The following is a 144179-nucleotide window of genomic DNA, read 5'->3' as shown; positions in this document are numbered from 1 at the left end:
CCTGCATTTGCTCGCAACTGATCCAATGGCTTTCAACAGCTCCTCCTGCAACAAAAAAAAAAAACATCTGCATTATCACAAATATCAGTTGATTTTTATGATTAGGTCTTGAATGAACAGTCCTTACCTTGCCTGCCCAGGTGCGCCCGGATAGTCCCTGCATTAAAGCGGTTAGCACCAAGCCAAGGTGTGGCGCCACCAATGAGCCAATCTGTTCCTTGGCGACGGTTGCCATGGCAGCAGCACCCTGAGCCTTCATCTTCCAGGACTGGGACTGCAGAGCTTTCTGTGTGATGGTGATCAGCTCCGTCATGTAGAGTCTGATGCCTCCGAAGCTTCCTGGATTCAAAGTACAATACGTCATAATTACATTCCTGTTATCCTCTTTAATCCTTTTTTTAACTTTGATCTTGTAATATCATCTATCTTGAATAGATTAACTCTTTAATAATGACCAGAAATTTGAATTTCAAGTTGCCTGTATGTATTATACTGAAGATTTCTCACCTGGGACGTTCTCCTGCCACACCTCGCCCCACAGCGTGGCGTCATGGCTCTCTCCTTTCTCCTCATCAGGACCTGGAGCCTGATGCATCCCTAAGAAAGCTAAAGGCAGGGCCACTCCTGCATGTGCCTTCAGCACATCCGGACTGTAGTGGCTGATGGCATGCACGATCAACACACACGATGACTTGTACACTGGCTCTGTGAGTAAAAGAGAGAGTTGATGAACCAGAAAGAAAACAGGAGAGCAAAGTTGTTCGGTTCTCTGCAGAAACTCGTTATCATCGTCCATTTTCTCTCACCTTCTTTCTCCAAGTACCAGGTGTTGAGTTTCAGTAGTAGTTTCTCCACACTGCTGTCTTTAGCTGTCTGATGGGGCAATCGGGTATAAAAACAATGCTTAGTGAGTTACTCTGAGAACAACATATGGTGTATATATTAAGATTGATTATCAAACTTACCCTGACTAAGTGTCCCAAAGCAAAAGCAAAGGCTTTCTGCACTACGGTGCTTCTGTCGTGGACACTATTCAGCAGGGCGCTCATCAGTTTACCTGGAAGCACCAAAGATTTGCCTGTTATTAGTTCCTTGACTCCAAAACTAAATAAACGAAATGAACAGATGAAACCTTGTGCTGTACCTGAATACGGGCTGAGGTCCTGAGGACACTGCACCGACAGTGAAACAATCACACTCGCACAGCCACCCTACGAAGAGGAGGAGAACATTAGCAGGTCGACTTGGCACATTATATCTTTACTAATATTAGAGAGAAAAGTCAAGTCAGATAGCACGTTAAAAAAACAACAGGAGTTGATCCAAAGTGCTTTACAAACATGGCAAAGGAAAAACAAGGATGGATGTAGAAGATTTTGACAGGAAGATGTGAAAAAGTTTCCTTTAAAGCATCAACATATGAATGAAAGATTATAGACGTGTGTTTTACCTTGGTGCCTAAGCCGACTGCACTCTTCAGCAGCTCACAGAGCCTCGGAACCAGTTCCCCCAGCACAGAAACATCCAGGTGCTGCAGACACTGTGCACAAAGACACACAAAGTACAGAATCGTCAGGCTTTAAAGCAGAAACATCAACAATCTAAGACAACTAAAACTGTGTTCAGGAACCCAAAAATTAAGAAATGTATCAATTGAGAGACAACCAGGATCATGACTTTTTCTATTTACCATGTTAATGGTCTCCATCATTGGGGACGACTTGGCAGCACTTAGTCTGGCAGCATCCATGGCGCTCTGGAGTGACAAAAAAAACACAATCCAAAACAAAGTTGAATCTAATCTGTAATAGAGTCCTTGGATGAAGATGCAGTTGTCTGAGGTTACCTTCTCCTGCTCGGTGGCTCGGAGGCTGAGGTAGTTGAGGACCTGAGGCTCCAGGGTGCTGAGGGCCTCCAGTAGGGCTGGGATGAGTCGGGAAGCGTGAGGCTTTAGTCTGGCACCGGCCGTCTTACTAATTTTCACCAGGGTCTGGATACTGAGAGGTTAGAGAGGGTAAGACTGTCAACGATGTGGCACCAAATCACAACCTGGTATTGTAGCAGCATTCAAACGTGATTTGTGATTTCAAGTTGTCTGGTGATTCTGATAAACTCCTCAAAACCACAGGGATAAATTAGCGACTCAACTTGATCAGCAAAAAGATTCTGCTTTTGTAACATAAGGATCACATGGTAAAAGGGGGGAGGGAGTCGTTACCTGAGTGAGCGGACCTCTGACACATTGCTAACGATGCCTTTTTCCAGCAGAGTAGGTAACAGCACTGCCACAGTTCTCTGGGCTGCAGCGCCTGTGGACTCACACATACGAGTACACACCTGGACACAACAGAAAGAGGGTTCAAGGGACAGGTACTTGGATATCCACATTTAAACAAAACCAACTAGAAACATAAACAAAAAGTCCAGACTGCACACATACTGACCTTACTGAGTGTTTTCAGTGTTATGTCTGCAGCCTTCCTAACAGATTCCTGAAATGACATGATATTGACAGAGTAAGAATCTCAAACTGGAACCAAGGATCACTGGTGCTCCCCATATTAAAGCAACATTTATCCAGATTTTTTTCGGCCCACCTTAATGTCATCGAGGACTCTAAACAGCACCTCCCACATTTCTGCAAGATGATCGATGAGGTCCTCAGCTTGGCGCCCACGAACTAGGTCATTCAGGGCCAGACAGCTGGTGGAAGAAAAATCAACTCATCAAATATATATATATATATATATTACAGGGTGCAAAATTACAAGCTCAATGACTACATGACATAATTCTAATGGTATTAACGCATTGAGAGTGTGATCTGCTACTGCACCTGGATTCACGTATTCTCCAGGTGTTACTGGTCAAGTTGGAAATGACATCCTGCAGGATCTCCTTAAGATACTTATCCACCTAAGACACACCCGAACATACATGCACATTTAGTACGTATCGATATCTATTAATGTGTGTAATTTGGATCAGATTGATTGAATTTATGGGGATTGTTTGGCCTTTGCTGAGGTATATGCTCTACTAAGATCTAGCTCTGTACAGTTATCAGCTCTCACCAGGGTCTTATCAGTGACCAAGGCATCCCAGATACTGGTCATGGCCTGACGAATGCTCAGGTTGGGGTCGAACTGGTAGCGGTAGAGACGAGGCACAAGCTGGGGCAGGAATGGAGCCAGCTGCTCCCCGGCCTTGGCAGCGATCATGTTAAAACCAAAAGCTGCTCCCTGAAAAGGGGGGGGGGAGAGAGGAGAGAAGAAGTCAGACGGGGGGAAGGAATACAGAGCACACATGTAATGGGATGAGAAAAGGGATGAACACGATACCTTGCGGGAGTTCCACATGGCGTGGTGATTGGCCAAGTTCATGAACTTGTAAACGAGATCTGGTTGGTTCAGGTCGCTGGCCAATGAGCAGAGCTCCTTGTATGTGGTCAGGTTGTGGCTGCGAGGACAATCAAAGCAGGAGATAACGGTTAATTTCCGCACAATGGTTGTGAACCAAAGAAATACATGTTAAGTTAATCAAAAACAAAAGTTGAGGTGATATATGACATACCCATCAGGTGTTTTCCCTATACCTTCTCCTTGGAAAACCTCTGTGTCTTCTGCGACAGCATGTTTGACTCTGTTTGCAAACATAAACAAGCATTTTAGATAATGTTCACACAATGATCTACACGTATCTCTTCTTCCACACAGACATGTTAAGACAGTGTCCTATGAGTCTCTGTCTCTCTCTTGTTACATTACTTCCACCTTTGCTCAGCCAACCACTCACCTTTTACCAGTCATGAGTGTTTCCACCAGCGTGGATACCAGTTCATGCTGGTCGTCCTCTCCTCCCATCTCATATACCAATCCAAGTCCTTTAGACGCTACATCCTGGCTCAGCTCTAGAGAAAAGAAGAAAAAGAGAGGGATGGATGGATGAGGAATTTATAGGGGCAGAGAGCCAGGGGCGATGTAGCACTGGCTGGTTTAAGTTGAACTGCAGATCAGACAGTGCTGTTGTCTTACCATCTGGATCTGAGAGAACAGAGATGAATGCCACCTGAATCTCCTTCAGATGAGACTGTGGAAGTAGAGGAGGAGATTTATAATGACAACAAAAATTATTTGACATATACACTGTTAAATTCTTCAGTCAGGTCGTGTAGGAATTCTTTTTAAATCATTCATCTCAAAAAGCAAATCATGTTAACACCCAAAAGTGGTCACATCATTGCAAAATGTTATAGTATGAGACTAAATGTTGCCCTGAAGCAGCAACAAACTTCCAAAGAGAAGGAGAAGGAATATGTCTACATTAAGCGCTCTAGAATTTAACATGTTTTGTGCTAGGCTTAGCTTTTTTCTGTGGATATCGTAAGATAACTGTTTATACTCCGTCGTACAGAGCGGAGTCTGCACTGGAAGCGGAGTCTGCACTGGAAGCGGCCTCACAGTGGAGGTCTCTCTTGGAGAATCATTATCTTACAGTTGGTCCATGACACATTTAACCCACTTGATGTAGACCTGCTGTCAGTGGAGAAACATTTGCCAAAGTTTGATAACAAAGTTTAAACTTCAAAAAAGCTCATAGCTGCTATAAATAAAAGGTAATTTAGTTAATTCACCTCTTTTGAGCAGATGTTTTTACACACGCGACCAAGCAGATGAAATCCAAACCATTTAATGGTGGAGGTGTTAAAATATAGGGACATAAACAAATATGGTTGAATATATTTTTGAATCCCTGACATAATTAAATGAAAACAGCAAGATGTGGGGTGAAAAGGCCTTTTGCATCTCACATGACAAAACCAAGAGTTTCCAAATTTGAAAGACTAGATATCTCTCCAGAAAAGATATCAGATTTTACTGCTCACAGAAACAGATACTGTTTGGTTGAAAATTCACCCACCGTGATTTCCTTGTGTTGGCTGAGTTTCTTGACCAGGGAGAGCAGCCAGATGCAGGCTGCCTGTCGGACATGGGGGTTCTGGCTGGGGATGTACTTGGCCAGGATGGAGTTGAGTACCCAAGGAACCATATCATTGGTTTTAATGTCTATGGGAGGAAAGAGAAACATTTAAATCATGTTGGATTTAACGTACTATTTGTGGTTTTTTGAAGGATTATCAGATGCAAAAATAAATCACATATCCAATATCTGATTACTAACAATACAGAGCTAGACAGAAAAAAACTGAATTGACTCAATCAGATCAGTCTAAACCTAGAACTTTCAAACAATGTCTGGAATGGGAAAAGCTGTAATACATCCATTATGTCGACTCAGGAGTCCTTAGTCTAACCTTGTTGTAACACCGGTACAGCGTTCATTACTTATTATGTTTCACATTTGCAGCAGATTTTCAGCAAGTGAAACCAGATACCAACAAACAGTGTCAATCTTCTATGGAATAGGTTTGTTTACATGTCACTGTCAGAAATTCCCAACATCTCCGACTTGGAATTAGAACTCAATTCTTACATACATTTTTTTTTTACATATTTTCAACTCTACAGTTTAAAATGAGGGTATTGCAACAATTAGATGTACTGACTGTGGGGAGGGCTGTACTGGTCATCAGTGCAGGTCCATTGGTCTCTGGCAGCTCCCGAGCTGGTGCCGATTGCAGCACTGGTAATGGCCTCTCCAACTGTGAACTGTAGCTCCACCTGTTTGGCCTATAGTGGAAAAAAGATATGCTTTCAAATACATTTTTCGTTTTTACATTGTGTTTTAAAAGCCCTGTGCTGCTAATGTGTCAGCTACTGTCCGACAGTACGGTTTCTTTACCTCCACAGAGTCCATTAGTCCCTGCAGCAGCTTCTTCTGATGAGGGAAGTCTCCATCTCCCACTGGTAGGTAACCTAAGGTCTGGATCGATCGCTCCTTCATCTGTTCATGCATATGTGAACAAGGCAGACAAAAATGATGTGAGATACCAAACCATTTAGCAAAACATCAGTAGAACAAATATGAATACAATACAGACACATTTCGCACAGTCTGCTGATGGTCAAAATATCACAAGAGCCCCCTCATTTGGTGGTGTCGTTACCTTTGTGCTCTCCTTGCCAGAGGGGATACGAGCCAGAAGGTTTTCCACAGTGGAGAGTTTGGTGAAGCCCTCACCCTCTGCAGGGATCAGCAGGGAGCCATTCCGGCCAATTTCTCCAATGGCTGTACAGGCCGCGACTGTCAGTAAAGAACTACTGCTGTCCAGGTAGGAACCTGAAGGGACACACAAACAATGGAGTACATGAACACTCACAGACAGAAATAATTGATCTTACTTTAATTTTAGTAAAAAGTATTCTTTGTTTGTTAAAGGATGGAGATATTAAGAACAACATTTTACTTTACTCCAACAGCTATAAATAAACTGTAAATTGCAGGAAACTACTGCACAATGATTACACACCAACTGTCTTCGTAGCCATGGAAACAAGCGCATCGTCTTCCTGGGAGGAGAAGTTCATTTTCAGCTCCATGCTGTCTGTAGAGTCACCAGAGGAGATGGCTTTCTTCTTGCTCATGTACCTTCCAACCATGTAGCCGAGAGCCAAGATAGCACCGTGCTGAGTCTCAGGACTCTGTTGTTCAACAAAACCAATAAGCATTGATACATGGTGCAATAGACAGATTTAAAATAGACCAACCATCTGGTGTTTCAAGAAGCCAATGTTGCATACGTGCTTGTCTTTGGTGATTTTGAGCAGGTTCTGCACAGCTGTCTGCAGCTCGTTGCCGATCATGGTGGAAACTACCACAGCGTAAAGCTGAGCTGCGAGCTCCCTCATGTCCTCCTTATTTGTGTTCATCATACCCTGGAGAAGAAAACATATGTTGCTGCAACAATAAGATTCATGGTTCTACAATATCGCTGAGGGATTGGACTAACTTTTATACAGTGGTGATGTACGCCTCACTAAATCCATTCCACATCGAAACAAACATACTCACTTTAATCCAGTCAATTTTATCAACAAATCTGGGAGCCAGCTTCTCTGGGCAGACTGACACCACCTCCAGTAGACAGTACATAACTGGGATTCCTGTTGGGAGATTAATGATGAGGTGGATTTATTATATATCCTTTTATAAACACCTTAACATTCCCATAAATGGACACTCTGATAAATTAACAACACTTGTAAACACAGCCAAGTCCCATCATGAATACATTGTATTTACAGTCTCAGTGGAAAAAAAACCATTTAATACATTCAAGTCACAATGTGTAAGACTTCACTTTCTCTTTTCAGCGGTTACATTTCTACCAGACAGATGTGACCTGGTAGGCCGTCAACATTTCCAAATAAGGATATTTTATAGGTTTTAATCTCACACTTTTGCAATAAAAATATTTCACGGTTTTAAGAAGCTCATAGTGTCTGTTGAGCAATGTCCTCAAGAAGTCCGGGCTTATTTCTCTTACCTCCAACAGCAGAAAGTAGCTGCTGCAGCAATTCAATGTAGACATGGACGGGATTTGCCTCAGACCCCTTCGACACTGACTGCTGAGGCTCAGAGGACAGCAGTGAGTGGATGTAGCGACCGATGGCCGGGGCATCATCCTGCATGTCTGTCACGCGTGTGGACATGGGCCTGGCCCCGGCACTGTGGGCTAAACACATCCTCAGGTAGAGGACAATCTGGGGAGAAAAAACGTCAGGTGCCTGCTGCAGAAAAATCTACTTTTCACTGAAACACCCTGAATTTTATGAATGTCCCATCATATTTACCTCCCCAAATGCAGAGGGGTTGAAAGGAATTGTGGTGGTTCCAACAATGTACTTAGCTGGGGTCTTGATCCTCTGAGCTGCCTGAAAGTGACATATTCAAAAAGATAGAAGACGGATTTTTTACTGTTAGCAAAATTGTCCACTTTGTAATCTAAACGGCAGAGAAAAATATAGATAAATGCTCACCTTCTCCTGGACGTGGGCCACCATGTCAGGAAATGAGGGCATGGGCTTATGTCCCTCCTTCTCTGAGCTCTTGGTAGGAAAAGACCTCAGCACCTTCTGGGCCTCTCCAGCCACCTCCTCCCTCCTAAACACAGAAAATAGCTAATTTTATCCTCTGATTAATCTGGGAAGTAGACCATTCACACCCACTAGGGCTTCAGCTATCGGTGAGTTTGGTAATCCAATTATTCAATCGATTAACTGGAAATACTTTTGCGTGTATAGTGTATAGTGTATTCCTTTTGCAATTTGTTCACCATTATGTAGAAGATTTCAGAATTTTAAAACTTACAGGTCTCCAGCGGCCAGCAGCAGCAGATACCTCGATTGCACATGATCAGGAGCAAACACTGTGCTGGCAAACTTCATGGCCACTTGGCGAACTTGCACCTCCGGCTGCACAGATAGAATAATGAATAATCAATATTTGATTTTTGCCTCATGTCTGGTTGGTAAACTGATCAACATTGATGTTTGGGAGTTTTATTTTTCTCCGCCCACCTTGTTGATGTATGCAGCAACCAGGGCCTCCATCAGATTCAGCAGTGCCCCCTGTAGGTTAGCATAAGCTCCAACCATCATGGACAAAGCTTCCTGAATGGCGAGACGGACATCGGCCTCCTCCTACAGAAGATAACACAGAATATGGAAATATCAGTACCACATCAGAACAGAGGCTGAGGAAAAGATTATATAAATATCTTTGAGCACTGATTTTCCTATGATGAATTTGCTGTATGGAGTTTTCAATGCGTCAGATTCTTCACAGATAGTTCACTGACCTTGCACATGGACTCAAAGAACTGCTGTACAAGTGCAATATCCTTTGTGAACAGCTGTGGCATGCGGCTAGAAGAGAGGAGACCAAAAGTACGATATGTTATGTTTCTAAAATCCCACACAAAACTGGTCATGGAAAAAGAAAATAATAAATAGATTATACCTTGCCAGCTTTCCAACAGCAGAGTAGGCTACACATAGAAGCTTAGGATCCTGCAAGGAACAATGTTGTTCAGTGGGAATAAATCTAACTAAATTGTACAAACATGCAGATTAAATGCAAGTTGTTATTTGTTGTCTTACCTCCTTGTATTCGTTGATGAGCTTAGTAAGACCATTAAGCAGCATTAGCCCCAAAGGTTTATTAGTGTCAGGGCACCTGGAAAATTGAGGAAAAACACGTTTACTTTGTCATTGTACTAAATGTATCTTGAATGTATCGAGACAAAGGAAAGGTCAACTTTTCTTACACTGTGCAAATGTGATGGACAAACTGCAGGGTGAGAGACAGCAGCTTGTTGTTGGTGTTAGCTCCAAACAGACCGTCATACACAACCTATGGAGGAGAAGGAACCAATGAGAATGATCGTACATACACAGACTTTATGTGACGCATCTGCAAATTCAGAAAACACAAACGTAGCCACAACCACGGATAAACATCGTACCTGGATATTAGCTGGAAAGCATTCTGCCGCTAAGCGTGACCGCAGAAGATGTGGCAGGATCTTCAATTTGACTCTTGTGCTCACTGGCTCATGCTTCAACTCCTGCTTAAGATTGCCACCCTAGTGCACAAAGGATTCAGGACACACACCAGTGTTATTTACACGTTTTTATGAAGGTTAAGTTTTAAAAAATTAAACACTCTTGACATTACAAACCTTTGTTTTAAGAGGGACATCCCCTAGATACACCTTGTACATCTTGTTGATAATTAGAGGATTGTTCCAATCGATGATACTGGAAAAAAACAAAACAAGTGCATAAGATGGCTGCCATATAAGTATATAAAGTATCTACAAATTAACTGTTTTGTTATGTGAACTCATCTACCTCTGTTTGCTCTTCAGCTCCAGATCAGCTGCAGTGGCAACACCGTGTCGCGTGTCGCTGGACGCCACCACCAGGAGAACCACTGTCTCCACCTCAGGGACTTGCTTTGCTTCGATAAATTTCACTATCCCCAGCTTACACTGTTAAAGCAAATGCACATTGAGGCAGTCAGTAGCTGACAAGGAAGAAAAACACAACACACTGTGCATCACGCTCAACACAAACTCAAATGTAGCCATTCAAATATAGGGGATCGGACTCAAAACTCTGAGTCAAGGTTCATCCAGCAATCACACACAAATACTCTTCCAAAACTGGCAGAAACTGTTGTTGTACCTGCTCTAGTTGCTCAGCGCTCCACTGGGCCTCCCCAATCACCCTCTTGGCAGCATAGACACTCATCCCAGGGGGAGGCTGGGGGAGACCCTGGCCACTCACAGCCACTGTCCCATCGGCAGCACCTCCCTGCGCGGAGGTGGGTGCTGGGCGAGTTGGGGATTCATTCAGCACAAACCTAGAGAGAACAAATAACCACAATGCATCAGAGGAAACATCTGTGCACTTTCACTGGAATTTAAAACCAGACCATTCTGAGCCCCTTGATCCAACATGACCAAACCACACACACAGGAACTCACCCATAGGGCATCAGTAAAACATCCAACATAAACTCCAGCAGCAGCTGCATCGTCTTTGGCCGCTCAGATAAGTTAAATGGAGCTGCAATCTTGGAGGCGTCTGCAGGATACTTCATGTGGTAAAGAGTCGGGATCAGCAGGTGCATCAGGCTAAGAACGAGAGCATAAAAAGGCATAAATACATGGAATAAACAATACAATAGGATCAAATGAGTGACTGAGGCAGAATCTGGGACTAACTTTATACATCAAGCAAACAAAAACTCAGTTGTATCTGGAAAAACACACTTCCTTGTGCATCCTATTCTATGTAAGTGTGTTTCCCCTCACCTGTCCTGTTGTATCTGTGGCTTGCCTTCCATAGCAGTGAGGAGGGTGGGGGCCAGCTCGCACTGTTTGCCCACCTCCAGGCGTGGGTAGCCCATTTTGATGTATATGATGGTGAAATTCTACAAAACCCATTAATCAAACAATCACCAGCCAAGTTAAACAAAGAGTCAAAACAATCTAGTATCAACGACATGGCCACATTAAACACCAATTCATTTTTTATTGTGTGATATTACATTGTAAGAAACCAAGAAACAGACGTAGCTCAGCGGTTATCATATTTAACTTGTTCTTAGTTCCAAGTAGGATACATCATAAGTGTTATAATGAATCTTGAACTATATTCTCCACAGGCATGTCACATTTCATACAATTTTTTTATCATGGGTAAGAGTTGACTTCAGTATCAATGGATGTTACACACCCTCCTCCTCAAGACCTTCACTGTAAGACAAGACTCGTACCGTAACAAAGGAGGCGGCTGCAGGGTCTTGGTACTGAACCAGCAGAGTTTCTACTGGTAGCTGAATTTTAGGTCGGCTCTTTATCCTCTTGTTCAGGTGAACCAACAACTCCATAACCTGGGGGACAAGGTAAATAAAGGTGTTTAGTGGTTTAGTGACACGAAACAGGTGTGTGAATAAACACTCACTGGCAAAGAGAGAGATTCAAGGGTCAGGGAGTAAGTTGTATGTGTTTATGGGTAAAAGTCAAGTAATCACAATCCCCATTTCAAATGGAGTGGATGGAATGTGAATACAGATCGTATAATTCTGCCACTGACACTTTGGTATGAATGGGCTTCATGGTGCATGCAGCCTGACCACAGTACCTAAAATGTCTGTTTAATAACCATTCAGTGCAATGCAGTTTTGTCAGAGAGACACTTATGTGTTAGGCGACGGGTCTGATGGCAAACAACTGTATTTATACACATTTCCATGAGCTTTAGCGCCCGAGCACAGACTCCAGAGTCCCTGTGATCTCTTTAGGGCACAGAGAGAGGGAACACCCTTCTTACTTTCTTCCGCACGCCCTCCTGGACGCTGGAGAGCTTGAGGAGCACCGGGGGTAGGAACTTGGAGATAATGTCTTGGAGCTGGTCGTCCGTCTCTGCATGGCCCAGGCGGAGGAACACACGTTCCAGTTGATCTGAAAGAGTGGACACATTTAACATTTAGATTAACTCGTACGTTTCATTTTCTGAGGAGCTTCAGTCCCAATCCAACAGAAATACACGGAACATGGCCACAGTTTGAAAGAATAAATCTGGCACAAGTCATTTGACATTAGCTTTCCATTCAAATTTTGCAGAATTACCCACTGTGTGTGTTTGAGTGTGTGTGTGTGTAACCCCATGCAAAACCAGTTTGTACGACCTTCAGCTGCACGCAGAGGAAACTGATCTGAGAACAGAGAACTATAAACAGACAGCAGCTCATGCGTGTCCATGCAGTTTGACTGGTGAGCTCTCCTCCTGTCAGCTGCTGTGTTAGTGGAACCATCACCCAGCCCTGCCCTCCTTCTCCTGGCATGGCTCAGCACCCAGCTAGCTGCTTCATCCCCTGACAGACTATCCCACCCATAGCCTCGCTTCTAGACCCCACAACCGGCTCGTCACTAACAATGACATCCCGAGCAGCTAATCCTGATCAGCCGCATCATCCACACACGTGAATCTACACGTTAAGAGTCTGATCGGAGTGGAAACACACACACAGCCTGCGTGTTAGTTTCATTTTGACCATGACTGGGCAAAGGGCCTCCTGGCGTTAGCCTACTAGCTAGCAACATAGCTGAGCAGCTAGCTGCCGTTCCTGCCCCTGTTTTTAACTGAACCAAGCTATATCGTGAATTCAAAAAATATCCTAAACGTGAGCAGAAAGCCTCCTCTTTCTTCTGTGAATCAGTAACAGCCCCTAGCGCGACATTAAAGCACATATTGTTCGCCAATAACGCAGAGAGAAACTTACTGAGCTCATCCTGGGCAGCCATGTTTGGAGAAAGCCGTCAGCGACACCCACAGTTTAGAGAGTGTAACTGCACTCAGCTGGGCCACTCCTCAGTTTCATCATCCTCACATCATGACACAGAAGTAGATCATCTGACATCAGACATATAGACTGTGTGTTACAGTTTCTGATCATACATGTTCTACTGTACAAACACTACATGCTAATGCACAATATGACCCCTAAACCTAAATCCCTAAATACTACAATACTGTGTTTTCCTGTTGTTATACATTATATTTACAAACATTGTACACATATTATTTATAATGATGCATATGCAAGTGTATATTTATTGTTATTTATTGTTTTATGTTAATCACAATAGAATAACAAATGTAAGAAAGCCACTAAATGTTAAATTCTTCTGTTATTCTAAAACCTGTGGTAGCCTTCAGTTGTCGTAAAAACTCAAAAGGTGTTTAGTTTGGGCAGTTTGGGATCCTATAAAAAACATGTCGGCCTCCGTAGAGCGGACCCACTCCGGATGTAATTATAAATATAAAGGGTCCATTCAGGGTAAAGAAAACTTGTAAGATTTAGATAATCACAAACTAGTGGAAACATCACCAACGTTTCTAATCAACAAAAAACAAAACCTTCACTAACAGCTGCAGATAAATGTTTGTTCTTATATTTTACTGTAGCACGTTTACATCTAAGAACTGCATTGTAATACCAACACTATGCCATTGCACATGCATGTGGCTCTTAAAGGTCCAGTGAAAGGGATTGAGGTGAAAGGGATCTTCTTCTTTGTTTGGTTTATTGGTGCGTGGCAACCAACATCAAGGTGCATGAACGTCATCTACTGTTTCTTCTTCTTCAACTTGCCACCAGCAAACACAGCAGCTGCCATTTACATGCCTATAAGTTACATTTAATGCAATTGTGTGTTCAAAAAGAAAGATTTAGTGGTCATAGCTAGATTAAGGCTTGGACATTGTGGGCTGAGGAGTGAGCTGCATGGCTCTGATGGGAAAACACCCAGATGGCAAATGTGAAGACTCAGAAACAGTAAAACATGTCCTCATCCAATGCAAGAATAATATTTACCCAAAAGGAGAAACCCCTGGAGAAGACCAGGGGGAAAACAGATGGACTATCTGCAATATAAACACCTACTGATCAAAAAGAGCACTGATAAACAGTAGAGGGCAGCAATACGCCACTGCAGCGTCTAGTCAGCCAAACCCGATAAGAAGCAGATGAAGAAGCCGCTCACTGGAGGTGGATGTGGAGCGAATGTCCGTCGACTATCCAACCTCAAACTGACTTCACCGCGGTGATTAACAACAACAACAGCAGCACAGTCTCTGTAAATCAAGGTAAATGCTGTTTCTCTTCACGGCTGCAGCTCGGGATTCACCGGTGAAGGCTGGGCTCGGTTCTGCAGCTTAGCTGGATCCCAGCTGAGCAGAAACCGGTGACTATTTGGTGCAGATATTAGCCGAGCTACAAGCAGCTAACCCTCGGTGTAACCAGTAGATAACTTGGCACTCTAATGCAAGTGGGCATCTGGCTCTGTGTTGCTCGTTATTGCCATTTAGTGTAAACTGGTAACCAGCAACATGTGCGTGCCAGTAAGGCAGCAGACTGGTTCCTGTGGGCCACACAGAGGCACACAGCCACGGGCCCGTCTGCAGCCACCTTGCGAGGGACATTTAAACCCCGTCGACTCCCTCAGTGAGAAGTTGGCTAATGCTGCAAGCTAGGCTAGCTTCCCAGTTAGCCACGCTTTCCCCATTCCCCTCTGGTGTCTCCCAACGCTGTTGAACCACAGTCCCTCGAACACGAATCACACCAGGAGTGCCCAGTGTGGTTCACATGTAAACACAAGCTAGTTAGCCAGCCTAGCTTCCTGTGCAGCCATTGCCTGGCATCATAACAAAACGTAGGCTAGTGGGCTAGTTAGCTGGCAGACAACAAAGCTCAGCCCGGATACAGACACTCATGAACTATTTAAAGGGAAGCGATCACACCACCGAGCTGTATTATCCCCCAGCTGTAGCAGGTGTTTGTATTATTATCATTAAATATAAAAAATAGGCCCATTGAAGGAGATCAACGTGTTGAAATAGGGGTTTTGATACACACTGCCATTAACAAAGAGTGTAAACACAGTGGGTCTCAACACTGAGGCTGATTGTGTGTATTTATTATCTCGTAAAAACTTGTTTGAGCTTGCGATGTGTGTGTTGCGTAATCGGGCCGAGCGTCACCGTGGTGGTGTTTTTAAGGGAAGTGAGAGAGACTTGGTTTGAAAAATCACAACATCGGCTGCACTCCGGGCAACGTGATCCTTTGTTTGGATGCGCGGAGTTGGGAGTGGGATGGGATGGGACCCAAATCTGAGAGGACTGGTTGGCATCAGCGAAGCATCAAATCCACAAGCGAGTCTCTACCTCCATCTAGTGGTGAACTCGGCACAGACACACATTGCATCTGCCATTTACACGCCTCTCGATTACATGTGATGGCACAGAAGCTGTAAGAGGTAGTGTAATTCTTTTGAAGTTGTTAGAGAGAGAGATAGAGAACATAAACAAATTCCAAATAAAAATGAACATTGGTAAAAAATAACATTATTTACATGTTTTTATATAAAATAAATTTGACCTAATATCTGCCATGGATACAGGTGACGGTCAAATTTAACAGACAATAATTGGCCACCACCAAATAGGTGACTCTAGTTTGCAAAACACAATCAACACAAAATAAAAGTAGATAATAATGTAGTATAAATTAACACACACTAGATTAATTTATCACCATCAAATTTAAGGTCGCATGAAGAATTATAATAAAAAAGAAGTACATTTTTAACAACCTGATACAATTATTTTTGTGCCTGATTCACAATATCTAATCAATACTTTATAAAATGATCATATTTAGCTTTAAAGCAAATAAATGGATTCTCTGGTTACTACCTTTGCCAAGGAGGTTATGTTTTTGTCTGTATTTGTTTGTCTATCAGACCACTGAACTGATTAACACATAACGTGGTGCAAGGATGCAGGAAAGATTTAACAATTTTTTTTAAGGATCAAGGATTCCTTCATCACGTTCGTTAGCATTGTGAGTGTTTTAAATTAAGATTTCAATGGATTTCTTAATGGAAAAAAAATCAGCCAAATTTAAGGGACTGATATTCACGAGTGTGTAACATTTGCAGCAGATCCAAAGAAAAATCTGGATCTACTGAATTTAGATGTGTTTTCATAAGGGGACTGTTGGACCTTTTAGTGGAGTTATAAACTCTACTGTGTGCCTTCTATTTAAAAAATGTTGAAGATTTTACAATGTCTGTCATTCATGGCCATCATCTGTCTTTCCACAATAAACTGTATTTCTTCTAATCAAATATTGATTTGTTCAGGTCTATCTGGTGAGGCGGCAGGATGGCGGGGGCAGAGGTCTTCACCCCTGCAAACCCCACCTGCAAAATAATGACCTTCAGGCCCACCATGGAGGAGTTCCGGGACTTCAATCAATACCTGGTTTACATGGAGTCTCAGGGTGCACACCGCGCAGGCCTGGCTAAAGTAGGCAACATCTTCAGTCTCAACTGTAATACAGTTTCAATCGCAGTGAAAATATTGATGTTGATGTTTAAAATTTAAGAACCATGTAATCGACTTTATGTCCACAAAGCTGTTGTGCCAAAACCTCCTCTTGCAGGGCTTCAGTTTGATGACGGGTGTAAAGTGTCATTATGCATCGTTATCTGAATGCAGCTTTATTCAGCCAGAAGAAAGGCAGACATGAAGAGAAGCACTGAGAGACACATTCTGGCATATAATGTGATAACTATATAATAAACTAGATTCCCTACTGGACATTGTGGGTTAACTATTGTGGAGTTGATTCCTAAGGATGACGTGCTGATTTGGATGAGGTATTTGTACAGGATGACTCTGCTCCTGCTTATTTTCAACATGAAACCGTAACTTCTCTCTGTTTCCTCAGGTGATCCCTCCCAAAGGATGGAAGCCCCGTCGTACATATGACGACATCGATGATCTGATGATAGATGCTCCTATCCAGCAGATGGTCGCTGGCCAGTCGGGGCTCTTCACCCAGTACAACATCCAGAAGAAGCCTCTCAGTGTGCAGGAGTTTAGGCGGTTGGCTAACAGTGACATGTGAGTAATATGAAGGACATTTAAACTGCATTTTGTACTGTATTTTAGCGGGAGGGAAACCTCACATGAGAGCATTAAAATATATTAAAAAGTTAAAGTCGTGCTTCCGATGTAGTTCAAGGGGTAACCTACACTATTTGTGGTATATTCCAAAATCTGTCATACAATTTTGAATTCTAGATGAGAGGAGAACCTAAAGTGTATTATTTGCTAAGAAGGTTTTCAGTGTACAAGAATACACATGCCCTACATCTACAGTACCAAATGTAAATCGTTTCTCCTCCACAGGTACTGTACACCTCGCTACCTGAATTATGAAGATCTTGAGAGGAAATATTGGAAGAATCTCACTTTTGTCTCGCCCATATATGGAGCTGATGTCAGCGGGAGCCTCTACGATGAGGTAAACGACTTTCTTTCTTCTGTTGTTGCCCTATTTATACACATGTTGGTTTATCTGTCACTTGTGATCAGCGTCTTTAGTTTCACTTTCACAGATGTCTTTACAGATTAAGTTTTCTGTATTGGTTCTGCCTTTAAGAAAAGTAATACTTTAAATCACTGTAGTGGACTGTAAATATACTTAATAAATACTTATTTTGCTAGTTTGGCTTCAGGTTGGATTCCTGCAAAGAATGTAGAGCAACAAATAGAGTACAGTACATCAACCTCGATTCCTATGTGTACCAAAGAATGCATCAGAATACACTAAATTATGGATAGAATGGGGAAGAAGTGTGCTACCATGTGAGCAAGGTGGCGCCCTGCATACAGAGGATTGAGTCCTCCCGCAGGGGCCACAGGTCTGGTGCTTTGCTGCATCTCTTCCCCATTCTATCACCCCATTTCACACTTGAACTTTATTGTCAATAACACGTGAAAGTTCGAAATATCTCTAAAAAAACAATACATTAAATAATCATAAAGATTTGACTCGTCGGGACTTTCAAGTCGGTTCTGATAGATGATACAGGTTCAGAGTGCACACTGTACTCAGTGTACTGCTATAACAAAATGAATGGTGTCATTTAGATATTCTGATCGGCCTTAAGGACACTACCTCCATTTTCTCTAGGTGTTAAGTCTTTAATTTTATAGTGTATTTGTTGTATTAAAGCTTGAGTCAGTGCCTGTGTTGTGGCTGGAATGTTGGATAACCTTTCATCATCCTCAGCTTAAACGAAATACTATATTCAGCAGCAGGACTTTAGAGGCTTGGTACATGGGGCATTTGTCACTTTAATAGAAGCAAAGTGACCACATTGTGTGGTGTTGCTCTCTGTCAGTGTGGATGCTATTAAGTAGAACTACTGTTTTTTTTCCTGCTTCACATTTCTCCTGCATACAGAGCTGCTTGTCAGGTTTTCAGTATTTTTAAAGGAGAGCAACAGGGCTAATATGACCGCTGACCAACCTGAAGAGCAACGAGTCACATTTTGTATAAAGGATACCGATTGAAATAAAAAGGGCCATACTTACCCATCTCTCTAATGCCTGATTTCCCAGGATGTCGAAGAGTGGAACGTCGGCCACCTGAACTCCGTCTTGGACGTGATCGAGGAGGACTCTGGCGTTTCCATCCAGGGGGTTAACACTCCATACCTGTACTTCGGCATGTGGAAGACGACATTCTCCTGGCACACTGAGGATATGGACCTGTACAGCATCAACTACCTCCACTTTGGCGAGCCCAAGTCCTGGTAAGTATGGGACAGGGATTAAGCCGCATTGAGTTAGCACATGAAGAAGCAACACAATCCAATCCAGCGCAACAGCAGTACTTATTAGCCTGAATTATCTTATCTTGAATCAAAACAAAATCACGGAACTTACAGCAGAATTCAAGAGTGCAATTATAAATGTAGCCTCAGACATACAGATCTGTTGGGCCTCACTCATAGGATAACATGCTCTTACCTCTTTGTGTAGTATTTTTTCCCTTCAACGTGTCCAACCATCTTTATTTCTAACGCGCCTGTACTCTTTGTACTGTCCTTCATATATGCATATCCACATTTGTGCCAGGGCTGCCATTGTAAGTACTGTTAGATGTAGATTTTCATGATTAAAGACGATTTTAATTAAACACAAAGTCATAGGTTTCATTTGATTAACCTTGCATATCACTCGCACATGGCCCTTCTCGTGTGCACACTTGAGAAGGCCACAAGCAGTGGTTTTGCTTTGGAGAGTTTAAATATTGGTGAGAATAAAATAAGGTACAACATAAATAGCACAGGGGACTTGATTGCTTGTCTAGGGACAGAATGTGTTTGGAGCTGTGTTATTCTCCCAAGCGTGTAAAACATATGGTGTGATTTCTTGGGAGCCATCATTCCTGTCTGCACAGTGGAGCAAGGCGAAATTGAATGGGGCTTTTTGTGAGAACAGAAATGTCCGAGTTATGTAGTCTGAGTATTTTTCTGAAACTTTTCCTGCCAGCTTTTGAGTGAGCCCACGTTATAAAACAGCTGGAGAATGTCCGGAGAATTCAGAGTGGCCGTATGAATGAGGTTTCGAACAAGGGATGGAGGTGAAACTGAAAGAATACCAATATCTCAGGATAAAGAAGAGGAGCCATACATGTAGAACAAGCTGACTAAAGATGTCAACTTGGATAGATAACAACATTTTAGAGCTTTCATGATAAGGGCCAATCTGCAATAAGCCAGTGTGATTTCTGCAGTGGAACTTACACGTCATGTCCTGCCTCCTGCTACTCTACTCAGCCACTACCACTCATCTGTATGTTCCACACATTTTCCTGTTGTGAACGAGTCTGACTCAAATAGTCTCCCCCTGTATTCTTTATGTATGAAAGGCAAACTCCTGTTTGGTCTGAAAATGACAAAACCTTTTCAAAGTTTTTCTGAAATTTCATAGAAAATGCCTTATTCACCAGAATATATGCTGCAGGCCAGGCCAGGGCATTGCATAGGTCTGGTTGGTGTTCGTTGAAGAGCTTATGTTGTTTAATAGGAGAGGAGCTGGTTCATTGGGAGGTTCATGATATGATGATAACGTGGAACAAGAGGTGAAGAATGCAGGTTGATCAAAATAGTTTCCTGTCTATTTCTTTGTCAGCTTGGTTTGGGCCATTTCTTCCTCTCTCTTGCCCTGGAGGGAGTTTTGAGCAGTGAGCCCTGCATCCCCACAGGGATCAGTGTCACAGCCAGACAGTGACACACACACATACACACACACTCAGAGCAGCCTAGTGTGCCAAGTACCCCCACACATGCTCACCTTTATCATCTCGCGCGCACACCTACACACCGATGTACACTCTTTCATCTTCCTGGTATTTTGACATTTCGTCCCTGGAGGGGAGCAGCTTAAAAATGCACCTCTCTCCCATCCCCACAATCCCCCTCTCCTCTCAAACTTCCCATGTCACCTCTACCTGCGGTTGCCTCCTCCTCTCACCCTGTCTCTCGCTGCTCTGTTAAGCTGACAGTTGAAATGATGATAGAAATGCCACAGACCTGAGGGCGGATGGTGCTAGTCAAATAGAATGCCTAGTCGAACCTTGGGGGAATCCGGTCACGCTCTCTGGGTTTCTCGCTGGAAACTTTGGGAGTAGTTTAAATTCAGATTGCATCAGTGGAGAAATTGTGAGTCTCATACCTCAAGAGCAGTTGCTGTGCACTGGCTATTTTATCCTCATCAGAGGGTAAAGTAGACTATTACTTACAAAACTTCAGGATATTTAAGGAATGTTAATACATAATATAGAGGCACAGATATGGGAATTAAAAAAAATTCAGCATTTGATTAGAAAATCGAAAAGCAAGCAGATGAAGCAGGATATTTGAATGTTTGCATGAGTTTTAAGAAACAATCTGTCTCTACATTGTAATGTGTTTGTCAGTCTTCTTGCAATTATTCATTCATCCACCACTTGATGGCAGTATTGAAATTGTAAAGCTTCTTCTTGGAATCTTGTCTGCTCCTTGTGCTACGCTGTAGACATAATGGACAATAAATGTCCATTATGAATGGAATTTCACCTACACAATGGAAAACAAATAATCCTGTGTGGTCTCTCTGTTTCCTCTAACAGGTATGCCATCCCCCCGGAGCACGGAAAGAGACTGGAGCGTCTGGCTACAGGTAAAAGGATCATTTATATTCTGTTTCAGTCCTCCACATAAATGGAGATTAGGGGGAGGCATTACATAATTATTAAATAAGCATTGCAGCATACAGTAGCAGGCCTGCATCGAGCAACAAGGTACAGCCCATAAATTAAATCAGCAGTGAGAGGGCACGGGAGGTAACGGCGAAGCTGAGGATGCAGCATACTAATGAGGTGCGACTGCAAACATGCAAAAAACGATGCTAGAGGTGTAAACTCTACAAATACTTATGGAAAATCCATACTGAATAAATTAGATTAAATTAAAAAAAAAGGATTTTAATGCAGATTACTACACTGGAGAAGTATTACAATAGATCTGCCTGGTTGTTACAGACAAACATCCAGTTAACAAAAACCTTTCTCTAGATTATTTATCAGCTAAAATACTATCATTTTACTGGTAACATTAAGTTTAAAATTGGCAGAATTTCTCTCAGTATCATTGTTAATTGAATGGTAAGGGTTTTTTTGTCTTGTCAAGCAAAACCAGCAATCTAAATACATAATTTTTAATGGTGTCTTTTTGCATTTCTCTGTCAGGTTTCTTTCCTAACAGCTTCAAGGGATGTGAGGCATTTCTTCGTCACAAGATGACTCTAATCTCCCCTTCCATACTGAAGAAGTATGGCATTCCCTTTGATAAGGTACTGCTCCTCTTCTTACCGTTTACACTCCTTTTTATTTCATGACATAATGAAAATGGCTCGTCCTGTCGCTAAAATTAGCAGTGCTTGTTTTGATTGATGCAAAAAATGCACTGCTGCTTACTTTGATTATTGTACTTCATTTGTAATTATTTTTTAATGAGGTTCTGTACATTGTCACTCATCCTGTCTTGCGTCTCTTTCCCTCCTCCTTCCCGAACACAAACTGTTAGATAACTCAGGAAGCTGGAGAGTTCATGATCACCTTCCCTTATGGCTACCATGCTGGATTCAATCATGGATTCAACTGTGCAGAGTCCACTAACTTTGCCTCTCTGCGCTGGATAGACTACGGAAAGGTTGCTACACAGGTAGTGTCCAATTTCTATGATTCTAATAAGATTTTTTCTTTTCTTACAATTGTGTGCTGCATGTCATTGATGTCAGATTTCAATACAGATAATTTCAGCTTAAGGTGTACATTTTATAGCAAAATATATTTTATTTATGGCTCAGGAGTGGACACAGATGTGTTTAGGGCCTCTTTGTGTTTTGTCTAAAGCAGATATAATATTTGTCCTCCTCTTTCCCTCCTCTAGTGCACATGTAGCAAGGATATGGTCAAGATATCCATGGAACCCTTTGTGAAGCGCTTTCAGCCCGACAGGTATGCCAACTGGATGGTGGGCAAAGACTCTGCACCGCTTGATCACACGCATCCCACTCCGGGTACAACACCAGAGCTGCAGAGCTGGTTACAGAGGCGCCGTAAGAACAAACCTGCTAATAAAGGGTACTGGTATTTTACTCGCTAATTGTGCAGATTGTGATATTGCAGTTTTAATCATTTTAAAAAGATTATACATTTTATGTAACATTTGAAGGTGATTATGAACTCATAACGAGGGGACCGATGCTGTTGGTGCATTGACCTCATGTTTATGACTAGACATGTTTGGCAGCTTAAAAATATTCCACTCTTACTTTAATTTGGCTGTTAACCAAGATTTACTGTTTCAATTGTCTTTCATTCCTCTCCCTTCTTACAATAGCATCCACTCTCGTATGCGCTCCAAGCGCCTCAGAACCACAGAGCAGCCCGTTGGCCTGGATGACAGCTCGACTCTCAGCTGCTGCAGCAGCAGCAAAAGGAAAGGCCTGGGTGGGCCGCCTGCGTCCAAAGTGCGCAAATCTGTAGCAGGAACAAACTGCACGGAAGAAGAGAAAGGGAAGAAAAAAGAAGCTGAGTCGAAGCACAACCAGAATCAGATCTCTGCTCAGCTTCCTGGTAAGAGACTGACTGATGGAACTAGCGGAGTGCACACAATGATACGGAGTGTGTGTGTGCATGATCAAGTACCTGTCCTGTTTTCTTATTCATTATTTCTGAAAGTTCTCAAATGAGATTTATCAAAAATATTTTCAATGTTTCTCTTGATGGTGGATTTCAAATTTGGTCCACTCCCTTTGTCCTCAACAGATCCCTGCAGACAGATGTGTGTGGTCAAGGTAAATCGTGTAGAGAGTAATATTTTTGGAATTTCCAACAAGGAGCCATCCCATAACTCTCACTGCAGTCCGTTTCCCCCCCCTGCTTCACCAGTAAAGAGTGACTTAAAGGTAGAGACGGTCAATCATATTGACCCTCAACACCTCTCAGGGTCAGGGGTCCCAAGCAGGACTCCTGAAGGACTCAGACAATGGTCTGAGGCTACACAGATCCATCCCAGAATGAATGAGCCACGGTGTTACTCTGCTGAACCACAAGACCTCTCAACTTCTCAGGACAGCTCTGTCAGAGTCCCTCCCCTGGAGGCCCACCCATTCAGCTCATCCTCCCACACTACAGGAACTTCTCCTAAGACTGAAATGAACCCTTGTCCCCCTGACTGTGGAGCTCAGACAGCGAGTTCCTCCTGTAGTGAAGACACTTTAAACCCAACACCAAACACTGACAGCAGCATGGACACGGGTACTGAGAATCACACCAACAACACTGCTAAAGCAGAGAAAATAGACAAAGTTGTTGATCCAAAACATATCAATACACACTCCAGAACAGACGCACTTTATGATCTCAAAGCTGAGCCAGCAGAGGGGGATGGCTACACATCATGTAGCCGCGTCTATCCTGCTGAACACATTTGCAATTTAGAAAAAAAGAACACTGAGGAAATTCTTTTCCCTCCTATGCTACTGAAGAATGCAGCAGTAATGCCAAAACTCAGCCATGAGCAGGCAGATAAGACTGGAATCTGCCCTGCGCCACCTGTGCTGACCCAGGAGATGCCCTCACTCACCCCGGCTGAAGGAGTGCTGACTCGAGCCCCAAAATCGACTCTGTGCAGTTACCAGGCTGCACCTGTGCTACAGCGGGAGACGCCAACTGGCGCTTTGTCCTCGCGTGGAGCCAAACAGGGAAAGAAAGAAACTGAATTAATGACATCAAAAGATTCTGCTACCGTAGAACATGCCAACAACTGGCATTTAGATTCTCAGTATAATTGCGAAGTGGCAGCAGCATCGCGTTCAGAGGGAAACTCGGCTCATTTAACTGCCAATGCTGTGCACAAAATAACATCTGGTGGTGCCCACGAAATGCTAAAAATGCCAGACATTACTGCAGAGAAGGATCACACAAAGCTGGAAAATCTTACTCCAGAGCAGATTGATGCTGCTCCAGACAGGCTAGTACAGAGTGATGTGCCTCAAACAGAGCAGAAATCTAACTTGTCAGAGTTAACAAGTAAAGATTTCTCCAAAGATCCGGCTCAGAGAGACAGCACGTTATGTCTGAGCACTGCTGGCTCTCTTTTGACTGGTACATCAAACAATAATCCCCCAGCACCTTCCCTTCCGTTATGCTCTCAAAGGGACAGCCACTCGGAATTACAACTAAACCACCTCACGACATACTCGTCTTCACATTGTTCTTCACATAACCCATACATGGAGCCCAAACCGTTCTCCAGCAGCATCTGGAAAAACTTCAGTTCCCCGAGTCCTGCAGTACTCATCCAGAGTCTGCATTCAGAGCTCCCCTCTGACTTCACCCACGACCCGCTAACTTACACCATGTGGACTGAACCTCAGTGCAAAGAAGTCACAGACCTGGAGGACCCTGACCAAGAGTCGGAAAGCCAGGAAGAAGAAGGCGGGCCTCTCACCTGGGCCCAGCTCGAGCCCACCTCTCTAGTTTCAGTGAGTGCGGTAGAGCCGCTTGGGCTTTGTGGAGAGTATGACCTCCACATGGGGGAAGTGGATGGGGCCGAAGCTCTCTCCCTGTGCAGGGAGCTGGGGAGACAAAGGGGGGAAGAGGGGAGCCTCCATTCAGATGCTGCTGTTCTACCTCTGGAGATGGGAGGGGGAGAACCGGATGTGGTGTCTGATATGGAAGAAGGGGGATCTGATGGCGAAGAGGCGGAGCAGCAAAATGGTTTCAAAGAAGAGAGCAGTAGTGACTCATCTGATGAGGAGGAGGAGGAGGAGGAAGAAGAAGAAGAAGAAGAGGAGGAGAATGATACAATTAATTATGAGTGTGATGAATCAGGCCTGGAACCTGGGGAGGTTTGTTCTGTGAGTGTTTCCTTATTGTCTTTTTCATTTGCAATTATAGTATTTTTTTTTTCTTTCTCATGCTTACATATACAAATGCAGCCACCGATTATTTCCCCCTTATTGCTTTCCATGCTAGTACCCTGCTCTGTCAGTGAAGAGGACCACTAAGAGCTGGCGCCACCCACTCAGGAAACCGACCGCAAGGGCTGTACCCACTGCTGTCAAACAACAGCAGGGCACCAGTGATGACGGTGGGCACATACACACACACACACACACACATTGACAAATACAGCTGCTACAAGTCAAGAGTAATGCTAATTTCACTGGCCCTGTTCAAACCTTGTATTAACATCTGTCTCATAAGTGCACATGTCTGACTACAGGTGTGAACGCACCCAGGATGCATTGCACACTCATTAAAGATCCGATCACTCAGACCACATTCAGAAAGCCCTTGAATGTTCCCAAATACATTCAAGGGCCGTCTAGTCAGCTGACTCACTACAGTTGTTTTAATTAATTGAATACATTATTACTTTTCTCAATGCTTTGCATACTTTGATTTATTTTCTTCCAGCGATCCACACATTGGCAGCCATGCAGGGTTTATTTCATTCTATTTCAAAAGGAACAATTTAGATTATATTGGAGAGCTGTGTGTGGCGCGTTGATTTGCTGAGCTCCTCCATGCCCCACTCGTTCTATCGGTCTCTCTCTCTCTCTCTCTCAGTCAAACACGCACATACACACTGACCAGACATCTGTTGTAGTTGGGCTGGTTAACAAGTCACAACAAAGCCCTGATCTTTGCAATCTGACATGATGAAGCCTACATGTTTATTTGCATATAGAGCAGTTGAGTGAGATCCGTTCAGACGCATGAGAAGAATCATTCTTACACAAAGTATGAACTGATCGGTAACATTTCCATTTGTAGTTGGTGCTGCAGAGTGGTGCCACAATTTCCAGAAATCCTGTCTTTTGTCTTCTGTTGGTTGCATTGCAGTGAACCATAATACTGTCACACATCGTTTTTGTAGATCAGTTGTTAGTGTAGACCAAAACCCTGTTTTGAATGTTATCATAAACCAAATCTTTGTTGAAAGAGTAGTCTTGCGAGCTTCAAAGTATACAAGATACAAACAAAAGTTTTTAATATGAAGTAATGTCAGGTAACATTTGTGTTCTCCTACCGTATAGCTTTTATAGCCATCGAGTCATTCCACTGTGCGGTCCCCACTTCCCCTTCTCATTTTTCACATTTTATGTCTCCCCCCAAATGATTCTTCTGACGTCAATGTGCACATAAACCAAACAGATATAACTCTCAGGCCTACCACAGTATAATGACCTGGTGATAGATACTCTATTTGTTTTCATGGTTTTAACAGGATGGAGAGGAGGGGGCTCCATTAACAACAAATAAAGCACATACACACACAGTCATATTTCTCATCTCTATGGTTGTGAAAAAGGATGAATAATTCAACAACCATTTTACTTGTTTATCCCTGAGGAAGAAATGACCATGAAATGACCACGGCTATGTGGCTATTTTACGATAAGAGCTCTTAATCATTTTGTGCAGTTTGATAAACAGACAGGCTCCTATTCATTGAAATTTTTTCAGCTCACTAGAGGAAATTGTCACCCCGCTGGATGAATTAGGTCTGACTTAGAGAATGATGCATGCTGTGGTTTTGACATTCAGGTAACACGGTTCTTTCAGATTCATAATAGGCTTAATTAGCAAACTACCAGGCATAGGAGATTTGCACTTGGTGTTGCATGACTCATCGTGTGGGTCGCACAGATAAGTGATTACAAGGTTGTGAGGCTTTAGTTTTTCTCCACGTAGAGCCCCCTGAATCGAGCCTGGCAGAGGATGAGGAGGAGGAGGAGGAGGAGCAGGAAATGGAAGCGTGGGCAAAGCCCCTCATCTACCTGTGGCAGAACAGGAAGAGCTGCTTCACGGCAGAGAGGGAGTACAACGCCCATGCAGCCACCATGCAGCCTCACTGCGCTGTGTGCACACTCTTCATGCCATATTATCAGGTAAAGGGGACTTCAACACAAATACATGGATAGTGTAATTTGCTGGATGTTTGTTTCTAATACCTCTTTTACACAAAACTTAGAAGGTATACTTTTTTGTTTACTAAACACGGATACACCTGATGTCAGCAGAGGAGTTTGCCTATTTTTCCTCTGATGTTTGACATTAGCGCCTTTTGTGTGGGTGTCACGTTTTCATTGCGGGTGATAAAAATCCATGTCTACTGCAGATTTATTGGGCCGTGGCGTGAATTCCGATTGTAACCGTTCCCATTGCAGACCAAATCCAGATGTTAGTGGGTTTTTACCATTGGAAAATCGGCTTAACATGCAGTACAGTTCCTTTTTTAGGGCAGTTGTACTGTAAGATGGCCTTCATACAAATACACAGTCAAGCATAAGCATACCTTTAACTTCAACTGTATTTGTCTCAGAACTGACAATGGAGAAAACAATAGGAGCAGATAATTCATCTTTCATCCCTGCAGTCACCTTTGCACCTGTATTTTTTTCTCTAGGGGAGATAGGATGATTTCAATTTAACCTGCACTGGTCAGTGACTCTAATCCTGTCTGGTGCATATATCGGTGATTTCTTTTTTTCAACCCTCCCCCACCACAAGTAATAGTTCCTGCCTCAAATACATAATGCTTTACAATGAACTGGTACGGCCTTTTAATTCCCTCTTCAGAGAGTTACTTTTGCATTTAGAGGTTTAACTCTTGCGTTTTCGTACATAGAATTGCCTTTACTCCTGCAGGGTTTCATCAGTTCCGCACAGTGTGACAAGTGAAACAGAAACACTAATAGAATATCTACACATTTTAGATATCTGTCTTTCTGTATTTGCCTCACACATCTTGAGAACCGTTCATCTCATCGGCCTGACACTTGGGATGTGTATTGTTAAGGCCCGAGGAAGTGCAGTGTCAAATTTGGTGTGATTTCAGGGTTCTGCATACTTAGTCGAGCTTCACCGAACTTTGAATGAAAAGTTGAGAAACTGTTTATGCAGCAGTGGTGGCTTCAGGGCTCCGTGGACTGAGTCCCACCCACCGCAAGTTTTTATTTGCCATTTCTCAATGACTGCAGGTCACTTTAAAGGTTTTACAAAAGAAAACTGCAACCAGCATCATCACAGGCCAAACGAACAGCTCAGTCCAAACAGGCAGGTTAAGAACAGTCACTGCACTAGTCACTTATGTCATACATTCAATTATGAAGGAAGAAGTAAAGGATCTATAATGTGATGTTACAGATGGTCCTCTGTGTATCACTGAACCAGTTATAAGTGCAGTGGGCTGCATGTACTTGTTCCCTTCTATTTTTATGTGTCCACATGTTTATACTGTGCACTTACTGTTTCCTTGTCTTTCTGTCCCGTCTGCGGCTGTAACGCCGCAGACGGGACAGTTGTGGGACTAATAAATTGATATCTTTTCTTATTATGAAAGCACCTCTAAATAATGCTGAAGTTAGAAATAATAGACCTGTCGTGATGAAGGTTACAGGGTTTCTCTCCAACCAATTTTCCACTGGCTAATGTAATGTCCAGGTGAGCAATGTTGTATGAAGAGTGAGGAAATATTTGATTACCCCGACTCCCTGTGTAATACTAACAAGGTCTTACAAAGTTTATGACATCACTTCTTTTTCTTCCACAGCCTGAAGACAAAGAGGATAAAAGTCCCGCCGCTGCTACGGAAACGTCCACATCTTCCTCTCCAATGGAGGGCCACACGCATCCCTGCAGAGGTCTGAGGAGGACCAAGCCCCTCGTCCCTGAGATCTGCTTCTCCTTCCGGGAGCAGAACTGTCCCCCAACTCCCACCAACCCACTGCTGCAGGAGGACGGCACCTCCCCTCTGCTCTACTGCCAGGGCTGTTGCCTTCAAGTACACGCAAGTATGTGTCCACAGGGGAGGAGAAGTTTGTGTGTACATGTGAATGTTTGAGAACGTGAAATGTGTAGTTGGTCAATCTGTATATACCAGCCACCTCACACGCTCATATTATTTAGTTTCTACATGTTTTTCTCTCTAATGTCATTACAAGAGGGTCAGAGGGTTTAAGTCCACTGACTCACTCCATCTCAATGTTCCACTTCCCTCTCTGTTTCCCTTTCTCTCCCCCCTCCTCTCTGTGGTTGGGAGTATTTGATTTCCCTCGTCAGCCGAATGAGGGTGAATCCTGTTTCTACCACACATACTTCCTGTCCAAAAGCCCCAAGCCAGTGCAACAAGGCCTCACACACACACACACACTTAACAACCCTGGAGGTTTTATGTTCCACAGCGCGCACAGATGCTGAACGTTGTACATTATCACAATCCTTCATTCACACACTTCAACAAAAGGTTTTTTTTTCTCATATTTGCACACAACTTGCCAGTATATTAAGCCTTCAGCCAGTATTCTAAGTTTTTCAAAAAGTTTTAAAGACATTTTCTTGAATCTATGGTTCTCCCTAAGCAAGACTAGTTTTGAAACCCCCTCGTGGTGGTGTCCCCTGAAATGGGGTCTTCTATAGGTGTTAAGTATGGACTGCATGAGAGTTTAACTGTTGTACCCTGTGTGTACTACACATGTGCTGAGTTGCTTTGTGTGACTGTGTGGAGGTACAGTTCGGGGTGGTGGGAGAAGGAGACGAAGTGAATCATTCAACACTGATGGAAAAAGCCACAAGTTTGGTTTTGAGAATTGAGACTCAGCAATAAGTACGAGTTGATAGAACTTTCCCTAAGTTCTGTTATCTGAGCTCGGGGAAAGAAAAGAGAGGTGAGCTGGGATTTTATGTTTGGTTGTTTTGATGGATTGTTGAGGAAAAGAAAAGAGACATACTCTCATATACAAAGTTGTTTCTGACGAAAACGACTGTCTCCAGGGGATTTTAACCAGCTGCCGGCTTAAAAAAATAATCATATTTGTCTGAGTTTCACGTTTAAAATGTTTTTCTTTGAGACTCTACCACAACTTGTTTTCTTTATAAACCACTTATACCACGACAAGGACCCAGACAAAAAAAAGAACCAAAAGTGCAGTATTTACACAAAATGGCTGGATGTTTTTCATTCTACTTTATGCTCAGCAGTGTTCGTCAGCCATATCGTATTGTGCAGCTTGCACAATAAGAGTGTCTGAAACTAAATGATCATGCCATTGCAAGGTTGTCTTTGCTGCTTGTGCTTTGATATGAAGAGGAACTCACAAGCATTTGTAAACAAAGACGCAAAGATGTACACCAGCTCTTCTCTTGTCTGTATTTCTTCCTTAACCACATCAACATAAAGATCAGTGTTTCCACTTAGTCTGCAATACTGTGCATTTTAGCATGGAACAATATCCCTGTTCTTACCAAGAATCTCTGGAAACAATGTGGTTGTTGTTTTATTGTAATTTATAACTGATATAGACTTAACATTATGTTTAAGTCAAGCATTTTTGCATTATAATGAAAATTGCCACTTTAACATTTATTTGTATCCTTTCCCTTAATGTTCACGTATTCATTTCCTCCATTTCTAGGCTGCTATGGTGTCGCCGCAGATGTCATCAGCGAGCATTGGTCGTGTGATCGTTGCACAGAAGGAAGCTTGGCAGCAGTAAGAACCATTTTACCCCTATATGATGACCCTTTTCCTGCCTTCCTAATGCTACAATTGCTTCCTAGAAGTAGTGTAATTATAAGCGTATTACATATTAATGCAAGGCTATTTAAAAAACAATTACTGGTTAAACCTCATTGACTCCAAACTGGTCTGTATCTTATGTCAAGAGATGTTACTGCTGCTAATATTTATCCAACTGAAGACCACATTTTTTGGTCTCACTCATTTTCTCACAAAGCAGATGTATCCGGCGATATCTGCTGTTACTTTGTGGTATCGTCACTTCTCTGTTGCACGCGTATCCTATGCAGTTGTTCGCTGAAGCATGTGTAAGGATGTTACTGATATTGCTCACTTGATTCTGTTTGCTTCCTCAGGAGTGCTGTCTTTGTAACCTCAGAGGTGGAGCTCTGAAGAAAACCCAAATTGACAAGTGAGACCAGCTTTTGTTCCGTGATTAGCTCTGCATACTCATCTGCGATCTCCAGAGCGCAGACAAATGAACTGTCTGTGGGTCTTAATCATTCTAATGTATTAATTTGTTTGTTTTTATGCGCGTGTGTGTGTGCAGATGGGCCCATGTGATGTGTGCTCTAGCGCTGCCAGAGGCGAGGTTCAGCGATGAAGCCAGGAGAAGTCCCATTGACACCAGTAGGATCCCTATGCAGCGATATAAACTGGTGAGGAGACACATAGACACACACATAGAGATGCAGCACTGGAATTCCCCAGGTCCTTGAGGACTGGCTCAGTCTAATTAATGAAGTGTTCACAGTTCTAATTAACAATGTGAGACGAACATGCCCGCAATCAAAGCTAGATAATTAACCACTGGTGGGCAGGAGAGGGGGTTGAAGCTTGTGTGAGCTTGTGTGTGTATGGCTGTTTGTCTGTACGTGTTCATGTATTATGTGTGTGCGTGTGTGCGCCCGTGTGTTTGCTTAATGAGAGAGCTGGAGTGTGTCTCAGCAGACCTGACATGTTTGCCTCTATAGTTAGCTTTGTGCTGCAGGCACAGTGATAGCTCAGCAGAAAGCAAGGTGTTGGAGAGGTACATCCTCACACAAGAACGATGGATAGCAGAGATAAATCCTACACTCCATTCCCAGCTTATTTGATTGTTTCCCCACTGGGTGTTACTTTTCAAGGGGAGCTTGAACCTCTTTAGTGTAGATTTAATTGATTCATGACATGATATACGACTCCTTAAAAATGAAATATTCTATCTTTTTAATATTAAAAACTATAATTAACAACTCCATGAAGACATTTTAAAAACATAAATGCTGTAGTTGATTGTGAAGATAATATTCATATAAAGTCAGTGGTTAAGGTACCATTCTTGAACACCCTTTCAATTATTTTCCACACATGAACTGTGGATAAGGTGCAGGCTTTTATTTTCACATATGAAGAAGGTAGCAGGAGATTTTCTTGGAGATAACAACATGATAATTGGTGGAACATTTTTGTCGAGACCAGCATCGGTTCTTATCACCCAAAGCTGTCGAATCTCATTTCTTTCCATGTTTTCCACATCATCTTCGACATCTTCTTCATATTTGGCTTTTTTTCTTCATGCTGAGATAGTTGTGTTATTCTCCCCCTCAGTTTCAAATGTTAGAAACGTCATCAACATTCCCACTGGCTTTGAATTCTTTTTTGGGAGGGCATGAAAAAGTTTGGATATTGTCCAGAGCTACTAACTCAGAAATATAATAATAATAATCACAGCCCCTCCATAATTTCAGGCCAAGTTCTGAACTTCAGTGCATGTCTCAAAGCAGCTTGAGCATAGCGAGTCTCTCTCTCTACTCTCAAGCTGCTTACGATTTAAACCTTAGAACTAAGGCTGCAACTAACAATTATTTCCATTATGAACTAATCAGTCAGTTAATTTCCTGATTAGTAGATTTGCTTATAATATGTCAGATTATAATACCTGACATTTTCTATATGTTAGAGTCCTAAGGTGACATAGTTTTTGACCCATTGTCCAAAACCCCAAAGTATAAAGTTTACCGTTCTCAGAGAGCAGATACCTGCGCCTAAGCTAACGCTCTAACTTGCCATGTTAAAGAAAGTAAAACAAATCTTGGATCTGCAAATGTATGCTCCCGACTTTAATTGGGTGTTTCCTCGGGCCATATACCATACCCATGATAACCACGAGCTGCTGTTTTTTTTTATTGTTGATCAATACTTCACATACAAATCCTTGCAGCTCTGGGGATACTGCTGTTATAGTTACTGAATCGGACACCTACACTTGAAATGAAGCTAATTTAGATAATGAAAGCACAAACCACAAAGACCGTTTCTGTATCCAGGGGCCAAAAATCCGAACAAAGACGAAAATTGTAATCCATACTGGAAAGGGTGGGGTGCTCATAAAAACTGTCATTTCATTCTAAATTGCTTTTTAATGAAGACTTTTCGGGTACTTCCATCCATAAGCCGTTAAGTTCATTACAGTGCCAGTTTTTCTTGACATAACTTTGAAGCAATGCAGCAACGAAAGTAGATTTATTTCGAAAATTATGCATAAGTATTATCAATTTCATCCCTTCGAAGGTTTTATCTGAACTGAGGATGCATCCATGACAGCAATCTGTTTATTCTCCCCACAAAATGACCCAGAGTCTCAAGTGTCTACTGCCAGTATTTCACTGAGGTGCTGACAGAACTGCTTTTTGAATGGACTTTGCTTCAGTTGATGATAAAACAGATGGGTTTCTTGTTTTTTATAAACAACCCCTTTTGATGCCCAATTTAAGGTTAAACATGAAACGGCACAGAATGTTCAAATAGATAAACCCCTTCAAATATACTGCTTTAGAAAACTCCAATGGCACTGAGTAGAGAGTGTATTCCTTTGCCAAGGCCCAACATTCCTTAATTTCAATTAAACTGCAGCAAATTTCACATGCTCATAGATATCAGACACAGGAAAATGTCAGATTTTTCCCCATGGTGATCCATGAATTATTCCCAGAGAAACAGGAAAAAAGGCCAAAAAACACCTTGAAGAAAGTGACTTTATGGTTTCTTCCCTGACTCATACTCAACAATTTCCGTGGCCATCCGTCCATTAGTTCTTTCTCTTTACAATCAAACCACCAACAAACGACCTCCTTGGCGGAGGTCATGAGTTATGATGAGACCGATTTTTATCTTCATGGTTATTCACATTAAATGAAGACATTTTTAGATGTTGTAAATTCTCTCCTTGTCCACCTCATCATTTGTGTGTCCGCTGTGTGAACCACGTGTTTCCAAGCTCACTTTGGACCCATTGCTCCTGCAGCAGCCCGTTACATTCATAATTTACTATCGCTCAACACACATGCACACAGGCGCGCGCACGTACACATTCATTATTTACTGTGGGAATGTTCTTAACGCATGGCTCAACACAGGCACCCAAATACACCCAAGAGAAGGTAGAGACTTGGAGGCGGTGGTGGTGAGTTGGCCTCACTCGCACACAAACTCGGACCATGTAAAATACTGTTGACGTACCTACACAATTCAACTTTTATTTTCTGGTGCATATTGTTTTTCCAACAATAAATGTAGTTGAATACAAACAAACACACTCATATCTCTTCCCCATACACACACACCCACACACAGATAGTGCAGCATGCCAGTCAGAATCTCGTCATACTGGCCTTGATAGGTGGACGAGACAGTCAAGCCAGTTCAACGGTGCTGTGCTGTCCATAATGGAGTAGGTATGGGAAAAGGCTTTAAGAAATGTAGGCCAGGTTAGTCCCCAAGAAAAGCTCAGAGTGAAAGTCCCTCAGTTCAGAAATAGAGCAGCAGAATCTTCAATAATAAGGAAAAAAAAGGGATATAGTTGAAGGATTTTCATCTCAGATTTGAAATTGTCTGCCAGATTGCCGTGCAAGAAGAAAAGAAGATTTCTCTCTACTCTCAGTACAAAAAGCTCCTGATCATCCGCTGATATCTGAATTAAGAAGACTAAGCTGATAATTGTAAAGTCGAAGCCGGCCCTGCTCTCTGGGTTTAATTGAATTAATGATGGCTATAGGTTAATTAATTAGTTCAGCTATTGATTTTCTCCAAAGAAAGGAATACATTGAATTAAGTTTCAGTGGCTTACCTCACCTGATAAGGACACACAAGTTTTATACTTCACAGCATCACCCACTTATCCACTTATCAAACACTGTGCTACTCTTCCTTGAATGTATGTATTTAGAAATATATATGTAGTGGGAACTGAAACATCATGAAGTCATTTTTAATATTCCTATATTCCCACATAAACACCCAGTTCTTCTTTGCAGATAATATAATAATAATTCAGTATACGTGCTCTCAATCCCTTCCAAAGACTAGATTTCATATTTAAAACTAGATAATTCCGACTTGATTTCACTGACTGCTCTGCCAAATCCTCCAGGGACCTTTTCCTACATATAGATAGACTAATTATCCCTCAACATGTATGGATGTTTTCAGTATGGATTCCCAGGAATTAGATGATTTGGATGGTGAATTAGACGAGAAGCTGCTTCACAAGAGAGAAGAAGACAGGACGGGACAGGGAAGGGAAGTGGAGAAGAGAGCATAGATGGGTGTTTTATTAGGAAATGGAGTGAGGCGGGAGGCATGCTGAGGGGGTGAAAGAGGAACTTTATAACAGAAGGATGTCGTCATTTTTTCCCCCTTTAGTCAGAGTGAAGGATTTGTGGGAGAGGGGAGATGCCGCAGTAGTGGAAATGGACTTGATGGGCTGTTTGGTGCAGAAAACCAAAATGGCCTTAAAGGTTTAGCTGTGTGTGTACGTGCATAGGATGTGTTTGTGTGGAATCTGCAGTTGTGTACTGCCCACAGACCTTACACAGAGTTTAAATAACCACAACATACACATAGCAGCCCTGGTTTGTTGTGGAAACCTCAGATGATGTCATCTGATTGGTCGTATTTGGGGGGTCTTCTCGTATTGTAGCTGCACAATTACGACTTTCTGTTTGACTATTCAACGGGGCTCTGGCTCCATCCTTGTTTTATCCTCTCGTATCTATGCTGTGTTTACATCACCGTATCCAACAACAGTGTGTCGAGCAGATTTCACAGTTTTGATTAGTTGGAGCACATTATGGTTTTAAATAATGTTCGAGGCTCATGCCCAAACCCAGCAGTGATTCACTTTGCGGTCCTTTGTCTTTAATTTGCTGCCATTGCTCTTGAACCCATACCCAAGGTCTCTCAAGTGGAAATACAGATTTTTAAATTCCTTTTTTGTCCGCTGCTCCTAAGGCTACACTATTGAAAAATCTCAAGTATCCTTCAGTGTAATAGATATTCCCCCTGACTGTTTGTTTGATGTCACAGGGGGCCTTGAACTGACTTGATGAGTGTTGATATTTGTTAAACAAAGCTTTACTTTCTCAAACCCTCCATCCTTTATGTAAGCAGCAAGGAAAAACTCAAGTGACATCCAATCTTAAAAGTAGAACGGCACCATGCCTCCCCCAAGGCCAGACAGTCTCCTTAAATTCAATCAAGCTGCACCAAATTTCACACACTCATGAATATCAGTTTCCTAAATGTGCCTGATTTCTTTCTCACCAAGATCCATGAATTATTCATTTGGAAAACAATGAAAATGTCCCAAAAAATACGGCCGCAAAGTATCTTGTAATGTCAAAGAAAGTGGGGGAAATAAATAAACCTGGAGCCACACTGACATCTAATGAGTTCATCCCTGACCCATACAGCAAACTGCCATCAAGCTTTGTGGTTATCTGTTCGGTTGTTTTTAAAATATCTTACTATCGTACAGGGGGGAAAACATACAGTATAACCTCCACGACGGAGGTAATGATTCTTCACATCTGCAGATATGATCTCTACATATTTTACTACCACGGGTATAGAATTCCCAATGAAACTGGATCTTCGTACTGCATGACCGCATTTTAACTATGTTTGCAACGAAATCATCAAAAATGTAAATACTGGCTTGCACTGACTGCTTGTCTTCCCGCTGTCTTGTCCACTAGGTGTTTTATTTTATTTTTTATTTTTAATAACAAACCAGGCTTATCTAGATAAGTTAGCCCCACCTTACCTATTGACACTGAGCATTTCAAGGAACTTTGTGGGCTCCAGGCAAAAGGGGAACTGGTGGGCTCTACACCAAAAAGAAAGATGATCACAAACCACATAATTCCAATCTTCAAACAATTCAATCAATCTTATAAACAAATTGCAAACTGTGCATACACATAATAATAAGTAGTAAACCATCAAACATACACACATTTAGATGTTCTCGTTTTCAACCAAACCTCTACAATTGCTGAGCTTTTGGCAGAAGGCAAGTGGCATGGGGGCTTGTTAGAGGGTTTTCAGGTCATGGTGTCACTCCAATGTTCTGTACATGGTCAATCATAGAATTTGTGGGGTTTCTCACAAAATGTGTTGTTGAGGACGAACATAATCAGCCGTGCTCGGGGGCGCCTCGCAGCTTGGGGCCCCCAGGTAATTGCCTGCCTTACCTAACCTGCTGCAACACCCTTGCTTACTATTGAAACCTTTCCCTCCAGGCTGACCTGGTGTTGCTCAGGCTAGTTTTAAGGTTTAACCTTACCTCAGGTGGAACCAGTGCAAATTAAATAAAGCTGATAAAACACTCATCAATGGTTTTAGGAAATATACATATACATACTGAAATATGATATGTTCAGTATGTGTTTCTCTGGTGATGCACAAATCTCAGGGAAGTCTCAATTTGTTTTCTTTATCTCTAATTAGAATGAGCTGCACTTGCTGTCTCAACTCGTGGACTAGCAGGTCTTGAATCAGACTTGACTTGCCTGTAATCTGATCACTTCAGCTATAAATTGTCTTAATGAAACCGATTAATCCTGCTTTGGTTTGTTTGGCGCATTCCAGACAGATTGTTTCACTCTCCCACTTTCCCTGAGCTCCTCCATGAAACCCCTCTGTGGCTGCAGGTTGCGAAGATATATAATACAGTTTTTAGCGTTTAATTTAGATCACCAGAATACTTAAAATGTCCATCTTTTTTTATGCAATGCCATTTCTTTAACTAGGTTTTCGTACAAATACGCTTACTCAAATGTCTATATTATTATTATAGTATTAAGGATTGTCTCTCAGCCCCTGGTATAACCTCAGTGAATTCAGACCTTAATGATCAGCGCTTGGTATTGAGGGTTTGCTCTCGTCTCTGTTTACAGAAATGCATCTATTGTCGTAAACGCTGTGCGGGGAAGCGACAGGCAGGTGCTTGTATCCAGTGCTCATGTGGCCGATGTCCAACCTCCTTTCACGTAACCTGTGCTCACGCCGCCGGTGTCACCATGGAGCCTGATGATTGGCCGTATGTTGTGTCAATCACCTGCCATAGACACCAGTCTCGGAGCGCATCAGCTGTAAGTACCAGGTTTTTCTACAGCTGTTATTAACAAATCTGTGCTCAGTAAGAATGCATACGGCAATGTGTAGGTTTGTCATCAGTCTTTTACTAGATTTATAAAGAAGTCTTTCATTAGAAGGTCCCTGGTGATAATATTGAAAACTAACCCTCTGCCTCTTCTTGTTTTATTGATACCATGTTGAATAATATACCTGCTCATAACATGTACATGTATGTTGCAACAAGCTGTGCTAAATTTAAACTTAATTATTAAATATAAATGTATTTATATAGTTAGGTGGCTGAACACCAAGTACAGAGTACAAGTGCATTCATGATATAGTCAATTAAAATTCCAATATTGTTGGAGCTTAGCGAGAACAGATTTTCTATTATACCATGGATTTATTCATTATTTTTCTTTTACTTTGAGAACAAGCTGAAATAACAATTTAGAATGCTTTATTTGCCTCAGTTCACTCATTTTTCATTCTTCAGGTTTTTGGTTTTAATGTGTTGTAGTATAAGTAGTATTTAATAGTAAAGCCTGTGGCTTATCCTGGGTAAGTCAACAAGCAGTTCTTTAAGTTAATGTATTAGAAGCAAGGGCCAAATTGTGCCGTATTGATGACAGGGTCAGAGTAACTCCAACTACTCTTGATGTAGTTTTTAGTACCAATCAAAAGTCCTCCAATGAAGGATAACCGGTGAGCAGGCAACAGGATTATCGGGATCCAAAGCTCATTTGGCATCTGGCACATGTGGTTAGATGCCCACAGAAGAGCTACTGTCATTCAAATAACTTAAAACCTGAAAGCTGGCTATGATGTAGAGCTCTCAGAAAACAGTACATCACAGCTTGCTCCATATTGGGATGCACAGCCACAGACTGGCTGCAGTGCCCATGCTGACCCCAGCCCCCCCCGAACTGGTCCATGGAGCAAATAGAACAAGCTGGCCTGGTCGAATGATTCCTGTTTCCTTGGCTTGGTGTGTGTGCATTGTTTACTATAGCAGTAATATGTACTCTTGGAGGAAGGCAACACTGCTCTGGGCATTGTTTGGCAGTGGAAATCTTGGGTCATTTGACACGCAGCCCCCTTCCTCAACGTGGCTGTTTTTCCCTGGCAACGGTCTTCCCTGATGTTGTTGGCCTCTTTCAACAGATATTGCCATCTGTCATGAAGATAAACTTGTTCAGGAATGGTTTCGGGAACATAACAAAAAGTTCATGGTGTTGATTTCGCAGCGGCATTCCCCAGATCCCAATCCTATCAAGTATCTATGGGATGTGCTGTAACAGTTGGTCTTGTGATCTCTACAAACATATTCTGGATGTGAATCTGCATAATCTGGAGACAAGGGACAAGATTTTGCGGCCGGAACAGATTTCTCTTTCTAGTTTGCCCACTCAGTTCTGAGCAGGCTTTGGTTGCCTGCAGGTAAACAGTTAATGTGGCATGATGTCTTATACATGTGGCTGATTGGCTTATATGCTTTAGGTGTCAGGCAATTTATAACGATGATGCAGCATCACAGAGGAATTCAGTTCGACGTGTCACTCTTAATTGTCATACATGAGTCTAATTCCATCTCCCTGCTCTGTCTGTAACAGAAGCAGCGAGCGTGCCAGTCATCCATCTCACTGGGTCAGACGGTGATCTCCAAACACAAGAACCTGCGCTACTACAGCTCCAAGGTCACACAGATCACCTCCCAGATGTTCTACGAGGTCATGTTCGACGACGGCTCCTTCTCCAACGATACCTACCCCGAGGATATAGTGGTGAGAATATGTTTAATTACACACACGGGTTCACCTCCCAGTTGCATGAGGTCATATCAGATAAGAATATTTCTTTTTCAGAGATTTTCTTAGGATTCTCGAAGGGTCATACATGAGGGATTAGTTATTACCATTATTTTAACATTGTTTAAGTTGTGCAGCTGCAAAGCCTCATTTCTGTAAATCTGTCTGCTGGCACAGAGAAACAACATGGATTTCTGAAAAGGCCATTCAAATTAAAACAGTACGGGAGGACTGCTGAGTTGTCATGGAAGCAGGAAATAATTCCTAACATGACTTTGCTTGAGGAGTTGAATTCAGTAATGACCGAGTCTCACTTGGCGGGCTTGACACTGTTAAAGATAAGTAGCCGCGACAAACTCATCAGCACACTCGAGTGTGTGTTACGGAGTATTATTGAGGAAATTCCACCAATTTACATCCAGTCCTGATTCTCCACAGTAATTTACCCCATTTCCTTGAGATGTTCAGCATCTTTTTCTTACTTTAAAACTCATAAATAAAACAATTAAATGAATTCTACTCCAAATTATGAAGTCTGACTAAATCATTTATTTTATCACGGCTTAATGGTTATGACTATTTTATATACTAAATACTGAAAAAGACGTTTTACGTGTGTTAAGAAATGTACTACGACAGATTAGGGCCATGTGGAAGAGAGAAATAAATTCAGGTTTTGTGAATTAATCATAAAGCTACGAGAAAAAAAATTGTAAAATTATGAGAAAGAAATCGCTATATAACAAGAATAAGTCATAATATTACGGGGAAAATTCATAGTATTACAAGAATAAAGTCGTTAAATGAGAAGAAAATATAAAACCTTTCAAGGAAATAATAGGCAAGGTGAACCTGGGCTTTCCGGAGTTTGACTCCTTCTCGATCCAAAATCTTGAAGCAATCTCATTGTGAAACTATGAAACAATAAGTTGATATAACCAAAGATAAACACTCAACTGCTACCAAACATCTCCTCCTCCACAAAAGAGGCAATTTCCTCCAAGTCTGTGTGGTTCTTTCTTCGTAATAGACTTAGTTTCTATAACAGTCTTTTGTTATAATGTGGTGCCGATGAGCCAAGTAATTAGTTATTTGGGAAACTTATACTAAAGTAGAACTGAACAAGATGCTCCACAGTCCTTATTTTTAGACAGGCGACAGACTGCTCTTCTGATATTCCATCTGTAACATGACACATAGCTTCTATTTGTGACGTTTCTTGATCATTGATTTTCTTACAGCAAAGTGTAAGATACATTTTTAAATGCCCACCGTTTGGTTTTTCTTGGAAAATCTGTCTGTTATTTTTTACAGTATTTTAGAAAGACTGAGCATTTGGATTGTTCAGAGTTTTTCTGTGTTTGTGAAGTAATTTGTCGGCTGGTCTTATCAAAGCTCCCTGTCGTGTTTACCAGCGGGATAGACAGGCTGTCTGAATCGAGTTTAACAGTAATCCTAACACTGAAAAGAGCTCTTTTCAACATCAAACCACCCACCGTGAATTATGTTCTCGGTCTCCTCTCTTCCTGCAGACATTCTGACAAACACTCAGCCACTTTACACAACCAATCCTCCTCTTTTCTGCGTTTTCAGAGCAGAGACTGTGTGAACCTGGGGCCTCCTGAAGTGGGAGAAGCTGTTCAAGTGAAGTGGCCTGATGGGCTCTTCTATGGCGCCAAATACCTGGGATCCAACGTCTCCTACATGTACCAGGTACACAGGCACGCACTTAGGCAGCCATGACAGCGGGTTATGTGTGAGAGGCTGAGATGATGGACACGACACAGTTGTGCAGATTAAATCTTTTCCCCCTGTAAGTGCTGAATAAAGTTGCGAGCTCGGATGTAGGTCAAAGCAAAAAACTGGCTGAACTCCCTCGGCATCGGAATCGTCGTGACTCGGCTGACGTTTTGAAGGTCCACAAGCCCGTGTGCAGAGCGGTGAAGGGAGAGAGAAAAGAAGACACTTGAGACAGACTGAGGGAGGTGCTGAAGTCACGGCGGCAAAACAAGAGATGGAAGATGATGGGAGGATGAAAAGACTAATAAAGGAGGCAGAAGTCTATTCAGAGAGTGTGAAGGCAGATGGGCGGGGGGGAGAGAAAGAGATGCAGAGAGCGAGAGGAGGATGAGAAGGTGGCGACAATCTGCATTATTCAAACTCACTAAAATATTCACTAAGCAAAGAGTCGTGCAGCTTCCACTTAAAGCTTCATACAGTTGAGCTGGGCGTCGACCATTAGTTATGCACAAATGCATCTGTGACGCACACAAACCGAGATTAAGATGGGTCCGATTTGAGAAAAAAGGCTGAATGAGAACTTTGAATTATCACGGTGTGTTGAGGTTTGAAGTTTATTTTTACCTTCAGATCTACCTGGCACCCAAAACTTTGCATTTCTCTAACTGGTAATGTTGGTGTGAGATTAGAGGTTCACAAAAATGCTTCTGTTTGATGTTTGTTTCATCAAAGTAGATGTCATTAACTAACTTTATTATGGAACTAGTTATCTTACTTTTCATAATGAAGGTAGTATGAAAACAAAACATTGGAAATGCTGTGTAAACATTTGCAATGTTAATGCACCAACTCTGCTCAAATTCAGGTTGGACTTAAATACAAAAGAAAACTTACCACCGTCGTATCCTTGACCTATTTTCCATTCTAGCATCCTCTTAGGAGATTATTAATTGTACGTGAAAATAGATGAATTCTGCTTTTAAACTGAAAAACAAGCAGAGAAACGTTGCAGCACTTTTCTCAGGCCATGGGAGTGACTGCAGGTCTCGTTCTAGGCTTCATGCAGCCCCAACAAACTCCATCACAAGCTTTTCTGGGAGGGAAAACCCCGGTGCAGAAACACATTGCCCTCACTTGAGCTTATTACTAAAAGAAAAAGAGAATCTACCTGAAACTATAGAATTAGACATAAATTCCTCTAAATTTGAAGTCTGCATGGGGGAAGTCAAAATGAAGAGCATTGATTTAAACTGCTTGTAAAGTGCTGAATATATTTTCCTGCTGTCTCAGGTCGAGTTTGAGGACGGATCTCAGGTGCTGGCAAAGAGAGAAGATGTCTACACTGTAGACGAAGACCTGCCTAAAAAGGTGAAACGTAGACTTGTAAGTATTAGACTTGATGAGCAACACACAAAACTCCAGTTAGGCTTCATCCATACGATTACATTTGTGTCAAAACGTGTAAACTCTGCTACACAACTTCAATTTAATCAGGGAATTTGTAAAACTCTGCTTTAGTTTAAAAACTAAAACATTTGAGTCACGATTGGCTGAAATGGAGATGTTTGTAAACAATGACATAACCACTTGCTGATTGGGTCTTTTCGGACTCGACAAAGCCTTTCGCTGATTTGCTGGGCTCATATCACATGACCCCCTTCAGCAAGAAAACAACCAGCATTTGTCCTCGGCAGCCGGTGTAGAACTAAACATGCATAATCAATTACTGATGTGCTGCTAACCCTGTTGTGTAAATTCTGTGTTTTCTAACACTACCACTGCTTACATGTGTACTTAAAAGGTCCAGTGTGTAAGATTTAGGTGAAAGGGATCTATTGTGTATACAATTATCCTAATGTTTTCACTAGTTTCATCTAAACTGTACAAATTGTTGTTTTCTTTACCCTAAAATGGGCCCTTTATATTCAAATACTTTATATCTACATCAGGAGCAGGTCCACTCTACCGATGCCGCCATGTTTTTTTTACAGTAGCCCAGACTGGACAAACTAAACACCTTTTGAATTTTTATGACAACTGAAGGCTACCAATGAGTTATTCAGCTGCAACATTCAATTTCACCACTAGATGTCACTAAATTCTACACACCGAACCTTTAAGTAGTCACGTGATAGGCGTTTTCAGGCGCGTTAGTATGGACGGGGATTAAAACAGATGCAACATTCTTGTGTGGACAGAGATTGTTTTAGTTTACCAACGTAAAAGTGCAGCCTTCAAAGTCATGAAAGTTAAAAATGGTCTTTGCCACTTGAAATGTTTTCGTCTTTACTCATAGTTGCTCTCTGTTGTCTCCCTCTCAACAGTCCACGGCCTCAAGTATGCGATTCCAAGACGCTTTCTTCACCACACAGGAGGAGAGGAAACGACAGCGGACACCCAACTCACGCTTCCAGAAAGACTTTGTGGCTCTGCCGGGTCTTCGCACGACTTCCAAAAGCCCATGGGAGCAGCGCAGCCACAAAGGAAAATGAAGTCATAGACGAGGATCAAGCGAATGCACTGAATCAGCAGTGGATGTATATGCGAGGATGGTTGTGAGTGTATGCGAGTATGCTTGTGTGTTTTTGGATCTTTTGACTTCTGTGAATAGATGAGGTGGCACAGCGGTTGGCAGCGGCCGATCTGGGTTAGATGGACGTTAAATTGTATAATATACATACGTGGTTGCAAAGGGGGGGGTTTGACAGACTGTAGACGGTTTCTGATTGGACAGCTGGGCTCCTGTGAAATGGGCTAACGGAGCACTTTGTTGCCTCGGTTTCTCAGTGCTTTCACATCATGTCAGGGAAAATAAATGTGACTCAACAATTGTCACATCACCCTTTTTGTTAAATAACAAAACCTTTTTTCTTTGTACATGAAAAATTCAAAAAGTGAGATTTTTCTAAATGGCTTGCCTAAGGTAGCTTTTTAGGGGTCTGTTATTTCCAGCATTGATTTTGAATATTTATGCACTTTGCTTGTAGTATTTTCCTAATGTCTTAATGTTTCACCCCCCCCGCATGTTAAACATTGTCTCTAAACTGCTTCTGCCGGGACGAATCCAATCACATAGCAATGGCTTCCTCTCTGCATGTGTGTTTTTATAATTCACACAGGCAAATACAGAATGTGTAATTTGACATTGAAAATAAGTTATTACAGTATAAATAACAAAAGATAAATTGACGCCATGTCGATCACAGGCTGAGGTAAAAGACAGGAAGCCATGTCTGTGTGTTGGAGTTTGTGCTCTACTAATGTGAAATGCTACTGTTGCTCTGTTGAATGAAACACATTGTGAATAATTTAAATTTGTATTTATTTTTGGGCTTGCTATAGTTAAACTATTGCCAACTGCTGTAAGGAAAAAAATAAAAAATTACATCTGTTTTTTTATGAAATTGTCTCTTAAGTAAATTTCACTAAGTTCTAATGGAACTATGTTGAGCGCATGCATCTGCCAAATTTCAATATTGTGGGTTAGGGTTAGATATATATATATATATATATATATATATATATATATATATATATATATACACACACACAAAAAGATATATAAACAAAGACGTTTGATGATATTGACCAAAGAATGAGATTGAAAAATGTAAATATACACTGATTTGCATGTATATTTCTTCTTTGACCGAACTTATGAACAAAACAAGATATATAATATAAATATATCGTTGCATATATTGTTTCGCTATTAAAACTAATTTTATTAAGCGTACATTTATCTGTTGGACATGCATTTATATTTTTAGGGGTTCTAGTGTATAAAGATGACCGCATTGACTATTTGGCAAGGCAAGGTTTAATTAAATGTCAATAGATTAAAAAACTCCACGTTTAACTTACAGGGTAGAGAACTAGATGCTTTAAAGTAAGAGGTGATGTAGGTTTAATGAGTGTTCCTCTGAACTGAGTGACCAGCACGGCCTGCCTCGTGCTACCCGATGTGGAGCGGCGTGTTCCCAGCTGATTCTTCTCCGAGCAGATCCTGAGGAGCGAAGCAGAACAGAAGCGAGGTGTCGTGTAGGAGGCATCGAAAAGCTTTGTACTCCCTTGGAAACCACGTGTCAGCCCGAAACCTGGATCTTCGTGGCTCTTTGTGAAACCAAAGAGGGAAAAAAACAAGAAGGAAATTCATGTGCAATGAAAAAGCCAGAAAAAACGGAGACATTTATTTTTATTTTTACCAACTCTTTGTGTCGAGGCTGCAGTCACGCTACCTCCGCAGTTCTCTCTGTTCTTTTAGCGGCTAACATCTAAAACTTGACAAAAACATCTTTCAGAGTTCAGGAAACCTCCCAGTTGTACGTAGGAGGTCTGTTCCAGCACTCTGACGGTGTGAATAGAAAATGAATTAAAAAGAAATGAAGACTTTGGATGTTGAATTGTTTCTTAAGTGCATCTGGACTGAGTCGTGCCCCCCCAACCTGTGCAGTCATACCTATTTAGGGCAATTATTCATGCGTCAGACAATTACCATCATTAGTTAAGAGAGGAGAGCTTCACGGTTGTTAACCTCTTCCCAGTAGGTTATGTTTTCATCCCTGATGGTTTTTGTCTGTCGCCAAAACTACTGAACCGATTTTATTGGAACTTGGAGGAAGGTTCGGGCCAAGAAAGATTTGTTTTCAATTTCTCTAGCTTTCTGAGACAGAGTGTGGGTACTACTACTCTGCTCTGTCGACATCTTGTCTCACAACCTCTGTCCTGACATGACTTTCCAGTAAGTGCAGTAAAGGATCAGCCTCACAAACATAGACTTTGTGGTTTAGAACTTGAAGTAAAATCAGGTGTATGAGGATGTGTGGTTCTTGACTCTTGTAAGCACAAGTCCTTTGCTTTGACTTATATATTTACCCCCCCCCCCCAAATGATTTCTCAGATATCATTATCAAACTCTTAAGACAAATTGACAAATAAATTTAATCGAGGCTTGATATTTTAAAGTTATTGGTATTGAGGTTTTAAAAAAGTTTAAAACCTTAATACTGCTTTGTCTGTGAAAGGCTCATATTTGGCTCTTAAGGTTCAGTATGTAAGATTTAGGTGAAAGGGATTTATTGGCAGAAATTGAAGATAAAATAATGTTTTTACTAGTGTGTTTGTAAGACTTTACCCAACAATGGGACCTTTATATATTTTTTTTTGAACATTCTTTTTATTGAACATTTCAGAAATTATAAGTCCAGCACAGTACATACAGATTATATGAAATATGTAGCAAATCCAAAATACATCTACAGCAATGATCTCAAAAGTCCTAATTAGGTCTTACATTTCAGGCAGTTGCAGTCTGAGCTCCCAGGTACCTCACCACTTTATCAAACTTAGCTGTAAAAAGGTCATTCTGACCTTTGATACGAAATCTTAGTCTTTCCAGAGAAATATAATCTAACATCAGAGACTTCCATAGATATATTGAAGGAGGTTCATCTCCTACCCATTTGGTCATAACAGCCTTCCTGCCCAACATAAGCAGAAAATGTACAGTGTTTTTCTGTGGTCTTAGTGATTCAGGAATATAACCCAATAAACATAATATTGGATTAGGCTGTATTTTCTGTTTAATTATCTCACCAACCTCATCGCATACATTTTGCCAAAACCGTTGAATCTTTTCACATTCCCAGAGGCAGTGAAATCTTGTCCCTAAAATAGTTTTACATTTTAGGCAGTTTGGAGAGGCCCCTGCTGTGTATTTACTATACATATAAGGAGATATATAGACATTTTGTAGGATATTATATTGCATTTCTCTGAATCTGTTACATATGGATATTTTCGATGGTAAAAGTAAGATTTCCTCCCATATTTCACTGTCTATTGTTGTTTTCATCTGGGTCTCCCATAGTTTCCGTAGGGATGATAGTCTGTCTGTTTTTAGATATTGCAATTTGGAGTAAAATTTGGAGACAAAATGACCCTGTTTAAGACTATCTAAGAGAGTCTTTTCTAGTGAGTTAAAGTCACCTGGAAGACTGAGAGTATCCATTTTAGTATACACATAGTGTCTGACCTGGAGGTATTTGTAAAATTCTTTTGTTTGTAATTTATATGTAGCCTGTAATGATTCGAATGTTTTAAATTTTCCCCTATCCCAAAGGTCATAAATATGGTAAATTCCTGCTTCATACCAGTTCTGAAAGTTAGGTCCAGTGCCTCCCCTGGTTAATTCAGGGTTATCAATCAGTGTTGTTAAACAACTCAATTTATGTTTAGTCTCGAATAATTTCCGTAAAGAATTCCAAGTACTACACACATTATTAATTAGATAATTGTCTTTCGCCATAATTGGTAATTCACTCCTGCGTTTGTCAAGTAAGTTGACAGGAGAGTACGGTTTGGAGAAAGTTGCTTCAATATCAAACCATGGCGGCTTCGGTTTAGCAGTCGACCATATTGAAATAATTCTGGCTTGCATTGAAGTTGTATAGTATGTAATGTTGGGGAGGCCCCATCCCCCTTGTTCTTTTGGCAATTGTAAAATATCTAATTTAATTTTAGGCTTCCTGCCAGCCCATATAAAGTCAGAGATAGCTTTATTTATATCTTTAATGTTGCTTCTCTTCAAAAATATGAAGAGCATAGATAGAGGGTACATCATTTTGGGCAGAATTGTCATCTTAATAAGATTGATTCTGCCAAGAAAGGATATAGGAAGCTTCTTCCAGATCAGCATCTTGTCTTTAATGTGTTTTACCATGGGGTTAACATTTTTAGCATAAAGTTGACAAATTTTTGGTGTTATTTTAACCCCCAGATATGTGAATCCATCTGGTGCCCAGCGAAAAGGTTTTACAAAGTCAGGTTCATGTTCATATGAAATACCAATAGGCATGATTTCAGATTTTGTAAAATTAATCTTGTATCCAGAAATTCGACCGAACTCTTTCACACATTTGATTAGCGCGGGTATTGAATTTTGTGGGTCTGTCAATGTCAGGAGGATATCATCCGCGTACAGCAGAATTTTGTACTGTGTTGTTCCTATCATCGTTCCTTTGATACTGGAGGTTTGCCGGACAGCAATTGCCAATGGCTCTATAGCTAAAGAAAACAACAGAGGTGATAGTGGTGACCCTTGAGCTGTACCTCTGTTAAGTTGAAACTGGCCAGAAATTAGACCATTTGTTAAAACTGAGGCAGTGGGTATTTTATATAGAAGCCGTACCCATCGAACAAAATCTGATTGAAAGCCAAATCTTTTCAACACCTCAAACATGTATTTTCTTTCAATACGATCAAATGCTTTTTCTGCATCCATCGTTACTATAGCACTTGGAGTTTGATGAAAATTAAGATGGTGAATAATATTAATTAAACGTCTTGTGTTGTTCGATGAAATACGGCCTCTCACAAACCCTGTTTGGTCTGCATTAACTATATCAGTCACCACTCTTTCTAGTCGATTAGCTACTATTTTTGAGAGTATTTTTACATCCACCCCAAGTAGGCTAATGGGGCGATAAGAGGCACATAGTTCTGGATCTTTCCCTTTTTTGGGGATAACTATAATATGAGCTAAGTACATAGATTTTGGGAGTTCATCCTCTTCAAAAGATTTGTTGAACACACGTTGTAGTAGTTTGTTAATTTTGCTTTTCATCTTTTTATAAAACTGAACACAAAATACATCAGCCCCTGGACTTTTATCTGACTGGAGTGAGGAGATTGCATTATCAATTTCTGTTATTGTAACAGGTCCTTCTAGCAGTTTAGCTTGTTCATCTGTTAGCTGAGGTATCTGTAAACCATCTAAGAAATTGCTATCGGCAAGTGTATCATTGTCCAGTTCTGAGGTGTATAGTGTTTTATAAAACCTCTGAAAACATTCATTAATCTTTGTATTATTTGTCTAGCGAATTTGATCCTCATCAGATATTGCAGAAATAAAAGCTTTTTGGGGAGAGTTTCTTGCAAGACGAGCTAAGAACTTATTTGGCTTATTTCCAAATTCAAACATTCTTTGTCTAGCAAACAAAATATCAGACTCAGCCTTCTTTGTTAGTAAATTAGTCAGCAGTATTCTTGTCTCCTTTAACTCTTTAAGCACCCTATCGGATTTGGATCTATGAAAATCTTCCTCTAATTTTTTGATTTTATTCTCAATTCGTGATTGTTCCTGAGTGCGCTCTTTTTTCTTCTTACAAGAGTATGATATAATCATGCCTCTCATATAAGCTTTAAAAGCTTCCCACACCAGTCCCGGATCACAGTCATTGCAGTCGTTTACATCTAAATAGAGGTCTGTCTGTGTTTCCAAGAATTTAATAAAATTATCGTCATGAAACAGTGATGAGTTAATTTTCCAAGAGAACGATCGCTCTGTGGGCCTAAGAGGTTGCATTTCCAAAGTGACAGAAGCATGGTCTGAAAGGGCAATGGATCCAATGTCCGACTTTTCCACCAAATGGGCTAGGTGTCCAGATATAAATATATAGTCAATTCGCGAAAATGACAAATGAGGTGGAGAATAAAAAGTGTAATTCTTGTTATTAGGATTCATGTATCTCCAACCGTCTAGCAAGTTCAATATCTCAAGAAAATTTTGTAATTCTCTGCCAGATTTTGACTGATCTTTATGGGGGGGGTCTTTGTCTAAAGAGGGGGAAAGATAACAGTTAAAGTCGCCTCCAATTATCATATGTGTACAGTCCATTTCAACAATTTTACTGAGTAGGAAGGCAAAAAAGTCCTTGTCATAGACATTAGGAGCATAAACATTTCCTAACAGTACTGATTCTCCATATAGTTCTCCTTTTACTAGAACTATCCTTCCACCTGTATCTTTGTAGCTATCTTTAGCTGTAAATGGTAACAATCTGTGAACTAATATAATTGCTCCCCTTTTATTTGTAGAATAAGATGTAAAATACACCTGTCCGACCCATTCCCTGAGATATTTGTTGTGCTCCTCCTCATTCAAATGGGTTTCTTGGAGGAATGCAACCTGGACATTTTCCTTTTTAAGATAGTTCAGAACAGCTTTCCTTTTGACAACATTATTTGAGCCTTTAATATTCCAGGTACAAAACTTAATATTCAAAATAATATAATATTATATCATGCTGCATAGTCTCATTTACATTATAACATAATTTGGATATGCTTTCAATCTGAAATCCTGCCTGGACCATAAACAAAAAACACCTGAACAATCCCAGCAAGAACAAACCGAGGCTTGGGTAATACCTACCTAACATGGCTAAAATGGAGCCTAGAAAACAAAAAACAAAAACCTTGTTGTACTCTAGCTATACTGGTACAGCTGAGGGGGCGAGTGAATCAAAGTGAGAGAGAGAAAAAAAAAAAGAGAGCATGTCGGGTCTCTCCATCTGGATTATGTCCTAACCATAATGCCAGCATGTCAACGACTATGTAAATAAAAGCAATACACATCAACTCAAGTAAACATATATCCTTGTATAAGTGTGTTTAAATTAAATTAAAATTAACAGAAGTTATCTTAATCTTACCTAATACTTACTATCCATTGTGCGAGTCATTTTCTGTTCATTTGAATAAGAAGTCCTTCTTTGGCAGATGATGTACTTTCCCTGATTACAGGTGGATTGATAGAGTCACTAGGTCGGGAGTGTCTTCACGTAGTCGTTGATTTCCTTCATTGTGGGAAGGGAGATCGGTTTTCCATTTGGAGGGAGAACCTTAATTATAGCTGGATACGCAAATGCGTATTTGATCCCCGCTTCCCGGAGCCTTCTGCGCGCGTCTGCAGATTGTTGCCTCCGCTTAACGATCTCCGCTGAAAAGTCCTGGTAAAAAGACACTACTTGACCATCCGTGGAAACTCTGCCTTTGTTTCTTGCTGCGTGTAAGATCCTCTGTCTGTCCGTGTAGTCGTGAAGCCTCACCAGGACCGCGCGGGGGCCCTGTCTGCCGATGGATCCCACTGGAGGTCCCACCCGATGAGCTCGTTCAATTTTCATCAGTTCCCCTTGCGAGTCCATGTTCAGGACTTCCGGAATCCATTTCTCGAAAAACACGGCTGGATTCTTACCTTCAGTGCCTTCTTTCAGTCCAATAATTCTGACGTTTTGTCGTCGACTCTGGTTCTCATAATTCTCAAGTCTCTCCATCGCTCTTTCCAGCGCTGATTCCACCGATTCAATCCGTGGCGTGCTAGCCGCTGCATTATCCTCCAAGTCCGACACTCGTTGTTCCACCGACCCCAGTCTGTCAACTATTTTGTCTAGCTTTTCTGACATCTCTGTGACTGGTTTCAGGATATTAGCGAGTGTAGTGTCCAGCATCTCCTTAATATTACGCGTCACCTGCTGAACCACTGCGCTGTCGTTAGTGAGGCTGGAGAACTCTTTTCCCGGCTCGGTGCAGGATTCTGGCTCTTCTTCGGTAGCTAGCTCTAGCTCTGATTCGTCATCTGGGTTAGCTAGCGCTTCGTTAGCCGCCGACTTGTTGTTCTTTTTCCGAGCTTCTCTCTTTTTGGGCATAGTGAAAAAGTTGTCCAGCGACATGTCCAACGCCTCTATAGGTTTAGTGATACTTTCAGCGCAAGTTTAGCAACGGGTAGACTGAGAAATTTTGTTTAAATTAAATCCAGTGAGGAGCCCGACAGCGGCACGTCTATCCTCCTCGGTGCATCACGTGACCCCCCCCACCACAATTTAATTTTTCGGGACCTTTATATTTAAATACTTTATATTTACATCTCGAGCGGGTCCTCTCTACGGAGGCCGCCATGTTTTTTACAGTAGCCCAAACTGGACAAACTAAACAGATTTTTAGTTTTTATGACGACTGAAGTCCACCACAGGTTCTCTTTCATGTTTGGAAGGGGAGGGTGAGGTGAGGGGTATCCAGGTGCAACATGAAACTTTACCACTAGATGTCACTAAATTCGACACACTGAACCTTTAAAGGGATCGACTTCACATGCCGGTGCTTCAATAAAACATTTTGCACCAGAAAGTCAAATGGTCTCTGGAAGGCCAAAGTATTCTTTCGGAGCATCGCATCAGAAAGGAAATCTTGAATTCCTAAAAACTGAGCGAACATGGCAACTCAGGGCAAATGAACCGGAGAGTCAGAGGCTGCAGTGAGAAGACGGCTGATCACAAATGTTCCGACTGAAGCTCAGGAGCAGAACCCCCTCTCGACAACATGGTACGGACACTGGGAAATAATTGACTCTGCCTGAGCTGTGAGTTTGCTCCTTCGTTCCTTTCGGTCGCAGCTCTCTTCTCACTGTAGTCGTGTGAACCTGCCCCCCCCATTATGGATTTAACAAGAATTAAAGTTTGCTGCATTGTGAGGCTGGAAATCTGATCAGACAGAAAAAAACGAAGACGCTGCCTGAAAAATGAGATAATGTCGTTATTTCAGCATTTTACCACCATAGAGGGGGGAGAAGAATGTGATGTATGACCCTAGAGTGCCATTAAAAGAAAGGTTGTCTATCTTTAGAGCAGGTTTTTTTTATGATGTATCGGGCTTGGCTCGTCGGGCTCAGCTGTCAGAAGTGACTCAACTTCTCTCAGTGTGAGCTGCTGTGGAATAATGTGGACTGAAGGTCCCTGAGCTGCGGCTCATCTGGGCCCAGAAATGTCTATAAAGGCAGAGATTAGCACATGTGGGCTAAGGCTGAGACTCGTGTTATCTCATAATGGAAGAGTTTTAACTGGTTGTCTGAAAACAGAAGAAAATCTTGAGTTTTCTCCACCAAGGAGAAAAATAGACAAAGACATCTTCTTTGCCTATATTTGTTTGTTATCAGCATGGTTAAGCAACAAGTCCTGGACGGATTTTCATGTAACTTGATGCTGCAGATTGCGATTTTCAACATTTCCTAAATTTCTCAGAGAATAATTGATGGATCTTGATGAAAAAAATGGTGTCATGTTTAGGGGACTGATATTTCTGAGTGTGTATTTAAATATAGATCCAAATAGAAATCTGGATCTAGTAAATTTAAATGTGGTTTCATAAAGGGACTGTTGGGCCTTGATGGAGGTTTGTGCTCTGCAGAGTCAGTTCAGTTACAAAAAAGTTACAAACATTCAAATGAAGCCAGTGACAGAAACTGCACTTTTATAACAAGTAAAAAACAACAAATAAGGATAATTTCATTCAAATTTTCTGTTTTATGAACAATAATATTTTTAATGGTTTCTGGTATTTGATTTTTGTAATATTGTTTCTATACATGAATCCAACAGTGCTGATTCATTGCAAATCTTTATTAATGTTTTTTTTTTTTTTTTTTTACATAAAACAATCAAAGTGACTCTATTTAGTTATAGCGTCAATTCAAAATTCAATAGTTTTGACATTTAAATGTAGTTATTTTCTGGATTTGAATTGCTTTTCTGATTGCTGCTCAGTTTGATATTTGTTAGAATCTTTTGGTTGCAGAAGCAGCTGAAAGGTGAATAATAAGCTGCCTAAGCCGGAAGTCTGAAATCAGACAGGTCAATTGAAACAGCTGAAGGTTTGAATTTCCTAACAGTTCAAATGGAAATAGGTCTCAGTTCTGTGTGTGTGTGTGGTGGTTTCAGTGAGTACCACACAGACCAGAGAAGCTGTTAAAGACTAAATGTCCTACTACTCTACTGTATGTAAAGCCAGCTGTAGGTGAGGTTGCCATGGGGATCATGTATGTGGAGCCTGAAGAAGCTGAGGCATTGTTCGGTAGAACCACAGAGTGAATATAAAGATGGGCTACTTGACCACTCTCTGGAGACTTTGACAAAGGCTTACGTGTTTCACCTGAGTAGATACAATCCTGCTTCATGTAGAAGACGTAGCAGGTTTGAGTTTGAGCCGCAGCCTCGGAAAATACACAGATCCACAGCAGCAGCGATTATTTCACTTGAGTTTATTTGTAACAAATGAAACTTGTGTCGACAAAGAACAGAAATCCATACAGACCTGTTTTCCGGTTTTCACGCGCTCCGAGTCCCAATGTAAGAAAATAAAAAGCACTTGTTGACTCGGAGCAAGAAAATGAAACAAAAAACAAAAAAGGTTTACATTTACAGACCAATTTGGAGGTAACTGATCCAAGTAACACACCATATTTTTCATTTTTATACAATTTATAAACTCCAGTTTTATCCATCTACATGATACATTGGGGGTAAAATAGAACACTTTGTGTGAGACTTGTCAATAAATCCACGACATGATGTATTGCCACACTGCTGTGCCATAAAACTGTGACTTCAGGTGCATCCTTTTATTATATCACTCTCTATTATATCGGATAATATTTAATTCACTCTCATAATCATTTATTTATTTAATATTTATTAATGCATATATTTAACAATCTTAATTACTCTCTGTGTTCTGTGTTATATACATATACACAACCATGTGAGCATTACAGGGTCCGTCTTGACTCGAGTTCAAGAAAAACTCCTTTTGGTGTGGATTGGGGGGGGGGGGGGGTATTAGAGATAATAGGATTAAGAGTATTAGTGCATAGTACAAAGAGAGAAAGTGCAAGTCTTCCCGTAACAGGTGCGACCAAAGGGGGCATCTCAAAAGTGGTACCATGCATACAGAAAAAAAAACGACAACAGGGTTTACTGACAGTGGGTGGAAAACCGTTGACGATCCCTTATACTGTTGAGCATTAATGGAGATACAAAAAAAAAAATGGTGATGTAGATGTTGTTGGAGATGTAGTACCTGAATGTCTCTCAGCCTCTTGTCGTTAAAAATGGAAAATAAATATAGTTAACTGAAGACATCGTAAGAACAGAACGCAGACGAGACGTTTTGACTGATTCCAGGTGAAGCGTGTCAGCTCGGGTCACATTTTTTTGCCGTTTACTTCAATTTGACATTTTAAAAATAAAGCCACGGCTGTTTTGGCTTTATTTCGATTTCTATGTTAGCTGAGTCAGCGCTCGGCACCGAAGTTTCATGGCAGACGGTCTCCATGAAAGATATGTACACAAGAGTCCCAGGTCAACTTATTATCTGTCCAAAATGATCCATCCACCCTATTTTGAAATTTATTTGCCCATAGTTGATTTTGATTCAAGATTGATTTCTTGATACGACAATGCAGTTGCTGGGTTCAGAGTTAATGATCACAACTATCCAGCCGACACGGAGCCTCCCCGTACAAAATGTCACAGCCCCCAAAAAACCCAGCACAAGATACTTTTCACATACCTTTAACGTAACCAAATCATAACACGGACATTCAGTTCACAAGCATACGCACATAAAATACACAAAAAAAAACAACCTTTAAAGAAACTTTATCAAAATAGGCGTGTAATATAAGGCACTAGAAATCTAAAATCAAAAATACGTATTAGATGCTGTTTGAAGTAAGAGTTTGATCATTCATTGGTTGCCTTGACACACAGAAGGATGACGTGGTCTACTGGAGTTGTGGCGTGGGACACGAGATCTATTTCCTGGAGAGGTCGGAGGTCGTTTTCCTCGGGGTGGACGCGTACAAATGGTGGTGGGAGCCTCATGGAGCCTAACATCTGCGTGTCTGGAAAAAATGTTGCACCATCATCGTAATGGCATATATAACTTGCTGTTAGTGACTCCACACAAAAATATATATATATAATACATCTACTTATTGCACACTGAATCCGACAGAGAAAAGTCATACGTGAGCATTCCGGTGAGAAAAGATTTTTTTTTTCGATGACCCCCCCGCCCGACATCCCACCCTCTTCTACATCCTTTCCTCACGCCCTGTTTGAAAAATCTTTGTGAAGCTTATTTGGACACATAAATATTTTTTTTTGATATATATATTTTGCGTTCTGTGCATACTCTCCATACGTGTGTTCTATCGGTCGTTCTCTTGGCATGCACACGGAGCAACGTGGCGGTGGTTGCTCGTCAGGACTTGGTAGCAGCTGGGTTAATACTGTGTCTCTCTGCGGGCCGCCCCTGGGAGTTCAAAACAAACAAACAAGAAAGAAAAATGGTCGGCCATTCTCGGGTGTCTGACGTCGTAGAGCACGTGGAGACGAGGCTGAGAGTCCCGCGTGTGCGTGTGAACATACGTGTCCTTTTAACAAAGAGAGCGTGGGTGGAGAATACAGGAGAGTGACAGTCAGTGGTGGTGTTTAGTCGTGGTACCGTGAACATTTTCCACACGAGATTTGATTGTACACTTGAAAAACAGTTTGTATCACGTTTTTAAAAAGAAAACAAGACGCTTCAGCTCAGTGGATCACACAAAACTTTGCCTTTCTATGGCCAGTGGGGACAAAGTTATACATCCGTAAAAACAAAGAAACAGAACGTGCCATAAGGAATACCCCGTTTTTTTTTTTTTTTTAACAAGATAATCACATATTCATATTTTTTCTAAAAAACTAAATTAATGTTTTACTTTGTGGTATGATGCATTTTAAATTTCTCTCAAATTTCCCCATATCTTAAACCGTGACGCGTAAGGTTGAACTGGTGTTTTTTTCATTACTACATGATAGAAACATCTTGTTCATTGACAGGAAATGAGTCTGTTTCCAAAATAAAACAGAAATAAAAAAACACTTCTTTGTGTCTTTTTTTTGGATGTGTGTTCTTGGTCTTCTTAATACTGTGTGCTCTGTGTTTTTCAGTTTCCTGTTGGCAATTCTCTGGTGCTCAAAAAGTCCCAGTTCTTTCAGTCCACGAGGCGTCCATTAAATGGATCTGCAGTCTCCTTCCTTTACGACAGTCCCCACGATAGAAAAATCAAAAACATTTGCTGTGACAGCTAAATACCGTAGCTGGGTCCTGTTTTCAACTTGGTGATGCTACACTGGTGGTGGACGAGGTGCAGAGTTCCACACCCTGTCAATGTAAAGCGATCTGGGTGCTCACAACAGCACAGAAATGAATTCAAAAAATCTAGATCTGATCAAGTATTCTGATTGGAACAGTGGTTGAAGTTGCGTCTTCAGACTGACCGATCGGCGTGTTTGGGCTGAGGGTGGAAGGAAACCCCCTTGTCAAGCGGGTTGCTATGGCTCAGTTAGAGGTGCTGTTTCTGGGTACGGGAGAAGCCGACGGTCCCCCTTCACTCTGCATGTGGTGGCGAAATCTTCAAAGAAACATCGCAGCCTAATGCATTAATTCAGGCTGCGCGTGACCTAAGAAAAGTGCACTAGGTGGGATGTGGCATGAGAGAGAGAGCCACTGGGTTTATGTTGCATAGTGATCGAAGCTTCCCAGGTACTCCAGACTGGCCCGGTAACAGAACTGGTACTGGTCCTGGAAGGGAGGCAGAACAGGTCGGGTGAGACGCAAACACTGGAGCAGAGGGAGGCTACGACTAAGAGAGAGACAATGAGAAAAGAATCACAACAGTGGGAAAAGCTCACCTCTGTCTGAACGGTGGCTGGTCTCTGGGTGCGCAGCATCTTGACCGTCTGGAAAATGTCCACCACGCCCTCGTACCTCATCCTCTCCAGCACGATGCTGAGGGTGATGAACACACCAGTCCGTCCCACTCCAGCGCTGGTGGTGGACAGATGGGAAGATATTTAGAAGTGGATACATCTAGATTTGCAGCACGAATAGTCGCATGCAAGAAGGTGCACTCTCATCTCGTGTTCACATTGGTAACACTACCAGGAAAAAGGTTTCACGCAGGAAAAAAACTAAAATAATAGGAACACCATGCCGATCTAGTGAAAACAATTTTGTTAGTGCTGGATCTACAAATGTGTGTTTTGTTGAAGCGGAAGAAGAGCTTTTCTAAAATCAATTTTTCAGATTTAGACTAATCTCTCTTTAGTGTTCTCTCTACAGAACAGTAAAGAGAGATAAGTCAAAATCTTAGTTTAGGTAATATTAATTTAAGTTGACGTAGTTTGTCTCAATTGTAATTTCAAAGTAGGTGAAAATAACTATCCTTAAAAAAACGAACTTGTTCATCAGGGTCATTGAATCAGTGCACTGAGCCATGACACTTTTAGCATGTGACAGAAACACACTAAATTATTTATTGCCTCTCACCTGCAGTGCACCGAAATCGGCCCGTCCTGGCCGAACTGCTCTTTCGTTTTATGCACCTGGCCAATGAAATCAATGAATCCCTCCCCTGACTTTGGCACTCCTTGCTCCGGCCAATCAGTGAACTGGAACTGACGAACCGTCCGTGATTGGCCATCCTGAACAGGAGAGAAAATGTGTTATTCTTTCAAATTGAAACAGTCCAAAAAAGATACTCTCTCTCTCTCTCTCTCTCTCTCTCTCTCTTTCAGTCTCTCTCTCTCTCTCAGATACATGAACACAAACTGAGGACTCACCCTGGCATCGGTCACTTTGAACTCTCGGAGGATGTACTGGGGCATGTTGTACTCAGCCATGGGATCCACCACAAAGTACTGGTACCTGGCCGAGCGCTCAGCGGGCCAGTACTGGTGACACTTCTCCTGCAGGCGGAAGGGGGGGGGGGGAGGGGGGCAGAGGCTTCAGTTCATATCTCCACATTGTGATCCAGTGTAAATGGAGAATCCCTTCTAGCTACTTGGTCACGAAAAACATCTCCCTGCCTTGTGAAATTCATTATTCACTGGAAGATAATTTTGCGGCAGATGAGATAAGAGCTTCATGAGATATAACGCTCACTGCTATCTCACTCTCGTTACTGTGTTCCTGCATTTTTTATTGCTTCATGTGCTGTTTCTTTTCTCTGTAGTGTTTCAAAGTGCACTCCAGTTCTCTCCTCAAAACGACTTCTGCTCCTGGAAAGTCTGGATTGGAACAAATGTGAAAGAGCTGCTGCTCCGGCTGCACTTCACACAGTCCTTCAAAGCAGTTATGGGAAAATAATGAGTCCTAATTACAACATATTGTGTGATACAGTAAGTTACAGGACAACGTTTAGGAAAACCTGATACTGTTATCAAGTGCAAACCACTCTCTTGATATTTGGGGTTGGTGTGACTTGAAACCTCGTCTGTTATTGCAAAGCTGCAGAGTTTTACGGGTGTGGGTTTTAAAGATTTTTACTAGACTTTCCAGGATAGTGATTACAGTGGTGTGAGTGTGTGTGTGTGTGTGTGTGTGTGTGTGTGTTTGTGTGCATCCATACCCGTCCCATTTCTCTCAGTTTGGTTAACATAACAACAATGGTGGAGTTGTGTTCCCACAGCATCCTCCAGTAGTCCTCTGTGGTCTCAGCCAGGGGCCCTTGGGTGGCTATATAGGCCCTCTGCTGCCTACAAACACATAAATACATGGATCACTGTATATATGAACATGACATTATTATAAAATAACTGAAGTCCAGTTCAGTTTTCCATCAGCTGGGGCCTACAGTGGATATTCAGACTATTTTTCATCTACTGTACATTGTGTACAGTCCAACCAGTTTCTTTTATCATTCAAACATTTCACCATAAAACAACACAAAGATTAATTTGGGGTTTTGGTGTTGGGACAAATCTCTATTAACATCTATCTGCCTATGAATGCAGATGCACTTTTCATCTCAGGGCAACCAATCCTGCTCAAACGAGATCGGTGAAACTAGAAACGGACACCAGGAGGAATCCAGCCCTAGAATCTTGTCCCTCGCTTACAGATTATACAGATTTACACGCAGAATCATTTTCTCTCACCTGTATCCATCGATGAAGCTGGCGTTGATGTAGTCGGAGCCCTCCACTCCTCTGATTGGCTGCAGACACACACGCGTGGTCTCATAGGGCATGATGTTCACCAGCCGGTTCTTGAACTTGTTGCATGGCAGGTTGGCACTGACGAACCGTGACGTGTGGGCCTTGGCACTGGCCAGACGCTGGAAGGAAAACAGCCTTTTATAATATCATAGTGACTGACAAACAGAATCTTTTACAAATCCTAAGATATGAGTCAGAGAAGTTACTGAGAGCGCATAAACACAAAGCATGGGTGGAAAAAAGGGGAATACATTTAAATGAATTCAGCACAAGGCTTGTTTTTAGCTTTTTTGCACCGGACAACTGAAATTAGAAAATCAGCTCGACTCTGCAGCCATGAGGATATTTAACCAGACATATTCAATTGAATAAACAAAGAGGGCCCGATATAGGGGGATGAGGGCAGTGGTGGGGAATGAGAGAGGGAATATAATAAGATGGACGAGAGAAGGAAGAAGAAAACCAAAAGTCGGGGGACAGGAAACCACAAGGCCCCACTCTGTCTCAACGCACATATGTGAACCACAGTTGATCCTGCACCAGCAAAAATAAAAAAAAAATAAAAGGAAAGCCTGGAACACACACATTCATATAGATATGTGCAGACAGGCAGACGTGAGCACATGCTGTACACTCTCTCTCACACTCGACCATTGGACGACACGTCTGAGGCAGAACAACAGAGGGGAACCGCAGACTCCAGGGGGAAACAACGGGCTCTCGGGAACCGAGCCTCGACCACCGGTGGCTACCGGAGCGCCGTGGGAGAAACGGCAGGGGCTCATTTTCTTGCCGACAGACCGAGCTGGAAAATCCCACAGTGACCGAGAGTTCACCGGTTCATCTGGATCCCCCCGAACACCAGTTCTCAGCGTAAAACAATAGTAACTCTTTGCGTCATTTGGTTTAGATTTGATTATCGATTAAGCCTGGCAAACACCAACCTCCTCACCGCTTTGATACGTGCTGCTATTTTCACCATCTGTGTAACTTGGATGAAATTTTCCCCTGTTGGCAGCGTTTTAAACCCAACCAGTAAACGTGGAGTGAAAGGAAACAGAAACACTGCATCTTCATCAAGTGTCGGATTCACCGAAAGAGGCCAGAGCAACTCTCTTTCTTCTTTCTCTTCCCTCGCTCGTGCTTTCAACTTTCCGTGATTTGATTTGAGAGGATGCGACGCCGCTCCTCCTCTGAGAAATTCCATCCAGTTTGGTGTTCTGTTGACGGAGGTGGAAAGTGCTGCTTCACATGGCGCTCCACGACGCCCTGGCTGCGGCTCCAGTGAGATGAAACCTGATGACTGAGACAACCCTGGCATATGTTTGACATCAATATGAAGCTGAGCAAACAGTTCAGTTCATTGTCATTCTGGGGAGACTGCGGCCATTAGGACCGGAATGCAGGAGCATAGGATGAAGTAGATTGCTTGGAGTTGCTTTGTGTTTACTTTGCCCACTGAGCGTCTGAGCAGACACGAACTACTCCAGGAAAGATTTAAAGCCGCCTGCTTTCAATATATACCTGTATGGTTAAAGCGGATTCTCATCTCACCCAGAGCAGAGCAGGCAGACAAGTCAGCAGAGAACGTGGCTGGCAATTGGTAAATATCCGAGTAAACAAAATAAAAACATCGACAATAAATCCAAAGGACGCCCCTCTTGGGCACTCACTCTTCTTCGCTTGTTTATTCGTGTCCGTTCTCAATTTGAATTCTGATCAGCTGAAGATATGTTTGAAAACGCCAACATGACCCTTCCCAAAGGTTTTATTCTAAACTGCAAACTTCTGGCCGACAGACTTTTCTGCGCTTCAAACTTTCATACCAACGATCCTTTGCGATTCTTATGGCCTTGGATTCAAAATGCGAAAATCCCGTAATCCCTTTCAAATCCAACCATCCGTCAAGACTATATGAAACTCTCAGAGGGTGACTGGAAATGTATGAATCTTTTACAGCTCCAGGAGAGATTTTCATTTACTTTCAAGGTCAACAATTTCAGGTTCATACAGCCGATTTGTCCTTGAGGAGGCGGTTGCTATGAAGATGATGTTCCGACCAACATCTTGATAAAGGTTGTTAATATGATAACGTTGTCACTTGATAATGTTGGTTGGCTGCTGATGATGCAGGGAGTGGTGTCTAAATTCCAAGGGAAAGATGTTAAAGGGGTAGGGTCAGGGGCAGGGGTATCGAGGGGTAGGGTCAAGGAAGAGGAATTGGGACAAGGCCTTAAAAAACACAACTGAGACACATTTGTCATTGCCACTGTTTGTGACACATGAAGTAATAAGTTGAATGCTGTAAACCAATCATTAGCCTTGATCATAGGATCCATAAAACTCTTGTGTATGTTTACAGCCTGCATGTTAGTTTAGATTAGTTTAAATACTGGAAACAAGGTGAGAAAGCTAAAGCTTCATTCGGTTCCAAACTAACAATATTCATCCGTGAGCACTTCAGCAGCTTCTTAATTAACATGTGATATCTCATTTGTTTCAAGCCACTGAAGAGACCTTAAGAGAGATTAGGTTCAGCCACCATCTTTAGAACTGTCTGTGAGGCACTAAATAATCCAGTACCAACTTCAGCAGTGCCTCTATATCGCTGACCCGCTGAAGTCTGACCTCCTGTGTGGCGAGGGGCGAGAAAGAGGTGACTCTCTTTCAGAGAACAGTGAAGTGTCATCTTATTATCATTAATTGGGTTTATGAACCGTAATAAATCGGTTGGACCTGATTTTTATAACCTGCAGGGTCACTGGGGATAATTCTCACCTTGAACTCCAGCTCCATGCCGGTGACATTCTCTCCCGGTTCAATCTGTGTCAGCCTCTGGATGTAGGAGTACAGGTTCCTGGCGGGGACCTCGGTGTTCCCGCAGGTCACCGCCTCCAGCAGTGCATCGTGGATGAAGATGTACTGATCCTCCGTTTGCACCATGTAGTTCCTCTGGGAGCGCATCAGCGTGACGTGACCATAGATGTCGATGGCCTTCTCGTGCTTGATACGCTCGGCCATGGCCTCGATCACGATGAAGCAGCCTGTGCGACCCACTCCAGCGCTGTGTATAGACAATGAAGTAAAAAAAAACGGCATTGTGATTTTCTCACAAAACCTGGGGTATGACATTGTGGACAAATCTCTTCCCTGAGTGTGTGCTGCGATCTCAAAATTGGCACTAACTTGGCACTAAGCTCTAACATGCTGTCCCTTAATCAACTAAATAGCCCAAAGACGCCAGACAGCAATATTTCCAACAAAAGACCTGAAATTGACATCAGCGATGAGTCAGCATGGCCGTCTCACCGGCATGAGGAAGATCTCCTCTCCTATCGACATACAATCCAGAAAGCTGCCCACCCAAACACTTCACATTTCTGCTCTGCTGGTGCCTAAATGGTGAAAAAATCCTGACCATGCAAGTTTCTGCAAATGAATAAAAAATCACTTTATATAGTTAAATTAATACCAGTGTGTATGTGCGAGCACTGCAGTGTGTGTGTGTTGTGCAGGTGGAATGAGATTGGGTCCAGTGTTTGATCCGGAGTCTGGTTGACACGTTAAGACACATTATGATGGAGTTTGGCTGAGATAATTAAATTTGACTGATAATCCTGTTAGATACTCCATCTGACTGCAGCAGAAGATTAGGGAGAGCTCCTCTCCTGCCAACCTTTTCACCCCCCACGCTTCCATCTCCCCGCCACTTTATCTTCTCTCTAAGTACCCTTCCAACGCTCTCACACCGTCCCCGCCACTTTTTCACTCTCACATTTGTCCGTTTTTTTAGACTCCATTTTCACCCCACCTCTCCTTCTCTTTAATTCATCATTTCCATTCAGCGTGTCCTGAGTTTGACCTCACCTTCTCTCTGTTCCGGCACGTTCGGTATCTTCCCGTCTAATTCCCGGTCCCTTGCTAACTCTCAATCATTGTCTCAATCCCCCTTTTTCTTCCCCCTGCCCTCTCATCCTCTACATCTATACCACACTAATTCTTCCTCCCGAGAGCTTCTCCTCCGTATTCCCTCTGGTACCCTCTATCTTCTCCTCTCATTTGCTTCCTACTGAGAGAAAATAGCTGCTTCATTCCAGCTCTTGAGCTCAACACTGTGCCAAGACGGTAATGACAAGTTGCAGAATCCTTCTCTAACCAATGCCTGAGCCTTCTGCCACTCACACAGCGGCTCATTTGAATATAAACTTATGAACCCAGAACTACCAGCAGCTTAAATGGTAAATAGTCAACAGTGGAAGCTTCTTATAGAAAAGAAGGGTCTGTGTGGCTGCTGCTGCTGTTGTTAAATCTTGGAGATGATGGAGGTTGTTAAAGGAGGAATGTTGGTGTATAGGCCAGTGGGGATGTTTGGGGTTTACATAATAGCAGGTCAATCTCATTTGAGTTCTGGATCTGTGAATAATTTCAAATAAGTGCTCTTTTCACATACTCCTGGGCTTCGGAAAATGGTGCTGCCAAATGCAGGACAGAATAACAAGCAGGTTCATGATGTAAGCACATAAACACAAGACACACACATACCTGCAATGGACGACCATGGGTCCTGCATCTGGAGGGTTGCAGGCCTTAACCCTCCGGAGGAAGGCCAGGAAGGGTGTGGGATGCTCGGGCACCCCGTGGTCCGGCCAGGCTGTGAACTGGAAGTGACGAACCTCACGCTTCTCATTGGAGCCGCTCTGGACAAGCAACCAAAAGGGGAACAGGTATATAGCATCATGTGGTTTTCAAACAAACTGATAAAAAAGATAATTCGGCAAGACTATTTTCAAAACGCTTTTGTGTCGAAGACCTTGGAGTTGAAGAGAAATCTAGAATATTGCCACACTTACATTAACATATGAAGAAACTGTATAAATGTACTGTTGGCTTAGTGAACCTGTCCACGATGGATCAAAATGCACTTTTTTATAGACAACAAAAAACAAGGCAACAAGGGCATCTATGATGTGATTAACCCGTCATGTTGGGTCCAATACATATATTTAATTACCAGCTGTGATGTCAAGCGCAAGCGGAGGCACGTATACGAGCCTGCATGAATCTTTGAACAGATCAATGCAAACTTGACCCCATTACACTCCAGCGCACATGGCATGTTACCTTGTAAAGAGCGAAGGTCCTGACAGAGTAGGTAGCCAGCTCCACTGTGTCCAGCAGAGTGACCTGAATCAGGCCGTAGGTCTCTGTGCCCCGGGTCGGCCAGTACTGATCGCACTTCACCTGGAGGACAAGAAGGTGGAAGCTGTGAGATGTGCAGAGAAGTGTAGAGATGTCCGTGTCTTGGCTGCATGTGCACAAGGCAAATAAGGAGGAGGGGAGTGTTGGTGCAAATCAGTGAGAAGGTTTGCAATATTCAGACAGAAATGCTCAAGAAAACAAATGTGCATTTAATCACAATTCAGTGTGTGACAGGAGTATTTTATTGTGTGTGTGTGTGGTGAAGGGGAGAGAGAATTCTTCTTTCTGTGGTGTGTGATTCTGCACGTTGTTTCAAATACTAGAAAACTGTGTTGCATGAAATTGCCAGAGGTTGGTGGGCTCTCACAAGGATCCACCGCAGAGCACAGCAAAGTCGAGCGACACGCTAAAGCTCGGCCCTGACATGTCCATACAAAAGTGCACACAAATCCCAGCATCCCCTAACCACCACAACGCCAAGACTCCCCCTGCATGAGGCTGTCATATTTGTAGTTCTTCAACCCGGCCTCGGAGACCACAGTAGCGTGAGGAAAAAAAACTCCCAAAGTAGAGGAAGGAGGGGAGGAGGGCCCTGGCATAATCAGGCCAAACCAAACGCTATGTGCTGATCCCTCCAGTCCTCACATCAAAGACAGCAGGGAGCTCAGCTCTGCTCGCTCTGCATTCCACTGCTCCAGACTGGGGATTATGCGTTTTGGCCTGGGACGTTCAGGCAGTAATTACAGCTTTTCAACTGTTGTTTTCCCAGCAGACCTTGAGACACTGAGGGGAGAAGAATGGTCGTCCACGTAGGGGGGCTGGACGCACTGCCAAAGACTGAACAGGATGGCAGTAAATACCTGGTGTGAAGACTATATTATCCATTAATATATGGACTAGCAGCATAACTGCGCCATGCTCTTGTGCAGTTTGATTGGTGCTAAGAGGAAGGATGCTGGCACGACTCCCGCAGCGGGACCATCTGTGATCATCTGTGATGCTAATGCGTAAACACATAATGGCATAATCTTGAGAGGTGTTAAATGAGATTAAATCATTCTCTACAGCCCACTATTCCCTCAAACCGGAGATACAGCTGTAGAAAACTCACAAGAAAAACAAAACATCCAAGAATATTCAAATCGAATGTTGTCATCGTTGCAAATTGTTCTAACAACTTGATTAAACCTAAAGAATTTAAAGCAGGCAGTTATGATACAAAGATTTATCATGTTTACGAGAAATCTGCCTACTGCTTACAAGTAGGTGCCCTGCAGTCATCCAGCAAAACAAAAAACACCGATTCACACAACTCCTTTTGAAAGCGTAACCAGGGTATAAAGACACTCTTTTACGTCTGTATTTCATAGCCACAAGACAAGAAAAGAGAAAAACAGCTGTGGGTGTGACCATGCAAAGTGTGGACGATAATGTGCACTCCTTCTGAACTGCTGTGGTTACAATAAACCCGTTCCTACTTGACTATGAATGCCCTGTGGTGAGTGGAAAACAATTCAGCATTCTCACTCAATGCATTGGCTATTGCAGAGAAAAGAAGGTGGAGAAACCAGCAGTGATAAAATGGCACAGAGTAGAGAGGAGAAAACAAAAGGTAAGAGGTATAGGGAGAAAAACCATGTGAGGTGAGGTTGCACTTTAAAAAGGATAAGAAAAGGAGAGAAAGAGAGGTCTTGCCTTAGAGAAGAAATAAGAGGGCATCTGAGGGTCAAAGAGACACAACAGGGACAGTTGAGAAAGGGTTGAAAAGGAAAACAGTTTTAACACAAGGTACAGGTTAATAGGAAAAGAAGCACAGATGAGGAAAGGATCATTTTCTGAACAGGGATCTGGACTTAATTGGAGGGCACTTAACCATGATTCATACCTCAAGCAATTCTTGTTAATTTTACTCCAACATGACATTTTCATTAGACTGGATTTTCACTCAAGTACAGATTCTGTTAACAACAGTAAAACGCCTTGGAGCCAAAATGATTTTCTCATTCATTACCGAGCCCACATTTAGCTGTTTTTGTAATTCCTGCAGGTTTTTCTCACGATTCATGCATCTGCTACCCTCCTCCTCCTCCTCCTCCTCCTCACTGCGATCCCCTCACTTACCTATGGCACTTTTAGCTAGGTCTTCATAATGCTGCTTTTTTATTCTATAAACTACTTTTGTACTACATAACTTAATCTGTCTATTCTATCTGTCTAAGAATCCACTTGGACCCTACTGACCGAAAGAACATCCTGTCCTCCCCTGGTCGGTCCTGTATCTTTCCACTGCTGTCAAACCAACTTTATCCAATTCTACTCTCTCTCAACTCTAATATAAAAGTACTCTACCCCTCTCTATGTGCTCAAAACCTGAAAAACTGATCCTGCCAATACTCACGTCTTTCATATTTTCTCCTATTCCTGAATGTTGTGCTTGCAGACTGAGCTGAACTTACTGTTACATCAAGTCTGCCTGAGCAGGAGCAAGATTGCAAACCATTCTGATTTCCACCATAGCCTCTAGTTCTACAGATTTCTGTATCTTGATATGGTTGAACAGGATTTTAACGCCTGCATGTTTCAATTAACGTTTTGTCAATGTTTTGCACATTGATAGTAAGTAATTCCTTCTGTTTCCTCGGTTGGCCAAAAAGTACAAGATAATATCTGCAATACAATGAAATGTGGGAAACTCAATCAGTGTCTAGTGAGTTCTGCAGGTCAGTGAAGTCTGGTGAAGTCTGCAGAACGTCTGCCTGAGGCCGCTTGTGGACTGGATGAATTGTGGGTTTGGACGACCCTCACCACTCGCAGACTTACTCCCAAGAACGTGGCCGCAAAGTCTGTAAGTCTGCAAGTGTGGCGGAGTCAAGACATTTGGATTCAGACATGAAGCTGAGTTCATGATGAAGTTACACCATTAGTTGGTCGGTCAAGTTTCCCCATTGGTATTGGTATAGCCATTTCAAACTGAAATGACATGAACTAGACGGCTGCTTACAGGCAGTGTGGCCAACTTATTGCATTTGTTGCAAGATTTACTGACTTCTCAGAACCTGTGTGTTGACCTATTTTCATTAAAGCACGATGCAACAAATCGACCTGCAACATTTTGGGCAAACCTCAGCTACTTTTTCTACAATTGCCAGAACTTCCCCCCGAGAGCTGCAAGCTAAAAGTGCCATGGTAAGGCAGCACGGAGGTGGAGCAGCAGACATGACATGGAAGTCACCCTGCCAGCTCCCTAAGACTAAGTCTTAAGTCTGTGTAATAACCCATTTAGTGAGTGTGCGAATAGATAATGGGTTGAAACATTGGACACTACGCAGAACGAGATAATGATATCATGAATATGCTGATTTGATAACTGTTATTTCACAACAGTTTTCTACTATGTCTCCAATTTCGCCCATCATCCAGCCACATAATGAACTAGTGTTTGACCTCGTCTTGTTGTTGAATCTTACCCTTTACTTTCCACACCTTCTTCTCCACTTCTCTTATCCCATTCCCACTATACAAGATTTCACCCTTTCTATTTTACCCAATTGCACTCTATGTGCTGTCAGTGGAATACCCAGATACTAAAGAGGATGTCATTGCTCCTGCATTTTCAAAATCCAACTTTTTTCCTGAATCAGCATTAAAACTTATCACGATTCACCGACTTTAAACACTAACCCAACATTTATAGTCTTCACCACTACCATTGCTTAGAGGTAATATAAAGGGACCCGCCTTGTTATACCTCCTATCCTGCTCCAGCACTGTTCCCCAGTATGTCCTACACTACCTCTCTACCATCTTATCCCACAGTCCCATATGCCAATGTTGACAATCTGCGGCCCTTACCCTTTGTCGACCCCTGTCTGAGTCCGCCCTCTCTTTCTTACCCTTGACTTCTCCTCCAGCTTGGTCATCATGATAATGTTGGCTGTGTGCTGCTCCCAGATCATTCTCCAGAAGTCCCCAAAGGTCTCAGGGAGGGAGCCCTGAGTTGCGACATAGGCATTCTGACGGCGGTAGCCATCGATATAGTTAGCGTTGATGTAGTCACTGCCCGGGACACCTGGAGGACAGGGAGAGAGTGGAGGTTGAGGAGGATGGAGTGGAAAATGACAGAGAGAGACAAGTGAGGAGGAGAATGAGCGAGAGGCAGAACAAACAGAAACTGCTAAAAATAGTCTGCATGGTTTTATGTTCATCCACTGCGTCGTGTGTAGGATGTTATTAAGGTTGAATGTCTCCGACACTGATCACTGGGAAACACTCTGTTTCCGTATAATTTTCTTTGCAGATCAACCCGACTCTTCATGGTGAAATAATCTGCAGTATATGGATTATTCAAAGTCTGCTGCCATGAAAGCAGGTTTATGTCCCCGTAATAAAGAGTGTGGATCGTCTGAGGTCATGGCAAGGAGATTAATGTTTTCACAGGACCAAGCGTCCTTTAGTGTTGGATTGTTCAGCCGTCTTGTTTTATAATACATGCTAAGACGATCATGGTCCTAATCTGAGTATACTCTGGATGTGTCGCTTTGAATGGCAATAGGACTGTAAGGCCATCTCTGTGTAAGACTCGGCTGACACTGCTTGTCCTGGAAGGGATTGGGTGTGTGTCTGTGTGTGAGAGAGAGAGAGAGTGAGAGAGAGACCGTCTGTGTGTGTTTGATTTAGGATCAGTCCTGCTCATCTGGGGCCTAATACCATAATCCCAAAAATCACTGAGTCACAGCTCAAACATGCACACATACACCAAAACGCCAAAGTACACACACAGGCACACACACGGACGTGCACGCGTCCATTCAGCCGTGACCCGATTCTGCTGAAGTGCGACTAAAGAATTCCTTTTGAGGCGTCTGATAGCGCTTTACAATAAAAAGTTAGAAGTCAATGAGCAAAAGAATCACGACAGGAAGGAACTCCCTTAGCACATTCTCCTTTGGTGTCTCATTTTATGTGCACGACTCAGTCCCATAAAGTCGTAAAATCCCGAGCATCACCGTGCACACACCACACAGATTGAAATGGCAGAGGAGTGTGGGGTGTTTATACAATTTATATTAAATGGGATGGGAACATATGGTAAGAAGAGCTTCGAACATATGTTTATCAACCTCAGTCTTTAAAAGACAGCTTGGCTAAATGCTTTGATGTGCTGCAACTTTATTGCAAGGGACTACGGCAGAAGCACTGTGCAGATAAAAGACACACACACACACACGCAAAAACATACACACACATTTCCTGTTCCTTGGTGGCTTCACTAGCTTGGCAGATAGTGTGTGTCCATGAATGCGAGGAAAAGACTGTGAGCAGAAGTGCATATCTGTGCTTGTGCATGTGTTGTAAAGCTAAAGTGGAATAGTGTGTGTATGTGAAGCCTTGCTTTACTTCATCCATGGGGTCCGAACAATGGAAATCTGCTATACTTCAACAGCTTTGTGGGGACCTAAATCACTGGCCCCTTAAGTTTAAGTGGCTTTTGAGGGGCTTTAGGTTCAGTTGTGATGGTCTAGGTTTGCAGAAGGGGCTGGTGAATGCAGCATGTTAATGGCAGGTCCCCACAAACGTTGTAAGACATGGATAAGACTGTGTGTAATTGGACATGCTCAAGAGTACAAGTGTGTATATGTGTTTTCAAAGCTGAAGGAAGGACAGACAGCCAGGGCTGCAGGACAGGTGGGGGTGGAAGGGCTGCTCACACATGCTCTGCCCAGATAAGGCTCATCTGTTTGGGCCCGGCCTCCCACTGCCTCCCTCTCTACACACTGGAGCTGCCAGTTTCTACGCCTCAGGTCTTTCCCAGCCGAGGTGGGTGAGTGCGCTTCAAAGCGCACACTGAGAACAGGACTGAGACTATTTTTTTTCTCTCGTTTAAGACCTTTCAAAAATATTGAATTGAGGAAAATGGGTACACCGTGAAAATGTTTTAGTAACTAGGCTATAAATGAAGTACGAGCATCGTTTTATTTCAATAGATATTAGAACGGCCAGGTGAGAGACATGTTACAGGATATTTTAAGTGTTGGATAGAAAGTTCTCACACACACATATTAACTGATATACGGACACACACACACATGTATGTACTTATAACGACATTCATTGCCTCTGCTATTGCCTCTGCTATGCTAAGGAGGTTGCTTTCATCTGGGTTTGTTTGTTTGTTTCTTAGCATGATTATGCAAAAACTACAGAATAGAATGATGTGCTATGGGTCAGGGAGGAATCAATTAAAGAACATTCAACATCAAGCATGTTTAATGGACTGATATTTATGAGTGTGTGAATTTGGTTTAGTGCAGATCCAATTAAAAATCTGGATCTAGTGAATTTAAATGAGATTTCACATGGGAACTGTTGTGGCTTGGCAGAGTGCCATTCTAGTTAACATAATGCGCTCCCTACTCTTTAACCCCAACCTCATCAATTACATCTCAATGCCCAGTCTGAACTCTTAACCCTGAAACCAAGTAATGAACCTCAAACATCACTTTAAAGAAACAAGGAATTGTGTGTCTTACCATCTATGCCGGAGAGTATAACCCTGGAGTGGTCATAGGCGATCACGTTAGCATAGCGGTTCTTTGGTTTGTTGACCTCCAGGTTGGAGTTCTCCCATGTGAACTGCTGACCAGGGTCGACGGACTGTAACACACACAAGTCAAGGTCAGAGCGAAGCACAGATCTAAGAGACGTATTTATTACACTTCTTTCATTTCAAAGTAATGTTAGACACTGTGTGCTATTGTTTCTCGAAAGGTTTTGGTGTTTTTATAAAAAAAATCCAATTATTGCTTTTTCAACAGTCATTCCAGCGTGTGGTGTGTCAGGAGCATTATGTTCTGACAAATGGCCACGGCAAACATGCTTGGGATATTCATTACTGCAAGGAAATCCCCCTATTTGTTTCATGTTGCTGAAAGCTAATATCATGAATCAAGCACAGTTCAGTTCGGAAAGAACCTATAAACTAATAACTCTAATTTAAAACCCTAATAGTGTTGTAAAACATGGCGTATTGCTGTTGTATGTAACACCTCTAACAAAGGCAAATTCATTGTTTCTGCGTCCACCAGTCCTCTGGGCTCCACTAAGGTCCTTGGACATAAATGTTGCATTCCACCCATGGAACCGTATGGAGCCCTGTGCGGACGTCCACATGCAGATCAAAATGTATGGCAGCCCTAGGTATAACATAATTTGTTCTTCAACAATTTCAAGTCCAGTTGGTGGCACACTCTTGGTTTGGTTGCGAAGAAGAGAAGAAGAAGATGAATAAAATGGAAAACAGTTTTGAAGAGTGTATTTTTTTGGTAAATCCCATCTTTGAAGGAATATAAGGACACACAAATGCGGCAAAATCATGGAGAGAAATCGCAGTCGTGATGAGTCTTTTTGATTTAAATAACGTTTGACAAACAACCTTACTGCTCATTGCTGTCACCAACTGAAAGGAAAATAAATGGGGGATCAGGTACACATGCGTGGACCGCCAGACCGACGCAGACCCTCATTTTAGTATGAAACCGTGGGCATTTTACGCGTCACTAGAATGAGTGGGTAGATCTTAGCGGACACGGAACATGGAAAGTATGGTCAATATGTAATATGGTCTTAATCTCATGCAAATCCTTGGTACATCTTGAAATTGGCCACAAAATAACTAAATTACAATGTAGAAGAGGCAAGAACTGGACCATTTAATCAATCTGAGCACACGGCCATTGTTCACCATTATTGTACCATAACCCCACCGTTGAAACCAAGTACAAATTGAAAATTAATAAGGCTTCGCTGGCATTGGAAAGGAATGTAATGGAACGTGATATCCCATTTCTAGAAACAAGAGTGAGGTAGGGACTTTCCACGGTTTAAAGAAAGAAAAAATCAGCAGCGACCACAGAAAGAAGATAAAAGCACGATATATTCTTAAGGGAGAGAAAGGATGGTTGTGTTAGACCAACACATTAAGTTCCCGGAGGGTAATTACAGTGTAACCATTACTGTTTGCTGGGAGCAGCAGACATGAGGTCATTAAGAGGCTGTCAATGGAGAGGGACGAAGAGCAGAGAGCCAGGGCAGTTTAGCAATTTTGAATATTTTATGACACATAATTATGGTTTGGTTGGGGGCTAAATGGACAAGGGTGGTACTAGAGGAGTGCATGTATGTTTGTGTACGTGTGTGTGTGTGTTTGAGGGCGCTTTCCGCTTGCTGCCCAATATCATGTGTGTCTGATTATTACACCGCAATCGTTTCTGGCCCGTCTTGCTCCCTCCCCTCAGACCCGCTCCATCCATCTCTCCCGTTCCCTCGTTAAGTGTTCAGCACTGCACAAAGCACACAGTCATGCAGAGAGAATGCGAGACTCAACCGAGTGGTTTCAACTCGCACCACAATTACATACGGTTTCTCCCTCACTGTCTCTTCCACCCCATCTTCCAACGCTTTTTTTGCCCTAAAACATCCTCGCTCTGTTTTCCTCCTCTGTGCATAAACTGTCCTCATCTTATTGTGTCTCTCTCTCTCACACACACTTTGTCTCTCTCTTCTTCTGGTAGCCAATTAAAGCCTTGTGTCGCCGTCTTCACCCAGAGGGCGTCGGTTTTAAACCATTTTTTTTTTTTTGTGCAAGGAAAAGAAAACATTTTTTACCCATTTAATAAATCTCTGTGGAGCTCATTGTGATGCTGCGGTTATTTGCAACACAGGCCGGGAAATATTGTGGAATATTTCGATTAATGTTTTTTTTTTTTGTTGCAGCACACCAAGTTCAGACACATTGTTATCTCCATGTGGAGGCTTTTTTTTTGAGTGCCACATTAAATGTGCTGCAAGTTGAAGAAAACTAATCAAGCCTCTCTTTTTTTGCAGGGAACACTCACTTCCTGTATCTCTCTGCAAACGCTGCTCTCTTTCGCTGCTTCGTTATTTCTATCTACTCTCTTTCTTCACCACAGGATGAAAACGAGGGTTTGATAACCATCTGACTGTAAGCAAACTCTCTCTGAGCTTGCAAATTCAATTTCACTCTTACATTTGTATAGATAATAACAAGGCAGCAGTGAGAGAGGAGAATGTGTGCTATCTTGTGTCGTTTCTATGATGACAAATCAAAAATGAAACTTAGCCGCATCTACATCGCATGCCATTGAAATTGAAACTGAACGATAAAAGAAATGATGAGTCAAAGATAAATGTGTGTGACTGCATCAAAACCACACGAATTTCCACAAGTTTAAGATTTCCAGAGACTGATAATCAGCATTCCTACCTCGTACTCTTGAGAGAACTTGAGATTGTCGTTTGCCTTGAGGCGCTCAATGTGATCTGCCATCTCCGAGATGGGGACGGGCGGGTGACTTGCCATGCCTGCCGAGCACAGAAAGAAGAAAAAGAGACCGTTTTGATACACGTACAACTCAACTCTTTGGGAGGAAAATGTTAGGGGTTAGGATTCTCCGAGGAGGTGTTGTTTAGTGCTCGGTCCATGATCAGCGGGGGAAGCAAATGGAGTGTGTTTTGTTTTTTTGTTAAGTGACCATATTTTCTCTAGGCAGACAGAAAAGAACAATGTGCGTGTTCTGAAAGTTACTGAGGCACAATAACATGTCCTCAGAGTATACGCACACACTGCTGGTGAAGATAAAAAAAGACACAGGCGGTTAAAAAATTTAGCATGAACATTTTGTTTGTTGGGGTGGTTTAAAAAGAAGTGTTCCAGAGACGTTTTCATGGAATGTTGTCAAAGCAGCTTCATCCTATTTGGGATGGACGGTTAGTTAGCATGACAATGGGAAAGAAAGAAGGACAGACAGACAGGAAGAAAGAAGAAAGAAAGAGAGAAAGAAAGAGAGAAAGACAGAGAGAAAGAAAGAAAGAAAGAAAGAAAGAAAGAAAGAAAGAAAGAAAGAAAGAAAGAAAGAAAGAAAGAAAGAAAGAAAGAAAGAAAGTGATGATAACACAGAAAAAGGAATTTCCATGGTGGACCAACTAAGACCAACTAACTTGACAAACGGCGATAGCCGCGGTACACTGATACACGGTAGGCTGAAAAGGGAAACAACAGCACGTTAAACCTGTTTATAGAAACACAACTAATACACACACCCAGCCACATAGTGTACTAGTGTGTCACTGTGTATACGAGTGTCCAGTCTACCTGGAGTCTGGAAGTTGATCCTGCGGAGCTCCACAGGATCAGTGGGGTGGTGAGACGACATGGCTTTGCTGCAGGGGAAACTTCCCTTCCTGCCTTCAGCCTCGGCTCGTTTCCTGGAACAACACATCAGCAGAGTTAACGTACATGCACCTCAACCTGATTCATCATCTTTTACTGCATGGAAAAAATGTACCTGTGAGATTTGTAAACTTGATCATTTGCTTATATCCAATAACCCCAGAAATCTCTGTATGTCAAACGCTCACCTCAACACTGTTAATGTTATCGGCTTCACACTTGGCATGTGTATTGCCAAGGGCCCGAGGTGCAGTGTTGAATTCGGTGATATTTGAACGCTTGATACTTTCAATCTTTCAATATGATTAAACTTTGAATAAACACGAGCCCAGGCGCTGTAGTAGCAGCGGCCGGGACGCATCAACTTAAGTGACATTGTTGATCACGACCACAGCAACAACAAATACATTTTCCAGTTCTGGATTCTGCGTACTGAGTCGAGCTTCTCCAAACTTTGTGCAGCAGCAGGGGTGCAGCTTCAGGGTTCTGTTGTCACAGGCCGAACAACAGCCCACTCTGAACAGGCACTGCACTAGTTGTAATTAATTGTCCACATAATATGAATGTTAAACGTAAAACAGTTACTTTAACATTTACAGGGAGAGCTGTGATTCTGAGGAAATTGGTTTAGTGTTGCAGCTCTCTTTATGTTAATGACCGACCCATTGTCGGACGGGGGTGCGTATCTGTTTGTGTTTAAAGTCTCCTCTGGAGTTAAATGTGACATTAAAAGCAATCAAAGTGAAAAACCTCCTGCAGCGCAGTGGGCACTGTTTCTTACACTGAATATTTACAATGTGCTTAAAGGCCTGCATCAATTATCCAGTGCACTGGCTAAATCGTCTACACCTTCCAGTGAGCAATTTATCCAATACACTCTATGCTATTACGCAGTCATTAAAGAAACATCACGGTAATCCTCACTCTATTGGGATCTATTACACAAAGTATTATTTGCAAAGGATTTTCAAGAAAATGCCCCGTTAGGGCAGAGAAAATGCTAATAAGTAGTGTTTGTTTACCTGTCAGGTTGGCTGGATCCAAACAGGGACAGAGGCGGATAAAAGAACAGACAGGGATGAATAACATTAGTGTCCAATCAGAAAAAATCAGGGGCTGAAACAAAGCTGAAGCGATCAGTCCTTCTATACTTCTCAATTAAAAATAATCACTTCTTTATTCCGTATGTTAACTATATAATACAGAACCTCCTGAGCAGTGCATATAAATCACAATGAGAAAATAACTGAATCCCAACACAAACACTGCCGACATATTAGCACACCCTCATTGTGACATCCACTCCATAACAACAAGCTGCAGACTATCACAAAGTGCAATTCAGCTACAAGTGAGACATTAATGGCCGCGCACCACCAGAGGTTACACCGGGGCTTGTGAACTTGAGATTATTAGCACCAAGGTTGACAGTTTTGCTACGCCACATCAGCCACAGCGATTATTCATGTGCATTAACGAAGCTGATTATCATGATGATCGTTATCATGAATAATGCTGATGGGTGATAATGGCATCTTTCCGCTGTCAGCCCTGTTCGCTCCCTGTGTATAGATTTAAAAGCAAGCTACACAGAAAACTTCTAAAAAGGCTAAATTCAGCCATGATGACTCACAGATTGGGAGGTTAATTGCCCTTTTGTGTCAGTGCCGAGGAGCAATAAATATACTTTATTGTTAAGCGTATGTTCCATAAATAATGGAGACGCGTCATTCTGTCTTGCTTATTCCTGTCTGATGTCTGAGTCATTGACAAAAGGTTTGGGATTTAAAGGGTAATTCAGATATTTTCAAGCTGGCCCCCTTTGTTTATAAACGTGTGTAAACCAATGGTGCTTAGAATGAATAGGTTCAGTAGATTACCTCCACCGGCGGCTATATAGGAGACCAAGTGTGACACTGTGAGTTTGACTTTGTTCATACCTCTTGAAGAGGAGAATGGCGATGACAATGCAGACGATGAAGATGACAGCCAGCACAGGCCCCACCACCCACAGCAGCCCCTCCTCTTCATCAACTATCGGCTTTGGGTCCACATCCAGTGAGGTGACGGGGTCAGAATAAGGGCTAGTGGCAAACATGGTCTGCAGGAAGACATGGTTTCCAAATATAAATTTGACAGAAGTGCATTTAGACGGATGACATATGCTTGTGTGTGTGTGTGGGTTTGTTTTGACTCACATTCTCGGAGAGGTCGAGCAGTGCGAGCACAAAGAACACATACTCCTGTCCGTTCTGCAGTGGGCGGTTGCGGAAGTCACCATAGTTTCGTCCATCACCCAGTGTGAACTCCAGGGGGAGGGTCTTAAAGTTGGCAGTGACATAGGCCCTGGGTTCTGATTGGCCCGCCTGTCTGCGGATGCGAAGGGCGTGACTGATACTCGTCCTGTTGATCTCCTTTAGGAGCTGAGTGGAGAGAAATTGAAAAGTTGACGTGGAGAAAGGAAGGATGAAGCAGAAAGGTGATGGGCTATTAGAAGTCATCATTATCCATTTCATTCATGCCAGCTTTAAAAAAGTGCAGCATTAACAGATACTACAATTCAACAATGAATTAATAGGATATATCCAAAGCAATTAAGTCCTTTTTTCTGCAGTTGTAATATTTTCATTTTTATTCCTTAGCTTATGGGCGTTATGGAGCGGTATTATCTGAGCGCAAATTTAATCAGCAACCAAATTGCTACTTAAGAAAAAGGCAGGAAGTAGAATTAGATGGGAAATGAAATTAGTGTTTTGAACAGACAATGCTTAGCCAGTCACCTTGAGCCAAAAGACATTCTTTTGTTTAACCAAGCCGTGTTATAGGACTATGCCTCTACATTTCCTTATCCCATTTAATTCTGATAAACTCTATTTCCCTCAACATCACTTTTACTATTAAATGACCATAATTTAACTGTTTATCGGTGTCAGACTCCTGCATGTCTTACCTCATCCATGTTCATCTGATCAGGCTCCTCCCAGGGATTCAGGAACTTCCCTCTCTGCTTCTTCAGAGGCAACACCACCACATAATAACCCCTGGAACACAGCATGCATGCACTGACTTCAGACTCAAAGAAATAAACCATCATCTAGTCCTTTCTCCAACGTTTAACACCAATACTCTGACATCCAGAGCAGTTTCTCAAAGAAACTTAGTGTGGTGTGGTGCAGTGACTACTTTTAAGAGGCTAAGCAGTCTTTATTACTGTGGCACATTCAAAAAGGACTTATGTTGTTCATTTAAACTTAAATCAAACATGGCAGTCAACAGAAAAAAATATTGAAGCCCTACTCCCGTCTTTATCAACCACCCACAAACAACTGATAAGGTAAAAAAGGTATAAAGGGTCAAAATCACCGCCCTGCACCCATAACCCGGAAAAAGTAACAAAACAAATATTTGTGGCCTGAATAAGTAATTCCCAACACAGGCTGAATATTAAATTTGGCTCCTACAGCTGGTTTGATCTCTTGATACCGTCCATATGTCCACATGTCTCTGAGTAGCTCTTATTCCCTGAAAGTTAGATCTAAAGATTGATACAGATCTCATGTCTGTACAGTTTATGTGAATACACCCGCAGCAGCCTCTTACCTTAGCATTTATAGCCTACTACAAACAGAGGGGAACACTATAAAGGCTTTATCTCTTTTATTTAGTTTGCTTAATTTAGATGTTTAATCACTGACCTTGAAGGCAGATTTGGTTACCTTCAGACAGAACTTGCTGTTTCAAGCGCCAGGCTAAGTTAACAGGCTGCTGGCAGATGCTTCATATTTCCGTACAAACACGAGAGTGGAATCAATCTCCTCATAAGTCAAACGCTGTGGTTGGTTTTGGAACACGGAGCCATGTCTGAAGCTGTGTGTGAAACACAGACACTAATATCACTGGAGTTTTCAGTTGCAGTCAGGGCACAGACACCGAAATCCACCATCCACCTCACAAGATGACTCACTTCACTGCTCCATGTTGACACTAATGCGTTCACTGAGCTGACTGTGTGGTGTACTACAGTAGAGTATTTTCCTTTAGATCCAATGTGAGAAATATGAACTTGTATCAAACAAAATAAACCTATATTGGTTGAATCTGTCAAGTTTAGACTTGAGTTGCTTTCAGAAATTACACAGAAATCTTCCACACAAAAAAGACGCAGGCAAAGATGTCAACTTGGAGAGTGAGAGTTTTTTGACGATAGAAGCCAATGCTGCTGTCGATGTGCTGCAAACGAAAACATGTGATATTCGACGTGGACTTTATACCTCATGTGCCACCTCCTGCATACTCTACCAGGCTGCCCCCCCCCCCCCTCGCCTGTGAATGAGTCTGACTCAGACAATATTTTGCTTCATATGTGAAAGGAAAGGTCTGAAAATAGCTTAAGAGAAGAGAGATATGTTTTTTCCAAACAACTTTAAAAACATATAGTTTGTGTTACTGTATGGGAACAAAGTCACCTAAGCAGTTTAAATACTGAAAATGAAAGAGCACATCTCTGAGGCGACGGAGACAAACTACAGGACAGTGGCTGTGAGTTGAATGCTGAGTGATTCTGAAGGACCGCTTCCTCTTGGTGTCAATATTTGTTCTTGGTTATAAAAAAGCAGATAAGATTATCAGCTCTGTGCTTTCATTTGGCCGAGAGTGGGAGTTCTCAGACTTAATTGCTTTGCTGCCAGCTCAGATGAATCACTCCTGATGGACCGATACAGTAAATGAAGAGCCTCATCCGTAGCAACTAGTGACATTACATCAAAGGGTACAGAGCAATTTGACGACAACACACGCGCGCCTATTCATCAAATGAAACACACATTTTCACTAACATCCATCACACTTGTCTACCGTCTCTACCTGACTTTAGCCGTGGTCTGCACGGTGGGGAGCTGCACAGTCACCATGCCGTCTGCGTTGGTTTTCCCCACCACGGTGGGCTTGGTCTTGAGGATGTCGGGGGCCGTGGTGGCGGTGACGCGGTGCTGCAGCCCCCCGGCGCTGTTGGCCCGGTTGGTGAGCAGAAAGGAGTACAGAGTGTTGGGCTCCAGGCCAGTGATCAGCTTCTGAGTCTGTTTTCCATCCACTTCAACCGACTGGCCCTTTCCGTACAGGATCTGTCAAATCCCAAAGAGAAAGTTAATGCTACGTAAGGCTTAAACACACAATACAGCAGAAACAGCTCCTGTTTGTAACTGATTGGAGCAATTGTTTACCTCCACAGAGAAGACCAGACATTTATATGATTATCAAATATTGTCCTTTGCTTTACTTCTCCCTGTTTTATATATTTATATATTGGATTTTACTTTAGCCTGACGCCTCCCCAACAGTAAAAAGCCTTACAGCAGTTGAAAGAGCATAATCCTTTCATGTCTCTGCAGGCTGTACCATAGATTCGATTTCATGAAATGTGCTAGTAGTTACTACTGTGTTGGGGATTGGTTAAGATGAAGTCTCCATTCAGAGGAAATAACAAAAACAATCTTAACATGACTACTAGTGACTTTGTGATCTTCTCCCTCCCATATGGTAAAATACTGAGATGTTTCAATTATACTTCAAGTGTACGTTGGACCAAAAATCGTCTCCGTGGACCGCTCTACATTGCAATAAACTCCTACAGAAGTACGAACAACCGGGTTTCTTTGAGTAAATCATTTTAAACACCACCAGTGAATTTCTTTTCTTCATCAGCTATAGTAAACACGGTGACTTACAGTGAAGGGCTGTGCAGGGTTCTTGTCTCGGATCTCCCAGGAGAGAAGGACGGAGTTCTTCATGGCTGCTTTTACTCTGAAGTTGGTTGCAAAAACTAAGGTACAACAAAAATAGAAGAAAGAAACAAAGATTATAATTTCTCATTTAATCTCTGTGCTGAAACACAGCGGCCTTACCTGTTTACCATTCTCTAGTGCCAGTCTCAAGTTAGCTATCCGTTCTTACACAGTGAGTGGGCCTGGACAGGGACACTAAAGCCCATGACTCTTACCTTGATTTAGGAAAATGACGTTGGGATTAAGACTACAGTGACAAGACAACGAAAAAGGACACTTAAGATGTTGCCGTCAGGCGTTGTGTGTCTGAGTGTGAGTGAAAATGGGACGGTATGTGCACAGTTGTGCGGTTAGGGAAGCATGTCTTGGATCCTGAGCAATGAAGATGGGTTGTGAGCAGCTTGAGTGTGAGTCCTACCTTGGTCCAGCCGCTGCGTCCTAAACTGGACACCAGGGCTGTACGGCCCAGGGCCGACAGCTGTGAACGCGCACGCCCTGACATCATACACAGTATCGGCACTCAGAGCCTCCAACAACACACTCGACCCTGGAGCGGTCACCATAACTTCAGAGGCGTTCCCTCGACTGTTTATATCTTTATACAGCACCGAGTACTGCGTGATTTTCCCGTTTTGCTCGATAAGAGGGACTGATTTCCATGTCAGTCTGAGAGAGGTGGCAAAGGCCTCATCAAAGTTTATATCTTCTGGGTATCCACTTGGGGCGTCCTCTGGGGTGGTCACCTCTTTTTCCGCCTCCTCCCCGTAGCCCATTTTGTTTCGGACAGAAAGTTTGAACACATAGTTTGCTCCCTTGTGGATGTCTTGGGCTGTGTAGCGGTTCTCCTTGGTGGGAAACTCCACCACCGTGAAGGGGAGGACGTCTATGCGGCCAAAGGTGAGGCGGTACCCGAGGAGCGGGGTGGGCGGGTTTGGGGGAGGGTGCCACTGAAGGAGAGCGGTACCTGAATTAGTGGCACTCACCAACAGTTTGGGCTTCTCAGGCACTAGAGAGGGAAACAGAGGGTCAGGGCAGAGAGAATAATGAAGAAGAGTTAATAAGAGAATCATTTCAAAGCACATTATTCATAACCTCAAGCAAAACTGCCAAAACAAGATTTGATATAGTGAGAAATAAACAAATTCAGTGATTTCATGGCCTTTAATGATTACCTCACCAAGGAGGTTATGTCTATATCTGATTTTGTGCGTATGTCTGTTAGTTAGCAGGATTCCACAAAAATAACTGGACAGATTCAATAGTGATGTTTGCTTGTGTTGCTTTATGTTTTTGGTGCAAGACTTTGTGTGGACACACTTACGTGGCATGGCAGTGCAGACTGTAACAGGTTTGCTGCGAGCACCATCGCCTTTGGCAGTGTAAGCCCCGACTGATACTGAGTAGCCAGTGTCTGCCTGCAGGTCTCCAAGAGCGACGCTCTGCAGGACAACAAAATGCAATCAGCTGCACAGTCACTGACACAGGTCCCTGGCTGGTCTGTGTACCTTTTTTTTTACAGTCAGGTTTTTTTTCTGAGGCCTGGCATTGAATTTTCAAATTATTTGTCTTTCGTTCATTGCTCACCTAGCAGCTGCTTTGGGGAAATTTACCAGAGATTTGGCTTCATCTCAGCATTCGAAACAACCCTTAAATAATCTCAACAAAATATAGGCTATCATTCCCCACACAAACTGTAATTTAACTAAATACACACTGAAAACTAATTTACATTATCAATATCCACGAATTGCTCATATCTTTAGTACTTTCCCAGCGTCCTTCATTAAAAATTTTTTTTGAAAAGGGACCCCCTGCTGGGTCTTCTGATTTTAAGCCCTCGCTCTGGTTCCTGGGAGATTCTAAAGCTACGGTCTCTTAAGTATGACTCATCTACTCTTTATGCTTTGTTATTAGTAAATGATAGCTTAAAGGTTTTACTCACATATTCAGTTGAGTCATCGTATTCCCACTGAACGGTGGTGCAGCACAGAGACAAGACAAAAAAGCAGAGAAACACACAAATCTTAATATTTGGGATAAAATCGAAATCTTAATTTCTCTTTTTTCTGTAGTCGCATGCACTGAGTGCCGCAGAACATAGACCAGTTTGAAATGATCAGCTGTATTGTGCAGGTAGCCTATAAATAGACATTGTTCATTATTATCTATCCTGGACAGACATATAATAATGACAGGTGCCATGTAAAGGCCAGAACAACACTGGATGTGAAGCTACAGCCAACAGCCAAAACTGAAGTATAAAAAAATGATTACGTTAAATAGATATTACCGGTTTATTAAGCTTGCGTTGATGAGCTGCTCTGTTTATTACTCTAATATGCCTTAGTTTTAATTATATTTACTCAATCCAATCAATCAATTAAACAATTTAAATGATAATTTCTAACTCAAAGAGTGAGAGAGTAAAATCTGGCAAAATGCTTATCTTATCTATAGGAAAAACCAGACGGGCCACATGCTGGCTCTCTAAACCCATGTGTTGGCAGCAAACTCACATCTTTGCTTTAGTTAAACTACAGTTAACAATAAACAATAAGCTACAATAAAATATGCCTTGAGTATTACTAGCCCTTTAATTAGAGAGTGTATATGTTAGTGTTACCTGCGAGTCCTCCATGAGGATGTCCTTGATGAAGGGCTGTCCCTGAGGCTCGCCGTAGTTCATCCTCACAAAGTGGACTTGGTAGCCTCTGATCTGACCGTGCTGCCGCTCGGGGGCCGGTGCTCGCCATTTCACCCTAATGGCCGAGGCGTTCACAGTCTCTCCCTCAACCCCTCGTGGAGGACCACTTGGAACTAAAAATGCATTTTGGGGATAGAGGTCAAGGGTCACAGATGATGGGAACTCAATCCTGTAATGTAAAGGCCTTTTTTTTCCTTATCAAAAAATAGATTGGTTTAGGGGCCGATACTCAAAAATACTCAAAAGCTGGAAAAATTTTAAAAATACGACCCTCCAAAAAGTCTAAAACTTGATGTCTCGGAAAAAAGTCAAAATAGTAGACAAAAAAAAAATGAGAGTGCTTGAGGAAAAACATGGAGGAAAAAAGCAGTGGAGGATAAGAAGCAAATGTAGAGAAAGATAAGAATGGCAGATAGAAAGGGATTTGTTGCCAGGGGAAGATTAACAGTGGCAGGCAGTCAGAGAGAAAATACTGTTATCGACACAAAAGACAAAAAAGAAACTCTCTCTTGTGCTGCCAAGAACCACACTTCTCATAAAAATAAAAACAAAATACTGAAAGGACAAAATACTCCAGCCACCTCTTGGTATCTGACCCACCCACGCATGGGCACTCTTAGGGAGCTGGAGCCAGAAAAAATTCTTAGTGGAGAGCTTGCGATAAAGGGATATTAACAATGAATATTTATATATAACAAAACCACTGATAATCTTACAAATAGCTGTCGGCACAATAAAATACACTGATTAAAAGTCAGCAAGGATAGTTGTTGAGGAATTGGAGGGGCGGAGAGTCAAAAAGAAAATCCAAGGTGAGGAAAGGCCAAGGTAAAGCCACAGCCAAAGGGTTTGCTGAGGTTTTTGTGTTAGTGGGGAATATTGTTATGCTAAGACGGGGGAAATCCCAACCACCACTTTTCCCAAAGATTGTAGGAGAGAAGGTCAAGTTTGGGAGAAAAGAGGTAGATGAAAAAGAGGATAAAAATGGCTGCTGGGGAAAAAAGGGTTGCGAGAGAAAGCAGCGGTGGAGGAGTGTAGCAGGAGGAGGTTTTCCAGTTGTTGCTGCTGGATATGAAGGAAGAGGTTTCCCAAAACTGGAGGGTCTGACAATGCATCATCCGCTTAGACTGCAGCTCAAGAATAGACACAATGCTTTAACTGGCAGGTGGAGGCAGGTTGGGGTTAGTTTGAGCTCATTACTGCTATGTTAGTGACCATTGTTAGTGGGGCGGAACCATCGTAACACAGGCATGGGGGTTTGTTATGGAACATACCATCCTCCTCGGTGCGGATAAGCAGCTGTAAACTTTCCGGTCCGTCCCCGGCTTCCGTCTGTGCTCGTATCGTTACGCCGTACTCAGTCCATTTCTCCAGGTTGTCCAGGAGATAGGGGGAACTTTCCGGAGGGATACCGTCAACCCTTTTGGACGTTTTGTTGCCCTCCGTGGTCGAGTGCTGGATGGCGTATCCGGTAATTATGCCGTTCTGAAACTCCAGGGGAGGCGGGGCCCAACTTACCAGGATGCTGGTAGAACTGGGAGTGGTGCACGTGATGTCCTGGGGAGGTGCCGATGGAACTGATCGGCCAGTTTCAAGGAAGCACAGCAGTGGAAGGGGGCATTGTTCGGGTAAATGTTATTTGGTTGTGTGTGTGCGTGTCGTGATTGGTGGGTGGAGAAGTGAGGGAGTGAGGTTTGCCGTGGAGGAATGGGGATGAAATTGAGCGGACGAGAGACAGAGAACAAAAGACAAAGAAACATAAAATGAAAACAAAACACTAGAGGAACTGAAGACACGCACGAAAAAAATGACCCTGCGACTTGAAGGCAAGATGGCCGAACAAAGATACTTAATGATGGGTGCCATCTTCTGCTCCGGTTGATTAATGAAAACGAATGAATGGCTTAAAGAGAGGCAGTACAACAACACTGACTAACCTTTAACACACAGACATACCTGCACATAACTTACTTGTCCTTACAGCCTACCCAAGCCTCAGAGCTTGATCCACAACCGCTCGCTTGCCTTGTTCTGACTGAATCTCTCACAGACCTCAGGTTGATTACCAGCCAATCAAGTCTTGCTTTCTGCCATAATAGGTTTGCTCTCTAATGCATTTGCTGAAACATTAAGTTCTCGGTGTAATCTGGTGTCAGTTATTTGCTGGTATCAAATCTGAGGTCAGTTAAAGTCTGGATTCATTATGGCCCCTTTTGTGACAATGCAAAAATGTTGTATTACATTAGTTTGTGGTTCGTTTGTATTTTTTTGCGTCAATTGTCATTTTCGCGTTGTCACAATTGAAACCTCTCTCTCTCTCGGACTCACACACACACACACACTTGCACTCAGCACCATGTGCAGTTCGACCTACGCGTCTGTGGCGTGTCCATTGACACTTCGTTGGTATACGCCCCGATCCCGTGCTTGCTTTTGGCGGCCAGCTGGAAGGTGTAGGTGGAGAAAGGCTTCAGGTTCTTCAGCAGGTGGGAGGTGGTCGGCTCAAAGCTCATTTTCTTCTGAGGACAACAGGGAGAAGTTGGTGTGGGAGAAAACTCAAAAGAAAAAGTTTGCATCACCTACATGATGTTTAAAAATCAGTGTTGACTTTTCAGTTCACTTTTGATATCAACATCAATTCATCTTTCGGATGCGCGACCATCCTTCCAGTCTCACGTCTGTCCTTTTAATCTGCTATCATCCGTCCGACCACACTGGAATTTATTAGCCCAGCCAAACAGTCCTCCCAGCCACCAATCAAAAGTGATAAACGATGTCCCACACTTTATTCTTACCTCCTCTGAGTCATCGGCTCGTCTGTAGACCAGTTCGTACCCTGTGATCTGGTTGTCAGGGCCACCTTGGGGCGGGGCCACCCAGGACAACAGAATACTGGTCTCAGACTTGGCCTCACCCTTAAATTCTGAAGGTTGGGATGGAACTGTAGAGTTGTACAGGGAGAAAAAGGAGAAAAGACATTGCATGTGTATTTTCTGTCTTTTAGTCTTGCTCGATGCTTGCAGGAGGATGAGTCCAAACACGTTCTCCTACCTCCAGTCTTGGCTATAATCTGCAGATCCTGGGAGAGGGGTCCGTCTCCCACGGAGGTGAAGGCCAGCACTCTGATGTAATACGTCTTGTTGGGGGTCAAACCCTGGATGGTGATGAAGTTGGCGCTGCGCACCATCTGTTTCTCCCACTGCTCAAATACAGACATTGATGTAGGTCAACACTTAGATGCACTCGGTTGCAACAAAAGCAATCAGAAGTAACAACAAAACAAATGAAAGCATGCACACACAGACACACACCTGGTTGACTGACAGCGTGTTGTCCGAGGTGTAGTACACTCGGTAACCGACCACCTGTCCGTTAGGTTCCTCTGGTTCGTCCCAGTGGATGATTGCTGTGGTTGTGCTCAGCATACGACCCCGGACCTGCAGGGCAAACAGGGAGAACTTAAACAACCCTCTGATCATATACTGACATACAGTATTCTTATTGGAGAAAGTTTTGTGGAAATAAATTTTGAGAACCCAAAGCAACTAGAGGCTACAGTTAGAAAATGACAATGCTGAAACCAGGATTTATGTAACACGCTGCACTATCGCTCAAAAATAATAGGCAGCTAATTATATTGTATAACAGCCCGAGCTTGAGGTGAAGTTCTTCCATTTGAAAACAATTATAGCAGATTGATACAAGGGCTGAACAATGCAGGCAACTTGTTTCCAAACTGCATTCTTTGAAAACCACATTTTATTACTGTTCTAGGAAAATCACATTTTTGTGAATTTAAAGCATCATCATCCCAACCTGACGGGGGGGCGAGGAGGGGGCCTGCTCGGCCGTGCGAGCCTCCACTGCATCGCTGGAGGGGCCTTGGCCTATGGTGTTAACGGCTGCCACACGGAAGTCATAGTGGGAGTAAGGGCTGAGGCCGCCCACGCTGTAGCGTGTCGTGGCGATGCCATCAATCTCTTTGTAGGGGTCCTCCGAGCCTTTGGCACGGTGCTGAAGGGGAAGAAGAGAGAGAGGAAGAACATGTGTCTTTAAAGCTGCATTAGAGATCTTTGTAACTCTACATATAGCTCTATCTACGTGAATAAACATAATAGGAATACACCAATAAACTCAAATACACAATGCACTAATTTACAAACCAGGATTCATGCAAAACTGTGCTGTTTAAGCAGTTCATTTTTTACTTTTACATCTCAATTCAATACTCCTTGTGGGCAAATACACCAAAATTGCATTTGAGCAATTTGGTCAATTGGATTTCTATCAGGAAAAACAAGAGGCTCTTTCTTTACAGCTTGACCTAGTGATTTAAGTTGTTAATAAGTATTTAGTGTTCTAGTTTAGTTTTAGCAGTTTAAAGTGTAGTGTTTCAAAAAGCTGGGTTCAGGTGCACTAATGCTGTGTGGCAGCTGGTGCATACAGAGGACCTGTGAGCTGCAATTTAAGAATCCAAATAAACAACACATGCAAAAGGAGAAACAACTTCATGACACATGTTCAACAAATTAAACACACTGTACATACTGACCAATGTTCTAAATACTCACAACACAACCAAATACTTGCAACACAAGGGAATGTTTCAGGGGAAAACTAAAAATCTTATCTGGTATTTCACAGTGTTATTTGAGTGAGTATTTGGTTTTGTTCTTTGTGCTCATTTCGTTGAGTTGAGAGGATTTGGTTGTTTTGAGAGTACTATGTTGTGTTGTTAGTATTAAGTTGCATAGTGAGTATTTCATTGATTGGAGTGGATTTGGTTGAGTGTGAGAATTTGTTTGTGTTGTTTGTATTAAGTTGTCTTGTTACTAGTTCATTATGTTGAAAGTATTTGGTTGTGTTGTTAGTATTCAGTTGTATTGTAAGTTTTTCGTTGTCAGTATTTGGTTGTGCTGTTAGTATTAAGTTGCACTGTACATGTTTCGTTGAGCTGAGAGTATTTGGCTGTTTTGGGATATCTTGGTTGTGTTATGAGTTTAGCTGCGTGTTTTCTATTTACCGTGCATGTGTTGTCAAATTGAACGAGATATTTCCCCATTTGCATGTGTTCTGTCTATTTGCGTGTGTTTGAAGTTGTAGTTGCACCTGTATAATGTAGTAGGAGACGGGCTCAGCGTTGCCAGAATCCCAGGTGAGTGTGATGCTGGTTGCAGTTCTCTCCGTCACCACAGCGATGCCAGGAGCCTTCGGCAGAGCTAAGACGGGAGAAAGATAAAAATGTCACACACGATCCCTTTATATCCCTAACTCGTACTAATTGAAAAAGATGGACAAAAAAACCTAAATGATGAACTCAGAATCAGAATGATGCCATGACCGTAATCTCTGTACAACAGTTAAATCCCTTGAAAAACAATTAGCTACTAAATTAGCTCGACCGCCGGACAAAACTAAATCCTGTCACTTCTTATCTATCACTTCAAAGGGAGTTTGAACTCGCTTTACATTTAATCCAAATTAAAACCGTGTAGACTGACAATCTGAATCCTGGCATAGTGATAACATCAAAATGGGTCACACCATAGAAAACAAGTTAGAGAGAGAAAAGCGTTTATTGCAGGCATTAAATATAATAAGTTGAGATAGAAGGCTGCTTTCCTATTGAATTAAATATTAAAGTTTCCCCTTAAAAATAACAACAAAAAAACAAAACATCTTTCCCTTTCTTACATTCCGAGAAAGTTTGAAGTTTTTCTCCTTCATTCTAAAATATTGTAACAAACAGAATTTGACTTTTCTCATCTTCTGAGTAGGCTTTTTATTATTTACTCACTTTATTATTCACATATTCAGAGTATGTTTAATTAGAGCAGTCATGAAAGGGAATTACTTTACTTACTCGTCATACTTTTCTTTTTTACTTTTGTGGTAACCCTTAAAAATACTTTGAATAAAGTTTCAACCAAAGCCTCACTTGAACCGAGACCAAGCCGTGCCATCCCCACCCATTTGCCAATTGACCCACCTTTCACAGTAATCTGCGCCACCACCTCAATAACGCCAAGCGTCGACATGGCGACACACGTGTAGTTGTTGGACTGGCGTATGTCCGTCAGCTCCAGAACGTTGCGGCCGATGGGCATGTCGTCCTCGGGAGTCAGGTCTTCGGCTCCCAGCATCCACTTCACGTAGGGCATGGGGGAGCCCACTGCCACGCAGGTGATGTTGATGTTCCCCCCCGGCATGATCTCGCTGTCTGCCGGCAGGATTGAGAAGCGAGGGGGGACGCGACGCACTGAGCCGGGAGAAGGCAGAGGGACGATTAGAAATTCATGGTGTCGCTCGGTAAGTGCAGCAGAATGCATAGCAATCAGAGTCTATGTGCTGCTGCAGGATGATTATTATTTGTTTTTTTCATTGTGTCTGAGATGAAGTTTTATGGCATTAAAAGAAGACTGCGAGCATTCAGACAGTCTGATGCATCACCACAACGGAGCATGTGATATCAAAATGTTTTATTCATGTTGTTTTTAGGTGTGCGCCATTAAATATTTTATGAACTGAAACACAAAAGATGCTCCCAACAAAACTCAAAGCAAACTCACATGCACTCACAGGGGGAAAGCGGAGAAAAGAAGAACTCAGGGTACAGTACATCTTCAAGGATGTAAACTGTACAGGCAGGTTTAAAACCTCCAGCACCACAAATAAAACAGCAAAGACACACAAACACAAGTGGTGGTTTAATGGAAGAAACAGAAAGTACTCAGGAGAGAGACTCAAAAGAGCCACACACGTCTTTACAGTACCAACCTTCTCGCAGCTCTGCAGAGGGAGGTAGGACAGAGCACAGCGGGAAGAGGAGGAGGAGGAGGAGGGAAAAAGGGAAAATATCAGAGAAGAGAGAGGGAGAAAAAACAAGTTAGACAAAAGAGCATTGGAAGGTGACAAGAGACAGAGGAGGAAGCAAAGAGTCGAGAGAAGACAGAAAAGAGAAAGAAGGAAAACAAACAGAGGCCGTAAATGGCCGGTGTGTTGGTGAAAGCCTTCCACCGCCTGTCAAACACTTACTGAGCAGCGCCGCACGATTTGACTCGCCCTACACATCAGACTCTGTGCTGTTTGTGGTTCATGTGTGCGTTTGTAAACAAATATATATATATACATAATGTATGACATCGATGTGTGTATATTTATGTATGTGTGTTATTGTTTTGTATCCTCGGGAGTGATGTCGGAGTCAGAAAAGCATGCTACTCTGTTTAAAGCTGTGTGTGTGTGTGTGTGTGTGTGTGTGCGTGTGTGTGTGTGAGTGTGTTTGTGGAGGGGGGAGTTGAAGGGCAGACAACAGAGCAAAAGGCCTGGAGAATTAAAATGTCTCCAAGATTCAAACATTTGGTGGGTATGAGTGTGTGCATGTGTCTGTTTGTGTATTAGTGTGTGAGGGTAAAAGGCGCCCGAGGAAGCGAGATGCCTGTCAGATTTGGGGAGAAACACAAGTCTTAACCAGACAATGATTTGGTTTTTCTCGGAGGTCTAAAGGCTAAGAAGCGAGAGCAGAGAGATTAATAGCCTGAGTGAAACAGTCAGCTGCAGCCTTAACGTGATGTAAAAGAACTCTCATTTAAAAAGCCATCCTGTTTTATAACTCTAAAGCTGCAGAGCTATAAATCACAGAAGGTTTCGTTAGCCTCACAATAATACCATCAACACATATTCCTAAAAGACGATAAAGACGTATGAAAAGATGCCTGCATAAATCTACACGCTCTAATTGGACCGTCTGTTTTTTTTATCCCCCTCTTACCTCTGACATAGAGGTTAGCTGGGGTGGAATAGCGTGTGCCGTCGCTGTTGGTGGCAACACACTCATACTTCCCCTGGTCTGACTCCTCGCTCATCTCTATCTGGAGGGCACCTGGATGGATGGAGGGACAGAGAGGAAGGGTAGAGGAGGTGGGGAAGGGAGAGAGAGGCACAGAGACAGAGAGGAAGAAAGAGCAATCACACAAAACTGGACGACATCAGATTACTACGTCAATAAAACAGCATATCAATGGTAAAAAAAATAAGAAAAAACTGCAGTAAAGGGTAAATGAATCTGAGTTTTCAGCAAAAACAAAGCTGAACTCTGTGTGAAGAACAAAGAGGGGCTGAAAAAGGGATCCCAGTCTATAGGGAGACATTGAGAAGTTCCTACGAATGTCAGCAAGACGCTGCCTAAAACATGGGTCAGCTTCCTGATTTAGAAATGAGAAGACAAAAAAAAATAAAAAATAAAAGGAAAAAAGGCACTGATAAAAAGTCATAAAAAAACTGAATGTAGTCCTCATGCAAAGGCAGAAATAAACAAACCGAGCAGCCAAAACGTGGAGGAATCCAGACACAGATACAGTATTTGGAATATTCTTTGCTGAAAATCGAGATTGCAAGTTATATCAGGGAGCAAATCATATTTCAGTTTTCAAGGATAAAGATATTGCCATGGCAATAACCCTTTTCAGATCCACCAATGGGATCAGGAGTGTAATGTAATTTTAAAACAATGAGGCGGTAAAGACATCAACCGACCTCCATCAAGGCCAACAGGTACAAAAAAAAGGAACGACATACGGAGAGCCTTGGGAAGGGACTGGTGCTTTCTCGCTCCCTGAAAATAGAAAAACTGTCAAAAAAGTCAACCAGAGGTTCTTTCAAGATGGGGTGGGATAAGGCAAAAAAGCGCCCATAAAAACTTTATCGAAAAAGTGGTTGTCTGGGGCTTTTTATCGGTAATGAGAGAGAAAAGAGGAAGCGATGGTAAAAAACCATGAAGAAATGTGTGTGTGAGTGAGCTGCAGGTTTGTGTGCTTGTGTGTGTGTGTAAGCACACTAATGTCTGCAAGTGTGTCTGAGTCTTCGCCATCTGGACTTTTCAGGCTGAGCGAATAACAGCTGGGAGGGAAAACAAAACTGGGACGTTTGACTGGGCAAATTTAGACAAGGTAGAAGGCCGGGCCAAGTTCAGGTCAAGACCCGCAAGAAAAAAAGGAAAAAAAGAAAACCAGGTCATAGAAAATTTTTATAAAATAAAACAAAAACTAACAGAAGTAGGATTGATAGTTATCTCGAACTAAGCAACACAAAAAAATATGAAAATAAAGTCATAAACACACCATGCTTTAGATTGGTAAAAAGCTCAATGATGTTAAACGGATGAATACAAAAGAGAGATCACAATATGCCATGGAGGAAAGCGATGGATTTCTGTGTTACCGAGTGAGCATTGAGGCTGAGATGGAAAAATGAAAGGATGAAGAGAGGATGAAAGGCGAGGAGAAGGGGAAGTGATTAAAAGTCATAGTGTAATGAATTGCTTGCTCAATTCCAATTCCCCCCCCTCTTGTACCTATGGCCTGGATCTAAAGAAGCTGGACGGGTGTGATCAATATGGCTGGAGTCTTTGAGACAAAAATAAAAACCAATATTGATGAACCCATCCAGAGCTGCTTTTTTTAAGATCTGTGAGACAAGCAGGAATCAGGGGTTGAAAAGGAATCGGGCCACCCGTGTCATGTCGATCCTCCCAGCGGTCTTACCTCGTATGGGCGTGCCACCTGATTGGGCAATGAATGCACGAGATTAGAGAAGGAGAAGGAGAAGAAGAAGAAAATGTTAGTACCACAGAAGGGGGGGGGGGGGATTACGGGATCTAGATAGGGGTTGGGGATTGTGGGGGGAGGGTAGAATCAAATTAGAGAGAGAGAGGAGACTCAAAAATATAGATCCTTAGAGACCAAGAGGAAGAAGAGGCAATACAAAAGAAAGAGATAGAATAGGGAAGAGAAAGACAGATACGAGAGAGAGAGAGAGAGAGAGAGAGAGAGAGAGAGAGAGAGAGAGAGAGAGAGAGAGAGAGAGAGAGAGAGCTATAAGGAGATGGGTTATTGATTGGACTTCATTGACTTGCAGCAGGGGCAGATGTGGCTGTAGGAGTAGGGTGGAGGGTCTGCTCTGCTCTCAGCTGGCTCTCTAGCAGCTGGACTGGGACTCTGTGTGAGTCGACTCTGAACTGCCCTCAGTCTTAACCTGCTCTTGTCCGCCATGTAGATCAAAACAAGGTGTAATCCTACGAGTAAAACGCTGCATCGATTTAAGTCCTGAAACGCGAATCATCAAAGATCCAAAGGAAAAATCCACCCTTCAACACTTTTTAAACTGTTTTTGCATTGAATGTTTTTTCTAAATCTTCTAGACCATTTTATGAGAAATAAACGTCTAGATTAAAGTTGTAATATTATAAGAAAAAAACGTAAATTTCCAAGAATTTTTTCTGTTTTCCCTTTCCACTCTTAATCCCATTGGAAGTTATATTTCTTGTTTTTCTTTTACTAGCTTATCGTCGTCTAATCTGTCTCTCTCTTGTCTGTCCAGGTCTTTCTACAGAATCTGGTCGGTACGCATCATCCACAGATTTGATTAGCCGAGTGGTATCAAGTGAGCTGATTTACAACACATGCAATAAGTCTGTGAGTTTATTGGGCCACTGAACCAGTGCGTCATAACTTGACAAGTCTCAGTGATTTATCGGTTATAGATCCAGGTCCAGATAGATTGGTGTCTGGGTCGGGATCTCGACAGCAGCCCACCTATTAGTGACCTCTGTTCTAGATTAACTGGCTAAAGGTAGACAATGTGGCATCAAGTCCAAATCCCTCCAACCGGGCCTCAACCGAGTCTGGCAGCAGAGTGATGTCAACAATCTTAAACATCCACAGTAAATGTCGAGTCGAAAGCTGCAGCCCCTCAGAGTCAAAGGGCGTGTTTGTGGATTCAACATCTTAAACCGACCATCTGCAGACAAACTGGAAGAGGAGCTTTGTCGTAGAGGACGGAGACAAGACACTTTCTGTAAAACACAGAATACGGTACCGCCACAGGAAGTGCTTTGTTTTGTTTTTATATTTTTACAATAGACTTGGCTTCCAGAGATGAAGGCAAAATACCAGGTATTAGAAAACATAAACCACGCCTCGGGGTCTCAGCTTTACCTACAATTTGTTTTCATTAGTGTTTGTTATGCCTGTTCCCCCCCACCCCTGTAAATCATTTAGTCGATAACTTATCAGAGGGTAGTTGAAATTGATCACACTTGAAGCCACTGTGATTCCTACAAATCGCAAATAAAATAGCTTGTTTTTTTCAAACAGCCACTAAGTAAAAACCTTACAAAGGTGGAAAACAAAAAAGTAGCAGTTATTCACATTGAAGGAGCTGGAGCCAGAGACGCTTTTCTGAAATGTTATGCATGGTAGAAGGCCCCAAAAAAAGAAATGACTTTAAACTGAATATCTCAAAGATAATCAATAATATTAACTTTAAGTGTAAGAGAATTGAAGAGTGGATTTTCTGCATTACTGACCTACCATTGGTCTAACTATATTAACCTCCCAACCACTATATCTACACTACAGTAGCCAAACTCAGTACTTAAACATACTCTACCATATGGTGAACGTATACAAGTGCGAAACCTGGTACTTATTGATTTCCTTATAGAGGCTCCTACCTAACAGCCATCTACTGTGGGCGGCTTATAGACTGGTAACTCTATACAGCCGAGCGGACAGAGTAAGTGGGTGAGTGAATGACCAAGTGAGTGAGTGAGTGAGTGAGGGACAGAATAATTGAATAAGTGCGGGAGTGGAAAAAGTAAATAGGCGAGTGTGAGGAGAAAGTTATTGCATTTCATTGGGTGTGGAGAGGCTAAAGGTGCACAGGTGAGGGTGAGGCCAACTACCTCAAGGGTGACAGAGATGTGTTTGTGTGAGTTGTTGTACGTGTGTATGCATGTCCATGTGTGTGTGTGTATGCACATTTGTTGCATCTTTCTTTAACTATAATAACATATGAGTGCCTGCAGAGTTAAGTGTGTATTTCTATATATACCTCTTTATAAATATGTGTGTGCCTTATATGATCTTTGCATGTGACTGTTAGTCAAATGCATGCCATGCGTTTTAATAACACCTCAACGTGTGTAAAGGTGAGCAGCAGCAGTAGCAGCAGCAGTAACAGTATAGCAGTAACATTAGTGAACAGTATACAGAACAGTGGGCAGTGAGGGTGTGGGCCTTGGAACAGCAGCACTTACCAAAGGACTCTGTGGTTAAAAAAGATACAGAGAGAAAAGAAACAGCATAGACATGGCATTACAATCGGACGCTTAGTTACACAGAGGAGTTGAGTCAGAAGAAACAGCTTGAAAAAGCACTGGACTCCAAGACTATACGAGTCATGGAAATCCATTATCTACACAGAAACAGTTGTGAAAAGTCAACTAGTTTGAAATTATCAGACAGAAGAAGCAAGGCTAAAATATTTGACATTTTAAGATTTAACTTTTTTTTCTTTAAATCCTGGTACTTTTTTTTTGGTGTAAAATAAAGGTCGAAAAGGGAGTCTTAGCAAGGTGTTGAGGGTGGAGCCAAAACAGGGACAGAAGCCAAGAGGTTGTTATCTGTAAAGAAGCCAGAGAGTTGGGTCCAATCACAAGAAGAGGAGGGGGAGTTTGGGTCCAGAGGTCGGACCCTGGAAGCAGAGAGAGGACTGAGGAGGGAGGGGGACTTTGCTATGACAAGTTCACGCACCACTGTGGCTATAGAACAAAAACTGATCCAAATGGATGGAGGGGCTTGATTGAGTGTTTTTTTTTACCCCAAGTTATCCGTTTTTTGAATTCCACAAATTCTGTCAATGTCTTTTCACAAGAAACGTCTGTGAGTTAATTTCACACCCACCCAAGACACGCTCTCCAGGAAATCAGGAAAAGAACAAAAGGTTATTTGATTGCTTAGTCACAGCAGTGGGATGTTTAAGGGAGGCCAGTCCCGCAGCACATACCACCATCACCTCGGTTTACCTTCTAAAATCTTTCAGGGGGGAAAGTTGCTGAGTCGTGACTGGAGATACGGAGCGCACTGATGCGTGTCGTCACAAATATTTTATAATGTTTTTAGTTGAGTGAAAAATGTAACCGCTTGTGGTGGTGATATATGCACTGGAAGACCTCAGAGAGTTTGGAGTAAAGATGGGGAGTTCACTTTTTAAAAGCCCCGAAGAGTTCAGAAGGGGTTGGCAACCGTACACAGTCAAATCATAGCACGGCAGCAGCAGCAGCGAAGAGGAGAGGGGGGGTGGGCAGCTGAGAAACACAGCCAGTAACCACGGTGTGGAACAGCAGTAAGTAAAAGGGGTGAACGAGGACAAAATAACAGAAAACTTTGTGGGGACAGAGAAATAAAAAATGTATTGGCTGGGAAAAGGCAGAGGGGGGATAAGAACTAGAGGATATTGTAAGAGGGATAAAAGCAAAGTAGAAGGGAGGGAAAAATACCTTAAGATGGAAATAAAAGCGAGGATTCAAGGGGGAAAAAAAGGGGAAAGAGCAGAGGGATAAAAGCGATGGTTACCTGAGCGCAGCTGTTTGATTCGTCCATTGTTATTGGACGTGTTGACCGGCAGGAAATCCTTGAACCAGGTAATTTCTGGGTCAGGATTACCGCTAGCGGCACAGAGCATGGTGGCCGTCCGAGAACGCTCCACCACTTTCAGCTGGGGACCCATGTCTATGGTGGGGAACCCCGAGGGCAGCTGGTCCTCTGGAAAGATCAAAGACATGAGTTAAACATGGTCGAACAAATCTCACATCTTTAGTCTGGTGACGCAGACTAGTGGTTCCCAACGGCTCGTTGTCTTCATCCACATCAGGTGAGCTATAAGTGCTCTTTATCTCTCTGAGCATCCATGTTTCCAATAGATTTATAAATATTTAGATTGTTCATTATTAGGATTGGTCTTTTTTTATTGGTTATAAATGGATCAAATAGATTAAATTATATTTAGCACTTTTCCATTCTTTCTATTTTCCATTCAAGCTGTGTTTTACAGTACAAGCGCTTCAATATGCAGGATTTATTCTATCACCCACATTCGACCCTCCTGAGCCACAGCCGTTCAGTCAAGATTACACTCATACTAATACTGTGATACTGTGTCACTTCTCAATATAAGCCAACAGAACATTCACCTATATGAGGATTAGTTCAACTATCTTCCACACGGGATGAACCAGGATTAAATCTTGATATTACAATGTCAAGCTTCACCCAAAGAGTTTTGAACCAAGCGCTGTAGGTTAGAAATGTCCTTACAGCTTTCACAATAAAATAAAACCAATTCTTAATTCAACACATCCATTGTTTTTCCTCAATGCTCTGTGATTCTCACTGTCATCAGAGTTACCAGATTTTCTTCTTTTTATTTTAATGAGTAGATAAGAATTAGCGAGGCCATTAGTGTGTGTCATTTTGTAAAAAGTTTGTTGGAGATTGTTCGATTTTTATTTATTTTTGCACTTTGTTTTGTGGATTAAATAAACAAGCCAAAAGTGATAATTTTTTAGCTTTTAGTCAATAGTTAAGCTAGTTAAGAGGTGTGGTATCAATCTTCTCAACTCCACTAACTCAACTCTCAAATTGAGCAAATGCATTTTCCACAAATGACACACTATTTCTTTAAATTGATCTGTTCTTCTGAATTGAGTGCATTCCTATATATTTGCTGTGAATCTGAGCCAACTGGAGCAGATGAGTTCAATATAAGAAATATCATGATGTCCACACTTGAAGAGACACAGTTTAAGCTCTGAGCTGACATCAAACAGATTTTGAACTTGAAATGAGTCACTAGTCAGGGTGTGAAGAGGTTTTTTTGGGAAACTGATCGGTCAAATTCAAGAGTAAAATTTAGATTCAATTTGGAGTCAAAATGTGTTTTGCATGAGCCTTGAGCCTGGAGGCAAGACTTTAAAAAAATCCAATAGCGAAGTCAAATAGAATGAGTAACATTTCATTCCACCTGACAAACTACCTCACTAAAGCTTTGGGCAATCGCTCTTCGAATGAGAATCAATGGAAAAATCAAATACTCTCTATTCTGCTGGGAATCAGCAACACTTCTTTTTGTCCAGCTGAGTCTATTGCCGACAAACCTCTGTGGACTTTCACCTCCTGCATAAAATCAAATAGGCCAGTACAATAAAGCACATCCACTGGGACTTGCACCCTTGTGGGATGGCATATCAAATGTGATGCCATAGACATCTGAGGCAATTACATCAAACATGAGGAGTCATTCCGCTGTGATGGAGGAAATCAAAGGCAGTGGGCCAACTTCATTCAGCTAGAGTGAGAGACTTAAGAGGAGGGAGGGGATAATGCTAGGAGGAGGTAGGGGATCAAAGGCGACAGAGTTCCATCAAACTGAAATTATTACTGTATTCACTCGAATCAGAAAGGATCACGGAAAATCCGTTTTTAAAAGCAAATTCTCAACTTTGTTCAAGGCTGCACTTCTAAACCGAAGGTAAAATGTCTGATTCATGAGTCATCCATTCAGAGGGAATAAAGATAGACTTGGTGGAAAACGACAGATGAGCATGTGTTCCTGCATGTGTCTGCCATGTATTTGATCTAGTCGGCAGTCTATTGCAAAAAATGTTGCCCGACTACATATTGTTTTCTCGCCCCGAATCCCTTGTGACTTTTATCCTCCTCAACCACAGAGGGCATCATTAACGGGAAATCCTAGCGCTGAACCTCGCAGAGGAGATGCTAATTCTGGCACTCGCCCATCGAACCATAGCGTCGGGTCGTGAGACACTGGCTTCACAAGCGCGTGTGTGGCCTTTTAACAGCTCGGGTTTCAATCAATCCCAACGCCCCGAAAAAAGAAAAAATGGAAACGTGGACATGATAAACCCAGAGCACAAGATGGGAAGGTGTTTGTGTGTACAAGTGTGTCTGTGTGGGCGAGCGGTGAGTGAGGGTTAAAAGTGCAAGTGCAAATAGAAAGAGAGAAACAAAGAAAGAGTGACGGAAAGAAAAACAAAGAGAGGGAAAAACTGACAGAGAGAGAGAGCGACGGAGAGCACAAGAGACCCATACAGCATAACAATCCGGATTCTCTCCGCTTTCATTATGCAAACGCTTACTTCAAAGCCAGCCCCCTCGTAGGCAGGGATAATGCATTCTATTTCATCTACCTGGGGTGGGACAATGAGCTGAGCATCCAGGACGCACAGTTAGAGGATAACTCCCCGAGATCATGCATCTCTCTCTGCCCCTCTTCGACAAATCACTTACATGTGCACAAAAAGAGAGCTGCACACATGGATGTGTTGGTAGAAGTGTGTAGGAACTTGGGAAACGAAGAGAGCAGTGCAGACATGCACTGAAGTGTACTGTATACACACACGCACACACACACACACACACACACCTACACACACACACACACACACACACACACACACACACACACACACACACACACACACACACACACACCACACACACACACACACTCGATAAAACATGCACATAACTAGCCTTCCACAATCCATAATAGTGAAAGGTGTCAGGAATACCAAAGTTTTGCAGCTCCCCCATATGTGTGTGTGTGTGTGTGTGTGTGTGTGTGTGTGTGCGCTGCTGAACAGTAACAGTTAAGAACCCCCTGAGGTCAGAGCAGATGTGTAACCCTACTCTCCCTTGTTGACGGAGCGTTCCCCACACCCCACTGTTTCATTTGGATGTGCTCCCACTTCAGTGTTTCCACTGACAGCGATCCAGATAATTTCACAGCTCATAGAAAAGCCTGGTCTCCTAATCATGGGAACTGCTGTGCGAACACTGTCCTCTTTATACGAGACCCAAAACGCAATCCACACACATCGCTCGCTGGGTTTGTCATCGGTGGATCTGGAAAGACTGCAGGTCAAGTCTGGTTACACAATCATGGGAACTACAGCATGAGGCAGCTGCTGTATTAGAAGCTGCAGTGTGATGTGTGCACCTGCAAACAAACCTGTTTCTGTCATTCAGGACTGACCCAGGGGGAAAACTGTAATAAAATCAACAATGATATAATATATCGCCATCCAATTCAATAGTTCTGCACTATAGCACAACTATATACTATATACTCCTTTGTGAGGCCACAGTTCACTTTGTGTCTACTCACATTTAAAATGTGCATCTGGTGTCACAACTGAATTTGTGATTATATGGGCTAAATCAAATGTCAGTTCCACCGATTTTAGGATGCCATTGAATCTACAGATGTTTATACCAAGGTTTCCAGTTGCAGAATAAGAACTAAGTAATCTGTACCGCTTATCCTCTGAGGGTCCCAGCAGAGAGCTGGAGCCAATCCCAGCTGACATTGTGAGAGAAGTGAGGTTTACGCTGGACGGGTAACCAGGGCATCACAGGGCAAACACACAGAGACAAACTAGACCTCAGCTGACCTGAGATTTAGCATCGCGCAGCTGTCTCATCAGATGGGGCAAGTAGCCTGCTTCAGTTCAAACTGGTATATATCCACTTCAGTTCACACGCCCACTCTCTGGTTCAAATTGGCAGATCACACTTCTGGTACCAAAATTTCTGCTGCACTCCGTAGAACTCATTTTCAGATTTATTACCAAGTAAAGTGGTTTGAATTATCTGTCTGCACTGTGGACTTGTTCACAATCTGATCCTCTCATTCCTCTTTCTTTCCCCATTCATTGCCGTTGTCACCATTTGGCCAGAGTACTTTGATGGAAAACTCAAGGTTTGAAAGAAATGTCTCGAAAATGTACGAATGTAAATTAAGTAAAACTTTAAAACCTTTATATTTGGACCCAAGTCCCCCCCCCCGCTCTATGTCGTTCAAACAGACACACCCACAACTTTTACCCAATCATGAATTATACAGTATCTGACTGTACACTGGAGTCTAAAGCACATAATTGCTCTCCAGTTTATTATTGTCTCAGCCATTGCCAATCACGGCCATTTACTGGAAGCCAAGATTTCAATTAGCCCGATTCTAGTTCTCAGTAATTAAGCCGGCTGACCTTAACACCGGATCCCTCCTGTCAGACAGTCAGTCAGTCGGTCACTGGAGCAGAGTCTTTAAAGAGCCGGGGGAGACAAGGAGACATGACTGACAGGACTCTGTGTGTGTGCGCTCCTGTGAATGCGCACATGTGTGTGTGTGTGTGTACTTGGCAACTGACATTTGGACTGACAATCTATCAGGGGCTATTAGCTACTCCCAGGTGGCCTCTTATTCATCCGCAACACAATGACTCCTCAGAGGAGTAGAAAGAGGCTAATCACTACATAAAGACTGACTTAGATTGAGGATCTGTGTGTGAGTCTTCACCTGTGTGTGCTCTTAAGAGTGGTTATGTTTTTGATAAAGGAAAGATCAGAGACAAGTGAATGGGAGCTTTCCATCAAGAGAGGCAGGAAGGATCAAAAATAGATGCAGAGACACTTAAGCAGGAGAGCATACACATCTGTATGCGCAACTGAGAGACCCACACACTGACATACACACACACACACACACACGCACACACACACACACACACACACACATGCACATGTACAAAGAACCATGTGACGCAGGGAAAATTCTGGATGGATGGAGCAGAACAGCAAAGAAGATGCAAAGAGTGGTCTGATGTGAATAATTTAGAGGCTGCTGTGAAGTGGACCTAAGAGCGTGTGGAGGGACAGAGAGGAGAGCGAGACACAGGAAAGGAGGAAAGCGTATAAAATGAGTGAGAGAGAGAGAGAGAGAGAGAGAGAGAGAGAGAGAGAGAGAGAGAGAGAGAGAGAGAGAGAGAGAGAGAGAAACATAAGCGAAATTAAGAGAAAGTAGGAGGGAGTGAACTTGTGGAGACAAAAACACAGACTAGACAGAAAGAGAAAGAGAGAGCAGAGAGGAAGAACTGTAGACTGTGTTATCATTACTCCTCAGAGAGAAAAGAGGAGGGAGAGAGAGAGAGAGAGGGAGAGGATATGGTAGAACAACAGGCCTCATGTCCTTTCCCCATGAGCATATACTGTAAAGACAGGCAATGTGATTATCCACACTCGAACAGCTTCACTCACTGAGACACTCTCAAGCTTCAAACTACCGGTACATAATGTTCTCCTAATGGACTCCACTAACACTAACATCACTATCTGCATTAATGGACTTTTGCTAACACTAATACAACCATCGACTGCGGTGGACCTGAGCTTCCACTTGCATATTTATATACATTTATCTACATGGGGGAAAAAGATCTTCTGAGCCGCCGAGAGGAGCTTTGAGATAAACTTTAAACTTTATCAATGGGAATTTATGAGGCGCTGAGGATAGCTGAACCTTTTATTTAAAAGTATTTCTTACGGATGCAAATAACCCAAAATCCAGCATTTGGAAAAGAACAAACCGTTACTTAAAGCATTATAACACCTTAAAGTGTAGTTGTGAGCACATTTGATGTATTTTAAAATGATAACTCCTCATATGCAGTGTCCATATGTAGAGGATAAAAAGAAGTGAATGAATGATTGATAACACAAATCACAAAAGTGATTACACACACAACTATTATCACACTAATGACACTTTAAGGTTTATTCCTGACCACAGAAATATAAGAAATAACTACTTATTATTTCATATTAATATATGAGCCCTGGGAGACAAATTGTGATTTGTGAATATGGGCTTTACAAATAAAAGTTGATTGATTGATTGATGTATCATGATTAAAGCTGTGTCATCATGTATTTGAACTAGTTAAAGATACTTTAGAGCTGCAGTTACAGTCAATAAAAACACAGCATCATCCAAACACGTTCATCTGTAATAAAAGGAATTTATGAACTGTATGTGAACATTATGAATGCCGAATAAAAGAAGCTACAATAAAGTGTTGAAATGCAAATAGCTTTTAAATTTTGTTTTTACATACAGTTATTAAAAACTGTGCTTGACAGCTAGACGCAAACATATCATTTGTGTGATTGTGTGTTCACACTGACCTCGTAGCACACTCAGTTTGGTGGAAGCAATGAGTTCTCCTGCCGAGTTGGAGGCGTGACATTCGTAAATAGCCTCATCTCTGGGGGTCCTCAGTGGCTGGATCCTCAGGACAGAGCCGGAGCCATCGTCAAACTCTATTACCTGTTAGTGGGGGGAAATAACATATATATCTGAGTGGCTAGAATATATTATTTTATTATGAAGCATTTTCATATCATTGAGGTTGAGTTTTTTAGTCTCACCAAAAGTAAGTGGACACCAAAACTAAACATGAAGGAGAGTTAATATTGGAGGTTCGCCAGGAGGCCAGAAACACAACTTTAAACGAAATGCTGTAGATGCTCATAAGTAACTGTTTCTTAAAGAAGCCATGATCCATTATACCCAACATGAGCTATTGCAAGTTTTATGGAGCTTCCTCTTTATTCAACCCCTTTTAAAATATTGCAATGTGGTACAGATAATATTAGCAGCAGGAGAGTTTAAAGGTTTGGCTGCAGCACTGGGCCCTTACTGATTTTTGCTGTTTGGTATTTGGTATTAATTTTACGTTCAGTGCCTTTTCCTAGCTCTGATGTATGGATGGAGGCAGGTTTACTGAGGGGACGGAGCCGGTTTCATATTTTGTAACTTTCAATCGTTCAAAATGACTGCCTTGTGCATCAGAAATGCTCTTGCATGAGATTAATTCATGCTTGTAGTAGATCTGGATTTTGGATTCAGAGAAGGTTTCTGTTGACTGAAATCCAATAAAAGTAAATCCCACAGTCACTCCTGACCGACAGGAAAAGCAGAGGGAAGTGTACAGCAGCAGGTAGCTGGAGCTTATATATGATAGATTAAAAAATAAAATATCTCCCCGAGTGATTTAATCACAAACAGGAAGACACCGAGATTAACTTAAACCTGGGAGGAAACTCGACTTATTAAAGTGGAAAAGCACCCTGAGCTGAGGGTAACATTGACTGGGTGGAGGGGAGAGGCTGGTTCAACATCTCCATCTGAGTGGTGAGGTGAGAGAATATATCAAAGGTTAGAGCCTTCAGGAAACTAATAAGGCTGACCATATAAGAATCTCCTGTAGCCCAGGGCATCATCTGACATATGAAAGAGACGAGAGTAGATAGCGTTTCACACGGCTATGTTTTCAAATGAAGAAAAAACAGGTGGCTGGTGCTCGTGTAATCCCAGAATAAAAGGCCTGGTCTATTGTACCCAACACAAAACACAGTCCTCATTATTGACTTAAATGTCAACTTTCATCGCAGTAATGAGCGATAGCAACACAGCAGACGCTCTGATTTGTCATCAGAGACAGAGCAGTGGGGTAACTAAGAGCATTAGTGACGACTCTGTTTCATTTAAGATGCTCACAGATGTTGCATTTGAAGTTTTGTGCAGGTCACACTGTGCAACATGGATCTAGAAAAAGCTGGGCACAACATCAGGTTTGACGTGTGTAGACTTTACAATGTTTACACCAACGGATTCCTGGAATACATCGCAAGATATTTTAAAAGAATAAATCATCTTAATTAATTGATCAAAGGATTGGTTGATACGAAAGGTGAAATAATACCTTCCTTACTTTAAAACTTTAAACTGCCTCCCTGTTATCTGTCCCAGCGTTACAATACTAAGTTGGTAACACACACAACAAATGTGCATCTAGTTCTCCCAATTGAGAGTAAATGTGCTTGGCCTAAAATTTAGCATTTTTATAAAGGACTAGTTGAGCAGAAGCACAAATAATTGATCCTGATAATTGACAATTATTTTTCAAATTGATTAACAATCCTTTCAGATCAAGTCAACTTCAGGTCAAACTGTCTACATGTGAAAAAAGGCTTTAAAAGAAAATAATAACAAGAAAACAGACACCAGTGCATTATTTCAACACCCGAACCCATTCCCATTCTCTTTTCCGGGGATGGGCAGAAATCAGTGGCAGTACAAGGTTGTGAGCTCCTTCATAGGTATCCCGGAATCATACCTCAAATCTCTGGTTGCTGACTTTTTTGCCTTTTTTGTTCCAGACAATCTTGGGCTGCGGATCCCCTGTGGCCTGGCACACAAAGGAAGCCACTCCCCCCTGGACTCCTGTTTGGTCTTCCGGGGTTCGCGTGAATCTGGGAGGTGCTGTACGGAAAGATGCAATGGAAAAGTTAGGTCAAGTTCAAACTTCCAGAGTCGCTGTCTTTCAGGGTGTGTGTGTGTGTGTTTGTGTGTGTGTGTGTGTGTGTGTGTGTGTGTGTGTGTGTGTGTGTGTGTGTGTGTGTGTAGCCACAGGAGCTGAAGAAGTTTTGATGGATGAGTTACTCATTGCTCTACATAAGCCTGCACATCACCATCAGTGTGCCTTCTTCTCACATACATGTATACATATTGTATAATACATTTTTGTGTTAGTCTAGTGTTAATGCACTTAACCCTTAACATCTTGCATTCACGTAACTGTAACATGTGTGTGTGTGTGTGTCTGTTTGTCACTGTGTTTATTTCAAAAATAAAAACAAAAATAGGAGAATGTCGTGGAGCACCACAGCTGGTTTGGTGTGTTTGTGTGTCACAAGGTGCACCCATTTTTGGAGTAGACGTGCACCTGCATCTGTCTTTCGGTTCAGTTGTGCATGTGGGTTGCACATGTGTGTGTGGGTCCCTTTTTTTCCCGTACATGTGTTTGCACGTTCCACCATGTTGTTTCCCTGTGTCCCTGTGTCACCAAAGAAGCTTAATATTTCTGTACCATAAAGGATTTATGAAGACTTACTCCTGACATGACCACTAAAACCCCTCTCTGCAGGGACGCCAACAATATCATAGCCACAGCCGCCGTTGGATTGTGACATCACAACATCAGAAAGATGCGGCACGTCAGTCATGGCACGTCACAGCCAGCTCGCCTAATGGCATTCCAGCCAAACCAGAAAATCCCTACTTAAGGGCTTACTGCCATCCGCCCTGACAAAGGGAGAGAAATTGCTTTTTGCTGTTTAAATGGAGGGAGGGAGAGAGGGAGAAAAGCTGAGCTTTTCAGAGAAGGAGAGGAAAAGAGAGGGCGCTGAAAGAGTGGGGACAGCAGAACAGAGGAGCGGGTGAGATAAAGAGAACGAGGGAGAGAGACAGATGGAGAGGGTAAGGAAGAGATAAAGCATGAAAAACAGAAGTGAAAGGAGATAGGAGGAGTAGCAGGAGGTGAGAGCGCGAGAGAGATAGAGAGGGAATGAGCCAGATGTACTGGCAAACATGGTCAGAGAGCCCCAAGCTGCCCGATCACCTCTGCATCTCACTGGCACTTCTACCTCAAAGACTGAATACAAGAGAGTGTGTGCATGTGTGTGAGAGAGAAGGAGTAGGAGTGTGTGTGCATAAAGCCTCTCTCAGACAGGCACTGAACTCAGGATATTCTCCTGGATTTATCTGTATGTGAGAACACAAATGTCCGATTCAGTTGCTCTGGAAAATGTCCACAACTTTTCTTCCCTTGTCAGTGAGCCTCAGTGAGAACACAGCCGGATCTGCTGTAGACAAAATCACGTGATTTCCGTAACAGAACTCCTATATTATGCCGTGCCTCCTGCAGGCTCTACCCAGATGTCAGCCCTCATCTGAACACATATTACGTTTGTTGTGAATGTGTCACCAATCTCCTGCTGCATTCATGATCTGTGATATAGGTAAAAGTCTGGAAAATGTCCGGACCCAATATTTTGAACATTTTCTGTAGCTCATGCCTGGAAAGTGTTTTTCTTATTGAACAAAAAAAGATTATCATGTCAGATTAATAAAGAATACAAAAAAATTTGTGAGTTTTAGCCCTTATATTTTAGTGACTGCATGCACGTATAGCCGGTTCATACATGGCATTCCACTGTACATGTATGTGATGCATGAGTGAGCAAATGTGGGTATGCTCATCAGAGAGAGAGAGAGAGAAAGAGGGAGTAAGGGAGAGAGGGAGAGAGGGAGAGAGGGAGAGAGGGAGAGAGGGAGAGAGGGAGAGAGGGAGAGAGGGAGAGAGGGAGAGAGGGAGAGAGAGAGAATGAGGAGCGGGAGAATCGCTCTCTTAATCCTTTTGCTAATCTCTCTCCCACAAAACAAATGAAAAGTGTAAAGCCAGCAGAGCCATGCTAAAAGGCACGGTAGATCTTTCAATTGCTTTTTTATCTTTCCCTCTTTATTTCTCCATCCCCGATATCTCTCTCTCTCTCTCTCTCTCTCTCTCTCTCTCTCTCTCTCTCTCTCTCTCTCTCTCTCTCTCTCTCTCTCTCTCTCTCTCTCTCTCTCTCTCTCGATTTATCTGATGTTAAAAGGTCTTAGGTTCTCGTTTTCTCAAATTTCACCCCTTTATCTTTCTGCCCCACTACTGATTCTTCGGCACCGAATCGCTTCCTCACCCCCTTCCTCCTCTACAGCTGCTCCTCTTGCTCCCACTTTCATCCTCCTTCTTGTTTCTCTTTCTCCATCTCCTCCCTCCATCTCTGGGGTGTTACATAAGTCTTCCTGTCACATTGACTGACTTAATGAGGAGGAGGGGGTGCAACCGTATGCTCCACACACTTCTCCCGACTCTCTATTGCAATTCCCCTTCTCTTTTTATTCCTCTTCTCTCCCCTCGTTTTGTGCTCTCATCCCCTTTCGCTTTTCCCCTCTTTCCACCTCTTTCACTCACTTTTTCCCTCCCAAATCCTCCGCCTTGTTGTCCTCCTCCTCTTTTTTGCTCCCTGCCTCTCTCTATGTCCAAACTGTTCGGTCTTTTTCCAAGATCATCAGGGTCTTTTGGCCGCGCTGCTTGGTGGGATTAAGCATTGACATTTGGTCCAGGGTGGGGGTGAAGGCGCGGGTTCATGCTCAGAGGGGCACTTGAATATTTGCCGTAGTTAAGGGGGAGGAAAGAGCTGCCTGCAAGTTTATTATTTCATATATGATGTAAAAAATGATGACGGGCTGAGAAACGTCCCAGAAGAGCTTGGTCTATCGGCGGGAACATTGCAGCGGTCACTGCTTTACTCTGCATGTCGCCTCTGCCGGCCTGCCTCCTCTTCCTTATTATGACCCAAGATGGAAGTAAGGGGAAAATACTAACTGGGTCCACGGAGAGAGATTTAGATGGAATTAGACGCTGCCAATCTTTCCCTCTGGTGTGTGTGTGTGTGTGTGTGTGTGTGGTGGATGGAGGGTGGCCTACATAAAGTTGCCATTCAGATCTCCACAACAGATGGCAGGGATTACAAAGTCAGCTCCTCTCTCTGGACCACTTTCGAGTCACGGCTGAAGACGTGTGATAAACTTTGAGAGATGGTCTTCACGTCTATTTTGCATTTTAAAAATCAAGATACAGAAGAAGTACCTGTAGGCACAACTGAAAGATTGCACCCTTAAATGAAAAAATCTGATTGGATAAGCAATTTTAATACAATCATTACATACAAGTGGAAAGACAGCAGACAGCTGTGCTTCTCAACCAACATCTGCATTATATTTGGTTATGCTGATAACGATTTTTGGTTAAACTCACCTAACATGAACCTAGAAACTATAATGAGACAAATGGATTTTCTGCAGAGTGGCACAAAGAGCAAGACTAAATGAGACGTCAGGGACATGTAGTTGGCAGACCTCTGTCCTAATTTAAGCTTTCAGGGAGTGTGTCTAATCTAAGATTCAAAGAATGGGACCTATATATTTAGAAAGACAAACAGCTATAATTAAATAGCGAATGGGGCAGCTATGGGTTTTATGACAACAACATTTTACAAGAATAAACTCGAAAATCATAAAATTGTAATGTTACGACAAAAGTTGTAATATTACGAGAAAATGTAATTAAAATGTAAAATGTAAAATGTAATTATTGAATTTTTTTAATCTAAGAATTACTTTTTCTCTATGTCATATGAAAGCATACTGTACCTTTGAGTGAAATTAGCATTTAATCCTTAGGATTCCACAAGTCAAATTTAGGGAATTAGAGGGAAATGTTTCATGTATGATTAAATTCAATTTAATGTACTAGAGAGAATCATTCTGCTCTCTGACCTCATTGATTTCCATAAAAAAAATATAATGAAAGAATCAAATCCTTGAAAAATGCAGCTATTTGTGTGCCCTCCGGTCTTATCTTGTGTGCCTTTAATCACTTATCTGTTCTGATGCGAAATAAATCATGAGGCAGACAGGCCCATCCAAATAAATCAAGTCAACAAAAAGGATGGAGTCCACAGCACAGAACGGACCCGCTCTACAAAGGATCAAATTGTAAAACAGAAGCTCTGAGATTCTGGATTACTGAGGAAGAATAAAATATGAAGAATATAAGATGACAAAGCCGAGGTTTCATCAGGAAAAGACAATGGTTTTGACTAAAAGGAGCAGATGGGGAAGCCCACACATTAATGGTGGTTAATCCTACACGCTTATGTGTATGTGTGTAGGTTATGTATGTGTGTGTGTATGTGTGTGTGTGTGTGTGTGTGTGTGTGTGTGTGTGTGTGTGTGTGTGTGTGCATGGCTGTTTCTGCTTCTGTTGAATAGGGGAACATCCCTCAGAGGAGGAAGCAGATAAATGGTTATTGAACTTCCCGATCTGATCGATACGAGGCGCATCCCCCTCGCACGCGTTTGTAATGATCCTGGGTTTGTGCGGACGTATGTTTGTGTGCACAAATTGCTTTTGTGTGAGTCTTTGTGTCTGTGCGTTTTCAAAATTTTGATCACATCTGAAAAGGCCGCTTTAGATGTTGGTACAACTTGCCAAGCATCTGTGCTTGCGCCTCACATTTCCCTGTGTGTGTCATGTCGTTAGGCATGTAAGGAGCATTTTACAGTCTTTGCCAGGGAAAGATCCAGCTGCATAGTGTTGCATGTAGCGGTGGGTGGATAGCTGATGACTCCCCAAATGGGAATTGAGTCAGGCTTGTCAGACAAGTTGAGGAATGAGGCCAATATCAGGGCCTGAGCCAGGGCCATGATAGTCACCCTCAAGACTGGGCGGGCAGCTGGCCAGGAACATAACTTAAAACACATTAACATCAAACCGACACATTAAGAGCAAATTATCAGCTGCTCGCTTTCTGCTGCTGGAAATGAAATTGGATTACTGAGGCCAATAAACACAGAGAGACAGCGATCGTCCTTATACTGAACCACAAAACCTTTGGTGTAAATAGAAAATGAAATTACGAGCCATAACCTTTGGTGACACTTCACCTTAAGGATAAACTGGATTAAGTCTCCATTAAAACCAAATCTGGAGTATTACCTAATTCATTTCAAATAACTTATTATATAAAAGAGTGATTCTGGTGATTTGCATGTAGCACGTCATTGGAGCATATAGATCGGCAAACACCCAGCTGATGTCTCCAAGCATCAATTCAACGACCTCATTTTTACACTAGCATAGGATAAAATGCACTTCTACTGCCCATAGTAATGTGCGTCCAATTAGCATGCCACTTACCCGCCATAGCTGCCCCAGGTTCCGACTAATGGTGAGTTAATCAGGGTTAATTTGTTAGAAACACAAGAGGAGGATTTAATCAAATGGGGTCTTCTGTATATACAGGTCATTAGAAACACATGGGACACCCACTGAGGTACACAACTTTACTGGGTCAGTGCTGGCTCCCCGTAAAGATGAACAGAGGGTTTTCACAGCGACGGTCTCAGCGCGTTACTCACGCACCGCTGGTCAGCTATGCTACGGCTAAGCTAACGCTATCCAAGGGCCTCTTTCACTACCTGCTAGGCTATAGTGCTAAGCTAGCACTGGTCGGATCCTGTTAGTCTCGGATGGGCGCACAGCTATGCTAGTTGCTAATAGCCTCACCGCTGAGGGCCAGTGATGCAGGACAAGCGGAGAAGGCTTCATTTTCTTTCTCATCAGCGCGGACTAATCCGTCTCACTCAAGGATTGACGTTAATAGATAACGATGGAGAACTTATTATGGGACTGGCAGGTCACTGTGCTACACACTGAGCGTGAGACTACACACTCAAAGGTGTGCGCTGTGCCCTCATTCCAGAATATGAAGCCTACTAAACTCCTCAGGCCAGCAAACAGTTAAAACAATAACTGAGATTGGCATCTTAATTTTGTGTGCATATGATTTATGAAAATATTTGTGATGTGACCCATTTCTGTCGCCTCGTGTGGAGAGATACTTGCACCGGAGTTGATGGAAAGAGGTCGTCAAGCATTTAAATGAGGCATTTTATTATTTTTTTTTAAGGAGCTGTTGTCATATTCAAGATGAGCAGGAGCTGGCGAGTTCTCACCGGAGCTGAATTTTAATACAATATGATAAATTATTCCAGAAAATACACCATGAATTATTAAGAGAGTGATGAAAATAAGTTAACTTGATAAGTGGCATGTGAATTAGAAATGAGGAAATTAAAGGGCATTTGCAGCACGATTAGAGTTTAGCTCGTTTCCTGTGTTTCCTGACTCAACGTTGCTGAAGACTATTCTGTAATATCACAACAGATTTAGTTTCATAGATAAACACTGAATAAATAAGTAAACACCGTCTAATTGTGTTAACCCTCCCTATGTTGTTAGGGCAAAAATGACCCATGTATCAAGTAAACAGCGAAGAAAACTGTATTCTATTCGATTCAATTCAATTGTATTTGTGTAGCGCCAATTCACAAAATACTTTATCTCAAGGCACTTCACATAGAAGGTCAAGAACTTAAAATTTGTATTTTATTATATTGCATGTCTCTTCAGAGTTATATCTGATAATGTTTCCCTCCCTTACCCTGCTATAAGTAAAAGTGAACCCTCTGCCACCTCCTAAGTTTTAACCACTAGGGTATAACTATCGCCAGGTGTCTTCTAGAGATGCTCCGAAACCATTTTCACCTTCCAGATACCGATTCTGATACCTGGACTTTTCCTTTAAAAAGTTGTTAAAGTGCAGCCACTAACAAGCCAGATGATAAATATAAAAGATCCTTAAAGTTTTAAATTCCTTCAAAAAACTTTCGACACGGAGCCAAAGTTTTGAAAAATAAACTTTGGAATAGAAGTGATTTGCGGGAAAAGAAAATTGCACTTTTATGTGGGTGAATTTAATCTACTTTAAAGACTTGGTATTGGATCAGTGCATAAATCTGTGTACTCGCTGGTGGCTGACATGACAGTTTTGGCAGTTTCGTAATCAGTTCTGGGGCTGTTATCTGTATCAGTGTCTTTCTGCATCTCTGAAACGTACACATTGTATCTCATTTGTTAAATTATTATTACAAGAACCATAGTATAAAATAATCACTTTGTGGTTTTATGACAGGTTTGTATGTGCCCGACTACCAAGATAACCAACACAAATATAATCCACCTAAGAATATAGTTACTCTTTTTACATTTTGGTTTTTGCACATGTTCAATAAACAATATAATGTATTGAATTAATCACAATGCTAATCTGGGTGCCGGATTCACTTTGCTCTAAAGTGTTGAACTATACCTTTACAGACTTCTGAAAGAACTGTCTGTGTTTACTTTTTTTTTAAAGTCTTCGGTGAAAAATGTTATAAAAAAACTGGAAGGAAAAAAAAAATGGGAATGAAATAGTTGACCAGTGTGTTGACCAGCGTACCACTGGCAGGCTATTGGTCTTTTGATCATCACTACCCAGCCCACAGGAGAAATGACTCAGTGCCTGTATCCTAACCCTACCAAGACCAGATGTTGACTTTATCTGACAGTGTGAAAGGGGGCTGACTTGTGGCAAAGGTCCGCAAGCCGGAATCGAACCCCTGCCACAGCAGAGGCTTGAAGTCTCAGTATGATGTTGACATTTTGACATTTCATACTGCAGTTATGGGTGAAAAGGATCTAAGCTTTTTTCATATAGCACTTTAAATGAGGTAGGGAATACCAATCAATCACACGCAAGAAACACGATCCATCCAAGAAAATAACTGCTTGATTCGGTTTCACACCGTTTGCTAATCCCCGGACCACAAACCTTTAAACTGTGTGACCCTGCCACTTTATCTCATTCCAGTGAAACCTGACGGTGCCTCATCCATCAGCTACAAAAGTGACGTGGAGATCACGGAACCAGATACTAATCGCATTCTAATCTCTTGTCCACCCTGAGCACTACACAAGCATGCACATTTACATACATATAAAACAGACGACTACAAACATACTTACAAGGGCACATGTATGTCACTACACACAAATCCTTACTCTTAAGCCTCTACTCTTTGAGAAACTGTATTACATGCATGTTAGATTGCCACTCATTGAAATAATCTATATTGTGTGCAGCTGTTGGGCCTTGAACACGTGCACTGCACATTGCAGTTGGCATTAAATACATGAAAACGCCAAAGTAAGTTAAATAACAGTTAAACAGCATGCTATGGACATAAATTGCGTAAGAAATATGACAATTTAAATAAATAGATGAATCCAAAACTAATCTAGTTTTTTTCTATTCTTAAAAAAGGGATCTTGTTGTGAAAGAAAAGATTAATTTGAGCAACTTTAGCCCTTGAACTCAGCACCTGAGGGAAAGCTAAATGAAAAAAACTTAAAGGTAACCAAAGACGGCTCTTGTCTAAGCCCTTGACAACTGGTGCCTTGCTCAGGGGCTTCAAACCTAAGTAAGAGCAGTGGTGCTGTCATCGTCCGATCACTTTTCTGACTCCAGTCAGCCTGTGGGCCATACCTGTGCAGGCCACATGTCTGAAAGTTGACGAGTCTATCAGTCATCCCGTGAGAAAGTGCCGTGTTTCCACTGCACACGACCGAACATGTCACGTAGGAAAAGGTCACATTTTTGGTTACGGAATAGCTCAGTTCTTTTATCGATGTTCCTGTGGTTTTTTACATCAAGCTCTGTGGATGGGGACACTTGGAAAAGCAGAGCGTTTACAGAACATAAATGATGTTATACAAGCTGAGGGTCTCACATTACCAAGAGCCACCCTCCGCAGAATTCTAAACCACTCTCGCCTGGTTTGAAAATACACAGTCTGCTTACTCAAGCACTGGGCTGCAACTCAGCAATATCTCCCCTCGTCCCCGAAGAAGGAGATGTGCTGTTACACACAAGGAGTTGAATTTCAGGAGTTCTGGAATTTTGCATAGTTACTTCCGAGCTGGATGAAGGGAAGGGACGACAGCTTGTAAATTTTTGGGGGAAATGGGGGTCAGCAGACAACCCCCCTATGTTGTTGCATAGTGTCCTGTCGCCCTGACTGACACACGGAGAGATTCAGTTCCTCGCGCAGAGCATCTCGCTGTGTACACGGAGCAGTGGCCTAGTTTGTGACAGGATCAGGGCATTACTCTTAATCCACCAGATACATGTCATATGCACGCACGCGCACACAAACTCACGGAGAGAAATGGTGGCGAGATGGAGGTGGAGGGCAAACGGGAGTAAAATAGGGAGAATTTGAAGAAAAAAAAGCTCAGTGCACTGCTTGTATTGTTTGCACCAGTGGTTGTGTGCAGGGTGCACATATGATATAATACCCCCAGTAGTGTCTATGTGGGAGCAATTGTGTAAAAAGTATATGATGATGGTGTTTTTGTAGTAAAATGAATAAGTAGAGCGCATATCTCCCCTAAGGCCCAACAGTCCCCTTAAATTCAATCAATCTGCACACGCTCATTAATATCTGTCCCCTAAATATGCCCGTTTTTTTTTCATCAAGATCCATGAATTACTCCCTGGGAAAATGGTTAAAATGAATGCAATGGATCCACACCAAAATGTAATAAGGGTTCAATCTTTGTCCTGACATACACTATGTGGCCTGTCCTTTGTATCAACCTATTAGACTTATAATGTATTCCATTCATTCGCTGTGAACTTTGAGTGAAGCCCTAACTAAAAGCTTTTTTTTTTTTTTTTTTGGAGTACGTTTAACATTTCAAAACACGGCGACACGAGATGAGCGCCAAAGATGTCAGTGTCCCGGCAGCCTGTTTGAATCCTTAACATCCAAATCTCCGAGCCCCCGCTGTTGATATTAAAAGAGACACTGCACGTCAAACACACAGAGATAAGAAGAGAAAAGAACAGCCTTTCCTCCCCTTTCCCCCCTGGAGCCCTCTGTCCCTCCTTTCTCTACAGATTATGTGTTTGTGTCGAGAAGAGGTGGAGAGCGGGCAAAGAAAAGAGCAATGAGACGAAGGCAGAGGGGAGAAAAAAAACATAGACAGAGGAGACAAACTGCAAAATCACTTCCAACCCCGTTGCATCTGTGCTGCTCCTCTTACCCTCACAGAGGAAGTTTGGGAGCATCGTGGTTTTGATGGATGAGTGGGTCTTTACTGGGCGACCCCGAAACTCACACTGGAGACCAGAGGGCACGAGATCGAGGGGAATACAAGAGTGGATTGTGGACGTGTCTGATTTTACTGGGCTCTGTGTGACTGTGTACCTTTAAAACATTGCAAACCGTGCGTGTGTGTGTGTGTGTGTGTGTGTGTGTGTGTGTGTGTGTGTGTGTGTGTGTGTGTGTGTGTGTGTGTGTGGTTGGGGATGATATATGTTCAGTAGCCCACGACCATGAGCTTGGAACAACACTGCAGACCACACTGTACTGGCCTCATGTTGTCTCTGCTTTGCATTCATTCTGTAATTTACCACAGCTCATTTGCATTGAAGAAGCCTTTCCCCCCCCCAACTAGACACAATTATTACTCAGGTACTATTTGTTTTTGCTATTACAGCTTGGGTTGGTAATCCTGAAAAAGCTAGCAGGAGCAGGCTACACTTAAAGGTTCAGTGTGTCGAATTTAGTGAGTGAATTTGCATGTTGCAGCTGAAAACCCCTTCAGCCCACCCTCCACTGCTAGTCTTCAATTTTCTTTAGTAGGTCGGGTTCAATAAGGTCTTTATTAGAGAGGACCCGCTCCCATTGTAAACATAAAGTACTTGAATACAAAGGGCCAATCCTCGGGTGAGGAAACAACAATTTGTACAATCAGATGATTACAGGATTATTTTATATTCAATTCCTGCCAATAGTTCCCTTTTACATAAACAGTGCACACTGAACATTTACATTATATAGCTAATACATCCCAGCCCTCCGATTGGAACTTTCGTCAAAGCTACGCCCGACAAACACGTGCACGGCCTGGCAACTGCTAGAAGTCTAACTTCTGCCTACCGTCTGTGCTTGAGTGGTGTTTGAGCATTGCTGGAAACATTTTGGTTAATGTAAGTAAACTAGTCTCTTTTAGACATTTTAATGAAGAATTGTTCATTGGTCTAGTTGTTTGCGACTGTAGAGGATGAGGAAGTAGCGCTGCTCAGACGGTCACCTCTCCTCGTGTGAACGCAACAATGGTTGAACCTCTTGGCAAGCGGCCATCATCGCCACCCACTCCTGGCAGGAGACCATGTTTGGCGGCACAGTAAATGGATACATAGTCTGCATGGCGAGTCTGTACAACTGAATTCTTTAATCCTCTTCTTTCTCCTCTATTATTCTGTCTACTCCATCTTTTTGTCTTCCTACGCTTCTGTTCTCATGTCCTTTGTCCTTCGTCTCAGGCTGTTTCATTAACAGTGTTAACGGATTCAAAGACTCAATCCTAATCATCCTAATCATCAACCTGACAAATTGACTGGGGCGTCATGCAGGGTCAAGAGTATCCCAGTAATGGTTTCTTCTGTTTGCTTGTGTAAACACCATATGCTGGTTTCAAACACCTGGATTATCTGTTATCTGCAGGTTTTTGGGAAGAACATTTAGAATATAAACAACCGTCTCAAGCTTCTGCTCATCATCTGCTATCTATCTTCAGTAAGAGTCAAAAGGTAGATTGCTTGGACAAAAAATAAATCAATAACTGGGCTCAACTGAAATCTGAATGAGCTCCCAGAGAAAGACAGTGGACGAGCCCCAATAAGTGATCTCACACACACACGTGCACACACACATGCACATGTTGGACACAATCACAGAGGCAGTGGAGAAATTATCTGATTTGCCATATGCTGTCTATCGGTCGATGCCAAATGCTGGGATGGACCAAAACAGCTGGCCTCGTGTCAAACCTGCCTCCTAACACACATGTACAGATCATCCCATACAGACAGGAGGGAAGGGATATCAGGGGCGGAGCTTTAAAGAAACCCATGTCCTCTCGACAAGTGCATTTAGATGATGTGTATAATCTAACAGCCTCTTTATACGCAGGTACACAGGTTTGTGTGTGCGTTTGTGGCTATATCCATACTAATGTATATTCATTTTAAAACGGCATTTTAAATCTATAAATGATAATCTATGTCCATTCTAACGCACTAGGAAATACAATATATATCATGTGACCATTCACGTACACTGGGCTCGTGAATGCCGGTGTTACCAGGAAGCAGATTGTCTACTCTGCAGTTGGTTGCTTGGTTACAAACAAGGAAAAACAATGATGATGAGGGATTATTTTCTTGGAACGACGATGAGGTTGAACTGTTCCTGACTTGAGTGTTTACAACATTTTGCCGGGTGGTGATTGTGGGTGAAAGAAACTCTTTGAGGTTCTTCCCTCCATCAGGACTAAAACCGCCCGCCACAAGACCAGCTTCTTCCCGGCTGCAGTTGGCCTTATCAAAAAGGCCCGGGACCCCCACCTGACTTGGACTTTTATTCCGCCCCCACACCTCAAGGATGTGTTACATTAACACATATTATATCATATTATACTGTATTACATTGCATATTGCAATTTGACACTGTTCACTGTTTTGCATTCTGCATTTTGCGTTTCACTTTTTACTTCACTTTTTATATCTTTTATATATTTTTATATAGATATGTGTATGTCTAAATAAATGTTACTTTGTATAAATATTAAAAAAGTGAGTAAATAAGAAGTAAATAGTGAGTAAATATATATTGTTTTTTATTGTTTTTCTTATGTGTGGTGTATTTATTGTGTTTTTATGTTTCTATGTTCATTGTATGCACCAATAACCAGAGCAAATTCCAGGTAGGTGTAAACCTACTTGGCAATAAATACCTTCTGATTCTGATTCTGATTCTGAAAGCGCCATCGTGAACAAACATTTCCTTTTTTTGCCCGTCTGTACAACAACACAGCTGCAGAGCCAATCTTCTAAGTTTTAGGCTCTCAAAAACTCAGTGAAGTGTTTCGAAACTAAAATATAGGACTGTGTGTCTGTGTGTTGGAGAATGAAAAAGACTTACAGTCAGCATCAGCCAGGAAGAGGAAGCTAAGGAGGAGCAGGCCTGGACTGGCAGAGTGCATCATGGGATATGTCGACACATGCATGCTGTATCCACCGTGAGCTCACTGCCTCACTGTACAACAGGACGATAGAAACAGGCCCTCACAACCTGGAGAGAGAGAGAAGACAGGGAAAACGTAGACATTAACATCCTGCCAAGCTCCAAATTAAGAGAGATTCAGACATTAAATAGTCACACACACACAGACACACACACACACACACACACACACACACACACACACACACACACACACACACACACACACACACACACACACACATGCAGACGTGTGTTCCCTCTAGGCCTCACACTCCAGTTATGCAGCTGCCTCTCCTCTTCTCGCTTCATTAGGACCATACACTCATTGCCGGAGGTGTGTTTCTGTGTGTGTGTGTGCGTGTGTACAAAGTTCACAAAGTAGCTGATGAATTTCAACTTAAAGCAAACATTAGGCATAGAAGCATCAGTTCGGCTTCTCTAAAGTTTTTTTCCCACGTCCCACGTAAGCGATGCCCTCGATTTTTCTGCATTCAGTTTTTTTATCTGTTACACAATCTACCAAGCGGCCCGGACTTCAATTCCAGATTTCCTTTCATACGTACGTCAAAACGGCCTCATTTCAGATTGATGAGGAAGAGAGAATGGCTTTAAGATGGAAGAGTGGAGTGAGGGACTGATGGATGATGGGCAGATTAAAGTGGGAGGAGACTGACTGCTGTTATCTGCGGGCTATGTAGCACACAGTGTTAGATCAACATACAGCTGGATGTCTTCATGCCTTCATCCTTCGCTCACTTCCTTCCTTTGACTCTCTCTGCCTCTCCCAGCGCTTCCCTCCTCATTACACTTTCATCCTTTACCCACACCTGAAATGGAAAGTTTTCCTTTTGGCAGTTTTAATCTTGTCTTTCACGGCCACAATCTCCCATGTTTCCTCATTTTGTCTTTACCTCAGTCAGATTTTTTTAACTCTCCCCCTCTCCCCCCCTCTCTCTCTGTCTGTCCGTCTGTCGTTCACATCCATCCGTCTCTCCGCCATTTGCGGCGCCTGGTGTGAGTGTCTGGCATTAGAAGATACCAGGCGTCAGTCTGTGTGTCAGAAATCTCATCGCTCAAATCACGTGACACGATGAGACATGGCAGATCACCGCTGCTGTCCAGAAACTGACAGCGCTGAGTGAGAGGCCCTGGGAGGCGAGCGAGCGATGAGACGCAATGTGTCCATGTGTATTGTGCACTTGTGCTTGCACTGGATTGTGCATGCATATGGGGCAACTCGTGCATATGTTGATGCCTCTGTAGCATATGTACATACATGTATATATTCATGGTGACTGCCTAAATTGCTTGTATATAAACCTGTGGGTGTGTGTGTGTGTGTCTCTCTGTGTGCTTGCAGCTGCATGCTCCATATCGTGTGGGCGTGCATGCATTTGTTGGCTTTCCAAAACTGGACAGAGTCATCAGCAGTGGCAGCAGCAGTCTTAATCCGCTCCACTCCTGAACAAGCCATCTGATTAAAAAAAGACAAAGAAGGTGGGGGCAGAAGAACTCTGGAACCGGGAGCTCATCGCGTCCCTGCAGCCAAGGCAGCGAGCAGCTAAACCCACTGTGGATTTTCCACTTGGTTTGGTCCAAAACAATTGCTTTGGGATAACCTAGATCTCTCCCTGCTCAAATTAAGTACCCTGTGCTGTGATTTACAGTATCCAACAGTATGTGTAAAAGGAATTCTATTATTTATTCGATTTTTTACAAGTGGCCTTTGTCTTTAGTTTATTGATTTCCTTATAACTGATGAATATTTTGGTCGTCGGACAGTGTATATACATTTTCTTCTCTTTCACAAGCTTTGTTTTCAACCACTTTATCCACATTTTTGCTCACAGCACCATGACCCCTACATAATGCACTACACTTTTTATTTTACTGGAAACTCTGATAAATGGCATAAAGTCACCATTTTCCTATTTTTGATGAAAGAATATAGTTAAAGGCTTTGAACTAATGAAGAAGGTTATCTGCTTTGGAATGTGTATGTGTGTGTGCGTGTCTGTGTTTGGTGTGTGTGTGTGTGTGTGTGTGTGTGTGTGTGTGTGTGTTTGTGCGTCTGTGCGAGCACTTGTTTGTGTGGGGCCACTAATCCCTCGGCCTGATTCAATGTCACTGGAAAAGCTTGCATTATTTAGTATCTCACTTCGCAGCATGTCACGTTAATTAAAAAGCTAAGATAACGGTGGGAGAGAGAGAGAGAGAGAGAGAGGGAGACTAATGAAGAGGAAGACAGATAAAGAGACAGAGAGATGAGGTGTGTGGAGGGAGGAGAAAGGAAAGCAGGGTGGTAAACAGAGCTATGAAACAGAGAAGAAAAGAGAACTGGGATGGAAAGCAGACAAAAAGAAGATAACCTGAGCCACACAAACACACACACACAGATACACAAACACACTCACACACACACACACACACAGATACACAAACACACATCAGGTAGTCTCCACATTGTAATCTGGGTGGCTGTGGTTGCTTGTATTACAGAGGGCTCGACTGAAGAGCCTCCCGATGGCCTGAGCTTCTGCTGCTGCTGCTCTGGATCACACGCAGCTTTAAGCCATTCACTTACATTCGTCCCTATCACTCAATTATACACTGTCTGTCGTGGCCTGAAGCAATCAGTCACACTTATCTCTGAGATAGTTCCTGACAGAACAAAGACTGACTCAAAGAGTGACAGACTGGGATTATTTTCCCCAGGACAGACAGACGGACACATGGGCAGGAGGGAGAAGATGAGGACAAGAACCGAGGAAGAGGATAAAGTGAGACAGATTGAAAAGTAATACAATTAAGTGTTACTTTAATTTCTACAGGAAAATGTGATAAATTGTAAAAATGTTGACCCTTTAGATGTGTTAAAAAATGATCAATCACATTCAAATATCAGAAATAGAAAATAGCTTTCATACTATATCTTGACAAACGGTTGTTTAAATGCTTAAGAATTGTCAGTATCCTTCATCCATCCATAAACTATAGTGTTGATCGTTTGAGACTCAAACTCACCTAACCCCAGTATACGTGTCTTTATATTGGGGGAGGTACCCAGGGAAAACCCCATGGACTCAGAAAGACCCTGACCTAACCGGTATTCGAACCAGGGGCCCAGCAACGGTGCTAACCACTGTACCACCACGCCGGCCCCAGTTGTCATCAGTAGAAACACAAATCCATACTAATCAATATAATCAGTCGTAATTGCAGTGACTGGTGGTTAACTGGATTTGGAGGGTTATTGTATAATAGCTTATTACATCTGGTTTATTATTAACTGCCATAGGTAAAACTAGTTATTAAGAGATGACCCTATAAAGTTTTAAGACGGGGAAGCCTCGGTGAAAAAAAAAAAAGATATAAAGACAGAATGAGATCCAAAAGTGTAAAGAGTAGAAAAAGAAAGTGTGGGTGGTTGATAATGGAGAGGGGGGGGGGGAGGAGGATAGACTACAAAGCGAAGGCATAGTACAGCCGGAAGGGACATTGAGAAAGATAGAGACAAAGACAAAAGACAGATCCTAAAAAGCATAGCTAAAGGCAAACCGTGCGCCAAGGCAGAGAACACTGAGTTTCCTAATTTGATTTGATATTCCCACCGCTGATTCACCAAATGAAATTAGACATACTAATTAACTTATTCTTTTTGCCCTGTTAAAACGGTGGCAGACTGACAGAAATGGGAAAGGAGTGACAATTTATACTTCAATCAATCAATCAATCAAGTTTTATTTGTATAGCCCACATTCACAAATAACAATTCGTCTCATAGGGCTTTAACATTGTGTGACATCCTCTGTCCTTAACCCTCAACAAGAGTAACTTGTTGCCTCAAAGTGTCCTCAAACCACATAAGCTGAGTGGTGAAAACAAGGTTTGTGTCCTCTTTCTTTTCTAGTGAGGAAGGTGGTGAACTACTAAGAGTTATTGAAACATTTGTTATCTGATGTCGTCTTCCAAACTGGTCAAGACCTTATGCTGATGGTCGCAGGGAATTTTCAAAGCATAATTATACCAATCACTTCAAACGCTGATCCAACAGCACTGAATTGAATTTCCTTTTCATTGTGAAAAACCCCAAATATGAATCACGACCAGATTTTATTTAGAAATGTTTTTCTAAACTGGAATGGTTTTCAATTTTCGCTCTGGAAATGAAAAGATTAGGGACGGACGGATGGACGTACTGATAACTATATCCCTCCGCATTATATGAGGGATACGGGGGATAAAAAAGAACCAACCACAGAGATTAATACCAACAGATGTGTGATGTTAGTGCAAGATATTAAATCCAAGAGATAAATTGTTATTAAATCTGTCTCCTTGGCATGAACTGCCAAGAAATGGACCTTATAAGAAATCTGTGGCTGATGTGCACACTTTGTATTACGATTGTTTAGTAACCATGGTAACATAGGAGTGCGCTTATCCATGAGTGTGGGAATTTCCCCTGACCAATCAGCAAATTCAAAAGAGGTGAAACAGATGTGTTATTAGAAAATAATCATGTTTTATCCCGATGGTCGTTATTTATGATACATGAGGTCCAGCTGCAGTCTTGATTATTACTGTTTATAATCGGTTATTTCTCATTGTGACACAAGGGATAAACACCAGCTGCATAAGCTGCAGTCAGTCACCAAAGTCTGATTCCCCAAGTGGATCCATGTAGCTCTGATGACGCAGGATGACATCATGAAAACTGGGGATCCATGTGGATAATCTTTGGTACTAAAGAGTCAAAGGAACTAACCAAGTGCACTAAACTTAACAGTGTTAACGGTGACTGAAGTCTTTCGCTTAACCCAAGACTGTTTATAAAGATGAACAACATGTCTGCAATTCCATCCACTATCTAGAAATGAAAACAAAATATCCTGGATATGGACGCAGCCCTTTTCGCACATTTGGGGCCAGCTGTAGCTTTTGGGGGATGGAGCTGATCTCAGCTGTCAATCATTACGTTTCAATCTCATTTTTAAAGCATCATTAAACTACTTTAAACAAAAGTTAATGGCTCTAGGACTACTAGGACACTAGGACTTTCATTAGGACGACTTAAAATGACAGAAACCATTTATGAGAAAAATGTATCTAACAAAACTTGATTTATGACATATACTGCAGCCAGCCACCAGATGGCGATCGCAATGCTTTGGCTTCACTATTGCGGAGCTGTCATGTCGTCCATCTTTGTATACAGTCTATGGTCCCAACACATATAACTCTTGGCTCTTGACCTATTTTTGAGACAATTTGAGTCCACGAGTGTATTGTCCTCATGTCCCATCTTTAGCAATGCTGTCTGCTGTCTAGTGGCCATTGCTTTCAGTTCGTAAGCCAACGTTGACACTGACTGCTTCAGAAACCTTTCTAAATTGCACCCTGAAGGTTTGTAAATTATTCTGCCCTAATCTATTCCACTGTCTCGTTGTGTGATTTTTGAAGTCCTTAAAGCAGAGCTTCGCCCGCAGAAGTTGAAGACGCCACCTTGTCGTTCACAGTTGAGTCTTCAAACACTCACAGCAGATGGATAACAATTTGCACAAAAACGGCAAAAATGTCTCACGCAGCACAACAAACAAAACATAGCTGGAATCGGATGGAAGGAGTTTGTTTTGATGTATGTGTACACACAGACACTTGTGCACTCGAGATAAACCAGTTGTGTCATCTTCCCTGCTACATGTTTCAAACAGACTCCAGAAGTAGCCCGTGAGCCTGTTTTTAAGAGATATCTTGATCTTTAAAAAGCACACAACTCGGTGTCTGTGGGGACGGCAGCTGATGACATCATACTGTCATAAAGATTTGATCTGCTTCCACATATAGATACACCCACCTGCTTATAGCACCCGGGAGCAGCAGGTGGATGTAGATACTAACTAGCCAATCAGAGCAGACTGTTTCAGGAGGAGGGGCTTAGAGAGACAGGAGCTAAAACCAAGTGTGTCTGACAGGCTGAAAAGAAGTGCTGCAGCATTGTCAAATTAAGTCTGAAGTTTAGAGGATGTAAACCTTTCCAAGTACATATGTATACAAATTAAATGTATGAATATGAGCATAATATGTCGCCTTGAACTTTTTTGGGTGGGAAATCGCATATTGTAATACTAAGAGTGGTGTGCATATTTCAACTGTATTTCTTACCGATTAAAAACTTTGACTTTTGCAGTTACCTACAATAGTTCAGAGGCAAACAAAACTTTTCACTGCCAATACTTTGTTATCAACCGCTTCAACGTGAAAGGCTGTGTATTACGGTACCATTTAGTCTGGAACAATGCTAATAAGGGTTTTCTCAACTATGCATACAATAGTGCAAATTACTTTTCACTTGGCTTGGACTTTGTAAACAACAACTGGCTCTTAGTGTAATCCGGTCAGAATCATTTTCTCCCTTAAAAATATAATAGATACATTTTCTAGGTAAGATCACACTGATACCTTTCTTTATATAGCCAGGACAACAAATGACCAAACAGTAGTTTTCACTAGGAGATGGAGCCCCAAAAACTGCGAGCAGTCATTTGAGTCGGCTTTCAGGACGCTGGCAGAAACAAGAAATCAATAAGACAGACTGAGACGAGAGGAAGGGAAAATATGATTGAGTGAGATGAGGATTTAGGCTGTCTGGCTTGTACTGAACTTATCACTTCCTCTCGTTCCCCCAAACAGTATGTCCTCGCTCCCACCCTTCATTCGTACATCCCTCCATCCCGGCTCCCTCTTTTCTCCTATTTTCTCCTCTCCTTTCTTACTTTGTGGCTTTCTTCCTTTATCTCCAAAGGGCCACACAGGCTATAATTCTCCTCAGAATTTTCTCATTCTTCAGACTGTCTGACTTGTGGTCTCACCACAACCTTTTTTACTCTCTCAAACCAGGACTGGAATTTTTTTTCACTATTACCAATTAGTGTCCAGCTTTCATTTCCATTCAGAATGCATTATTATTTCGATTTCAAAGTTTAATTTGCAGGCATAACTCCCTTTTGTCTTTTTCCTTGTTGTTTGAATTAATTTCCACGTCGAAAAGGAGCCCTAGTCCTTCTCCTGCAGCTCCTTGTGTGAAAGTGTCCTGGACCCAACCGATGAAAGATGAAAATCCACATTGTTTCCGACATTGTTGAATAATGGCTGCACCTTGACAATGGCAGAACTCGTGAGCCAGCCTGTGCGGATGGTGTTGAAAAGACATTTATTCATCCCGGCAAACATTGTTATTGTTGATGTAACAGATGAGAACAAACCAAAGACAACATGTTTGCATCAATTTATTTCAGCGGCAGTAAAGCTGATAAATACTCCGGTTTCCTCTCTCGGCCTCAAAGACCTGCCTGTGGACTGTTGCCTTAAGTCAGGCAATTTGATCCCATCAACAGCCTTCACAGCGTGGGCGCCACAGTGATTGTCAGTCAAAAGTACAATTTCCCCCCAACTACTAGTTTCCACCTGTCGCAAATCACTTCACCTCTCTGATCGACAGAAAAATAAAACACGTAGCCCTGTTAATGTCTCTATTAGCAGCGGGATTTCATCAGCATTTTAGCAAGTGGGTGGTTCCACTTCTCCTATTCTGATGATAAAGCGTCCGAATAACACAAGCTGAAGTGTCGGCTGAAAAAAGTGAAAACTGTGCACTAAGCAGAGTGCTGAACGTGGCCAATCGAAGGGCTAAGCCAGCTGTGACTAACAGCCTCGTGCTGGGCCTCGATTGGACCGTCTCTGGCAGCCATCCATGATATTGAAAGAGCAAGAAGTCAGGAGAGAGACTGCGAAAGAGCGAAGTTGAGTGGATTAGCAAGAGGTGGGGGGATGACAACATGTAATTACCTATTTACCCGGCCTTTAGTGGAAACCTCATCGAAGGCTAATTGAGCAGTGCATTAGTGAGAGGGTCGTAAAGATAGTGGCAGGACTGCAGAGGGAGGGATGGAGGGAGGAAGAGAGCGGAGGATGAGAAACGAGCCCCAGACGAGAAGGTTGATAGTTACAGTGAGGAAGGATGGGTGAGGAACGGAAGGAGAGAACAGGAAGAGTAAAGAGGAGATGAAGTCATGTAGCACTTTGAATCAATGGTATTTGCAGGGAAGCAGCAAAGCCACAATGGAAAAATACTCAAAGAGGTTTTTTAAGTCAGTAAAATGTCCTCAAGTAACAACATGGGCAAAAATGATTAGTCAATTAATGGGTTAGTCACTCTACACAATAGGCATCTATTTAGACAACTGATTAAACATCGAGGTCATATTTCAAACAAAAATGTCAAACACGTTTTTGCTTCTTGAGGATTTTCTGCCTTTTCCTTCTCTAACGTTACAGTAAACTCAATTTCTTGGGGTTTTGGAAAATGGCCGGGCTGGAAGAAACCGTGAAGGAATTTATAAATCCGCCAATGAGGTAACGTTTTCACCCCTCTCTGCTTGTAGGTTGGTTGGTTTGTATATTTTAAGCACAATAACACAAAAACTACTATACAGATTTTTACGAATCTGGGTGGAAGGTTGTGGTACGGGTCAGGGAAGAATCCGTAAAACTATGGCTTTTATCAGGATCAGGGGGCGGATTCAGAAATGTGCTCCCCCTTTCTATGTATGTGCTTTACTAAGCACCATTAGTTCATGAGTTTATGAGTTGTATTAAAAAAAAAAAGATGGGAAGAATTACAATGAATAAAAATCATCATATTGTGAGTAACTCCTCCTGTATGAACAGCATGTTTCTCTTCTTAATAGTCCAGGTGACACGACTTTATTTCTCACTGTTTAAAATTTTACTAGAAGCATATTATGTTTTATGAGCTTCTTTTATGCTTTGCAAGTAAAACCTTGATCTGCAAACTACCAAGTACCTACCGCCAACAGAGAAGTGCGAATGCGTTAAAGACTGGGACCATAATGTCTCTGCAAGGTTGTGCACCAACAATAAAAATCATTTAAAATGGCAATGATTCAGAAAAAGGAGAAGACATCAAAAACGACTTATGCAGAGTTCAATTTTACCTTTTGTTGTTCATGGTGTGTGTATGTTTGCATGTGTGTGTTTGTGCTCCTCAATGTAGCCATGATACCCCCCCTGACCAACAGAGGCTTACACTGTACAGTGGAGTCTAGTGCTCGGGGGGAAAGTGGCACATTGGAGGCAGTCATCTCTGTAATGTGCTTTAATACATGGATGGATGGAGAGAAGCATAGATCTATGGATGAATGAGCCTGCAGCATGGTTATGATGCGACTGCCGTGGCCCTGTGACATTCTACACATACGACCGTAGGCTACCAGGACCAGACTCACATCAGGAAGACAATGCACAAACACACACACACATAAAAACACGCACATACAGATGTGCTGATCCTGCCTGCTGGGTAACCTCCTCCACAACCAGGTGGAGTACAGCAGTAATCATTTATTTAAAGGCCTTGAGCGCCTCTCACATCAAATAAAATATGGATTTGCTCCTGACTAAAATGGGCCAAACCCCTTCAATAGCTGGTCTTTTAATCCACACAGTTCTCCAGTTATAACCGGTCTCCTATATCCTCCTCTGGTATTCACTTTATACATTGTGTTCAACAGCTGGTCGCTCTCCAGTGAATACACGTGCAGCCCTTTACCTTCCTCTCTTTGCTTCGTTGAGAGTGCACTTCCTCCCCTGACTGTATTACCTGTGCTCTTCAGCATGAGGAAAGCATGCAGCCATTCACAAGCACAGACACACACACACACACATCCAACACCGTGCAGTGGACCTCCTGTTTTTTTCTGGCTCATAAAAGGATGAGGAGGAGGAGGAGGAGGAGGCAGCTACAGAGAAACCACACAGCAGTTCATGAACCCTGCTTCATGCATTCATTGAATTCCATGGCACACCACAAGTCGTGAGATGAACTTCCTATTGTGAAAGGAGAAGAAAGGTCCTCCTTGCCGGCGAGCACTGGAGTGACACATGCCAGATAGGAGCTGTGCGGTATGTGAATGTAAGAAGTCACACTTTGTCCATGCCCCCCTCAAGGTGAGTTCATATGGAGAGGACACATGTATTCACTATTTGTAAGGATTGAGTGTTTTTTTTCTTTCGGTACTAAACATACTTTAAAACAGCACTGCTGTCAGTGCCAGAACTTTAGTTTTTTGAATCACGGAACGACAGTCGAGGACAAGAGCAGCTTTCTGTTGCTAAGCCAAATTGGAAGTTAAAATCACTTATCACATATTAACTGTTAAGAGTTGTATGTAAACTCAACTTAAATTTTCGAATATATTAATATGTGCAAATCTCTTAAAAAATTTAGAAAATAAAATCACATAGAATAAAATCTCACCCATTTACAATTTTTAATCTCTAAATAACCGTCTCAGTACTTAAAAACAGCAAAATACTCGGAACTTATCATCGATTGTTTCTCTGCCGCCGGGGTCAGAGACACCATTTAGACGACTGTTTAGCTTTAGGCGCTTTCTTCTTGTGTTGCCTCGAGTTTGAGGCTGCTACTATCTAACTGTAGCTTAACGTTACGAGCTGCCAGGCCGTGTAGAGAGTGTGTTGCCACCAGAATTTGTTGTTTACCAGGCACGTACATTACCTGTAAGCAGAGAAACTAAATCAATAAATAGCTCAGGCACTAAAATGAGGCAACAAAATCGGAGTTGTGATTTAGTCCGGTCGTTACAAGCCGTGTAGGAACACGTACGATACTTGCTGTGCACAAAGAAACAAATCCCCCTTTTCATCATTTAGATGTGGGCTCAGAGAAGACCCTGTAGAGCAGTGATGCCAGGGTTACGGCCCGCGGGCCGGACCCGGCCCGACTGTACATCACATCCGGCCCGAGGGTGATAAGGGGAGAATATAAATTTTAATTTAATTTTGATGGAATTAAAAAAAAAAAAAAAATTAAAATTTTCGGTGGACTCCGTTAGTTGGTCTGTTGCTGCTGCCCGCCTCAGCTGCAGCAGCGCCGGTAGTGCTGATCGAGATGTTGTCAAAGAAGAGGAAGGTCGACACTGAAGCTCGCATCTTTCAGGATAGATGGAGAGAAAATTATTTCTTTTGGGAAGTAGGAGGCAAACCCGTGTGTCTTATCTGTCGTCAACAAGTGGCTGTACTAAAGGAGTACAACATCAAACGACACTACGAGACCCACGCCGAGAAATACGGCGAGTACACAGGGCAACTCCGGACTCAAAAGCTAAACGAGCTAGCATCATCGCTACAGAAACAGCAAGCCGTATTCTCCAAATGTCGAGATACACACGAAGGTTCGTTTTATTTTAATACATATTGTAACGAACTGATAGTTGAGTTCTGTTCTGTTTGACTGCTTGATATGTGGTTGTTATGAATGTTCCGCTAAGTACACCGTGTTGAATAAGTACTGAGATGTCCTGAGTGTCTGTGAATAGGTCGGGGTCGGACATGTGACAGTTCTTGACCAATGGCTGTGTGGGATAAAAATATTGAGGTAGAAAGAATAAAAAACAGATGGTAATGTTATTGTTAGACAGTATATAAGAATAGTACAGTATATATAGTATATAATATAACATAATATATATTTATATATGATAGTAATTATACCAATATAAAAGCAGTATATAGTAATAATGGCAGCAACAGTATATATAATAATAATAGTAATAGTGATATCATAATAGTAATTATAACATGTACACATGTATAAATATGTGTATATAGACTTATGTATACAAAGAATATACAGAGAGTATGATATATTTTATCATTTCCAGTGTGATATGGGGGGGAGGGAATAAAAGGGGCTGGGGTTGACTGATAGCCAGGCTAGTGCCATAAAGGCACATGGGTGTGTGGAAATATGGGTTGGTGACTGGTGATGACTGGCAAAGTTAATGTGCCTCATCTGTTATGGAGCCAATTTAGTTTTTAGATAGCTCATATTTGCCTATTTTTTCAAGAACCGTTTTGTTTTACTAATTCCTACTGGATATTCAATCACATGGTCTAATGTTGGACTACTTTATTCTGGCGCTTTCTTTCTGTGACTCGTTTAGGCCTACTTGGCCTGGCCTTCTTTTAATTGGCCTTATTTTGCATTGACTTGTTTTCATGTGCAAGCCTTCAATAAATATAATAAAAGTAATTAACAGTTTACACTTGTGTTATTTATAGGAAATGTGTTTTGTTGGCACCTAGTCTATTTTGTTGCATTTCTAATTTATAAATGTAGGCTACTTGCATGGATAGGAAAATGTAACGTTTTTAGAGGGTAACTGTCTCCTGCTTTAGGCTATGTAATTTTAGGCCTCATTGTGAGGCTATTTTGGTGCCGATGCAATTTCTTATTGATGTGTAGGCCTTCATGAATAATTTCAAATAACCTACCTATCCATGTGTTGAGTCAGTGTTTGGCCTTTTCAGTCCGAAAGTGTAATCCGGCCCCCTGAGGTCTTGCTTGAAAAAATCTGGCCCCCTGTCCAATTTCACCCTGGCATCCCTGCTGTAGAGGCTCAGAATCTGTTAATATCAGAGAAAGTATGGAGGAATTTTGGTACCACAGAAATAATAACACAACGCTGAAGGTCAAAGGGGAGATCTGAGGCACTGGAGTCCAGAAATACATTTCTAGATCAATCTTCTCCAATGTCATGTTGCAATGGTTGGGAGAGAAGGATGGGGTTACAGAGCCCTTTTCCTCAGATTGATTTTGGCCAGCGGTGAAGTGGGAGTACATGAGTATTACTCAAAATAACATGCAGGGAAATGCAAAGATGCAAACACCCCACATGCATTTTTAAATGACCATTTCATGTTTCTTTGCTGTGCACCACGCTGGCGATTGCCATGCCAACTGGATAAAAAAGCATTATAATTAGAGATGCCACATGTGCCCGAGGGTAGATTACAGCTTACAAATGGTGCTGCCAATTAATAGTAGGAGAGAAGTCTGCTAAAGAAGTACAGTTAAATGCAGCTTTCCCAAATGGAAATGCTTAACTAGAGGTCTATTTGAGCTGAGGAATAGATTATAAATCCATGCAAGGATCACAAAATCTGACCCCATGGTGAAAGGCACACACACTTGTGTTTGTCACACATGCCAGTTCCTCTGGTTTCCCCGCAGAAATATGTGAACACACTGTGTAATTTTCCATAACACTGGCTGCTGTAGAGTGCAGTGTACGAAAAAACCTCACATTTTCCTTTGCTTCTTGGTTTGTAAGGATATGAAGATGCATAGTTAAGAAGGACGAAGAACTGACAAATGGAGGAAGTGATGAGAGAAAAGAAACAGACAGGAAGAGAAGATCTCAACCCTTGGAGTTAAAAGGAGAGACAGAGAGAGAGAGGAAGCGAGAGCTAAACCCACATACCCTCTGGCTTGATAATTAAGACAGGGGACAATAAATATGTAATGGGGGCTTTTTCTACCAAGTGCCGCTGCCTCCTCTTCTTGGAGATGGGACCGCAGGGAGACAGGCCCACGAAGAGCAACTAAGTACACTGGCCATTAAAAATGGATGCAAGGAACATCGGCCCTGACTGGCCCCGTCAACCAACCACCCAGAATGTTGTGATGGGAGTTGCCGTGGTTACAGGGCTCCCAAATGGTCCTTGGTTGTCAGGGTGAATCAAATCAGACATCTGAGTGCCAGCACCAGTGCCTCCGCCCTTCCTCGGCCTGCTGCCGCTGGGGGCACCACAACTCAATGATGTCACTGAGAAAGGAAGTTTGGACCTGCAGTGTGTGTGTGTGTGTGTGTCTGTGTTTGCATGAGAAGAAGAGAGAGAGGAAGTCTGCGCAAAACAAGAGGTGGGGAGACTGACATGACTTCCTAAGCTGCCTCCAAAGTAAGTTCTGGTTTCCACTATCATTGTTCCATATGACTAAACTGGTTAAAAATGTGGTTCTTATAGTTCCATGACGCAAAGATATGACCAAATTTTCAAATTGGTATGCATAGTTTTTTCTTTCTATCTATCTATCTATCTATCTATCTATCTATCTATCTATCTATCTATCTATCTATCTATCTATCTATCTATCTATCTATCTATCTATCTATCTATCTATCTATCTATCTATCTATCTATCTATCTATCTATCTATCTATCGATCGATCGATCGATCGATCGATCGATCTATCTATCTATCTATCTATCTATCTATCTATCTATCTATCTATCTATCTATCTATCTATCTATCTATCTATCTATCTTCCATCCATCCATCCATCCATCCATATAATGTTCAACTGTTAAATAAAAGTAAGTGATTACTAAGGAGAGTTTTATCTTCCACGGCCAACTGCTCAGTTTTATCTTCTTAAAAGGGTTAAAAGAGGATTTGCAGTAAAATGTATAGAATATTTAACAATGTTCCATCGATGAAGTGACAAACTCCATCCCAATGTCCCTTGTATGTTGAACCAGTTACCATTAAATGCGGGTGTCGGGTCCATTACACTACAGAACCAGACTTTTGTTGAGGCGACAATACGCTTATATAACTCCCAACAGCGTTTATTTAACGCCTCACAGCACTTATATAGCGCCTGACAGCATTTATATAACACTTTATGGCGCTAAAACCTGGTGAGTTTTAGCGCTCCACACACCCAGGACATGCTCTGACAGGCGCTCTGTCTGCTCCCGAGCTCCGAACACAGGATGGTGAGAGGGGTGGGCAGTAGCTGACTCTCTGTAGGCTGACTAGCAATCAGATGTTAGAAACGGTAATTGTATTGTTTGTGTTACTTGTCATCTAAGGGACATATACCTGCTCACCAAAACTCATGATATCTTCCTATTATGTTCATTTTATGGAGTTTTGTAAGTTCTGTCTACACAGACAGCCGACTGACTCTCTGCATAAAAGCATAAATGTCATCGTCTGACACTGGCAGGAAGACCAAAGACTTTTACTGCTCAGTATATCACTGGGAGCGACTGTAACCATGAGCCGTCTTCTTCTGAACTACTGAAACAAGTCGGTTTCCTTTGTGTCTCTCATCCTGCGCACCGCCAGCGAAGCTCAGCCTGTCATCTGCTGTCACTCAAACAAAGACACCGGCACGCCCCTCCAGATGGCTGAGAGGAAAAGGCATTTCCCCAGACACCTTTTCCCCTTCCCTTTTAATATAATATAAAACACTCAACTGTACGTTTAAATAAAACAACTTTGAAACAACGGTAAATGTGATTTCAGTCAGTTGGAGCTACGGTGTGGCAGCTGATTGTGATGAATCGTATTAACTACCAGGTAAATGTGTACTTAGGTGCTACCATAGTGGGAAACCTTTAAGATGAGGGGAAGTGAACTCAAGCAAGAGCCAGAGACTGAATAGTGCATGATGCTTCATGGCTTGCATGCATACTGTATGGGCCATATGTGCGTGAATTTACCTCTGTGAGTGTGTGTTTGATCCATAGACCTCAGAGGAGAGGAGCCCTGTATGGTGCTGTATACATTATAACGGCTAGTGACAGCAATGCAGAGCCTGTCTAAGAGTAGAAGGGACTAGGGGCCATGAAGAGAATACTGAGGAGGAGAGGGGTACCATGGGGAGCTTTCACTCATGACACAAACCCACTCACACCCCCATACACACTGATATGAGGCATCCAATATGCAGCATAGCCATGATCTCGGCTGGTGATAACAAGCATATGAAAAGTACTTCTGTGATGCTGATGACTGACAGAGATACGGCGCAGTACCTTGCAGCTTCATATTTGACAAATACAAAAAACCCACACACACACACACACATGCATGCTAGAGAAAGACAGATTGCAGAGGAGCTGCTGTCAATCAAAGCTAGGCCTCGTTTCTGTGCGCCGCTGATGCTCCTAATGACGTCATCAATCATGACACTGCGCCATCGGAGGGGATTTAGGAGTCCGAGGGGTCAGGGAGAAAACCTACAGGCTGAATGAGACACTCTCTACTGTAGACACTCACTTCCATAGAAGGTCAAACAACAGCTTCATCACTCGGTCTCCTGGAGCCATGCATTACTTGTGGAATTGATTTCAGGGTTAGGTTAGAAAAACAGGGCTTATGTATTGAAGTTGCATCCAATAATGTTGAAGTGCTGAATCGGAGGATATAATATGATACCCTGTCATGGTGTGTGTGTGTGTATGTGTGTGTGTGTGTGTGTGTGTGTGTGTGTGTGTGTGTGTGTGTGTGTGTGTGTGTGTGTGTTTCCAGATCAGAGAGGACAAACTTTATGACATGCAGCCGTTGCATCCAGATATTTTAGAAAGCCATACCTGGAGTCAGCTGTTCCACGTGCTTCTGCTCATGTTGGTTTAACATGCACATGTCTGCAGAGCCGTTTCTAAAGCTAAGAGGCGACTGAAATATTCTTCAATGTAAACAATTCAAAGCCTCTTACTGCATATCCATTATATCAATGTAATCTATCAGCTTAAGCAATACAAGTCAATTGCATCCATTACGTCAGTTTTCTCTTCACGGGATTACAAATATGCGTGACTACAGTTCACTGCAGGTCCATCAAAAATAATATAATGCTGTGTCATGGGCATTGAAAAAAATGTGTTCAGATATGGAAAAATTAAGAATTGAAGAAAAACTGATGTCTATTCTCGTGAAGTGGTACCTCAAAGATAGACATGAAAAGAAGATCACTTATAACTTAGATACAGTCTTTTGCCTTTTTTCCAAAAAATTATCCATGTAACAATTTCAAGAATCTCGGTCTGTATGTTACTCAATTATCATCTTATCGGCTTCACACTTGGCATTTGTATTGTTAAGACGTGATACGTTTAATGTTAATACATTTTGAATAAAGGCAAACAGTGCTCTGTAGCGACTCATCATCATCGGGAACGTTGTTGATCCAAACAGGTAAGACAGCTGGTTCAGGGTTTTGAGTACTGAGTCGAGCTCCACCAAAACTAGAATGAACAGTTGAACAGCAATTTAGTTATAAACGACTTTCATCAAATTTATTCATTGTCAAATGACATCAATCACAACATGTACAACAAAAAAACATAAACATCCTTCCTCCATTTTGCCAACAATATTTGACAGCAGGTGCTTGAAGAAATCCACTTTAAAACAGCCGTACATACTAATGTCTCCACTGTCAGACGAGGCTGGAGAGCATGCAGAGAGAAGTCATAGAAACAGCATACGTAAGGGTGTCCTTCAAGGCTGTTCTTGTCCAAAGAAACGGTTCTTTATGAGCATTGACTCTATACAAACCTTTTATTGTATTGTCCCTCCTCATAAACAGAATACCTATTCTTCACACCTTCCTTTCACCCTCCTTGAGGTACAAACAAAAGACTTTCTCATATAACATAACACAGAACTTGTATTGACTTAACAATGTTTATATTAAAAAAAAACAAGACTCATATAATCATAAAGCCAGGAGACTCGTATGATCATAACGGGGACATAATGATCTAATCTGTCACTTCCTCAAAGTGTGATAGGCCAATACATCAGCGCATGAAAACTAATCTATCACAGGGCGGCGGCAGGTAATGGCAGCGTGCTGATGGATCGGAGCGGCGGACGGAGAGGATGGCTGAGTTGCCCTTGTCGGAGTTATGAATATGGGGAGGGGGAGGAGAGGGAGTTTGGGGGGGGACAACAACGAGACCTAAATGTGTTCCAAACAGACTCGTTTGTCACGCTTGGTCATTTTGGGACATCAAGGCGGCGAGCAGCCCGCGTATGTAGTGTACAGCAAGAGTGACTGTGTATGAGAGAGTTAGTGTGCACTTGGTTTTGTATGTGGCACTTGTGTAATGAGTGTGCACTTAATTATCACACTGGATGACCACCAGGGAATGAGCAATGATTATACGATGAAAAACACACAATGTTTAATGTGAATCTGGGTGCGTGTGTGTGTGTGTTTGTGCACATTAGCTCCCATTCAAGACTATGTATGTGTTGTGGAATCCAAAGAATTTGACCTCAATCTGTGTCTCTGCATTATTTATAGTCCAGTGCCAGCTTCCCTTTGTTTGTTTTTCAAAGCTCGTCTAAGGAGTCAAAGTGTGGGAAAAAAGAAGCGAGAGAGAGAAAAAAAAGGAGGAGTGATGACACCGAAATACAGAGGAGTATTCCAGAAAACACTCTTCTCTGAACAAGCTTTTTTTTTCCATCTCTCTTCTTTATGGGTAAACACAGCAAATCACATCAAAAGCATTACAGCTAATTGATCGCTCTGGAACTTCCTACAGTTTCCTCAAAGGAGTTTAAGCAGTTTGGAATATATAGTGAGCACAGACGGGCTGCAGAGCGGGACTTCAACCATGCGGGCTGCCCTCACACGGGGCACCACGGCACGCTCCAGTAAATGCACTTTACAGTCCCTTCTCTCCTTATATCTGAGACACACACACTTACACACATCACAGTCTACTTCCCTGGGCCTCGCTGGCAGGGCAACAGTGTGTATCCTCAGAGGCCTGCTGGGCCAAATCAATGGCAGCCAGCAGCCTTCTACAATGAGCGCCACCATTTTACTGGCTGCCACCCAGCGCAGCAGAGAAGCAGCTAAATAGTCTATGAGGAGAGCAGAGCGGCACGACTATAGCTGCTTATAATGAGCACACGCCACAACAGGAAAAAAAAAAATCACTGTGAGTTTGTGTGAGTGTGTGTGCTCGGCGGCCAATTTGTTGGGCTCAATGTATGCTGCTTGTGCGGCTGTGTGCACTCGTGTGCGTGTGAGAGTCGGGCAGTCCATTTGGGGTAAGCAAGCTTATCATAAACTGCCTTGCCTGTGCTTCCGTGTACAAGAGGGAGATGGAGAGTGAGTGCTGCCTGTGTGAAATAAATGGCAATACGGTGGTTGAGTGTGAGATTAGAAATGCACCAAGACAAAGAAAACACAGTAAAATGTTATTGGATTCCAATCAGAGAGATGTAGTTTTGCAAATCTCATTCGTATAATTGTTCTCTTTCATGTGGTTTGGCGGGCAGCATACGTTAAGCTCGCCTGCAAATAAATCGCCCTCCCTCCTCCATCCGCACACACAACCACACACAATACCCACATCTCTTATCTGACATCATGTATCTCCTTGTCACACATACACACATACACGTGCTGCTGGCAGGGCAGACTAGTTTCTAATCTGTGAATCAGCATATCAGCCAAGAAATGTCAGATTATGTTATAATCCTTGCATTTTAGTGCCTTTAACTGTATGTGTGCGTTATACTTTTGATACAGCCCTATTATGTCTGCCTTTTGGTGAAAGAGGGAACACACACCACACACACATGTTTTCAATCAAACAAACACACCCTCCGTGCACGTTGATATGCACACATGCACACATGCATCCACACAAACAGCTCCGGGTTCATGAGGTGACGGAGCTGTGCTGAGGAAGATGGATCAATCTCTGCTGTGACTGAGTTCTGAACCTGACTGAAGTTTCACTGAGTTGCTTTTAGACAAAACACATGAAGCCCCATTAAGTCTTTATAATTTGCTTCTGTAATAACATAGGCATTTCTTAATGAATCTGCTTTGTGTCCCCTAAAATATCTCTCACAAAGGCAAGAGTTTGTCATAGTATATTAATTAAAAGCTAAGTGTATGGGGTATTTTAAAAAGTAACACAAAGAGATTGAAATTTTGTTCTCTCTTAATTTACAAATAATAGGCTTTAGTTTGCTAAATCCGTATTTCCCTTCTTGTGTCACCCCCTCCTCTCTCCCCTGTCTTTCTTGTCTCTTTTCTTTCACTATCTAATAAAGCAGAAAAAAAGAAAAAAACATTATTGATGTTCAAGCCGAGACAGCAGCACAGCCCCTGTCTGTAACCCTAGAACACAACCTCGTTATTTTCAATAAATGTATTACAGGAGCTTCTTATGAGAGGCACAGGGGAGACTGGCAGTTGGTTAGGTGTCTCTTTGCTTTGGATGGGAGAGTCAGAGGATGCAGAGGGAAGACGATGCCAATCTCCACACCAGGGGGATGTATTGAATGACGGGTCTAATTTAATATTGAGATATTGAGAGAGCTGCTCAGGCACTTCCTGTGTCTAAAGCCTATCCAAGATTGGAGTATATGGTTAGGGAATGCTGAGTCGGGGGGTTTGGGATACATTAAAGAGGACAGGAAATAATTTTGCGGTGCACATTTAAGCTGAAGGACTGGCACAGGATAATTATGCAGAGACTGGGTCGGGCAGAGACTGGGTCGGTATGTTTTTATCTTGTGCTTTGCCATGTCATATGATATTAGTTTTCCATTATGTTTATTATATTGACTGACTGTGACATTGTATCACATAACTACCAAGTTACCCTGTAGGGAAGAATAAAGTTCAGTTTTCCAGGAAATATAAAAAGGTAAAGGGCTGCGAAATATTCATGCAATATGCAATATAAACTCTTCACATGCATGCGTGTGCATTCTCATGAGCAAATAAGTGAATTATACTCTAATCCACCAGATAGTTTAGGACATTTCAGGTCAAGTTTGTATCTGCATTCAAGCCTGTGGCATTATGTCCTCTGAGGACAGAATGTCTAGTAATTTTGAATGTTTGGTGAAGTAAAGAGATTATTCATCATATACACACACATGCACCTGCACAGGGATGCAGCCGCCCACACACTACTACACACTCATACAGACCACATGGCGCAGGGATACTCACATCCTGTAGACTTTTAAACCTTATCGGAGGTCAGTCTTTACTCTGATCACTACACACAGAAAAGCCCCTTAGACAATCATGACTAACAGTACAGGCTGCACACACACACATGTGCGCGCACACCCACACACACCACACATCATTTAATCTCAGGTGCCTTAGGGAGTCTGAGGGAGATGGGGAGGCAGAACATAATTCCTGAACACGAACAACAAGAAATGGGATTTGTGTTGGACTCTCAGCCCCCCTAGAGAGATGGAGAGCGGAAACCGACGACAACAGGATGGAGGATAAAAGCAGGAACAAAAGAAATGGCTTGGCTCGACGGTCTTATCCTGATTCAATTGGCAAAAATAAAACAAAAAAAGACAATCAAAGTTATTAATTACAAATCTACTGACACACACACAGTGGTGTGAGGGCTAATCCTGGACAGGCAGACGAATTACGAGCTGAGAGAGACACTAATAGAATTAACGTACAGTGGGTGATTGGTGGGAGCCATTTTGAGGCATCCTGCTTGGCTGCTGTTGTTTGTGAATGGAGGAGTTGTGAGACTGGGCCAAGGACTGAAGCTCAGCCGTGGCAGAGACAGCGGAGGTAGAGACTCCTCCAGAGGATCCAGAGCAAACACTCTCAGCTCATATAATGGAATGGAAAATTCCTCGCCTTCGCCTGAAGTATTCATTCAGGAAAACACTCATATAAATGTCCAATTTGCTACTCCGTCGCAGATTGATATAACACAATCGCGCTTCGTACTGGGTTCTCATAAAAAGCTTTTATATTTATTGTTCTTAACACTGGGACGCAGGGAACTCTTTCAAAAGGAAGAAAAGAAAACTCTGCGGACACATGAAGTTTTTCCTGGACCAGCGAAAGTGGTTAGAAAAAGTTAGCATGAGCAGCTGAATAAAGAAACGAGTGCCACCTACGGAACATCATTTAAGAGAAAATGGGAGGAAAATAGCTGCCCATGCTCTGTGACTGACAAGTTATCTCTGGGAAAATACCACAGCGGTGACCGCCTGCCGCCAAAGACTTTGCCAGAAGAAAAAGAAAAAGACGAAAGAAAAAACAAAGGTTTGGGTGACTGCCAATTCAAGTGAATAACGTTAAATATGCTATGCTCCAAGAACTGGAGCAAACTCTGGCTGATATCATTTTATCTATATATGCTGCAGAAAAGAGAGCAACTCATGACAGAGATTTCACAGACATCAACAGACAGTCAGGTCTGTGTCGATGGGACAGTGATTAAAGAAGGGAATAATAAGATATAATGCAAACACTTGTCACACTGCAGGCACCACTGTATAAAGAAGGGAGAGGCGATGGAAGAGGACATAAAAGGGGATAGAAAATCCATAAAACTAAAACTAGAGGAAATTAAAATATATACATTTTCAAATGAGTAAATAGCTTTAGGACGGGGAGGACATGGGGACCTTAGAGGGCCAAAAGGAGCGCGGTGGCAGACAGCAGCAAATCCTCTGGCGGAGAGAAAGAAGTGATGTGGAAGTCCTGCAGTCGTGCCACTAAGCCCCCGCTGCAGATTAAACTGTGTAGTTGTAAGGAGGAGGAGGAGGTGAGGTGGGGAGAGGCAGATAGAGGGAGAGAAAGAGACAGCGGGAGAAAGAACTGCAGAGGGGAAAATAAGGCTTTGTGGTCTGGCACCAGTTGGCTATGTCAAACTATCGTGTGTGCCACGCCGATAGAAGGCGAGGGAGAGGAGAGGGAGCACTGGGGAGAGAAAAAAAGAGAAGAGAATAATTGAAGAGGAGAATAACGGAGGAGGAGAGGACGAAAAAGACGGGGACAATAACTGCGAGGAAGAGGAGGAGAGAAGGGGAAGAGGGGGGAGAGGAGGGAGACACTTCAGCCTTGACTGTTTGGCTCAGATAGTTCATGTGTCTGTTTGTGAGTTTGTGTGTAAGTGTGGGCGGAATAAAGAATTGTTGTGGTTGTGCCTGGCTCCTTCCCGAGTGTCTCCGTCTGATTGGAACATGAAGAGGAGGGTGTGTGTGTGTGTGTGTGTGTGTGTGTGTGTGTGTGTGTGTGTGTGTGTGTGTGTGTGTGTGTGTGTGTGTGTGTGTGTGTTTGTGTGTGTGTGTGTGTGCGTGTGTGTGTTTGTGTATGTGTGGGGTCGCCCAAACCACAAACACTGTCATTGTCTTTCTGTCTATTCTATATTTTGTCTGTTCCTTGGTCCATATATGCCGTATCTTATGTCTCATCTCTCAAAGATCAAACACAAACACACACATGTGCACACACACACACGCACACACAGAAACATGTAATAAATATGGAAATCTGATGCCAGTGCGTCTCTGTTATGGAGTAGTGAACAAAACAAAGCCTTAAGCAAAACAATGTTTGCCTGCTATGTACTTGCCACGACAACACGTTGTTAAAAGAAAAATCAAAATAACACAAGAGGAAACAACTTGTACAGAGAGGACGAGAGAGAGATGGCTACATAGACAGAGAGATAAACGTGCTTGAGTGGAGAATAGATGATGGGAGGACAGTCTTAAGTTCAATTTTTAATATCGCACCATATGCTCCTCTCCACAGGTGAATACATCTTTGCTATTAATGACCACTTCACAGGCAGTAGGTGAGGTGAGTGGATGGATGGATGACAACAGAGATGGTGGGAAAAAGGGATGATATGTCAAAAAAGACAATGACAGAAATCCATGTTACTGATTACAGGCCCAGATGCTGGAGACGTATGGGGAAAGTAAGTGCAATCTTAAAGTTTGACCGAGAAAAACACAGGAAGGCAGCGGCGATGGACAGATGATCGGGGGGAGCCGAGATAGATTGGAAGCCCCCCCCCCCACCCTCCCTCCGACTGTCAGGTAAATCGATAGCGGTGCTGTGCCTCCTCCACTCCTCTCAGCTGCTCGTCCACCTCCTCCACGGCTCTCGGCTCTGTATCCCATCACTTTCTGTGAGCGGCCACGCAGCTGGATGCTGACTAACTGGAGCCGGGGCCTCTCGCCTGCCCACTCTGGCTGTTACAGCCTGTTCCCACCACAAGTCTGTCTCTCAAAATAGCCTCTTTGAAAACCTGTACGTACGTACACACTGGGATCCTTGAGCCGCAGCCCCTTACATCACAACCAACACAGTGAATAAAACATGTGATTATCATCTCGCTCCTCTGAACGATCACGCAACAAATAAACTTGGTGTCAGATACAAAATTTAAAAAAAAAAAAAGGAGAACTTGTCTCTTCTGTGCTGTTCTTTTCTCAGCCTGCGCCGGCTCTTTGTCTGCAGCAGGACGAGTTGACCCGGGGAAGTGATGTGGCTCCGTTGACCTGCTTTAGACTGTGTTGGCCTGATCTGTGGGAACCAGTAGCCCAGTGACTATAATTACCAACCCAACTCATAACATCCTTGACCTTAAACTCACCTCCCGCTAACCTGACCCAACCCTCGGGCCAATGACAAGGAGACGTTCACCACATGTATATATACATATGGAAACATGCGCTTGCAGGGCAATACGCACTTGTGCACACAGGGAGTGCAGAAATGCGCTGACAAACATGTAATGCACAAACACACACACACACACACACACACACACATACACATACACACACACACACACACACACACACACACACACACACACACACACACAGCTGGCTCTGCAGACAGTGGCATCCATCACATCTTGAGGAACTTAGTCTCTCTGAAAGGAGGAACAGCTGCAGTAGCACGCACGCACACACACACACACATACACACACACACACACACGCTTGCACAGATCAGCTGGGTAAAGCACTTGTTCT

At 42.4% G+C, this 144179-nt stretch overlaps 3 protein-coding genes across 5 annotated transcripts in view; 1 reads left to right on the top strand and 2 right to left on the bottom strand.

Annotated features, from left to right (window-relative positions):
• The window catches only part of ecpas (Ecm29 proteasome adaptor and scaffold), a 15556-nt gene extending 2771 nt beyond the window's left edge, over positions 1-12785 (bottom strand). The window contains exons 1-43 of one of the 2 annotated variants that reach the window (XM_061086249.1): positions 12757-12785; positions 11805-11935; positions 11248-11364; positions 10784-10902; positions 10454-10603; positions 10152-10329; positions 9816-9955; positions 9644-9722; positions 9428-9547; positions 9230-9315; positions 9063-9138; positions 8923-8972; positions 8762-8828; positions 8481-8603; positions 8272-8375; positions 7941-8064; positions 7755-7835; positions 7448-7664; positions 6973-7064; positions 6702-6836; positions 6431-6602; positions 6068-6240; positions 5803-5904; positions 5567-5690; positions 4921-5066; positions 4035-4089; positions 3796-3910; positions 3574-3642; positions 3342-3459; positions 3075-3242; positions 2837-2916; positions 2598-2703; positions 2445-2492; positions 2219-2337; positions 1847-1997; positions 1691-1756; positions 1451-1540; positions 1145-1211; positions 966-1057; positions 807-873; positions 508-705; positions 128-339; positions 2-45 (exon numbers count right to left, since the gene is read on the bottom strand). In XM_061086249.1, coding sequence (XP_060942232.1) covers positions 2-45; positions 128-339; positions 508-705; positions 807-873; positions 966-1057; positions 1145-1211; positions 1451-1540; positions 1691-1756; positions 1847-1997; positions 2219-2337; positions 2445-2492; positions 2598-2703; positions 2837-2916; positions 3075-3242; positions 3342-3459; positions 3574-3642; positions 3796-3910; positions 4035-4089; positions 4921-5066; positions 5567-5690; positions 5803-5904; positions 6068-6240; positions 6431-6602; positions 6702-6836; positions 6973-7064; positions 7448-7664; positions 7755-7835; positions 7941-8064; positions 8272-8375; positions 8481-8603; positions 8762-8828; positions 8923-8972; positions 9063-9138; positions 9230-9315; positions 9428-9547; positions 9644-9722; positions 9816-9955; positions 10152-10329; positions 10454-10603; positions 10784-10902; positions 11248-11364; positions 11805-11935; positions 12757-12778 — 4793 coding nt within the window. In that variant the 5' untranslated portion in view covers positions 12779-12785. Of the gene's footprint in view, position 1; positions 46-127; positions 340-507; positions 706-806; positions 874-965; positions 1058-1144; positions 1212-1450; positions 1541-1690; positions 1998-2218; positions 2338-2444; positions 2493-2597; positions 2704-2836; positions 2917-3074; positions 3243-3341; positions 3460-3573; positions 3643-3795; positions 3911-4034; positions 4090-4920; positions 5067-5566; positions 5691-5802; positions 5905-6067; positions 6241-6430; positions 6603-6701; positions 6837-6972; positions 7065-7447; positions 7665-7754; positions 7836-7940; positions 8065-8271; positions 8376-8480; positions 8604-8761; positions 8829-8922; positions 8973-9062; positions 9139-9229; positions 9316-9427; positions 9548-9643; positions 9723-9815; positions 9956-10151; positions 10330-10453; positions 10604-10783; positions 10903-11247; positions 11365-11804; positions 11936-12756 lie in introns of both variants that reach the window. The other variant, XM_061086242.1, reaches the window with a different exon arrangement.
• Positions 12786-14030: 1245 nt separating this feature from the next.
• kdm4c (lysine (K)-specific demethylase 4C) lies at positions 14031-45329 on the top strand. Of its 2 annotated transcripts, none has more exons than XM_061091879.1 (22): positions 14031-14123; positions 16181-16346; positions 16771-16946; positions 17235-17349; positions 18453-18646; positions 21010-21059; positions 21628-21731; positions 21965-22102; positions 22331-22524; positions 22784-23019; positions 23212-25307; positions 25426-25540; positions 27151-27347; positions 29012-29252; positions 30873-30949; positions 31333-31388; positions 31527-31635; positions 38197-38391; positions 39991-40161; positions 41779-41898; positions 43216-43293; positions 44250-45329. In XM_061091879.1, the coding sequence occupies exons 2-22, from the start codon at positions 16203-16205 to the stop codon at positions 44415-44417; spliced, it is 4974 nt and encodes a 1657-aa protein (XP_060947862.1). In that variant the 5' UTR covers positions 14031-14123; positions 16181-16202; the 3' UTR covers positions 44418-45329. The 2 variants fall into 2 exon arrangements, with proteins under 2 accessions (XP_060947862.1, XP_060947854.1); XM_061091871.1 differs by having other exon boundaries at positions 43216-43308.
• A 12769-nt stretch (positions 45330-58098) lies between these two features.
• Positions 58099-119686, bottom strand: ptprdb (protein tyrosine phosphatase receptor type Db). Its single transcript, XM_061086508.1, has 36 exons — positions 119602-119686; positions 106394-106539; positions 104400-104541; positions 97932-98120; positions 92288-92398; positions 90506-90775; positions 89626-89735; positions 88333-88530; positions 87828-87953; positions 87568-87715; positions 87312-87457; positions 86891-87035; positions 85791-86093; positions 84436-84629; positions 83755-83781; positions 83134-83251; positions 82231-82818; positions 81756-81850; positions 80896-81152; positions 78983-79073; positions 78231-78455; positions 77973-78133; positions 77055-77066; positions 75955-76067; positions 75067-75164; positions 72314-72437; positions 69677-69852; positions 65706-65825; positions 65127-65281; positions 63363-63648; positions 60525-60703; positions 59996-60122; positions 59208-59333; positions 58915-59069; positions 58278-58413; positions 58099-58167 (listed from the first exon to the last, which is right to left on the bottom strand). Exons 1-36 carry the CDS (start codon positions 119684-119686, stop codon positions 58099-58101), a joined length of 5751 nt encoding a protein of 1916 aa, XP_060942491.1.
• Between the last annotated feature and the right edge of the window lie 24493 nt (positions 119687-144179).

This window comes from Limanda limanda, chromosome 2 (assembly GCF_963576545.1).
Source record: "Limanda limanda chromosome 2, fLimLim1.1, whole genome shotgun sequence".
NCBI lineage: Eukaryota > Metazoa > Chordata > Actinopteri > Pleuronectiformes > Pleuronectidae > Limanda > Limanda limanda.
The sequence above is the reverse complement of the archived record's forward strand: the minus strand, read 5'-3'. Positions and strand labels throughout refer to the sequence as shown.

What these genes read in the sequence shown, in the direction of transcription:
- kdm4c (XM_061091871.1), top strand. Translation starts at nt 16,203, where the DNA reads ATGGCGGGGGCAGAGGTCTTCACCCCTGCAAACCCCACCTGCAAAATA. An exon ending in AAGAAAACCCAAATTGACAA is followed by an intron (nt 31,389 to 31,526) that starts GTGAGACCAGCT and finishes GTGTGTGTGCAG; the next exon opens with ATGGGCCCATGTGATGTGTG. An exon ending in CTATGCAGCGATATAAACTG is followed by an intron (nt 31,636 to 38,196) that starts GTGAGGAGACAC and finishes CTCTGTTTACAG; the next exon opens with AAATGCATCTATTGTCGTAA.
- ptprdb (XM_061086508.1), bottom strand. Translation starts at nt 119,686, where the DNA reads ATGCATGTGTCGACATATCCCATGATGCACTCTGCCAGTCCAGGCCTG. An exon ending in CAGACCACGGCTAAAGTCAG is followed by an intron (nt 79,074 to 80,895) that starts GTAGAGACGGTA and finishes GCTGTGTTCCAG; the next exon opens with GGGTTATTATGTGGTGGTGT. An exon ending in TATACTCTCCGGCATAGATG is followed by an intron (nt 69,853 to 72,313) that starts GTAAGACACACA and finishes CCTGTCCTCCAG; the next exon opens with GTGTCCCGGGCAGTGACTAC.